The sequence below is a fragment of the Schistocerca piceifrons genome, chromosome 2 (genome assembly GCF_021461385.2).
Source record: "Schistocerca piceifrons isolate TAMUIC-IGC-003096 chromosome 2, iqSchPice1.1, whole genome shotgun sequence".
Lineage (NCBI taxonomy): Eukaryota > Metazoa > Arthropoda > Insecta > Orthoptera > Acrididae > Schistocerca > Schistocerca piceifrons.
In genome coordinates this window covers 76745441-76889619 of record NC_060139.1, presented here as the reverse complement: position 1 = coordinate 76889619, position 144179 = coordinate 76745441, and the positions used below count along the sequence as shown (strand labels likewise).

General features: G+C 42.9%; 1 protein-coding gene across 1 annotated transcript; it reads right to left on the bottom strand.

Annotated features, from left to right (window-relative positions):
• Positions 1-41746: 41746 nt before the first annotated feature.
• LOC124776854 (leukocyte elastase inhibitor-like) lies at positions 41747-107796 on the bottom strand. Its single transcript, XM_047252025.1, has 8 exons — positions 107725-107796; positions 90662-90751; positions 80687-80866; positions 73800-74007; positions 52608-52822; positions 51939-52124; positions 50467-50605; positions 41747-42078 (listed from the first exon to the last, which is right to left on the bottom strand). The coding sequence occupies exons 2-8, from the start codon at positions 90737-90739 to the stop codon at positions 41933-41935; spliced, it is 1152 nt and encodes a 383-aa protein (XP_047107981.1). The 5' UTR covers positions 90740-90751; positions 107725-107796; the 3' UTR covers positions 41747-41932.
• Positions 107797-144179: the final 36383 nt, after the last annotated feature.

The window sequence follows — 144179 nt, the reverse complement described above, 5'->3', positions numbered from 1 at the left end:
GACAAGATACATGGCAAATCTTCAAAAATGGGGATCCACATCAGTGTCTAATCTGTGCTACTGTGGAGAGCCCCAGAGAACCCAGCACATGCTTTCATTGGCTGATTGCTGCACTCAGTGCAGCTGCGATGGCCTCACGTCAGCCACTGCTGAGATACGAGATGCACTCAAGTTCTAAGGACTCCGATTTTTTTTCTAATTAACTACTCACCCGAAATCGATGAAACTGGCGTTACTTCTCGACGTAATCACCCTGCAGACGTACACATTTTTCACAACGCTGACGCCATGATTCCATGGCAGCGGCGAGGGCTTCTTTAGGAGTCTGTTTTGACCACTGGAAAATCGCTGAGGCAATAGCAGCACGGCTGGTGAATGTGCGGCCACGGAGAGTCTCTTTCATTGTTGCAAAAAGCCAAAAGTCACTAGGAGCCAGGTCAGGTGAGTAGGGAGCTTGAGGAATCACTTCAAAGTTGTTATCACGAAGAAACTATTGCGTAACGTTAGCTCGATGTGCGGGTGCGTTGTCTTGGTGAAACAGCACACGCACAGCCCTTCCCGGACGTTTTTGTTGCAGTGCAGGAAGGAATTTGTTCTTCAAAACATTTTCGTAGGATGCACCTGTTACCGTAGTGCCCTTTGGAACGCAATGGGTAAGAATTACGCCCTCGCTGTTCCAGAACATGGATTGGCGGTTACCCGAAATTTTTTTGGTGGTGGTGAATCTGTGTGCTTCCATTGAGCTGACTGGCGCTTTGTTTCTGGATTGAAAAATGGCATCCACGTCTCATCCATTGTCACAACCGACGAGAAGAAAGTCCCATTAGTGCTGTCGTTGTGCGTCAATGTTGCTTGGCAACATGCCACATGGGCAGCTGTGTGGTCGTCCGTCAGCATTTGTGGCACCCACCTGGATGACACTTTTCGCATTTTCAGGTCGTCATGCAGGACTGTGTGCACAGAACCCACAGAAATGCCAACTCTGGAGGCGATCTGTTCAACAGTCATTCGGCGATCCCCCAAAACAATTCTCTCCACTTTCTCGATCATGTCGTCAGACCGGCTTGTGCAAGCCCGAGGTTGTTTCGGTTTGTTGTCACACGATGTTCTGCCTTCATTAAACTGTCGCACCCACGAACGCACTTTCGACACATCCATAACTCCATCACCACATGTTTCCTTCAACTGTCGATGAATTTGAATTGGTTTCACACCACGCAAATTCAGAAAACGAATGATTGCACGCTGTTCAGGTAAGGAAAACGTCGCCATTTTAAGTATTTAAAACAGTTCTCATTCTCGCCGCTGGCGGTAAAATTCCATCTGCCGTACGGTGCTGCCATCTCTGGGACGTATTGACAATGAACGCGGCCTTATTTTAAAACAATGCGTATGTTTCTATCTCTTTCCAGTCCGGAGAAAAAAAATCGGAGGCCTTAGAACTTGAATGCACCTCATATGTGACGCCTTATGTGCTAAACTGGTCTAATTAATGCTCTCAGTTCTGTAGTATGTAATTTACGTCAGAATTATCCGTATGTCCTGGTGCAGTGGAATCTCTCTCTCTCTCTCTCTCTCTCTCTCTCTCTCTCTTTCTCTATCTCTCTCTTCTCTCCCCTCCCCTTCAGTTAACGACCGAGAACAACGGCATTTTCGTAGAGTTTTCATTGCTAATAGACAAGCAACAGTGGGTGAAATAAGAGCAGAATCAGTGCTGGCCGCACGACGAACGTATCCTTCAGGACAGCTCGTCCAAATGTGGCGTTAATGTGTTGTGGCAGCAGAGGGCTGACGCGAGTGCCTTTGGTAACAGCACAACATCAAATGCTCGTGACCATATCGACTGAAACATAAACGACTGGGAAACCGTAGCCTGCTCAGGTGAGTCCCGATTTCAGCTGGTAAGAGATGCTTGTGGGGTTCTTCGAGTGTGCGTAGACTCCACGGAAGCCATTGACTCAAGTCGTTAACAAGGCACTGTGCAAGGTTAGGGTTGCTCCGTAAAGGTGTGAGCTGTATTTGCATGGAATGGACTGCGTCCTCTGGAGCAACTGAACCGATCAACGGCTGGAAATAGTTACGTTGGGCTACTTGGAGACCATTTGCAGCTGGTAATCGACTCCAAATTCCCAGATGACAATGGAACTTTTATGAATGACAATACGCCATGTCAGAACGTTCTGGACACTTTGAGCGAATGATATGGCCACCCACATCACCAGACACGAATCTCATTGTACATTTATGGGACGTAATCCAGGGGTCATTCCGTCCTCGAAACCCTGCACCGGCAACATTTCCGCAATTATAGACGGCTTTATAGGCTGCTTGGTTCAGTAGTTCTGCTGGGGTCTTCCAACAACTTGACGAGCCCATACCATCTCGAATTACTGCACCATGGCAGGCAAACGAAGGTCAGATACCGTATTAGTGCATGGTGTTCTGTTACTAAGTTCCCATTTGTTCTTCTGCGATACGCCCTTCACGAAAGTGATGTGCTCGTGAGTTGTAAGACAATGTGTAGTTAACTTTGATAGGAAGCGTGGTATTAATACGTCTCTTGTAATTATTGCCTAGCTTCTCATTTGAACGTCAGTGTAATAATGTCCAAGTTATTAACCTACTGTCAGACAGTGTTTATGTTAAGGTATGTCAGTGCATATACGGAGAACATAGGTTGGTGTGCAAAACTATGGGACGAAAGTGTCACAATAATGTTTAGACGTGAGTATACTATGCTCAAAGATTTGGATGCGAGTACGCCGATGCAACATTATGTTTTCCCACACCTTAATGGCTTGACCATCAAAGTGACCATGTTCGGCAGTGGCCCTTCATGCATTACGTGATCCCACCTCGCGCCATATGAGGGTACATAATGGACTCAGGAACATTGTCGAACATCGCTTTAGGGTACGTCGCTTTAGTGGTACAAGTGTTATGGTGTGGGGAGGCATAATATTGCTTAGACGTACTGACCTACATATGTTTGAACACGGTACAGTCACAGGTCAAAGTTATTTAGAGACTGCACTCCTTCCACATGTACGTCTTTTCAGGGGTGCATTCGGCGCTGACTCCATTTTTATAGATGAGAGTGCGCGACCGCTGCAAACAGCTCAGGTGGAAGAGCTTTTGGAATGAGATGATACTCGGGGAATGGTCTGCCCGTCGCCCCGACTTAAATCCCATCGAGCACGTGTGGGAAGCGTGGGGCAGACATATTGCAGCACATCCACATGTACCAACCATCATCCAGCAACTTTGAACAGCAGCGGTGGAAGAATGGAACGGCCTACCGTAAGAAATCTTTATCTAACTTGTAGCCCGCTTGGGAGCACTTGAAGAGCATACACTGCTGTCGGCGGTGATTGTCATCACGTTGCCTATTACGAACCATGTCCCGCCTTTTCTAACGTCCAGAAGAAAGTAATAAATCACGTAGACTTCCATGCAATTACTGTCTTACAAACAGAGGTCCAAAGCGGTGGGATCAACTTTTTGAAACTGGACCCTTGTTTGTCAGTAAACGACGAAAAAAACTTCGGAATTTTGCCTGGTACTTTACGTACGTAAAAAGTAGATATCGTGAAGTGTATGGTTGCACAGCATAACTGTTAATATGCAGTGTACACAACAAAAAGATTTTGGGTTCGAATCTCGTCACTTGATCTGAATTTTTTTATTTTTAAATCTTCTCTGAATTTATTTTGATCATTATATTTATTCACTTAATTAGTTCATATTTTATTTCTTTTCCTTCTATGAAATCATACTAATCATCACATTAACTTTTTCATTTACTCTTATTTTTATTTCTTTCGTTCTTTTTCCACTTGTAACAGTTGTTCGCGTAATTTAAATTATTATTCTGTGTCAATTTCGATTTTATTTCTTCCATTTTATAATCTTATATTTTCTCTCATTTTAATACATTCATTATTGTATTTTGTTGTTGTTGAAATTCCGTTTTACTTGTAAAGCCTTCTTTCCTTTAAGTCCTCATCTGCGTTATTGTGTCCACAGTGCAATAAGAATTGATGGTTTTTTTTAATGTTTGCTTAACGATTTCCATATGAAAAATCTATATCTTCTAACGAAAAAAATACATTTCTTGCACTAATTCACAGGCAATATAAACATATTATTTCGTCTTTCGTTTTTCAACTAACAGGTCCGGTATTTCAAATATATAAATATTACCATTCATAAATTAAAATAATTAAATTCACAAGCACAAAGATTCCAATTGGAAAAAGAATGATAGGAAGAAATAATGAGAGAAATTTAAACAGTTAATACGATGATTAATATGACGTTACAAAAGAATAGAAACAAAAAAAATACATTTAAAGCAAGTAACTGAATAAAAATAATGATCAAAATCATTCGATATAATATAAAAATAAATAATTTTGAAAGTACCTGATTAGATTTCAATTAACAGCCTTTCGCATTTGAAGATTATACTTTAAACGTTACTATGTAAGTAGGCTGTTTAGGTTTTTATGTTGGTAACGCCACGTAGCGCTCTGTATGAAAATCACTGACTGTGCTGTGTGCAGTCTGTGGCTGGTTGGACTCATTGTTGGAATATCCGCTTGTGTAGTGTTGGGCAGTTGGATGGGAACAGCGCGTAGCGTTGGGCAGTTGAAGGTGAGCCACCAGCAGTGGTGAATGTGGGAAGAGAGATGCCAGAGTTTTGAGAGGTTACTATAAGCGTCTCCCATAAGTCCAACCCCTCGTCCAAGTCGTGGGAGATGGGCAACGGCACAAAGTAGGGGACTGCCTATAGGGGCGATGTACAGCGGGGACTTCGTGTGCCCCAGGACCGCTACGGTAGCTGGGAAGGCCCTATGGGAACCCTGAAACGTGACGGCTAACGGGGCTCTGGTGAAGCTGCGATAGGCCTAGCAAGCCAGTAGTGGATAAATCAACGGCTTTAAAAAAGGGAACATGCCTCGGATCACGGAACGGATTTAAAGGAAACCGACCAAGCAATGGAAAAGGATTACGAGATGGTTTACGACTGGGCACCTTAAACGTAAGGCCTCTAACTGGGAAGTTAGAAGAAATTGTAGAAATGATGGAAAGGAGGAAATTGGACATCTTGGGACTTGTTGAGACTAGGTGGAGAGGAGTTGGTGAGAAACCACTAAGTAAAGGATGTAAACTGTACTGGATAGGGAATGAAAGGGGAAGAAATGGAGTGGCAATAGTGGTCAGAGAGGGTCTGCAGGAGGAGGTGGAAGGTATCAATGATCGAATGATAAAAGGCAGAGTACGAGTGAAAGGAAAAAGCATTGAAATCATCCAAGCATATGCCCCACAGGTGGGGTGTACAAAAAGGAGGAGGAGGAATTTGAAGATGACATGCAAAAGCAGCTAAATGGAGGTAATCAGATTATAATAGGGGACCTCAAAGCACATGTTGGCACAGACGGGAAAGGATTCGAGGAGATAATGGGACCAGAGGGCTGGGGGAACCGAAATAGAGAAGGAAAATTGTTGCTGGAATTCTGCAAGAGGAATGGGCTGGCGATCGCAAATTGCTGGTACAAGAAGAGAAGTAGCCACAAAATAACTTGGTACAGTGGAGACTGGTCCCAAACTTCAGTAGTAGACTATGTACTAGTGGATAGGCAGATGATGAGCAGCCTCACAGATGTTAAGGTCATTCCATCTGAGGCCTTAGACAGTGACCATCGGCTGTTGGTAGCCACCCTGAGAGAGAAAAAAGATAGGAGGGCAACAGACATACAGGAGAAAAGGTTGAAGACATGGATGCTGAAAGAGGATGAGCGGAGGACCCAGTACCAGACACTGATCAGGAAGAAGCTGCCAAAGGAAGATCAGAGAACAGTGGAAGAAGAATGGGGAGATTTTAAGAGGGCTCTAGTTGAGGCAGCTGAGACTGTGTGCGGAAGAACTAGCACAAAGAGGAGAAGTAAGGAAACCCCATGGTAGAACAACATATGTAAAGAGGCAGTACTTCGAAAGAACAAAGCCTTCAGAGAATGGTTCCAGACCCGAACAGAGGAAGCTAGGGTAAAATATAAGGAAAGCAAGAAATCGGCACAGACCATAGTAAGGGCGGAGAAGAAGAAGTGGATGGAAAAATGGACAGGAATGTTAGAAGAGGACAGTGAAGGGAACAAAAAAGTACTTTACACCATGGTAAGAAATAAGAGGAACGACAGAAGCGAGTGCCTGAGGATCATGGATAATAATGGAAGAGTTGTGGAGAAAATGCATGAGCTCAAAAAGATTTGGAAGGAGTGCTTTGAAGATCTGTTGAATGCTGCCAAGCGGGTAACTAACAGCGATGGAGAGCCTAAGGCAGCAGACGATTATAATAGTGGGGAAATTGATGATCTAACTTGGAATGAAGTGGAAGAAGCCATAAAGAGGATGAAAGGGGGCAAGGCACCAGGTTGGGACGAAGTAACAGTGGATATGATACGAGCAGCAGGAGAAGTAGGAACCCAGTGGCTATACAGAGTGCTGAGGGTGGTGTGGAAGGAGAACAGAATTCCTGAGGATTCGAAGAAAGGAATTATAGTCCCGATCTTCAAGAAAGGGGATAAAAGGAGATGTGAGAACTACAGAGGAATCACCCTGCTATGCCACTGTGGAAAAATCTGTGAAAAGATCCTGGAGAAGAGAATAAGAAGCAGTATTGAAAGTAGACTGCAAGAGGAGCAGTATGGTTTCAGACCGGGAAGATCAACAACGGACCTCATATTTGCGGTAAGGTAACTGCAGGAAAGGCACTATGAGTACGGGAAGGACTTAATCATGGCCTTTTTAGATATTGAGAAGGCGTATGACAGTATCTATAGGGACAAGCTCTGGGATGTGCTGAACGCAAAAGGGATAGATGAAGTAATAACACGAAAAGTCAGAAAAATATATGAGGGAAGTGAGAGTTGTGTGAAAGTGTGGAGGGAACGTACTGCATGGTTCAAGCTGGAAAATGGGCTGCGACAGGGAAGTGCACTTTCGCCTTTATTGTTTATTATTGTTATGGATGAAATCCTACAGCAAGTATCAGATGCAATTGGAGATCATAAATTGAAAGCAGTGCTTTTTGCCGATGACCTGATGTTATGGGGAAATTGCGAGAAGGAGGTGCGAGAGCAGTTAGATGTATGGGAGGCAACGGCAGCACAATATGGAATGCATTTCTCTGCAAAGAAAAGTGAAATAATTGTCACAACAAGAAAGAAGAATAGGCCAAATGTGGATATAACTTGTGGAGGGGAAAAACTACAAGTGGTAGAGACCTTCAAGTACCTGGGAAGCATGATTGAAAGTAAGGGGGGAAACGCAATGGAAATAAATGAAAGGTGCAGAAAAGCAGGGCAGTTCTTCAAATGCATTAAGGGGCTTATTTGGAGCAAGGAGGTGCCACAGAAATCCAAGGGAATTATATTCCGAACCTACTTTGTCCCCATATTGGCATACGGAAGTGAGACATGGGTAATGCACAAAAGCGACAAAAGTAGAATACAAGCTAGGGAAATGAAGTTCCAGAGGAGCAGGTTGAGTGTAACAAGACGAGACAGATTGCGAAATGTGTATGTGAGGGAAAGACTAAAGGAGGAACCAGTACAGGACAGGATAGAAAAATCAAGACTGCAGTGGTATGGACACATGAAGAGAATGGATGAGGGAAGAATTCCAAAGAGGATGTTTGATCTGCAACTGGAGGGGAAGAGGCCCAGGGGAAGACCAAGAGATAGATGGGAGTGAAGGAATGTGTGACGAGAAGAGGAGAGAACTGGACGAAGGTGGAAGAGGGGGAATGGTGGAAAGACAGAACACGATGGAGAGGCTTGTGTTCCCGACAGACCCAGCCAGTGGCTGGAAACTGTCCAAGATGATGATAATGACTATAAGCGGACGATCTGGACGTGTGTCCGCCAGAAAAAGGAAATTTGTACAGATGGTTGTCATGAATTGATAGATATAAATAATGACTTTTAAACATTATTAAGGTAAATACATTGTTCTCTATCAAAATCTTTCATTTGCTAACTATGCCTATCAGTAGTTAGTGCCTTCAGTATTGAGAATATTTTATTTAGCTGGTAGTATTGGCACTCGCTGTATTGCAGTAGTTCGAGTAAAGAATTATTTTGAAAGACGATATGAACAAAAAAGTTGGGTTTAGGGACAACAGGTTTAGGTAGGATTTTCTTGGAAACAAATGATGAACTAAGGGAGATCTCCGAGAAGTAAAGAAAATTTTGTTTGCAAATCAAACACTATAAATGCTGCAGTACCAAATACTATACTGAAAACAAACCCTGTTCTTTCTTTTTGTGTTATTCCGCTATGTGTTTGTGTACCGTGTGTATTTTTGTTCTTCCTGTCTTTCTGTGTTTACTGATAAGAGTTATGCTGTAGAATATTTCTCATACTAAGCTACATTTACTATGATGAGGAATACTGTTATCCTCAAATATAATTTGCATTAATAATATGTTACTTTGTAAAGATGTTTAGACATTATTTATTCTGTTCTGTTTTAATGTTCATCTGTGAAGTTGTATCGAAAACTATTCCCATTATTTTATTTATTTACTTATCTCATAATTACTGTAACAATGATGTATATGTTTATTTCTGTTCTTTTGTAAAGCCTGTACTACAAATATTATCTCTATTATTATGTTCTTTAATGATGTTTTACGTACCTTTGTAACTGTATTCTCATGTCATACAATTGTGTAGACGCCAGTTCTTCGATTTAAGTTTCATTTCACTGCACACGTTTCTGTTGGTCATAGTATGTGCACAATATGTGAGAAGTTAAAAAGAAAAAAAAGGACTGTTAGTGCTCGCACGTGTGTTGATAATTAAGCAAGGGACTGGTTAACACCACTGCTGATTTTAACGACATTTCAAGTTTTTTTTGTGATTGCAAAAGTGGGGGTTCCTAGACTTGCTATATTGTCTGCAAGACTCTTCAATGGTGACTCTACGCCCGCACAGTCGCAACAGATGGCTGCTGGCCATCTCTACGAGGACTACAGTGGGTCTGCACCTTTGATGGCCCACCAATACCATTATCTCTACAAGGACTACAGTAGGTCTGCACCTTTGATGGCCCACCAATACCATTACCTCTACAAGGACTACAGTGGGTCTGCTCTGTAATGACCTACCTACCTATATTCTTCAAAACTTCGACTGACTCTGCTGTGTGTTTGCTCTGTTGTGGCCCATTACCTGTCTGCATGTCAAGAGTCAGCACTGTCTTTCCGGTGGAAGGACAACGCTACTTCCGTGTGCATTTTCTTTTACTGCTCAGACTTTGAAAAAAAAACTGCAATTACTACTGTGATGAATGATCAGGACAATTTTTGCTTTTGATCAATAGCGTATCAATAAGTGTGTGCATTTGATATAGTTATTAGCGTTAATATAAAGAAATATAGCAAATTTGTCTTGTGGTAAGCATGGGGGCTATGTAAGTAAGATGTTTAGGTTTTTATGTTGGTAACGCGATCTGTATGAAAATCACTGAATGTGCTGTGTGCAGTCTGTGGCTGGTTGGACTCATTGTTGGAACAATCTCTAGTGTAGTGTTGGGCAGTTGGATGTTAACAGTGCATAGCGTTGGGCAGTTGGAGGTGAGCCGCCAGCAATGGTGGATGTGGAGAGGGGGAGGGAGGGAGGGGGGAGAGGGAGGGAGAGGGAGGGAGAGGGAGGGAGAGAGAGAGAGAGAGAGAGAGAGAGAGAGAGAGATGCCAGAGTTTTGAGAGGTTGCTATAAGCGGAGTATCTGGACGTGTGTCCGCCAGAAAAAGGAAATTTGTAAAGATGGTTGTCATGTATTGATACATATGATGACTTTTGAACATTATTAAGGTAAATACATTGTTTGTCCTCTATCAAAATCTTTCATTTGCTAACTATGCGTTTCAGTAGTTAGTGCCTTCAGTAGTTAGAATATTTTTTTTAGCTGGCACTATTGGCGCTCACTGTATTGCAATAGATCGAGTAACGAAGATTTTTGTGAGGTAAGTGATTCATGAAAGGTATAGGTTATTGTTAGTCAGGGCCATTGTTTGGTAGGGATTATTGAAAGTCAGACTGCATTGAGCTAAAAATATTGTGTGTCAGTTTAATGATGATCAGAATAAGTAAAGAGAGAAATGTCTGAGTACGTTCAGTTTTGCTCAGCTGTTTGAAAATCAAATAACGTAAGAGGTTTACCAGCACAGTCAATCATAATTTTTCTAAGGGACGTTTCACACAACGCAACCTCTCTCTATAGCGTTTCCATATTTACAGCTGTAGAGCATCCGGCAGTTAGTGATACCTTACATCAGTGTATAGATGGTTCCAAAGACTCGATCCAACCTCTGAGAATCTCTCTTTGTTAGAATAAACGTGTCATTTCTCTCAGCTGCCTCCTTCACCATATGTTAACTGTTCTTTCTACATATGGTCCAAGTTTCATCAAACTGTTACGGGCGAGTGACACACGATGGGAAAGTTACTTTCATGCTTACGTTTTGCACACCAGTGTAATAGCGTCCTTAATGTCGAGTCATAGGTGCGCGGTTTCGTTGTATCAGTATAAAGTTCTTTGTTACTGGTCAGAAGCGCATCGATCAAAAAGTCAGTCGCTCCTGGTGTTATCACGCGAATATTGTGTAAATCCGCCTCTAGCCTTGAAAAGATTCTCCATGTGTACCAAATACACCAGAAGCCACTCATTGCTAATAAGATCCCTTAGAGCTAATAAACTGACGGGATGTTCATGGCGGCGTTTTACGAACTGTTCCAAACAATCGCAGACATTTTTGATGAGAATAAGATCTAGGGACGCGGTAGGGTGCCCCAGTGTATGTAAAATCATACCTGGAGCCCTCTAAAGAGGCAAATGCTTGGAAATATCGTTATTATACTCTGTGAAGATGTGGAAGAAAGGGCAACATTTGAACAAGGAGTGCATAGAAATAAATAACCTGTTTCACTTACGTGGCGAACTCAATGAGTGGGCTCAAGTCGTGGTACGAAAAACATCCCTGAAACATCAGTAAACTACCTCCAGCCTGGGCGACAACCCCAGAATCTGGGCTGAGGCGTGAAAGGGGTTGTGGAGGCAGGCGTACTAGAGCAGTCAGTGTAGTTACGCAGAGTCACCGAGCCCAGATGGCGTAGTGCTTTGAGCGTCTGCGTGTAGAGCAGGAGACACAGGCTCGAATCTCAGCCTTCGTACAAATTTTCATTCGTCGCTTTAGTCTGCACATGTAGATGGAAGGAAAAATTAACCAAAATTTTAGCAATACAGACGCTGCAAGCATCTTGACATAAATGGAGGCGGTTACAAATGACAGATGAATTGCATTACGTCGGCTGCGGTCTGAGTTGCACATTACTACCATCCGTTCTATTTAGTGTGCATGACTACACAAGTTCGGTACTGAACAGCTGTGGCATTGTTAGTTAAGGTCGGCTGCTATGGCCGAGCGCTTCTAGGCGCTTCAGTCTGGAACAGAGCGACTGCTATGGTAGCAGGTTTGAATCCTGCCTCGGGTATGGATGTGTGTGATGTCCTTAGGTTAGTTAGGTTTAAGTATCTCTAAGTTCCAGGGCACTGATGACCTCAGCAGTGAAGTCCCATAGTGCTCAGAGCCATTTGAACCATTTTTGGAGTGTCCGAAACTTCTGCAGGGCTACTGACGTACAGTCACTGTTCTTGTAAAAGAGCTTTATCAGCAAAGTACGATTCTTCACGGAGATAGTCATGGTGGTTGTCTCGGACACAAACTGAGGAAGAGCCGCGTGCCGAGCGTGTGGTGGTGTGCATGTTCTGGTGCTTACAGCGTCATCTATTGGTCAAATTTTCGTTAATTTGTTTCCTGGACTTTTCCCACCGTGTCAATAATTTCCTGCTCAAATTTGACCTAATTCTGTCCACGAGTTCTCTTTGAAACTGGAACTTTAACTATGGAAACCCTCTACACGAGGATGTGCACATAAATGCTTACACCTCGATTATGTTCCTTTTTGTTGCGTCCACTGTACTGCAATATTTTGGAAATGACAACTTCGTATTACATAAAAGATAAATTCGCAAATTAAAAGGAGTGTTACCTTTGACGAAGGCTGGCAATAAGGTGTCTATTCTGACGAAGTCTTTTGCATGGCTTCCTCTGTGGCAGCGCAGATGCGACTGTGCTGAATGACTGGAGTCGTTTCCTGTCACAGCTTATCAGTGACGCTGTTATCCTTATCTGCTTCATTATCTTTCGGTACGTCGGAAATACTGATGTTTCGTAATCTGAGGGTTATCGATTCATATGAAGAGTCAGACTACATTCATGCTCACACGTGGGTAATTATGATACTTCATTCATAATTTGAAACAGTGACTTACGGTCATCCAAATTAAAGCTTTTAATGATTTTCCTAAGTTACTTCACACACAGTTCCGACGTTTCAAACGTTCCCTCAAGAAGGTCACGGTCTTTCGTCAACCCTATCCTTCCGAATGTTGCACCAGCCATACGTTGACAGTTGTAATGCGGGCTGAACGGATAGTGTGGACACTGCCTAGGTACTGCATTATCTGGTGGTGTGCATGTGACGACCACGTAAATTTTGTGAGAACTTGGACGTGTTACTCTCGTAATCGGTACAATCGCGTACATTCTAGTATATTTGGTTTCACATATAATGTAATAGCAACGTTGTATGGTGTAGATTATTTATTGGTCACTTTTTTTACTATTACCTACAGATCTGAAGATGCTTCACGTGCAACCGTAACTGATCATTTTCAAAAAATGGAAGGAATCTCAACGGACAATGAAATATTTCGTACAAGTGGCTCCGAATATTCGCAGAAGACACTATGTCAGCCTTTGCAGGTTCGGTGTAGTGAGAACGCAAAGACTTTGAAACCGCGAAACAGTCGAGTTGGTGCATCGTTAAATATTGACTGTTTTAAGATGCTGGGAGCTTGCTGGCTGAAGCAAGGTTTCCAACAGTAAGAAGGAAAGACCATTCACGATTTCCTTTAGTTCTGTAAAGGGAGATGAGTTTTCTTTCTGTTTGATTCTCATTTGTGAAAACTGCAAGACGAGTGCTTGTTGCTAAATTGAAAGGGCCTTTTTTTTTTTTTTTTTTTTTACAAACTTATTGACCAACTAGGATCACGTTAACAATTTCTGCTCCTCTTCTTCCTTTGTTGTTGTTTCCTATTTTCCCAGTATTCCCTCATTTTCTCCCCATGAAGTCTCTTCATGTCTTCTGTCCTTGTTGTTTCCGATTTTTTATTTCTTCTGTTTTGAAAGCGTTTCAGATTTAGTATTTTATTTTTAAAATGGTTTCTTCCTGCTATTTCTGATTCCTTGATGTTGTTTCTTTCTAGACCTTTCCTTCCTTCTGTAATCCGTGCTATTTGTGGATTTCTTCTTCCGGAAACATAGGAATATTTGTTTTTTTAGTCTATTTCTATCCATTCGGTAGAGGTTTCCGAAAAAGGTTAATCGTCGTTGGGCCATTACTTCAGACATTTTCTTTATATTTTTGTAGATCTCCTCATTACTTCTCATTTTCCAACCATCTGCAGTTCTAATTGCACCCATTATTTTTCTAATAATCCTTCTTTCCAGTACCTCTACTCTGTCCATCTTATAGTTCATCGTTAGACATTCCGATCCATATAAATAAATATATAATATAATATAAACTAATCCATATAAATAAATGTTGGAACACGTGAGGCAATGCTGACCCTACGACTTATCTTAGAAGCTAGATTAAGGAAAGGCGAACCTACATTTCTGGCATTTGTAGACTTAGAGAAAGCTCGCGACAATGTTGACTGGAATACTCTCTTTCAAATTCTAAAGGTGGCAGGGGTAAAACACAGGGAGCGAAAGGCTATTTACAATTTGTACAGAAACCAGATTGCAGTTATAAGAGTCGAGGGACATGAAAGGGAAGCAGCGGTTGGGAAGGGAGTGAGACAGGGTTGTAGCCTGTCCCCGATGTTATTCAATCTGTATATTGAGCAAGCAGTAAAGGAAACAAAAGAAAAATTCGGAGTAGGTATTAAAGTCCATGGAGAAGAAATAAAAACGTTGAGGTTCGGCGATGACATTGTAATTCTGTCAGAGACAGCAAAGGACTTGGAAGAGCTGTTGAACGGAATGGACAGTGTCTTGAAAGGAGGGTGTATGATGAACATCAACAAAAGCAAAACAAGGATAATGGAATGTAGTCGAATTAAGTCGGGTGATGCTGAGGGAATTAGATTAGGAAATGAGACACTTGAAGTAGTAAAGCAGTTTTGCTATTTGGGGAGCAAAATAACTGATGATGGTCGAAGTAGAGAGGATATAGAATGTAGACTGGCTATGGCAAGGAAAGCGTTTCTGAATAAGGGAAATTTGTTAACATCGAGTATAGATTTAACTGTCAGGAAGTCGTTTCTGAAAGTATTTAGCCAAGTATGGAAGTGAAACATGCACGATAAATAGTTTGGACAAGAAGAGAATAGAAGCTTTCGAAATGTGGTGCTACAGAAGAATGCCGAAAATTAGTTGGGTAGATCACATAACTAATGAGAAGGTATTGAATAGAACTGGGGAGAAGAGGAGTTTGTGGCACAACTTGACAAGAAGAAAGGACCGGTTGGTAGGACATGTTCTGAGGCACCAAGGGATCACAAATTTAGCATTGGAGGGCAGCGTGGAGCGTAAAAATCGTAGAGGGAGACCAAGAGATGAATACACTAAGCAGATTCAGAAGGACGTAGGTTTCAGTAAGTACTGGGAGATGAAGAAGCTTGCACAGGATAGAGTAGCATGGAGAGCTGCATCAAACCAGTCTTAGGACTGAAGACAACAACAACAACAACAACAACAACAACATAAATATTCTGGTCGTACCAATGTGGTGTAGTGTTTTAGTTTAGTTTTTCTACATATACGTTTCTTGTTGTAAATATTTTTGATCAAACCATATGCTCTTTCAGTTTTGTTAATTCGTGCATCTATTGCAGGTTTTTGTAGTCTATTCTGTTGTATAGTCTATCCAAGATACGTAAATTTATTTACTCGCTCTATTTTACTTATTTAACTTCACTTAAAACACTAGTGATAAATTTTCAAAGATTCGCCAAGTCCATAGTTTGAAGAAGTGCCAGAAAGGAGTCGAGCTCGTAATAATAAGTAAAGAGAGCGGGTGATAAACGAAACTGACAACAATGGTATTTTTCAGGCGAGATTCACAGTAAAGGACGTGAACAAACTTGCACTCGGGGCCTTCTGTAATCATCAGGCTCATCCCCAGGTGTTACTGACAACTTAAAACCTTAGTTCGCTTCCAGAGACCTACCGTCGTCATTGGACTTTAATCATCTAACAATCACTCAGGATAGTTGCAGTTATGTAAGTGATGGTCATGATAAGATATTCTACGAAATCTACATATACATCTACATGACTAGTCAGCAGTTCACAATTAGTGCCTTGCTGTTGGCTCATCGAACCATCTTCAAGCTATAATGAAGAGCCAAAGACACTGGTACGCCTGCAAATATCGTGTAGGACCCCCGCGAGCACGCACAAGTGCCGCAAAACGACGTGGCATGGAGTCGGCTAATGTCTGAAGTACTGCTGGAGGGAAATGACACCATGAATCCTGCAGGGCTGGCCATTAATCCGCAAGAGTACGAGGGGGTGGAGACCTCTTCTGCACAACACGTTGCAAAGCATCCCAGATATGCTCAATAATGTTCATGTCTGGGGACTTTGGTGGCCAGGCAGAAGAGTGTACCTGGAGCCACTCTGCAGCAATTCTGACGTGTGGGGTGTCGCATTGTCCTGCTGGAATTGCCCAAGTCGGAATGCACAATGGACATGAACGGATGCAGGTGATCAGACAGGATGCTTTCGTACGTGTGACCTCACAGTCGTACCTAGACGTATCAGGAGTCCTATATTCCTCCAACTGCACACGCCCCACAACATTATAGAGCCTCCACCAGTTTGAACAGTCCCCTGCTGACATCCAGGGCCCATGAATCCATGAGTTCGTCTCCATACAATCTGAAACGAGACTCGTCCGAACAGGTACATGTTTTCAGTCAACAACAGTCAAATGTCGGTGTTGACGGGCCCAGGCGAAGCGTAAAGCTTTGTCTCGTGCAGTCATTAAGGGTACACGATTGGGCCTTCGGCTCCGAAAGCCCTTACTGGCTAAGTTTCGTTGAATGGTACGAACGCTGACACTTGTTGATCGCCCAGTATTGAAATCTGCAGCAATTTGCGGAAGGGATGCACTTCTGTCACGTTGAACGTTTCTCTTCATTCGTCGTTGGTCCCGTTCTTGCAAGATTTGATGTTTTACCGGATTCCTGATATTCACGGTACACTCGTGAAATGGTCGTACGAGAAAATCCCCTCTTCGTCGCTACTTCCGAGACGCTGTGCCCCACCGCTCGTGCTCCGACTATAACACCACGTTCAAACTCACTCACATCCTGATAACCTGCCGTAGTAGCAGCAGTAACCGATCTAACAACTACGCCAGACACTTGTTGTCTTATATAGGCGTAGCCGACAGCAGCTCCGTGTAGTGGTTAATAAAAACGAGAAAGAGAAGAAAAGAAATGGTTGAGAATGTGGGAAGAAATGGTGAATAAAAAGTGGGTTTCAAAATCGTTAATGAGCGTGAAAAAGGGAAAGAATGAAATGCAAATCGGACTTTGTATTACAGAAAAGTTATCGGACTTGGTGATTCGGAAAAGCTATTGTTGGGGTGGTCCTTGTGGCGTTTCTGAGCAAAAGTGAAACCAATTTGACTACGAAAATTATTTGAAAAGAACAGAGAATAACAAAATGTGATTAACAGGGGGAAATGGCGTAGATAAGAGTTCATCATTTACCATGTTAACTTTTCTTTCGTGCGGCGTCCAGGTCTTCAAAAATCTCCTACTTCCTTTCTGCATGAAAAGTACTAGCTGCTCCGAAATCTTGCAATCGTCCAGGAATCACTAATTTATACAAATCAAAATCATCTTGACACTGAATGCAATTTATTTTACGTTGCTACTTCCATCCTCCGAATTTCATAACAACTTCCACAATATGTCTACTCATTAACAAGTTTTTCGTCTTAATCAGACCAAGACTAGCTAATAAGTTTTTTACGTCTGCATTACGCTTCCGCTCTCAAGAGAGACAAAAGACGGATAGAAAACAAAAAAAGAGTTACAATTTTAGTATTTTCTCTGCCGTCGAGCGCTCATATCGCTGCGACGGTATAATTTATATCTGAGGGAACGAGTGTAGCGCGGCGAAATTCAAAGTCCCGCTACAGCCGTAATCTGCCTGTTTACATATCTCTGTATTTGAATACGCATGCCTATACCAGTTTCTTTGGCGCTCCAGTGTATTTCTCTAGCGCTCCACCGTCGAACAGCGCTCAGGAAAAACGAACACACATATCTTACTGTGCCAGCTCTGATTTCTCTTATTTTATTGAGATGATCCATTCTCCATATGTGGCTGGAGGCCAACAAAATCTTTCCGCATTCGGAGGAGAAAGTTGGCGATGAAAATTTAGGGAAAAGATCTCGCTGCAGTGAAAAACACTTGTTTTAACGATTGCCATCCCAACTCGTATATCATATGCGTGACACTCTCTGCCCTATTTGGAGATGAAGGAAACGAGCTGCCCTTCTTTAAACTGTTTAATTGTCCTCCGGCAATTTAATCTGACGTATCATATACCGCTAACCAATGCTCTATTCGAGGACGGGCAAGTGTAGTTAGACCTGTTGCATGCTCTAATTCAGGGTCGTCCAAACTGTGCCCCTGGGGCGCTAGCGCCCGCGATCGTCCGAGGCCAGCGCCCCGGGCGAATTCGTATGGTGTCGCAGTGGCCGTGTCGCTTAGCTGACCGTACGCTCTTGCACGCAGCGTCTCGTCATACCGCTGTACGGAAGACAGACCACCGTCCCAGCAGCGGTCAAAAGCATTGATACCACACAAAACCTTTACTCAACAGACTAAGGCTACAGTGGATCCAGATGGATGGTCAACAGCAGCAGAAAAAAAAGAGGGGAGGCACTATTTTCACTGTTTAAACCCGAATGGGAAATTAATTTCTTTTGTACTGCTGTCGAAAATCATGCCAAATGTTTAGTATGTCATCGGAACCTCATGTATTTAAAAAAAAGCACTCGACTGAACGGCAATTTAATACCTGTCACAAAGATCACTTCGAAAATTTGTCGCAAGAGGAACGCCAGTCAAAGCTTGAAGAACATAAAAAAAAAAAATTTCAATCAGCATTACAGTGAAGTAAGTGTTTCCTATTACTGTATATGACTCTCTATAATTTTTAAAGATGATAAATATAACTATATTTTATATTCTGATACGTCATTTAGCAATGTGCTAGTTATTGAATTTCAGACTGTCAGCAACAAGGAATATTTCTTTTCGGTTAATTTATATATTTGAGATGCATTAAATCGCGTCGCCCAGACATAAGGAAAAGTTTCAGGTGCGTTAGTTTTTGACACATTCTGAAAAACCGTCACAAACGCTCTCTCGGACGGCAAAGTGTCATTACGTGTCATTCTTTGTTTTTGTGTATTTGTGTTTTGATGGATGGGAAAACGTATGTTGTAGTTTGATCTATGTTAAAAAAAAAGTTCAAATGTGTTGGTAATCTTATGGGATTTAACTGCTAAGGCCATCAGTCCCTAAGCTTACACATTACTTAACCTAAATTATCCTATGGTCAAACACACACACACACACACACACACACACACACACACACACACACAGGCGCGCGCGCGCGCTCCCGAGGGAGGACTCTAACCTCCGCCAGGACCAACCGGATCCTTATTTTCCATTAATTAAAACGCAGACATTTCAATAGATAAAAATTTATTTTGCGACCACATTTCGCTGTCCTTGCTTGGGTCTATGACCGCTTTTCAGAGGAACTGGGGAATACGCACCTAAAACCAATCTTTTTTTTGTCACTTTTTTGTTTGCATTTCAATGGATGAAACAATTAATTGTCAAAATGCTAAAATTGTTTAAAAACGGATTGCACAAAATTAATTGTAATTTTTCTCTCATTGCCGGCCGCTGTGGCCGAGCGGTTGTAGGTGTTTCAGTGCGGAACCACGCTGCTGCTACGGTCGCAGGTTCGAATCGTCCCTCGGGCGTGGATGTGTGTGATGTCCTTAGGTTAGTTAGGTTTAAGTAGCTGTAAGTAAGTGACTGAAGACCTCAGATGTTAAGACCCGTAGTGCTTAGAGCCATTTGAACATTTTTTTTTTATCTCGTTGCCGTGTTAGGAGCAGGAAACAGGTGGACAAAGTTTGCGTGCAAGTTACAAATACTCGCTGAGAATTGCGAAAGCAGGGAAACCCTTTGCTGCTGGGAATCTGGTCGACTCGGTGGCTTGTATTTGTCCAGCGGACCTCACGGAAAAATTTTGAAAAATTGGCTCTTTCGCCTCAAACTGTTGCTCGCCGAGTCGAAGATATGGCGTTAGACATGAAGCAGCAATCAATGGATAGAGCGGAACCTCCATTTTCTATCGCTCTTGACGAGTCCTCGGATTTTGCGAACATACCTCAGCTCGTCATGTTCATTCGCGGTGTCGACGACAATCTGCGTGTCACCGAAGAATTTCTCGACCTTATACTATTAAAAGACACACCCATGGTTTTTTTTTCCTAGCCGTGGAAGATGTGCTCGAGTCGGGGGATTTAAAGTGGGTACGTCTGACCAGTGCAATAACGGATGGAGCCACTGCGCTACGAGGGATACACACTGGTTCCTGGGTTACGTCAGGTCAAAAATGGCTGAAGTCGGATGTTCCTTATTCGCGGCAGTCCATTGTCTGATACGCAGGAAGCACTTCGTGCAAAGGTTGTCAACATAAAAAAATGTTATGAAGACAGTTGTTGGAAAGGTTAATTGTCTTCGCTCGTATGGATTCACACACCGCTAACTTAAATAATTTCTGGCTGATATCGAAGCGGAATACCCGGATATCCCCTACCACGCCGAAGTACGATGGCTGAGCAAAGGGAAGGCGCCTCATCGGTTTTTCTCCTTGAGGGACGCAATCAATATCTTTTTTGGAAACGAAAGGACGTCCAGTACTTCGTGATCCTAAGTGGGTGGCGAATTTGGGATTTTTGAGCGACCTAACTTGTCCGATAAATACTCTGAGAATTTCGCTCCAACGCGTTGTTGATTTATTGCAGACGTTTAAGTATTAAAAAAAACTTATTTTGTGGGAAAAACAAGTGCGCGAGGAGGATCGTGGACACTTCCCTGCATTAGACAGCGTTAAAGAAGATGTGGATTCTTCAGATTATGTTCAAATCATTTGCGAATTCAGAGAAGAGTTTGAAATACAGATTTTTCGAGATAAGTGAGCTTCATCCGGCCTTAGATGTATCTGTTCGCCCGTTTTCCCTTCGAACAGAGGACGTCTCTTAAGTGTTTCAGATAGAGCTGATTGACCTGCAACATCCGCCTGAAGGACCGCTTTGTTATGTGTACAACCATGGATGACTTTTACAGCGGTTTTCCACGAGGGAGGTATCCTCTTTTGCACAAGAACGCGGTCAAGGTTCTCTCAATCTTTGGTTCCAAGTATATTTGTGAGCGCTTTTTCTCCCTTCCCTTTTAAAGCTCGCTAAAACTAAGAACCGCTTACTGCTTAGCGATAGAAAGATGACTAAATCTTCGAGGTTAGCTGTCTCATGGAATATTGTACCAAACCTAGACAAAATTTTTTTTCCTCGAAAAAGATAAACGTGTAAAATGTTGAAACTTCCTGGCAGATTAAAACTGTGTGCCCGACCGAGACTCGAACTCGGGACCTTCGCCTTTCGCGGGGAAGTGCTCTACCAACTGAGCTACCGAAGCACGACTCACCTCCGGTACTCACAGCTTTACTTCTGCCAGTACCTCGTCTCCTACCTTCCAAACTTTACATAAGCTCTCCTGCGAACCTTGCAGAACTAGCACTCCTGAAAGAAAGGATATTGCGGAGACATGGCTTAGCCACAGCCTTGGGGATGTTTCCAGAATGAGATTTTCACTCTGCAGCGGAGTGTGCGCTGATATGAAACTTCCTGGCAGATTAAAACTATGTGCCCGACCGAGACTCGAACTCGGGACCTTTGCCTTGTGTAAAATATTAATTGTCTTCTTTAACAATGTTGATTGTAAGGATTAAAGATCTTAATAACCTTAATTCTATTTTTAGGATGTTTCCAAACTTTACCAATTAAAATTATTGCGTACAAAACAGCAAACTAAGTATCCAATGTCTAAACTCTGAAAATGGATAGAAGAAGCAGCAGCACTGAGCACAACAAAAATATTTACTAACAGTGAGAGTAAGACTATGTATCCCTTACGTAAAATTATTTCTAAAATAGAATATTTATGACACTAGTTCATTTAAGAAATTGATATATCTTTCAGCAGACTCCTACTGTACATATGACGAGCGTGCATGGGCAGTGGGCCTACTAATACACTCCTGGAAATTGAAATAAGAACACCGTTAATTCATTGTCCCAGGAAGGGGAAACTTTATTGACACATTCCTGGGGTCAGATACATCACATGATCACACTGACAGTACCACAGGCACATAGACACAGGCAACAGAGCATTCACAATGTCGGCACTAGTACAGTGTATATCCACCTTTCGCAGCAATGCTGGCCGCTATTCTCCCATGGAGACGATCGTAGAGATGCTGGATGTAGTCCTGTGGAACGGCTTGCCATACCATTTCCACCTGGCGCCTCAGTTGGACCAGCGTTCGTGCTGGACGTGCAGACCGCGTGAGACGACGCTTCATCCAGTCCCAAACATGCTCAATGGGGGACAGATCCGGAGATCTTGCTGGCCAGGGTAGTTGACTTACACCTTCTAGAACACGTTGGGTGGCACGGGATACATGCGGACGTGCATTGTCCTATTGGAACAGCAAGTTCCCTTGCCGGTCTAGGAATGGTAGAACGATGGGTTCGATGACGGTTTGGATGTACCGTGCACTATTCAGTGTCCCCTCGACGATCACCAGTGGTGTACGGCCAGTGTAGGAGATCGCTCCCCACACCATGATGCCGGGTGTTGGCCCTGTGTGCCTCGGTCGTATGCAGTCCTGATTGTGGCGCTCACCTGCACGCCGCCAAACACGCATACGACCATCATTGGCACCAAGGCAGAAGCGACTCTCATCGCTGAAGACGACACGTCTCCATTCGTCCCTCCATTCACGCCTGTCGCGACACCACTGGAGGCGGGCTGCACGATGTTGGGGCGTGAGCAGAAGACGGCCTAACGGTTTGCGGGACCGTAGCCCAGCTTCATGGAGACGGTTGCGAATGGTCCTCGCCGATACCCCAGGAGCAACAGTGTCCCTAATTTGCTGGCAAGTGGCGGTGCGGTCCCCTACGGCACTGCGTAGGATGCTATGGTCTTGGCGTGCATCTGTGCGTCGCTGCGGTCCGGTCCCAGGTCGACGGGCGCGTGCACCTTCCGCCGACCACTGGCGACAACATCGATGTACTGTGGAGACCTCACGCCCCACGTGTTGGGCAATTCGGCGGTACGTCCACCCGGCCTCCCGCATGCCCACTATACGCCCTCGCTCAAAGTCCGTCAACTGCACATACGGTTCACGTCCACGCTGTCGCGGCATGCTACCAGTGTTAAAGACTGCGATGGAGCTCCGAATGCCACGGCAAACTGGCTGACACTGACGGCGGCGGTGCACAAATGCTGCGCAGCTAGCGCCATTCGACGGCCAACACCGCGGTTCCTGGTGTGTCCGCTGTGCCGTGCGTGTGATCATTGCTTGTACAGCCCTCTTGCAGTGTCCGGAGCAAGTATGGTGGCTCTGACACACCAGTGTCAATGTGTTCTTTTTTCCATTTCCAGGAGTGTAGAATCACTCTGTGGCTCAGAAAACTACTAACTTGTCTTTCTTCTTGTTTTGGATATTGTTTTCTAAAGCTTTGTGTGGTAATTCTGCCCCACGTAGACTAATTGTAACCTTTGCTTGTTTTAGCGCTCGTTGACCACTTTTACAGAGCTGCGCTTCCTATGTTAGTTTGTTTACGTTGCACCTTACTGCCCCCCATGAACCATATACCTTGCCGTTGGTGGGGAGGCTTGCGTGCCTCAGAGATACAGATAACTGTACTGTAGGAGCAACCGCAACGGAGGAGTGTCTGTTGAGAGGCCAGACAAACGCGTGGTTCCTGAAGAGGGGCAGCAGCCTTTTCAGTAGTTGCAGGGGCAACAGTCTGGATGATCGACTGATATGGCCTTGTGACATTACCAAAACGACCTTGCTGTGATTGTACTGCGAATGGGTGAAAGCAAGGGGAAACTACAGCCGTAATTTTTCTCGAGGGCATGCAGCTTTACTGTATGGTTAAATGATGGCGTCCTCTTGGCTAAAATATTCCGGAGGTAAAATAGTCCCTCATTCGGGTCTCCGAGCGGGGACTACTCAGGATGACGTCGTTATCAAGAGAAACAAAACTGGCGTTCTATGGATCGGAGCGTGGAATGTCATCCCTTAATCGTGCAGATATGTTAGAAAATTTAAAAAGGGAAATGAATAGGTTAAACTTAGATACAGTGGGAATTAGTGAAGTTCGGTGGCAGGAGGAACAAAACTTTTGGTCAGGTGAATACAGGGTTATAAATATAAAATCAAATAGGGGAATGCAAGAGTAGATTCAATAAAGAATAAAAAGTAGGAGCGCGGGCACGCTACTATGAGCAGCATAGTGAACGCATTATTGTGGCCAAGATAGACACGAAGCCCACGCCTACCACAGTGGTACAAGTTTGTCTGCCAACTAGCTCCGCAGATGACGAAGGGATTGGACAAATGTATGGTGAGAAAAAAGAAATTATTCACATAGTGAAGCGAGACGAAAATTTAATAGTCATCGAGGACTGGAATTCAATAGTAGAGCCGGCCGGTGTGTCCGTGCGGTTCTAAGCGCGTCAGTTTGGAACCGCATGACCGCTACGGTCGCAGGTTCGAATCCTGCCTCGGGCATGGATGTGTGTGATGTCCGTAGGTTAGTTAGGTTTAAGTAGTTCTAAGTTCTAGGGGACTGATGACCTCAGTAGTTAAGTCCCATAGTGCTCAGAGCCATTTGAACCATTTTCAATAGTTGGAAAAGGAAAATAAGGTAAAGTAGTAGGTAAATATGTAATGGGGGTAAGGAATGAAAGAGGAAGCTGCCTGGTAGAATTTTGCACAGAGCATAAAGTAATCATAACTAATACATGGTTTAAGAATCATGAAATCGGGTTGTATACGTGGAAGAGACTTAGAGACAATGGAAGGTTTTAGACAGATTATATAAAGGCAACACAGAAATTTAGGAACCAGGTTTTAAATTGTAAGGCATTTCCAGGGGCAGATGTGGACCCTGACCACAACGTATTGGCTATGAACTGTAGACTAAAACTTATGAAACTGCAAAAAGATAGGAATTTAAGGAGATGGGACCTGGATAACCTGAAAGAAATAGAGTTTGTAGAGAGTTTCAGAGAGCACTAGGGAACGATTGACAAGAACAGGGGAAAGAAATACAGTAGAAGAAGAATGAGTTGCTTGGAAAGATGAAATAATGAAGGCAGCAGAGGATAAAGAAGGTAAAAGGAAGAGAGCTAGTAGAAAAAAAATTGGAAATTTGTGGTAAAGTCTTATGGGACCAAACTAATTAGGTAATCGGTCCCGAAGCCTACACATTACTTAATCTAACTTAAACCATCTTACGCTACGGACAACGCACATACCCATGCCCGAGGGAGGACTCTAATCTCCGACGGGGGGGGGGGGGGGAGGGGGGGGGCAGCCCCACAGCCCCACAGCCCCACAGCCCCACGGACCGTGACAAGGCGCCTGGCGCCTGACACCGCGCTGCGCGGTGCCGCGCGGCGGGGGCTAGTAGAACTCCTTGGGTAACAGAAGAAATATTGAATTTAAGTGATGAAAAGAGAAAATATAAAAATACAGTAAATGAAGCAGGCAAAAAGGACTAGAAACGTCTCAAAAATGAGATCGACAGGAAGTGCAAAATGGCTACGCAGGGTCGGCTAGAGGACAAATGTAAGGATGTAGAGACATATCAGTAGGGGTAAGATAGATTATGCCTACAGCAAAATTAGTGACCTTTGGAGAAGAGAGAACCAGTTGTATCAATATCAAGAGGTCAGATGGAAAAGCAGTTCCAAGCAAAGAAGGGAAAGCAGAAAGTTGGAAGGAGTAAATAGAGGGTCTATACAAGGGCGATGTACTTGAGGGCAATATTATGGAAATGGCAGAGGTTGTAGAGGAAGATGAAATGGGAGATACGATACTGCGTGAAGAGTTTGCCAGAGCACTGAAAGACCTGAGTCGAAACAAGGCCCCGTGAGTAGACAACATTCCATTAGAACTACTGACGGCCTTGGGAGAGCCAGTCATGACAAAACTCTACCATCTGGTGAGCAAGGTGTATGAGACAGGCAAAATACCCTCAAACTTCAAGAAGAATCACAAGAGGAGGAGATATACTTGGAAAGGGCGAGAGATACGAAACGATTTCAGTTAGATTACGTCGCTATTGGACAGCGATTTCGAAATCAGATACTGGATTGTAAGGCGTACCCAGGAATAGGTACAGACTCAGATCACGATATAGTATTGATGAAGAAAAGGCTGACGTTTAAGAGATTAATCAGGAAGAATCGTTACACAAAGAAGTGGGATAGAGGAGGTACTACGGAAGGGAGAGAGACGTTTGAATTTCTCTAATGCGATAGATACTGCAATGAGGAATAGGTCAGTAGGAAGTACAGTTGAAGAATTAAAGTCACAGATACAAAGAAGGTAACTGTGAAGAAACCATGTATAACAAAAGAAACACTTTAGTTGATCGATGAAAGAAGGAAGTACAGAAATGTTCAGGGAAATTCAGGAATACCGAAATATAAATCAATGCGGATGTAATAAATAAGGCGAAACGGCTGCATAAAAATCTGAAGAAATCGAAAAAGAAATGATTGTCAGAAGGAAAGACTCAGCACATAGAAAAGTCAGAACAACCTTCGGCGAAATTAAAAGCAAGGTCGGTAACATTAAGAGTGCATTGGGAATACCACTGTTAAATGCAGAGGAGAGATCGGATGTGTGGAAAGAGTACATTGAAGGCCTCTATGAGGGGGAAGACTTGCCTGATATGATAGAAAAAGAAGCAGGAGCCGACAAGGAAGACATAAGGGATCCAGTATTTCAATCAGAATTTGGAAGGGGTTTGGAAGTTGTCTGGAAGTTTTAAGATCAAATAAGGCAGAAGGGATGGATAATATTCCATCAAAATTTCGAAAACCATTGGGGAAGTGGCAACAAAATGACTCTTCACGTTGGTGTGCCGAATATATGAGTCCGGCGATATACCATCTGACTTTCACAAAAATAACATCTGCGCAATTTAGAGGAGTACAAGAGCTGACAAGTGCGAGAGTTACCGCACAATCAGCTTAGCAGCTCATGCATCCAAGTTCCTGACAAAAATAATATACGAGAGAATCGAAAAGAAAATTAAAGGTGTGTTAGATGACGATCATTTGGACGCATAAGGTACCAGAGAGGCAATTCTGATGTTGCAGTTGATAATGGGAGCAAGACTAAAGAACAGTCAAGACACGTTCATAGGATTTGTCGGCCGAGAAAAAGCGTTCCACAATGTCAAATGGTACAATACAAAATTTGTAAGGCCGAAGAGGGAATTATAAACATGAAAAACCAATATAGAAGTGCTCGGATTGAAAGGGGTGTAAGACAAGCATACCAATAATACGATTCGCTATTGACATTGTTATGTCCAGTGAAAGTGAAGAAGAAATAAAATAGCTCTTGAATGGAATGAACAGTCTGAGGAGTACAGAACTTGGATCGAGAGTAAATCGAAAAAAGATGAAGCAATGACAAGTAGCATAAATGAGAACAGCGAGAAACTTAACACCAGGATTGATGGTCGCGAAGTACATGAAGCTAAGGAATTCAAGTACCTAGGCAACGAAGTAACCAATGATAGAGAACGGAGGACATCAAAAGCAGAGTACCACTGGCATTCCTGGCCAAGAGAAGTATACTGATATGAAACATAGGCCTGGAGAAGTGAAACGTAGGCTCTGGGAAAACCAGAACATAAGAGAATCGAAGCATTTAGATGCAGAGCTACAATCGAAGGGACAAGATGGTAGGACATCTGGTAGGACATCTGGTAAGACACTGTGGAATAACTACCAAGGTACTAGAGGCAGCTGTAGAGAGTAAAAACTGTAGAGAAAGACAGAGATTGCAATAAACCCCGCAAATAATTGAGGGCATAGATTGCAAGTTCTAGTGTGAAGATCTAAGAATACAAGATTCTTGAGTGACTCCTGCATCAAGATTCGAAGATGAAATATCATCTGCGTCCTGTACGTGTGGTGATATTTTCTATCATTACAATGACATTGTCCTCTCTAGTGACTGTATCCCTACTTTTCATTGTTCTATCTCAACTCTCAGAGACACTTGGCTGTACCCACTTCCCTGGTTGTGGGGTCCTCCTCCTACTGTTTCCCCATGATCACCTTGCGGACGCCAACTCCCCATCCAATGCGGATGTTCATCAACTCCCAGCTTGAGAAGCAACACCTTCGTCCTGCATGTTTCACCAAGAAGAGGTCAGTCACGATTCTCCTCTAGTTGGGCTGGGTCGTTTGGGGAAGTGACCAGATAGCGAGGTCATCGGTCTCATCGGATTAGGGAAGGACGGGGAAGGAAGTCGGCCATGCCCTTTCAAAGGAACCAACCTGGCATTTGCCTGGAGCGATTTAAGGAAATCACGGAAATCCTAAATCAGGATGGCCGGACGTGGAACTGAACCGTCGTCCTCCCAAATGAGAGTCCAGTGGGCTAGCCACTGCGCCACCTCTCATTGCGATGATTCTCTCTCAGGGTTCTGCTAATCAGCAGCTGGATACCAGACAGCGACTGAAGGAGCGACAGATTATTGGTTGTAAAGCGATACATTCCACCTCCATCCACGAAACTAGGGCACATAAATCCTTGCAGACATCGAAATCATGCAAGGAAAAGAGTGACTAAAAGATACCCTCCAAGATTGAGGGTCTGGTGCTCCCCATGTCACTGGACTCCACATGTTCCACCTAATTAACCGAATGGGAGTTTCCAGTGGCCACTGTGGCACCAGATCCCCATTCGTGCCCCCTCCCTCAGCCCACAGGAATTGATGATGTAATCGGCACCCTTTGGCAGTAGGTGACCCTAGAGAATGACTTGTCTCCATTGCCCATTTCACATTCCCCACAGGATACCGGTAGTGTGACCCTCCAGTGGAAATGGAGCGGTTTTCTCTGCCATCTGACTGAGCTATTCTGTCCTTTGTACATTTCCCCTGCTTTCTGCATTGACCTCCCAGTACCCTTTGCAGCTATCAGGTTTACTTTCAGAACAGAGAAGACTATGACAGTGTCGGGTGAATTTTGCATGTTCGTTCTGGACTCTCTATAGAAAGTACCTGCAGTTGGTACGACTTTGGAGGCTGTTGCTGTTCATGTGAGGATGTCGCCAGATTTTGACGTCTGTAATTTCTATCTCGCACCTGATAGTGAAGTGTCCCAGATGGTGTTGTCTGCACTTATTTCTGTGCTGCCCGCTTTCTTTCTAATTTTGGATGACTAATACTCTCAACCTTTTGTGGGGTGGAACTTCGACCGCTGGCTATGATATAGTTATGCAAACATTGCTCCCAGAGCTTGATCTTTCTCTTGAATATTGGTGCTCGACACACTTCCGTGTTACGTAAGCACCTTAGTCGGCCACTGGCTTTTCTGGGGTGCCACGTCAGGGATTGCGATTTTCTGGGGTGCCACGTCAGGGATTGCGGAGCCCCTCCCGCCAGAGGTTCGAGTCCTCTATCGGACTTGGGTGTGTGTGTGTGTTGTTCTTAGCATAAGTTAGTTTAAATAGCGTGTAAGTGTAGGGACCGATGACTTCAGCAGTTTGTTGCCTTAGGAATTCACACACGTTTGAACATTTTCTTTTTTAATTATTTCAATTTAGCCAATCATGGATCAGTAGTGGAATGAGCATTGACAGTGGATACCCATACCAATGCCATGTCTCAATCTCTAATTACTTTCTCCTCCAGGGAAAGATAGTTTTTTATTAGACATAGCATGTATAAATCTGTAACTTACTTAGAGGATCAAAATGATAGACGACACAGACGTTTTGAGGAGAACAAAAATATTTTATCCACAGTAACACTAAATCCCACTGAAGCGTAAATACATACAGTGACTTTACCATGACAAACACTAGTAATTTGAAGTGCATGATGTCATTAATGAAAACATATTGTGCTATTTAAAAATGACGAACAAAATTATAAATTCGCTTACATGAGGGTAACCTCACAGTGTGACTAACAAAACGCTACACTGGGAAATACTTTTTCTCGCAAACAAGAGTTTTTCAAGTTATGACTCTATACATATATATATATATATATATATATATATATATATATATATATATATATATATAAAATTTGTGATATTCAAACAAATATTATTTCAAATTCAGAATGTAGTTACTTAGGCTGTTATGAATGCACTTTTATTTCTCTATATTTTATTCAACACAGTATGTATATGTCTGAATTTATTGCAAGAACAAAACAATGAAACATGTGACATGTATAACATTACAAGATAGTATTTCAGGTACGTTTTGTTCCATAGCTTATACAGTAATTTCAGATTATTGTAATTTTATTGTCAACACTAATTTTTGACGTATTATAAGACTAACTTATTACAAATAATTTTAAGACAATATTGTAAAACTGCAGTAGATGTGGTGCCACAGTTAGGAATTTTGCTATGTATAATAATCTATAATCAACGATAATATCAGTATGGCACTAACATCACTGGTACACAAGATCATGGAGACATTTTTAGAAGATGACAGTAAGTGAAGTAGGATATAAGTAACTACAAAAAGTGCACATGAAACAGTTTGTCAACTTCATTGTGATAAATAGTTGTACCACAGTAGACTAATTATTCGGGAAGAATTTCAGTGCACTGTTGGACGAATACTGTGTGACAAAATGTATTTAATTCTGTTCATAAGGAGAAGAGCCTTTTGCCTAAATCGTCGTCGTCGTCAAATCATTACATTGAAGTGGAGCTGCTGTAGGCACAAAGTAAGACTGTACCATTTCACAAGTTTAGCAATTAAGGTCTGCTGTGTCGCTGATTCATTTTACTGAATGAAATAATTTTTGGTTGGTTGGTTTAAATTCTGAGCCAGTTTTAAATAATAACCGAGTGTTACATTAGTGAGAGAGACTTGCATACTAAATTCGTGAAAGAGCTCTAAAATTAATCTGAAAATTTTGCTGTTCCATTGGAAACAAACTTCGAAACTTAATTGCAACCATTTTTTAAAAAATCTTTTTGCATTTCACTGTATTCGTTACTTCTGTGAGAAAGCACTAATCAATACTGCTATTATTTATTCTGGGAAAAGTAAAATTCAAACCTCTAATTAACATTGCTTTTTAATTTTATCTCTGGATTTGTGTCGTTAGCACGTTCGATGTCATAGTAAATGACAATTTATTAGGAGTGTTGCATGGGGGCTTAATTAAATATGATTGAAAATACTTTTTAATCTTTTTCGTTTTTAGTAGCTGTCTGTCCGATTACGCTATTCTCGTAAACGGTTGGCCCTGACTAAAATTATTACGCAATCTGACTGCAACAAACAATGAAAGAAAATTTTCGTAAACACAGTTAATTAATTAAGTCCCCAGCAACTATAAAACCTACAAAACCAATAAGCACAAGAGTAACTGTTCTGTACGTGGGAGTGTGACTCAACGTACACATCTGGCACGGTTCATCTCCAACAAGACAAGAATTTTTTAATACCAATTATACTGACGTGATAAAAGAAAATTAGAAAAACTATAATTACGCAAGAAAACCAGAATTCGCTCTAATACAAGAACACAAGCCAGATGCTTTGTTGACTGAACCTGTAATGACGCATTATTTCAGACACACAAATAATAAAAGAACATTGTGGTTTTTACCTTCATATATATTGACGAAATGCACTCTGATCATTACAATAACATCTGCTATCTCTCCCATCAAATAACTGGATAAAACATGGAACAAACACTCCTTACTACAACATCTCGACAAGCCTTGCCCACTAGCACATCTCAACACGAACTGTCTTCTACGAGCTCTCTCCAAGCACTGACTTCTACGAGTTCTTAACAGGCACTGTCTTCTACGAGTTCTGCCCACGCACAGACTACTACGAGTTCTCTCCAAGCACTGTGTAGGCGGCTTAATAATACTCTTTGGCGCAATCTCTGGCGCAGTGGCTCAGTGTAGCCACCTTTCATAGTGTAGCCACCTTTCATATGCCCCTCCTCCACAGGCCAGAATTTGATGGTATTTTTGCCAGCATTGGTGGTGAAAATACCACCAAATTCGTCCACAAAAATACAGACAAAAATAAAAGATAATATTAATACCTAAATATCACATAATTAGTTAAAATTTTGGCTTTGCACTGACCTTTCAATAACCTAATATATAAAATACAGTAGGCAATACAAATTCTTTTCATACATGTGGCTTTACATAATAGTTTACACAACACACAAAAAATCAGTTTATACAAATGTTCACATAAAATGCTTTCAATGATTAGTTTATACAAAAAAAAAAAAAGGACACCAACAGGTAACATCTTTTGAGTAAAAGCAGTCCATCAGTGGCACCCAGTAAAATTTAGCAGGTACAGACACCAACAAGTGACATTTCAGTAGAAGCAGTCCATCAGTGGCACCCAGCAATGTTGAGAGCAGGTGCAGACACCAACAAGTGACATCATTTCAGTAGAAGTAGTTCCATTAGTGGCACCCAGCAATACTGAGCAGGTGCAGACACCAACAAGTGACATCATTTCAGTAGAAGCATTTCCATCTGTGGCACCCAGTAAAGTTGAAGAGGTACACACAGCAACAAGTCACATTAGTTCAGTAGAAGCAATCCATCAGAGGCACCCAGCAATGTTGAGTAGGTGCAGACTGCAACAAGTGACTTCATTTCAGTAGAAACAGTTCTAACAGTGGCACCCAGCAATGTTGAGTAGGTGCAGACACCAACAAGTGACATCATTTCAGTAGAAGCAGTCCATCAGTTGCACCCAGCAATGTTGAGAGCAGGTGCAGACACCAACAAGTGACATCATTTCAGTAGAAGTAGTTCCATTAGTGGCACCCAGCAATGTTGAGTAGGTGCAGACAGCAACAAGTGACTTCATTTCCATACAAGTAATCCATCAGTTGCACCCAGCAATGTTGAGCAGGTGCAGACACCGACAAGTGACATCATTTCAGCAGAAACAGTCCATCAGTTGCACCCAGCAATGTTGAGAGCAGGTGCAGACACCGACAAGTGACATCATTTCAGTAGAAGTAGTCCATCAGTTGCACCCAGCAATGTTGAGCGCAGGTGCAGACACCAACAAGTGACATCATTTCAGTAGAAGTAGTCAATCAGTTGCACCCAGCAATGTTGAGCAGGTGCAGACACCAACAAGTGACATCATTTCAGTAGAAGCAGTTCCATCAGTTGCACCCAGCAATGTTGAGCTGGTGCAGACACCAACAAGTGACATCATTTCAGTAGAAGTAGTCCATCAGTTGCACCCAGCAATGTTGAGCGCAGGTGCAGACACCAAGTGACATCATTTCAGCAGAAGCAGTTCCATTTGTGGCACCCAGTAAAGTTGCAGAGGTACACACAGTAACAAGTCACATTAGTTCAGTAGAAGCAGTTCATCAGTGGCACCTAGCAATGGTGAGTAGGTGCAGACAGCAAGAAGTGACTTCATTTCCATACAAGTAGTCCATCAGTTGCACCTAGCAATGATGAGCAGGTCCAGAGAGCAGTCCATGATAGTCACTATCACTAATCACACTGTTCATCAGCAGAAACTGAACATGTCCTAGTGACACCAATCATGTAGATAAAGTACAAGTAACAGTCCATAATATTCACTATCACTGATCACTCAGTTCATCAGCAGAAATTAATCATTCCTAAGTGTCACACATTACGTTGAAAAGTGCAGGTAACAGTTCATAATATTTACCATCACTAATCAGACAGTTCAGGCATGAACAATAGTTTGAAAACACATACAAATGCTTTTACAATGCTCTTACACTAAACATACAAATTCTAATAAACACACAAAAGAAGTCAGATAATTGTCATATTAACTATTACAAATACTCAAATATCAGTAAACCTATAATATTCATGGGTGTCAGTGCAAGCCACAACAAACAAATAAAATAATATTTAGGAAATAGGTGGGTAGGATTAGGAAAGGAAAACACACAAAACACACTCACTCATCTTTCATCCACATTAAGTACTACTGTGTAATTGAATGGTGTTAACTGTGTAAATGTAATTCTGTCAACATCTGATGTTCATCATGTGTATCAAGTAGTAGTGGCAGCAATGTATAACATTCAATAATAGTTAGGTCAACGTCATAGTCATCATGTCAAGACCAATGTTTGCCAAGCCAGATCAAATGTACTGTTGTTGAACAACTGTCAGTGAGCCAAGATATGCAAATACTTCCTCTCTTCAAAAGAAAGTATATACTGCTTAGTGATTTAACAAAGTGTGTGTATAGACTATCTTCCTTCTACTTTACTGTTCTAGTCTGCTATCTTCATCCTCCTTATTCCATAAGACCAACAAAAAAAAATATGCATCTCACTTACTTTACCTCTTATCCACCAAAACTCCAATAATAATCAACTTCACATAATCTCAATAATACCTCAATAATACCTCTTCAATGCGTCGATACATATAAACCCTATTACCAATATCATTTCACTTCCATAACAACTCTTTCCTCTAGTCAGTCTCCTCGAACAAGTACAGATAAAATCCTAATGCAAACTTCAGTTCATCATCCCATACAATCTGAAGACACATTGCCAACACGCAACCTCTGTGTAATCCATCTGACCCAAATCTTCTGCTCATTATGAATTATAAACAAAGAAATGCATATATGACCTCTAACAGACTTAGTTCGAATAACTCTCAGTAATTAAGTACGATTACGGGGTGTGAATAATCATAATATTTCACAGTGTGTACACCACTTCAAGAATTATGGCAGAAGCAAAAATGTGGAGTATTTCTTGTATCAAGTGTCACTTCCTATTTCAATTGCTCACGAAAAATGCAGTGTAATAACTGTCAATGGTCTAAACCTAGTAATGGTATGTCATGTCGTTAGTTTCCTTCCTATTAGCATAAATTTATACAGCTTCCATAAAACCTCCAGCTCATGTGACTTCAACGAAGTTCTTTGTACCAATGTCGTTCGTCGAATTATAGCAGTTCATTTTCTTATCTTAAAAATATAAGGCACTGAGCGTAAGCAGAACATGCAATCACGAGTAAATATACCAGTAGAGAACAGAATGTCAACAAGTGTATGCAGCACAATTCTTACAACGAGGCTCTGCCAAGCAAACAATCTATAATTAATGCAATAGTGTGACCTAAACTCTATGTTCATACACAGTATATCAGCATTTCTATATACCAAATTAAAGAGTAGTTATGACAACAAAACAAATGTATAAATATGCAATCCACACGCATAGCAGCAAACATATGTTATCTAACATAATAAACAGGTCATTAGCATCATATCAGCATAAGCAAATAAATGTTCATATGTCATCTTAATAAGTAAACATGAAGGCGCAAGCAGATAGATCACAAAGCATAACTTACATACCTAAACACATCAGCACAATAAATCAGGTTACAATTATAATTTAAATAAATAAGCACAGCAGCCACATAATAGAAAAATATGACATCAGTGAAAAAGCAGTGCAGCCAAGTGATGCATAATATATACAAATAACAATGCTGTTCATTAATAAACATTGACAAAAATCAGAAAATGTACGCAAGCACGTCGCTTCACACGTAAATTCATAGAACATGAAATTAGCACAAAGTATGAATCACGTAATCGCGAGCAGCAAATTACGTCTAAAGTACGTACCTAAGTGGAAATATGTTACCTGAAAAATGAACTCAACAGTTACCTTTTTTTTTTTAGTTTATTAGTTTCTTCTTCGAAATTATATTCTTCCTGAAAATTTCTCGATAGCAAGTCGTCTTAACGTCGGACACGCACAGAATTTACCTGAAGTCCTTAAATATTTTATACAACCGTATCCTGAAAAATACTGAATGTTAATAACATAATTCATCAAGTCACTATAGCTTTATACTGAATTTAGTCGGAGAAATTAGACTGTGTATTTGTTTACGGCTGTCAGTGCATTCGCACTGAGCGCTCGATCAGCTGTAGGCGTGTGACGTAGGAAGCAATTGTTTGCGGTCAACGACTGCCTTGTGCGGCGCGCAGACTGGACTGTTGCTTTGATTATATGCCGCCGCCAAAACAAAGCGCGGTATCCTTGTATTCTCCGCATGTTTACATCTAGCTGTTAGTTTCTCAAAAGTATGTCATTCCACAAAAATTTTTCGAAAGTATATCATTCCACAAAGATTTTAGAAACTACGAACCTCACGTTTTGTGGTAGGAACAGCATAATTACGAATAGCGTCTAGTTTCTCTGGATCAGGAAGAATACCTTCTGTAGCAATAATGTGACCGAGAAATTTCACCTGAGAACGACCAAACTCAGATTTTTCCAAGTTCTCTGTAATGCCAACTTTTGCAAAAATACGTAATAACGAAACCAAAATTTCGTTGTGTTCACTCCAAGAACGTTTAGCAATAAGAATATCGTCAACATATGAAGTAATATTTTCACGAAGATAAACAGGTAAAATTTCATTTAAACTACAAATGAATGCTGCAGAAAATATAGTAAGTCCAAACGGTAAATTCCAAAATCACATTTAGGTAAAAATAGTCATATCCGGTTATTGTTTACTTACACACTAGATAGATTGATAGTCGAAGAGTTGTTTTGACAGATGCAAAGAATAGTAAAAGAGTAGGCAGCGGTGCAGAAAACTAAAAGAGAAATAGCACCACTACAGCTCGGGGCCCTATGCTCGCTACGGCACATATTCACTTAGAGTAGTGAATCCCCTGAGGACATTAATAGCCGCACATAATTTCTAGTTTGTGACTTAATGGCCAATTTGGTGGGAGTGCGTACATAAATTGATCTAACCATGAACATGGATGTATGTCATTCTTAGAATTGCGGAAGATCTTAAATTTCCGAACAGTTAAGAAGTGTTTATAGTCAAAGTTTTCGCCTCGTGGCGACAAAGACCTACCGCGTCTGTCCCAGTCACAATGACGACTATTGTTAAATTCACGCGCCTGGCGCTCTCTTGTTACATCCCGTAAATGAAACAAATTATTTTCTTCAAACCCCTCTGCTACCTGTGATTCTAAATTTCTTCTGCTATCTTTTCCTACAATTTCGCCTTCGATCTGTTTGACTTGCTTTCGTAATGCCTCAACTTCCCTTTTAACGCGTTCATTAAATTTTCCCTGATTTTCAACATGTTTATTTATGTTCTGGTACTCTTCGGTTTCTGCGAATGGTAATGGAGCTGTATCATCCGAATCTCTGTCCCCATGTAAACTAAGATTTGTCTATTTATCTGAAATTTCCTCAACTCTTTCCGATAAGTCACCTAATTGTTCTTTCTGTTTATTTACGTCTTCCGTAAGTGTCGTGACTCGGGTTTCAGTATTGACACATTTGGTAGTTAACTGCTCATATTGTTGTGTTAGATTATTTAATCTGTCATTTGGTACAGATTCTTCGATTCTCTCAAATATTTCTTCCTTATCCTTTGCACGTTGTAAATTTAACTCTGAAAAATTCTGTGCTATCACGCGATCTCTTTCTTCCTGTTCTCTAACCTGTTCCCTTTGTCTGACTTCTACTGCAATTAATCTATTATTGTGAGAATTCAGAATCGGTTGTACTTCCTCTCTGATTTCTTTCTTTAATTCATCTTTCATATCTTTGAATCATGTCCCTATTCGTGAATCTAACCTTGTTTCCATTGTTCCCATCTCAGTTCTAATTGTTCCTATCTGTGATCCCACTGAGTCTAACCGTGATTCCATTGTTCCCATCCGTGTTTTTAATTCAGATCCAAACCGTGTTTCCATTTTTAATATAGCACTCATCAACTGCCCCATAGTAACTGATTCGAAACTCCATTCGCCCCTAACATTTCCCGCAAAACCAGTTTCCTTCGTCATAGCTGTAAAGCTATCTGTGTTCGATACTATCTCAGAATCTTCTATCGTTAATCTCGTATTCTGTGAATTTTCTGATTGAGAAAAATTTTGAAATGGTTCCGGACTATTTTCCCGACTTATTACATTGTTTTCCACTTCATTAATCATCGCACTGTTTTCCTTTGCTGGCGAGTTCGCCATGTTAACAATTTCGTCATTCTCACTATCCATCATTTTTGCCTTCTTCATCGACCGCGTAATCATTTACAAAACATAAAAAATTCGTCACTGTTCGAAAATCTGTTCTGTATGTGGGAGTGTGACTCAACGTACACATCTGGCACGGTTCTTCTCCAACAAGACAAGAATTTTTTAATACCAATTATACTGACGTGATAAAAGAAAATTAGAAAAACTATAATTACGCAAGAAAACCAGAATTCACTCTAATACAAGAACACAAGCCAGATGCTTTGTTGACTGAACCTGTAATGACGCATTATTTCAGACACACAAATAATAAAAGAACATTGTGGTTTTTACCTTCATATATATTGACGAAATGCACTCTGATCATTAGAATAACATCCGCTATCTCTCCCATCAAATAACTGGATAAAACATGGAACAAACACTCCTTACTACAACATCTCGACAAGCCTTGCCCACTAGCACATCTCAACACGAACTGTCTTCTACGAGCTCTCTCCAAGCACTGACTTCTACGAGTTCTTAACAGGCACTGAGTACTACGAGTTCTTAACAGGCACTGTCTTCTACGAGCTCTGCCCACGCACAGACTACTACGAGTTCTCTCCAAGCACTGTGTAGGCGGCTTAATAATACTCTTTGGCGTAATCTCTGGCGCAGTGGCTCAGTGTAGCCACCTTTCAGTGTTCAGTCGCATGTTAATGAACTTTCAAACATCTTATAACATCTTTCATTTTAACTGCCTACATAATTTTAATTAATTGTTATGAAAATTCATATTTTCACTAAAGATAGTAGCTTTCGTATCTATAGTTTGTAAGTGGACGGGCGACCATGGTATTTCATTAAACTAAAATATTCCCAAATTTCAGGTTTATAAACACTGAGTTATCCAGTCACGATTCAGCCTTTATTGCGAGACTGGCACTCCTAGTAGAAAGTGCTACAGCAGATACAGGACTTAACCAGAACCTATGGGATTATTTCGAGAAATCGCGGGGTATGCAAGAGAACTTCTGTGATGGCAGTAGGAGAGAGGTACTGTGAGAAGTAACTCTAAGCCGTGTCTGGGTAGCTCAGTGTATTAAAACACTGCGTCATAAAAGGAAGGCTCCACGTTCGATTCCCAGACTGGCACACAGTTTTAATCTCCCACTAAGTTTCAAAACAAAGCTCACTCCGCTGCTGAGTGCAATAATGATGGTCCACACTAAATTGTGCAGTTGAGGAGAAATGGACATCGCTTTGAAGAGGATTCACAGATTTTGGACCGACAAATACCAGGGGAGTCTGAAGGAAAGGTACAGACTTTGTGATTTTGAACAAAAAGACTTCATATCGAGATATGCCTCTTTCAAATGGTTTCGTAGGCAGAACATATAATGCAAGAATTATTCGAAGATTGTCATTGATTAGAAATTACGGCAGTGTTGCAGAAGGAACAGAGACGAATACTTGTTTATCAAATCTGGAAATTATCTCAAACTGGGGATAAAGCTAGAGCTCCTGTACGTCGTTTAAGATTTTGAGTACTTTCGAGCTCTCTTTGTACGAACTATTAGTCTTAGAGAAAAATAAATTGGACCTCTTTTGTAGGACGTTTAACGTAGAGTAATTCTATAATGCGACACGATATCACTGGAGGGTGCGATATTAGAGTTATTCAATAAAACATACAATTGTGTTCTATCTAGGAAATGATTCTGACTAGGCCTTACGTCCATATGCAGTTTCTTTGTGCGGAATCACTAATACTACCACCTATCGAAGCTTCTACCTTTCTCCTTACTCGCAATGTACAACGAAGATAGCTGCGGCTAACCCATAGGTGTTAGAAAAATACTTGAAGTGACGGACGAAAGAAGAACAAAAAGATTTTACGAAAATAAAATTCAGCAATTTAAGTCATTTGGAAATGGAATGAAGTGGTACAAGGAAGAAACGGCAGCGGGAAAAACAAGTCAAGAAACGGTAAAAGAAATAGTTGGCAGAGGAACAGATTCAGCATACAGAAATATGAAATAACTGTCTGACAATTTAAAAGCAAAGGCAATAACGCTAAGAGTAAAAAATGTTTCACTGTTCAACTGAGAGGAAGGAGCTGGTAAGCAGAAATACTGCACTGAAGGCTGTACGGAAGTGATACAGTAATCCAAGACGATTAATGTTTATTTGTATCATATATGGTATCCAGTATTCGAGAGCATTCCATCTGAGCACTTCTTTCCTTATGTTTTTATGGTTCTCTCTTGGTTCTAATATCTTATGTTCTCGTCTTTGGCTAGAGCTTATACCTATCTTTTGAGGCTCTGCATCATCTTACGTCACGCTACATCGTCAAACACTTTCTTCTGTCCCGACAAATCATATCACATTATCTTGATTTTTTTTAGTAATTCTTGCTCTCATTATCGAGAGAAACGTCGAAACTGCATGTCTGGTGCCCTAACCCCTCAAAACTCTTCTTTACACAATGCTTCACAGCTTCAGTATATTGTGTTGCAGGGATTTTTAAGAAACCAAGAACTGCTATTAATTGATACCTTGTAGTACTAATACTGGTTTCCACTAACGTCGTTATCTTGCAGACTTTCTAAATAAAATGGGATTTAGTCACAGTAGCAAATGTACAGTTCAATTGTGATATTCTTAGAATGAATATGTCGGTTGTAGTAAAGTGACATTGTCCATAAACACAATGTTTTTGTCTTCCTTTCCTTTTTATCCAGCATCAGGTCGGTTTGGGACATTTATGGTACTTTCCCCATAAATGTCAACCCGGCCTGATGCTGGATAAAGGGGAAAGAAGACATATTGATCTTGAACAATACCACTGAAGTTGTGAAGTCTAATAGGTAATGGCGTTATACGGAAACCAGTATTATGTATGATGTATTATTTAATAGCAAATTTTGGCCGTATAAAAATGTCTTTAATAGAATATACCTAAGCTCTGGAGCTCACTGTAAAGGACGTTTCAGAAGTAAGAGCACCAGACAGGCAATACTGATGTCTCCCTCGGTAATGAAAGCAAGACTTGATAAACATCAAGGGGGGGTTTTCATAAGATTTGTCCACATAGAAACGGTGTTTGTCAATGTAATGTGACCCAAAGTGGTTTAAGTTATTAAAGGCTAGATGTAAGCTACAGCAATAGATGGGAAAATACACTATGCAAAAGAACCAAGCGGCAGCAATAAGAATGTAACACCAAGAGAGAAGAATTCAGATTGAAAAGGCTGTCTGATATGAGTACAGTCTTTTGTCCACAATTGAATCTGTAGATGAAAGCAATTTAGCGCCAATAAAACAAAGCTTCTGAAGTGTCATTAAAACTGACGGCGAAAGGACATCAGCGACAATAATCAGTGATTATTCTGCTATTTTCTTTGAAGATAAGGAAGAATGCAATGAAGTCGGATTTAGGGAAAACTTAGATTGCTATTAAACGTAAGTAAGAAGAAAGTGAGTAGGAAAAAAATAATGATTAGGGAAAATCCAAATCCAAAGGAAGACAGTGTAGTGCATCAAGGAATTCCACTACCAAGAAGGGAGAATAATATTTGGCGAGCGGAGAGGCCATAAAAAGCACGCTTTCACAAGCGAAAATCCAGCATTCCTAGCCTAAAGAAAACTGGGAGATAACACAACCGAAGAAGAGTCTGAGATGCGGCGTTACAGAATGGTGCTGAATATCAAGTCGCCATATAGGATAAGAAATGAGGTTCTCCACAGGATCTGCGATCAAAGGAATGTAGGGGCAACACAAATCAAAAGAAGAAATACGATGTTGGGATAGCACATCAGGAAATAACTACCATGGGAGGAGGAAGTCTTAGAGATTATCGAATGTAAGGAAGTAAGGAAAGAAGGAAATCTGAATACATCCAGTTCATAATTAACGACCTGGGCTGTAAGTGGTACTCTGACATGAAGTTGATGCAGGAGAGGAAATCATGGTGGAGGCATCTAACTTGTCAGGAGGGGGAAAAATGAACACAAAATAGCCTGTGAACTTTAAAATCCAGATTTCATTTTAATAGTTCCTCAAATACTATTGTGACAGACATTTTACAGTGTGATTATTCAACGATATATATATATAATACATATTTCAGACCATATTTACTGCGTTCTGCATACCATTTCCTGTTTAGGAATAATTACAAGTCATGGAAAAACACACGTTTTTAACACAATAAGCATTTCTCAAAAGTAAAACAACTTTCATGGAAGTCTTCGTCCACCAGAATTTATGAAGGAGGAGTTGAGTAGCGACCTGCAAACAGAACCGTGTGTGTCTGCTGGTCCAGTATCAGGAACACGAACGGATGGTCTGCCTTGAAGATGACGGGTGGGTCAGGTAAAGGAAGGGTCAGAGAGAGGCCGATAAGAACAGCTGAAAATAAGAGAGACATGAGAATATAATAGAAAGTACTATTTTATGTTTCAAGCTGTATTGTACAGTTATAAGAAACATTAAGTAGCAATACGAAGAAAATTCATTTTGAAATACGTTCTAATAATATAGCAGCGGCTGGAAACCACTGGGAACAATGTCAAGACAAAGTAAATCAAATGATTTTACTGCAAGTTCATAACCACCAGTTCCGCAAGGTTTGGCAGTACAAAACAAAAACAACAACATACAAGGGTTTTTCACAAAAACATTGTTTCCAATCATTCACCAAATGTGCTAGATACTTTGTAAGTAGGCTGTTTAGGTTTTTTTATTGGTAACGCCACCTCTGTATGAAAATCAATGGCTGTGCTGTGTGCAGTCTGTGGCTGCTTTGCATTGTTGTAATACTCGCCATTGTAGTGTTGGGCAGCGGCAGCTGGATGTGAACAGCGCGTAGCATTGCGCAGTTGGAGGTGAGCCGCCAGCAGTGGTGGATGTGGGGAGAGAGATGGCGGAGTTTTGAAATTTGTCATGAACTGCTATATTTATATATGATGATATCAAGGTAAATACATTGTTTGTTCTCTATTAATATCTTTCATTTGCTAACTATCCCTATCAGTAGTTAGTGCCTTCCATAGTTTGACTCTTTTATTTAGCTGGCAGTAGTGGCGCTCGCTGTATTGCAGTAGCTTGAGCAGCGAAGATTTTTGTGAGGTAAGTGATTTGTGAAAGATATAGTTTAATGTTAGTCAGGGCCATTCTTTTGTAGGGAATTTTGAAAGTCAGATTGCGTTGCGCTAACAAAATATTGTGTGTCAGCTTAAGCACAGTCATGTATAATTGTTCAAAGGGGACGTTTCAACTTAACCCAGTGCAGACAGGAGAAAATCTATAATCTAAGTGTTACTTTATAGTGAAGGCTCACAAAGTTCATTTGCAGTTAGAGAAACCCAAGTCTGGGTACGTGATTCGACTCTTGTAGTTAACTGCCCGAGAAACCTTAAAGGGACGATGCACATGGTCAGTCACATCTCGCTTCTAAAATCAAACTATCAGTCACAGCTCGCTGAAAACTGATAGCTCAGTAATCCGTGCAACTACCACTTTTTATTGGTATGTTATTGATGAAGTGTTTTTTCTCATATGGAAAGAATACGCTAATCTGAAATGGAGGTGGTGAATTAGTCACAGTCAACGGCCGTGTGGAGGTAGATACATCACATCACGTCAGATCACTGAACTCGTGCTCAATCGGACGTGGTCAGTATTTGGAAGGGCGACCTTCCGGGCACGCCGCAAGCTGTTGCCAATTTTCTCCTTTGCCTTTACGGCAATGGAGACAGGAAGACCGGTGGCGTAAACTTGGTGATCGCAAGTCTTTGCACCAATACCCAGGATTAAATTGCAACCTCTTCACTGTTGATGGCGATCCGCCCATTACAGACAATTCTGTCCCATCGACCACCTGACCTACATCCTGCAAATAACCATAACCTTCATAAAAGCTAAGTTCATAGCACAGATGTTGCCCAATCACACTGTCGTCACTTGTATAGACACCAATTATCCAGTATCAATTGAAATACAGGGTGATTCAAAAAGAATACCACAACTTTAGGAATTTAAAACTCTGCAACGACAAAAGGCAGAGCTAAGCACTATCTGTCGGCGAATTAAGGGAGCTATAAAGTTTCATTTAGTTGTACATTTGTTCGCTTGAGGCGCTGTTGACTAGGCGTCAGCGTCAGTTGATGCTAAGATGGCGACCGCTCAACAGAAAGCTTTTTGTGTTATTGAGTACGGCAGAAGTGAATCGACGACAGTTGTTCAGCGTGCATTTCGAACGAAGTATGGTGTTAAACCTCCTGATAGGTGGTATATTAAACGTTGGTATAAACAGTTTACAGAGAATGGGTGTTTGTGCAAAGGGAAAAGTTCTGGACGGCCGAGAACGAGTGATGAAAATGTAGCACGCATCCAGCAAGCATTTGTTCGCAGCCCAGGAAAATCGACTCGCAGAGCTAGCAGAGAGCTGGAAATTCCACAATCAACTGTATGGAGAGTCCTACGAAAAAGGTTAGTTATGAAACCTTATCGTCTGAAATTGGTTCAAGCACTGTCTGCAGCTGATAAGATTAAAAGAATCGATTTCTGTGATTTTATCCTTGCTCAAATGGAAACAGATGAATCTTTCGTTTCAAAGATTGTGTTTTAGTGATGAAGCAACTTTCCACACTAACGGGAAAGTCAACCGTCACAATGTCTGTATATGGGGAACTGAGAATCCGCGGGAAACAACTCAGTATGAACGTGACTCGCCTAAGGTGAACGTTTTCTGTGCCATTTCAGCCAATAAAGTTTTTGGTCCCTTTTTCTTCGAAGGTGCTACTGTAACTGGACTACAGTATCTGGAGATGTTAGAGAGTTGGCTGTTCCCTCAGCTCGAACAAGAAGCACAACAATTCATATTTCAGCAGGATGGAGCGCCTCCACATTGGCACTTATCTGTCCGTAACTACCTGAACGTCAACTACCCGAGGCGATGGATCGGCCGCCAGGCAGCCCGTGACAGAGCACTTCATCACTGGCCTCCAAGAAGCCCTGATCTTACCCCCCTGCGATTTTTTCTTATGGGGGTATGTTAAGGATATGGTGTTTCGGCCACCTCTCCCAGCCACCATTGATGATTTGAAACGAGAAATAACAGCAGCTATCCAAACTGTTACGCCTGATATGCTACAAAGAGTGTGGAACGAGTTGGAGTATCGGGTTGATATTGCTTGTGTCTCGGGATGGGGCCATATTGAACATCTCTGAACTTGTTTTTGAGTGAAAAAAAAAACTTTTTAAATACTCTTTGTAATGATGTATAACAGAACGTTATATTATGTTTCTTTCATTAAATACACATTTTTAAAGTTGTGGTATTCTTTTTGAATCACCCTGTATTTACGGTTTCGGAAGTGGCGAGTGAAACATGGCATTGTTCGAAATAATACTGGAACGTCTTGTCTGGAAACTGCTCCAACTCGTTCGGAAGCTCATACATGCTAAAAATACATCTAATCGGAACATGTAAACTGACCTTCGCGGCTGTCCATTTTGAAATTGACAACTCTAATAATGAAAAGCTGTACTAGCGTTGATCATTGAAGTACGAAGTGCAAGTAGAACACTTAGAAATACTTTTATGTCCTGTAAGCTAAATAAACAGCCGTGTCATATCTCAATGAGGAAGGTGAAATATTAAAAAACGAACAATCAACAGCAGTATAAGGGAATGACGATAACGAGAATTTGTGCCGGAGCGGGACTCTAAACCGGATTTCCCACCATATGCGAGCAGTCAACCAGACCCCAACATCCATGTGTTCTCGTTCCTGCGTCACAACCTATTCTCTCACACACATTATTTAATTCCCGTACAGTGAGAACATTTTAAGTGAAAGTCGCTGCCTGGCGTCGGCAGATAAACACACAATTGCAGTGCCTGTGTTATTGCATGTTCCATGCTCGAATGTTTACCCCAGGGCAAGTGCATGTACTAGTACTGTGATTAGAAGAATAGTTGGTCAACCATTGTACACATGTGTGACTAGTAGGAGTGTTGGAGAATGAAAGGTTCCTACATGGCAAACAGTATTTGTAAAGCAACTGATACAGAATACGTGTAAAAGCGCAGGATTGTACACTGAGTGAAGCTTAATTAAACTAGTTTGTAGCGAAAACGCAATGCGTAAGTCGTAGTGGACTGTCTGTTGCGAAACATGTTGCTTATTATCTGAGCTGAAACGTTATTAACTATCTGAAATAAAATTACGAGGGTGAGTAAAAGAAACCCTTAAATATTTTTTAAAATATTATTTATTGTGCAGAAGTAGTACAAAGCCGTATCACTTTCCAACATAATCTCCCCCATGCTCAATGCAAGTCCTCCGGCGCTTACAAAGTGCATTAATTCCTTTAGAAAAAATTTCTTTTGGTAGTCCGTGCAACCACTCATGCACCGCGTGGCCTACCTCTTCATCAGAACGGAACTTCTTTAATCCCATTGCGTCTTTGAGTGGTCCACACATTAGAAATCACTTGCGGCAAGGTCTGGTGAGTATGGTGGATTAGGAAGACGCTCCAAATGCAGGCCTGTGATTGTTGCAGCTGTTGTACGGGCAGTGTGGGGCCTTGCATTGTCATGCTGCAAAAGGACACCTGCTGACAGCAATCCACGTCACTTTGATTTGACTGCAGGCCGCAGATGATTTTTTTTAGGAGATCTGTGTATGATGCACTGGTGACAGTGGTTCCTCTAGGCATGTAATGCTCCAGAATAACGCCTTTTTCGTCCCAAAAGTGAGTCACCATAACCTTCCCTGCTGATGGTTCTGTTCGAGGCTTCTTTGGTTTTGGTGATGAGGAATGGCGCCATTCCTTGCTCGCTCTCTTCGTTTCCGGTTGGTGGAAGTGAATCCAGGTATCGTCCCCAGTAACGATTCTTGCAAGGAAGCCATCAACTTCTCGTTCAAAGCGCCGAAGTAGTTCTTCACAAGCATCAACACGTCGTTCTCTCATTTCAGGAGTCAGCTGCCGTGGCACCCATCTTGCAGTCACTTTGTGGAACTGGAGCACGTCATGAACAATGTGGTGTGCTGACCCATGACTAATCAGTAAACATGCTGCAATATCATTCAGTGTCACTCGGCGGTTTTCCTTCACTATGGCTTCAACTGCTGCAATGTACTGTGGAGTCACAACTCGTAGTGCCTGACCTGGACGAGGAGCATCTTCCACTGAAGTCACACCATTTGCAAACTTCCTACTCCATTTGTAGACTTACTGCTGTGACAAACATGCATCACCGTACTGAACCTTCATTCGTCGATGAATTTCAATAGATTTCACACCTTCACTGCGCAAACACCTAACAACAGAACGCTGTCCTGCCCTGATGCAGGTCGCAAGTGGGACGGCCATCTTTATACTGATACTGCGACGGTATGTGTGCATCTGCACTATGCTGCCTCTGCACTATGCTGCCACCTACAGGCCATTCTGCACGCTGACGCACGCTTACCAACATACAGGGTAACGGTGCGAAATTTCGATTTGTTATTACAAATTTAAGGTTTTCATTTGACTCACTCTCGTACTTACTCCGTGCCGACCCCGAACACCAGTCGTGTTGAACCCAATTCTCTCTTTTCTCACTTGACATTCCGCGTGTCATGTATAAGGCATTCAGGTGGATGCACTCTTCTTGGCAGGGCCGACGAACCATGTTAGCTTGGATGCATAGTCATCGATATACGTAGAAATTGCTTTAGGGTTGTTCGAGGGAAATGTATCGTATGTCTATCGCTCATTTCGTTAATCAAAGGTGCGGCACACAACAATAATTACCTCAGACTTTTAGAAAGAAACTTCACTATCTAGACAAACTTGCTCAAATAGCCAATCAGATCTTTCCAAGATTTTAGTGTGATGCAAAGTTTGGAACCTTAGCATCTAATTTAGAGAAATATAAAATTGTGCACTTCAACAAAGTGGAGTCCGTTCTTTCATGGGGTGCTGGACAACTGGAATCAGTTTACAAAGGAGATTGCTCACAATAATTGTGCGACCCATCCTACAATGTTGATATAGTGTATGTGACCCATTCCAAACAGGACAGGGAACACTGAACTTAACCAAAGAGGGGAAAGCACGAATTGTCACAGTTGTGCTATGAATCACGTATGAGAGTCACGGAAATGCAGAAAAAGATGAATTGGCAGACACCTTCAGACATACGCCAATTAACCCGTGAAAGCCTACTTACGAAGTTCTACGAACCAGCACTAAGTTAACAATCCAGAAATGCACTTCAGTCTTTTAAATATGGGCTCTCGTGTGGATCACGATAACAAACAATAATTACTGCGAGCACAGATCTGTATAAGCAGTGATTCTTGCCGTGCTCCATACACGACTGGAACGGGATAAAACACTAAATCGAGATACAACGCCAAGTACCATCTATAATGAACTTCACAGTAGTCTGCAGAGTATGTCTGTGATGTACATGCAATATAAACCTCAGCTAAGTGTCCTCGACACACAGAAATGAAAATGCCCTACTTACTGCTTCCGCGAAATAAAGCAGTTGAAGATCGAATCACACTGTATTCCACACCGTAGGACACCACCTCTCTCCTGCTCAGTAGGCTTTAAACAATACATTGTTGCAGCGTGTGACTACCAATTTTTATTTTGGGCTAATGCTCGGACCTTCATATTGATGCGTCTAGTCAGCACCTCACTGTGCAAGTGGAGGTGAATCTGTGTGTGTCACTGACTGGAAAACACCGACCTTGTGCTTCTGTACGTCAAGGGATTGTCAGAAAGTCAAAAATTATAATTATTTAGGGTAAAATAAACGAAGCACTCTAAGCTAAAAACTGATGAACTTAAGTGAGTGCAAATTCGCGTATCAGTTTTCTAGCGTGACAAGGATGACCGAGCTATACTGAAAATTTAACACGATACGCAGATATATTGCCACTTTTCACGATTTTTGAGAGTCGGTACCTAGTTCCACTAAAACGTTCCTAATTATCGTAACATATTGGTTTCTGTCTGTGGTGTCACCGCCAGACACCACACTTGCTAGGTGGTAGCCTTTAAATCGGCCGCGGTCCATTAGTATACGTCGGACCCGCGTGTCGCCACTGTCAGTGATAGCAGACCGAGCGCCACCACACGGCAGGTCTAGAGAGACGTACTAGCACTCGCCCCCAGTTGTACAGCCGACGTTCATAGCAATGGTTCACTGACAAATACGCTCTCATTTGCCGAGACGATAGTTAGCATAGCCTTCAGCTACATTTGCTACGACCTAGCAAGGCGCCGTATTCAATTGATATTGAGATTCTATTAATGTATCATCAAGAGCGATGTTCTACAAATGTGGATTAAAGTTAAGTATTCCAGAAGCTACGTACTTTTCTTTATAGCATTCATTACGTATCCTGTTTCAGACCTCACGCCAGCCTGCATGAGTTTAAGTGCGTGCCTTTCGGCTTCCTCTCATTGTTTCTAGGCTGTCTTGTCTAGACACAACACTGTGTACTAGTTTGGAATAAAATTCCCGTGTTTTAAGTATGAACTCGCTGCCCACTGTTGTTTGAAGTTCTGACGTTCGAGGCAAACACAATGCGCGAGACTTTTTCTTGCGACTTGAACATTCTCGTAGTGAGTAGTCAGTTGATGCAGTCGCCATATAGGCACATATGTTTGCAGCTTTCATAATTGTCCGTATAAAACGCGTTAATCACAGAACGAGATCTCCACGTACGGAAATAAATTCGTAGCTTAACATAGTGCTCACAATTAGTCATTGGTAAGAAAGTGTAAGCAATTAGAATATGACGATACTGCCGTGCCTGTGTGATTCCAAATTACGATACAAAGTTCCTTTGGACGTGCACATGTCCAAAGGAACTCTGCATCGTAATTCGGAATCACAGAGGCACTTCAATATCGTATTAATCCGTTGGCGTCGAGGAAGCAACTGTCAAGTAAAATGTGTCACTATACGGGAATGTACGCAATAGCTGTGGGAGTACACGTTGTAGATGTATGGTTGACGACATGTGGAAGCTGAGGTGTGGCCTTGAGTCGTGCACGGACAGCCGAATCATAAGGCGGCTGCTCGCGATTGTCGGAAAATCCGGGTTCGAATACCGGTCCGGCACAGATTTTCACCGTTGTCATTCCATTCTACAGATCATGGTTGTCCATATTCGTAATTGCGAATTCATTTGTGTCTCTCCGAATACTAACCAAGTGTGGTGTGTTCGAGTCGCCTTATCAGCAGTGATATGAAGTCTGACAACGAGGAAATTATCATTCTATCTCGTCAGGATTTTCATTGATACCACCACCGAAGACATCGATGTTGTGGAGTCAAAGATGTTTCGGAGACCGGCAACTTCGAATCGATGGCGTTCCGAGTGTATCACCTGGTCCCATCGGCTGGAGCCAAACTGCCTCTGTAAGCACTGGTCGGGAGCTCAACTGTGTCATATCGTTTTCAGTCATATCCTCTTGTTACGTTATTTAACTCGACTTTCTGCTTCTCGATTGAAGCGAGGGTTGCTACACGAATCATTTGCTGCTGTGTTGAGAACGACTTTCCAGGGACTTCTTTCTGGCATTACACTTCCACAATCAAATTTGCTATCTCACATCGACCCATCTCGCTCGGGTTTTTGAGAGCTGTAACTTGTTCCGTAGTTGTTTATTTGTTATTAGGCCGTGCAATGTGGTACAGAGGAACCACCCGTGTGTGTATAAAAGTAACACTCCCCGTGAGATTGCGTCGAAGGTGTTAATTCCCAAATTACTTACCAGTAGCTGCTGCTGCTTCTGTGCCTTCTTCATTGACTTCTATGAAAGCCTTGTGCAGAACTTTGGAAATTGCTAGTGGCTCATCACTAATACGAGTCAAATTTGCCCTGCTGGCATCGAACACGTCAGTAATACCAAGCTGAAAATTAAATTAGGCAGACGTTAGTAGCGAATTCCGAATCGAGTGTAACAGTTCTAAAATACTACACGTCTTGTGTAATAGCGAGTAAATAAAGAAGCACTGAATCGGTTAGGCGTTATTCTATCTCTAATGCTGCATGCCAGTCAGCACCAATATAAATAGACAACTATAAATCACAATTATTTTGTAAAATGGCTCTCCAAAGCAATCAAGTTCTCACACAATCATCATTTAACTATACCCCATATTCTTATTGACGTACTTCTCACAGCCACGCAAAAAATTACTCGCATTACTAAGATGTCCAGGATCACATAGTATCAGGACAGGATCGTTCTCTGACCTTGAAACATTGCACGTTCCGTCAGAATCTATCAGGTTAGTGTCCGTGGACTAGCACCTAACAGTATATGTATTCTTGCACTCTTCTGGAAACTAAAGAGTGCCGTGCCATTTTTTTAGCAGCGAATAAGTGGATTACTGAATTCAAAATGATCCGCGTTAAATCCGTTCAAATCTGCCTTCACAGACGAAGAGATCGACGAAGTTCATAATTCAGTATTGGACATCGCAGGTTATAGGCCCATCAGATAGTTGACTCTCTTCAGTACATCATTTATGGTCTATGATCTAATGAGTGCGATTTAATTAAAATGAGAAAAATGTGTTCTGCGTGTATCACAGTTTTTTCATTCAACCTCTCCGACTTTCGTTATATGATATGAGCAAAGAATTTTTTACATAGCTGTTTTTTGTGTGAAGTATCTGCTACTTCTTGCGTTAGTATGTGAGGCGACTGAGAGGTTGGATTACAACTGACGCTATTAATAATGAAACTAATTAGGCACACAATTTATGAATGTAAAGTAATAAGTTATGTAAAAAATATAAAAAGGTCGGTAAAGTGCATGTGTTTCGTTCTGACACTGAATATCACATGTGATCCTCAAAGTACGTCGTTTTGGTTATATGACAAGGATGTTCTGTATCTCTCACCAAAGAATTTGAAGAGAAGAGGGAGCGACTTAATAGGGAAGTTACATTTCAGATACATCTGAACAAGCTGGTAGCTAGTAACTACACATTCGTAATTATCTGACGACAGTTTGTTTGCGGACCCACAATTACTCGAAAGTTTTCGTTTTCATTCTGGTATATTTTCACCTGTGTCAGTATTTGTTATTAATTACGGTACGTCATGCATGTGAGACAATACTCTCTTGGCAAGTTACAGGCGACTAGCGGGATAATTCTGAACATTTGCTTCATTACATTACGTACCTGATGTGAAATACTGTTACTACATTAAATTAGTGTTATTTTCACTTACTGTTTGTAACGTTGTTGTAAGCTCCTTTTCGTATTCCAGTTTGAATTTTGGTAAAAACACGCGCACTTCTCGTTTGCTTGTTCTGGCTAAAATGTCTTGAAGAGTTATGTTGGTAAGTTTCTTCTCAAGATTCGGAAGGCCGTTCTGCTCTCTGGGCAGTATTATCAACATACTGACCCTCTCCCCCTGTTGCGTGAAAAAGAAAATCAGTGAATGCATTTTTTACTTTGGTCAAAATTGCTCTATACTGTATGAAGCTCACAATTTCGCACAGGTCACAGAGACAGTTTCACATTACAGGTAACACATTCAATCAACAAAATGAGACCGTTAAGTCAAAAACATTAAGTAGACGAGAAGTCTTTATGATATCAAAAAAGGTAAATTTTCCACATCTGTAGTCTGAGTTCTTCTGCATCTTCATCAATAACGCGGCACTGAAAGTACATTTAGTTCTCAAACGACGATTTTGTCATGCGTTTCTCACACGTGAAAGGATAATAATCACTGATAGAATCACGCAGAACATTTGTTGCTTTGTATTAGAGTTCGGAAGCTTGATTTTTTAAAGATATTTCTTGTGTGAAAATCTCACTGCTTTATAAAGTTACTTCTTCTGTCAAATTTACTTACCGTGGAATTACTGCAGATTCACGATTAATACGGTACCTTGTATGGGAGAAGCAGCACCTGGGATTCCAGTTCAGGTACGTCAGAGTACTTGAAATTTTCTTTAATGTACATCATATTCACACTTTGTGTTGATCCTGGGGCTACATGAAATGGTGTTGGTGATGTAAGAGCTTTGTTAAACCTCTTTTGCCACTCGCCCTTGAAGTAAATGGCATTCACCAGTACCATCCTGGTTAAGTCATTCAGAACACCTGAAACAAAATTCGGCTTTCATCTTCACCAAGATTACCATACAATACAATGTATCGTTTCATAACGCAGCAGAACGCCAGTAATCGACGGAGTACCGTTTTAAACATGCAATTGTTTTGTTTTGGGGCACAAAAAACACACTCATACGTTCCCATGTCAAAACCGTAGAATATGAAGACGAAAAAGCAGTTAAAAGCGACTTCACGATAAGCCCAATCGACGAACAGAAAGACAGCAAAAAACAGGGACTTTGTCTTGGAGAAAGGGCCATAACATACGCCATAGAGACAACTGAGGGCCTGAACTTAAATGTCCTTCGCCACATTGCTACGAAGGATAAATAGTAAAGCACAGTCGACACCCCGCGTGTCGTTAGCTGAAACAGCCTATAGCTCAGACGGCAAACAGCAATTACAACGAAGGTGGCTAAAAAAAAAAAAAGGGCATTCCGTCAGGAAATTTCAAACCGTCAATGGTTGAGGACAACGAGCACAAAGTGTTGGGGGGGGGGGGGGAATCACCATGGTAATAGCTAAAAAGACAGTGCCAGATATGCAACAGAGCTAAAATTATCTCCTCGCGGCGAAATGGCCGAGAGGAGGTAGGCCAAGCCGCTGGGAGTAGTTTAATTCCCGTGAGTTTGTTCCCTTGAAGGGAAGACCAGCGGTGATGCCAAACTGACACCATCTGCTGACAGACGGCAACACAGATGTCATCGGAGGGAATTTAAGAACTAGCGGGCTGAGGTACGAGGACTGCAGCCTTGGCAGCAGCGTCAGCGGCATCGTTTCCTGTCAGACCGACGTGACCAGAAACCCACATAATCATCACAGTGGCTCCATCAACAGTGACAGTTTTCCTCGACCCGTTGCACTAAGGGATAGATTGACTTCACATAGAGGCTTTGAAGGGCACTAATAGAGTCTGAGCAGACAACGCAATTTAAAAGCCTGTGTCCCTCGGTCAGTCTACGGAGCCCAGGACAGAAAAATGGTTGGCGCAGAGACATCGTTGAAGAGGATCTCCTAGTCGGCGAAGGATAACAATTCAGACGGTTGTTGGTTGGGGGGTCTTAAGAAGTCTTTACCGGAGTATTCGTTCTGTCCTTTCCAGATTGCTGTCTGTGTAGCAGGTGGTTTTGCTGTGTGAGGCAAAAATTTAGTGGCTTGTTGTACAGTTTGAGGAGAAGGAGGCGGGGATGCTTCCGTGACACTGGGCGATTTTCAACAGTGGTGTTTAATTTGGGGTCTCGTGTCTGCACTGACATGTACTTTGGGGAAGATGTAGTAAGAATGGTAATGTAAGTGCCATATGGTAACGTAAACGCCAGATGGTAATACACATAGGTTCCGACTAGTCAGCAACTTTTAAGCCACAGGGAAAGACAGTTCTTCCTTCACCGTAATCTCTTGGATGGCCCGCTCATTGGGATACTCGAGACAATCTTGGGAGGATGTTGATACAGCAGAAAGGAGTCAGACAATTGGCCTCAGTAGCATCCCTACCACAAGTTACACATCTGGTCAGGTGTCGACAGGACATTTGAGTGTGTTTGTAACGAAGACATTGGTAGCAGTGCATCGTGTTCAGAATGTATGGTCTAAGCGTAATAACTTCATAGCCTGCTCTGATCTTGGATGGAAGCACTGATCTGTCAAACGTGAGAGAAGGAGTGTGTGTGGGCACTATGGATGCATCTAGAGTTTCATCACCCGATGTACTGCAATGACGCCCTGATCAGAGAGTTAAGTTTGGTTTCCTGGCTCTTTCAGACCATCTGTCAACCTAGTGTACATAACACCATGTGAAGAATTCATTGTTAGATGGGCCTCGACATAAACAGGATATCCATGGATGAGCGATGATGCAGGCAGTTGGTTTGCTTGAGAATCTGAAGTAGTCTCCAAAATCGAATTTCCATTGTGTTAACGATAACAGGATTTTACAGCGCCGGCAACTGCGTTAACACCTTTCTGTATAATAAATGGATTAACCAAGGTGCAGCTGAGAGGGTCTTTGATTTGTTAGCCTCATTCTGTTTACGTTTGGCAGACATTCACTGTGAAGATGATGACTGGCTCATTGCAACAAGAAAATCCCCCATGATTGCCATTGTCTCCAAAGGTGCACTCCTTCCAACAGGGGATATCCGCCCCCCCACCCTCCTCAGAGGGGGCGCACCTGCCATTGGTGATGTTTCAGACCTCAGGCCACACCTCCGAAACACATGACAGAAGGAGAAGGACCATTTGGCAATTTGGGAAGGTTACAGCTCAGGCAATCCCCCTCCCTGGGCCTGGCCTGTACCTGGGGAGAGGGTGAGATTGGTATATGCAAAACCTACTTCTCAACCAGGGGCCGGAAATTACGTGTTACATGTGAGAACGTGGGCTGTACGTCAAGAAGGAAGAAAGGAAGAAGAAAGGAAGAAGAAAGGAAGAAGAAAGGAAGAAGAAAGGAAGAAGAAAGGAAGAAGAAAGGAAGAAGAAAGGAAGAAGAAAGGAAGAAGAAAGGAAGAAGAAAGGAAGAAGAAAGGAAGAAGAAAGGAAGAAGAAAGGAAGAAGAAAGGAAGAAGAAAGGAAGAAGAAAGGACTAAAAATTAGTGGAGGGACTGTTCTGACGTCAGGCTACTGAAAATTCAGGATAGATTCCCAAAAAGATACTAGACGTGTACCCCAATGGAGGGAAAAAATCTGAACAGGAAGGTAGACATGCAACAAGGAAGGGTAAAGTTCTACTAATTCTGGGGCGCCATGGTAGCCAAGCACGGACTCACCAGTGAGTGGTGAGCCACCTGGGGGGCGGAGGAGGGGGGGGGGGCGACGAGGCAGAGGGGAGTCGTTAAACATACAATGCTAAGATCCCTTCTAAAAGGCTCATAAGGACTGGGAAGGTGATTTGCTCCATAATTTACTGCAATGACAACGGTAATTTAAGTGATATGGTTATGGTCTATACATTTCATTCTTCAGTTTCTTTCTCGCACTCTACTACGATGCAAGAATGTTTCGACTCCTAAAGCATGATAGGAGCCGAAAAGTTTGTTGGACAAAAAGTTGCATGGGATAATAGGGGCCATAACGTAACGTCGATTTTTTGTTGCTAGGAGGTGTCGCTTCAGAGATATTAAGGTCAGCTTTGTTTTTTTTAAACGGGATGCTATAGTTTGGTACTTATTTTCTGATAGCGTCTGTCAGGACGAATGTAACAGTAAGATCTTTGAAGTCAACTAAGGTAAAAAAGGCGGCATGAACGTCCATTTACACAAGATGTTCGAAGTGATAACCATTGGCATCAATGCATTCTGCAATCTTCTTATCATGGATTGAGTGGTATTCCTTATCACCTTGGCACTGATCGAAGCACATGTTCTGTCAATTCTCTCTCACATATCTTCAGGTGTAGTTGGAACGTCTTTATAAACAATGTCTTTCACGAATCCCCACAAGATAAAATCCAGAGGCGTCAAGTCTGGCGAACGAGCCGGCCACGACATTTCCTCCGCGTCCAATCCAACAATTTGGCAATTGTGTCTGCAACTCATTTCTAGCTACCAGCTAAAAGTGTGCCAGACACCCATGGCGTTGATACCACCTTCTGTCCCTTGTTCCTGGAAGTATTACTACCAACAACAGACCCAATTTTTTTCTGGCGGGAATGTGGTGCACTTCCTACCATTAAGATTTCCTTCGATGAAATTGGGGTCTGTAATTCTGTCCTCCAAAATCCCACACCATACAGTCACCCACCACAGTCTTTTTTGGTGTGCAACTTGCCGCAGCCAACATGGATTTTCAAGTGCCCAATAATGCATGTTATGCAAATTAACTGTTCCATAGTTTGTGAGTGTAGCCTGGTCAGTAAATAAAATCAAATTAATAAATGTTTCATCCCTCTGAATCTGAAGTTGAGCCCATCGGCAGAATTCAATGCAACGCCTAAAATCGGTACCAGTTAATTCTTGATGGAGACTGATATGGTAAGGATGATATTTATGGCGATGCAGAACACGAACAACGCTACTTTACATCACGCCAGATTCCCTTGAGATTTGACGCGAACTATCACACGGTTCTCGAACCACAGTGGCAAGAGAACTAATTTATGTTTCCTCGTTAATAACTTTCCTTTGCCAGTTATGTTTCCGATGCGTTAAAGATCCAGTTGTTCTCAATTTCTCATACACATATTTAAATGTGCGACATGTAGGGTGAGAACGTTGAGGGTATCTTTCAGCGTGTGAGTCTGTAGCTCTAACTGAATTTTGCTGGCATTCTCCTTAAATGATAATGCATCTCGACTTGTTCTTCGAGTGAATACATCATTCAAATTCGCTTGATTCGCCGATACTAGTCTTACCGATCCTATTAGTGTTGTATTGCGAAACCGTCGAATGGTGTTTACATGTCAATGGCACGTTAGATGGATACGCCATATTCGGCGAATATTTACTATTTGCACGACATGCAAGAGAGAATTGTCAGAGCATGTGCTTCGGTAAGTGCCGAAGTGATAAGGAATACTACTCAATCCATGATAATAAGATTGCAGCACTGCATTGATACCAATGGTCATCACTACGAACATCTTCTGTAAATGGACGTTCATGCCATCTTGTTGATCTTCAAAGGCCTTATTGTTACAAAAAATGTTCAAATGTGTGTGAAATCTTATGGGACTTAACTGCTAAGGTCATCAGTCCCTAAGCTTACACACTGCTTAACCTAAATTATCCTGAGGACAAACACACACACACACACACACACACACACACACACACACACACGCGCGCGCGCGCGCGCGCCCGAGGGAGGACTAACCTCCGCCGGGACCAACCGCACAGTCCACTACCGTAGCGCCCATAGACCGCTCGGCTAATCTCGTGCGGATTACTGTTACACACCATTGGATTCGTCTCTGTAGCAGCTATCAGAAAATAAGTACCATACTACAGGATCCCATTTAGAAAAACAAAGTTGATCTTCATATCGTCGTATAATGCCCCCGTTGTCCCCAAGCCACATTTGTGTCACATACGTTTCAGCTACTATCATACTTTCGGAATCATTCTTGGTGGCAATAGTTAGTGACTCACCCTGTATAACAACAGTAATACATTTTATGGAAATAAAATAAACGTCAGATTTAGTAACGATCCAAACCACGCAATAAAAATGTATCTCTAATTACATTACCTATGCAGGAAAGCTATGGTCTTGCGTCGGCTATAAACAAGATGTCTGGTAGTACCATTTAGCTGAATGCTTTTTGTATCGTTTTCTACAAATTGTAAGTTAACCCTTAAGTGCATAATTTTTATTTCAAGCTGTAAAAATTACCACGTTTAGTTTATAGAGCCTACATTACGAAAATTGTTGTAGCAATTGTCAATGATAATGCTTTGTTAATTTAATTAAATTTTTCAAGCACAAAAAGAGACCTAATATCAAATCTATCGTAAAGACACTCGAATTAACTGTCTACACCATATCTACTTACGTTTTCAAAATAAGAAAGTAATTTTCAAACCCACAAAACAAAACAGAAGTCTCTACTTTCCGCCAAAACACACGCGCGTCAGTACAGCCACACAGCTGATTGTCTAATTGGTTCAGTTCATCCTGCCATTTACGATCGGTATGATTAACTACTAGCAGCCTAGCAGCTGCAGTGTAGTGTATACACGTAACTACGTAACGAATTTGTTACAAAATGTTGCTCAGTATAGGATACATCGAAGAAAAGAAGTCTGTAGCTGATCAGCTACATTGCGCATTAAAAGGTCAATTTGTGCTGTGAAATAACCATTACACCCACCCAGACGTCCACACCAGCACTGCTCTTGCTCTCTGGCATACCAGAGGCAGAACACACCTGCTTATCGCAGAGCGCAGCGCCACGGACAGTGTTGTCAGAGCATACGTGTGTGAAGACGGGAGCGCAGTCGACGCCCCACGTGGAGCATCTGGATGCCTACTTCTTGGGTGTGGCGGTGGGGGGGGGGGGGGGAGGGGGGGAGGTGGAGGGGACTGCGGCAGACACTGCGCGGTTCAGCGCAGAAGTCGTGATATGGCGAGCCAGTTTTGGCTGGCCTGGGGAACTGCTGGCGGAGTCGCGGTTATATGTAGTCTAAGGGATTAGGAGAAGGTGACTGGTCTGCCGCAGGGCGGTTTGTGTCAGACAGGACGGCTCCAGGCCGGTATGGCTTTTTTTTTTTTTTTTTTTTTTTGGATGGTCAACTGTCCGCTGGACTGCAGGCAGTCGAGCTTAAGACGGAGCGCAGACGCAGCGATGCCAAGCAAGCAACGAGGTGCAGCGGTATTCCCTGGTGGAAAGACGTCTGCGGGAACTCTGACGGGGTGGCTGCGAAATGAACTGAGGTGGAGTGAGGGGCCTTGTGACCTGAAATACTGAAACAGACATTTCGAATCACAGTAAAGGGACGAACAAATTGACAATTTAACCATTTTTGTAACAACACCTAAAAAGTTGTTAATGTCCCGTACTATTATTATTACTTATAAACATTTTAATAACTGAATCCATTACGTATTTTATACTTGTGACACACCAAATGAAAGTGTATGGTGCTAGCAACTACATGAACGAAACACTTTTCTAATGAAACGAATTCACAAATGTTATAAACATGTTTAAACTTTACGTAAATAGTGCCATAACTACGAAATCCTCCACATACACACAATTTCTGTTGTCAGCATGAGTATCTTCATAATAAAACAACATTCAGTGAACATTTATTCATATTCAGGAGATGTAAGAAAGTAAGTGTTTTGAGCAGAGCGCCGGATGTGGCCGAACCAAAGAATATAGAATATAGGGACACACTCCTACGCCGAGAAGGTTTAGCCTCGTTCAGCCATATTGCTGAGTCTTGGTAAAGTTTCCTATTGCATTGCTGCTCTTCGATCTCAGCTAAAACAGTAATAAACCTTTCGACTGTTTTGCGGCGGTGTAGGTGACCGACAATGAATGGAATTAACCCAAAAAATCAAAATCAAGTTTTAAACTCAAGATGAATATTCATCCATTAACGTTTGAAAGAACACACTCAGAACTGATTGTCAGTTCAACACAACCTCAACAGGGGTAGGTTTAACATATGGTTTTAGCGGAGGAATAAATTTCTGACAGTCACCAAGATGGCGGGCAGGTTTCAACTGATGTCTATAAGCGGCAATGACGACGCCATCTCCCCTATATTCTACCTCCTTGGGTCAAACAATACAAAAGTACTGTAATAATGCATATATTTATTACATTTCCTGCTTGTTTATTTGTAGAGACTACTTTAGTAACTGTTTTTGCAATCCGATCCACCTTGAGCAAATATTTTTTCTTCTTATTTTACCCAGACATGTTTCGATGAAGTTACAACGCCATAAAGTCCATAATGATGCTGTAACTTCACGAAACGTATGTACGTCTGAGTAGAAGAAAATGTCTATCAAGGCGGATCACATCCAAAATCTAATTTATCGGTAACGCAAAAACGGACATAAGAGGTATCTCAAAATGAATATTCTTTAGCAATGTTTATAATCAGAGACGACACACTTTTTCTCCATTTTGATTGTCGTCGAGACTCTTCGGTTCACTTGAGGAATCTATTATCACTATACTGCGCTGTGTGCAAGATACGCCGTATGATACTGATTCTATCGTTATAGTGGTTTCTGCTTAATAGATTGTTACGCCCTTAGGGAAGTAAAAGCTTGATAATTTTCTGCGCCGTTATATTGCATACTGTACTTTGTCACTGTTCGCATTCGTCGATCGATTCGTATATATCCCCATCGCATTAAAGGATATTCGATTGATCGAAAGGCTCTCCAACAGGGGTGACTATTTTGACATTTTTAAGATGCTGGAAATCACGTCCACTAAGGTCAAATGACTGGAAGCTGGTGCTAATGGGTACGACTAAGGAACTCCCGAGAGTCATGCAGCAGAGATACAGAAGTTCTATCCTCTCCTCCAGTGTTTTTCTTCATTGAAACCGAACTTTAGCCAGTGAGACTCACTTGACCTGTTAAAAAACATGCCGAGTCCTGTGCCAAGAGGCAGGAAAGGAAGAAAGGTAGTGGGCCTATTAATAGTCAACAGTTCAATCCTACGTAGTGGATTACTTTGGAACAAACGATCACTGTCGTTTGTACTCCAAGGTCATACTGTGGTTATTCGAGAGACTGACAGAAGATTGAGATGACCAGAAGTTCACAAGTAGTTTCGTCGACGCTCACAATTTACAATATTGTCCCTAGGACTGTTTGTGGCCCCCAGATTTTAGCCGACTTTTGAACCATGAAAATTCAGTGACCAACAAGGTTGTTACTTCCAGGATTTCTGCTATGGAATCGAAAATATTAAAAATCTAAGAAAATGTGTGTGCACCCTACACAGTCAAATTCCTTGGGTAGCTGGATCTAAAGTGTAGTCTATTATTTATAGAAATTAAGGTTATTCTGTGGAGTGTTATGTGGTTTCCCAGCAGTGTTGCTACTACTACTACTACTACTACTACTACTACTCTTCCTCTTCCTCCTCCTCCTCCTCCTCCTCCTCCTCCTCCCTCGTCATTGTCAGTTCTACATATAGTGTAGTCTTTGACTGAAACTTGTTTATTGAGCTGCAGCCACATTCTCTATATTGCCGCGAAGACTACGGGACCAACGGCGACTGAAGAGACTCGTTCAACGGGACAGAAGTGCAACCCTTTCGCAAATTACTGCGGATTTCAATGCTGGGCCATCGCAAGTCTCAAAGTGCGAGTCCTTCAACGAAACATCATCGACATGGGCTTTTGGAGCCGAAGGCTCACCGTTGTTGACTCCACGGCACAAAAGCTTTACTGCTCGCATGGGACCGTAAACACCGACATTGGACTGTTTGTGGTCGGCCGCGGTGGTCAAGCGGTTCTAGGCGCTCAGTCCGGAACCGCGCGACCGCTACGGTCGCAGGTTCGAATCCTGCCTCGGGCATGGATGTGTGTGATATCCTTAGGTTAGTTAGGTTTAAGTAGTTCTAAGTTCTAGGGGACTGATGACCACAGATGTTAAGTCCCAAAGTGCTCAGAGCCATTTGAACCATTTTTTTGGACTGTTTTATTTATTTATTTATTGTTCCGTGGGACCAAATTAAGGAGAAGTCTCCATGGTCATGGAACGAGTCAATGCATGAAATTATAACACGATATTAGAAACAGATAAAATGAAATATAAAAAAACATAGTCAGGTGACAAGTCGTAAGTTTAAATGAAGAAAATCAACAATTTAACACTGGAATTTGCTTAATTTTTTAGCTCTTCCAGGAGCTCCTCGACAGAATAGAAGGAGTGAGCCATGAGGAAACTCTTCAGTTTAGACTTAAAAGAGTTTGGGCTACTGTTAAGATTTTTGAGTTCTTGTGGTAGCTTACTGAAAATGGATGCAGCAGAATACTGCACTCCTTTCTGCACAAGAGTCAAGGAAGTGCGTTCTACATGCAGATTTGATTTCTGCCTAGTATTAACTGAGTGAAAGCTGCTAACTTTTGGGAATAGGCTAATATTGCTAACAACAAACGACATTAAAGAAAATATATACTGTGAGGGCAATATCAGAATTCCCAGATTTTTGAATAGGGGTTGACAATACGTTCTCGAACTTCCACCACATATAGCTCGAACAGCCCGTTTTTGAGCCAAAAATACCCTTTTTGAATCAGAAGAATTACCCCAAAAAATAGTACCATACGACATAAGCGTATGAAAATATGCGAAGTAGACTACTTTTCGTGTTGAAGTGTCACTTATTTCAGATACTGTTCTAATGGTAAATAAAGCAGCATTTAGCTTCTGAACAAGATCCTGGACATGGGCTTTCCACAACAGCTTACTATCTATCCGAACGCCTAGGAACTTGAACTGTTCCGTCTCGTTTATAATATGCCTATTCTGTCTGATCAAAATATCGGTTCTTGTTGAATTGTGAGTTAGAAACTGTAAAAACTGAGTCTTACTGTGATTTAGCATCAAATTATTTTCCACGTGCCACGAACTTATTTCATGAACTACATTATTTGTTACTGTTTCAATATTACACACAAGATCCTTCACTATTAAGCTGGTGTCATCAGCAAACAAATATTTTTGAATCACCTGTAATGCTAGAAGGCATATCATTTATATAAATAAGAAACATCAGTGGCCCCAGCACCGACCCTTGGGGAATGCCCCACTTATCAGTGCCCCATTGGGACTGAACACCACTACCACTCTCAATATTGCGGAGAATTACCCTCTGCTTTCTGTTCTTAAAGTAAGAGGCGAACCAATTGTAAGCTACTCCCCTTACTCCATAATGGTCCAACTTCTGCAGTAATATTTTGTGGTCAACAGTGTCAAAAGCCTTCGTTAAATCAAAGAAAACACCTAGCATTCGCAACCTTTTATTTAATCCGTCCAAAACCTCACAGAGAAAAGAGAATATAGCATTTACAGTTGTTAAGCCATTTCTAAAACCAAACTGAACATTTGACAGCAAATTATGTGAATTTAAATGCTCCAGTAACCTTGTATACACAACCTTCTCGATAACTTTAGCAAACACCGATGGTATAGAAATAGGTCTAAAATTGTCAACATTATCAATGTCTCCCTTTTTATAAAGTGGCTTCACTACCAAGTACTTTAATCGATCAGGAAACTGACCACCCCTAGAGGAAAAGTTACAGATATGGCTGAGAACTGGGCTAACATACATAGAACAATACTTCAGTATTCTGCTAGATACCCCGTCATATCCATGAGAGTTCTTGGTCTTTAGTGATTTAATTATTAACTCAATCTCTCTCTTGTCAGTATCATGGAGGAGCATTTCAGGTAACAGTCTCTGAACACTTTTTTCTAAGAGCGCTATATGATTCCCTGTTGGGACTAGGTTTCTATTTAGTTCACCTGCTATATTCAGAAAGTGATTATTAAATACTGTACATATATGCGACTTACCAGTAACACGGACATTCCCACTACGCACTGATTCTATATCCTCGACTTGTCTCTGCAGACCAGCAACTTCCTTTACGACTGACCATATGGTTTTAATTTTATCCTGAGACTTAGCAATTCTATCTGCATACCACATACTTGTTGCCTTCCTAATAACATTTTTAAGCACCTTACAATACTGTTTGTAATGGGCTGCTGCATTTAGATTTTGACTGTTTCTAACGTTTTGATATAATTGCCACTTTGTTCTACAAGATATTCTTATCCCTCTAGTCAGCCACCCAGGCTGCCTGTGTGCTAGTACCCTGTTTTAAACGTTCTAACGGAAAGCAACTTTCAAAGAGCATGAGAAAAGTCTTGAGAAAAGCATTATATTTATCATCTACTGTATCAGCGCTATGAACATCTTGCCACTCTTGTTCCTTTATAAGGTTTACAAAGGTCTCTACAGCAACTGGATCAGCTTTCCTGAACAGCTGATGACTATATTTAACACGTGTTGCAGCACAAAAATCTTTTAAAGTTAAAATTTGTGCATCATGATCTGAAAGGCCATTCACCTTTTTGCTAACAGAATGCCCTTCTAGTAATGAGGAATGAACAAAAATGTTGTCTATGGTTGTTCTACTGTTCCCTTGCACTCTCGTTGGAAAGAATACGATTTGCATAAGATTATATGAATTAAGGAGGTCTACCAGCATCCTCTTCCTTGCACAATCACTTATACAATTAATATTGAAGTCACCATATATAACTAACTTTTTGCATTTCCTATAAAGCGAACCAAGAACCTCCTGTAGCTTTAACAAAAATGTTGTGAAATCGGAGTCTGGGGATCTATAAATAACAACAGTTAGAAGTTTAGCTCCGTTAAATTTAACCACACCTGCACAACATTCAAACACCTTTTCAGTGCAGTACTTTGAAACATCAATTGACTCAAATGGGATGCCGTTTTTCACATACATGGCTACTCCCCCACACCGCAAAGAGCTCCTCGAAAAGCTGCCAGCCAACCTGTATCCTGGTAAAGGAAGCCTCTGAATTATCTCCTTATTTAAGAAGTGTTCAGATATACCAATAATTTCAGAGTCAACATCTATAAGCAGTTCACTAACTTGATCTCTAATACCTTGTATATTTTGATGAAATATACTAATTCCCTCATTACTCGGATACCTAAGCTTTGTCAAAAGTGATTCCCTTGTTAGAGAGACTTCCCTTAAGCGGGAATACCTATCAGCTGACTTCAATCTAAAAAAAGGTGCAGCTCTAACACCCACTACTGCAGGAATTTTTCCATAAGTGATCCCACCAACCCCACCTATGCCGTCACCTATGAGCTTTGCCAACCTCCCCTTCCCATACCTGTTGAGGTGCAGGCCATGTCTAGTGAAACCCGTCCTGCTGATAGACTCCGGCGACACCACTGAAATGTGACCCATGCTTTCTGTCATCAGCGCACCCCCAAGTCTCATGTTATTACGCCTGACGGCTGTATTAAGATGAGGCAGATCGTGACGCTGAAACAGTTCCACGAAATGCACATTCGTGTTGCCAGTCTGAGTGGCTATCTTTTCCAGGTCACCATCTATGTTATACTCCCCATCCCTATCAATACTATTACCAGCCCCACCCACAATCACTACCTGATCCTCTTTAGTAAAATCCCTACATAACCCCCCTATGTTAACAGTCACCTGAGCCAACCCTGCATTGGGCTTCACAATGCTGGTGACCTGGTACTCACTCCCCAGCACATCCTGCAACTGCTGGCCTACACCTCTGCCATGAGAACTACCTAACAGCAGAATCTTCTTCTTCCTCTTCGACTTTGCAACTGTTCTAGGCACAGTAACTACTGAGGTCTGCTGCATACTTCCTACATCTACAGCTAGTAGAGATTCCTCTCCACTAGACTGACAGTTGGTCATATCTATTGTAAACACCAATAGTAAAACTATCTGAAAATCTTCTTCTCCTAGCAGATCTCTTGCCAACAGCCAGCTCCCATTCACCAACCCCCTTCTCCCTCCTCATCCTATCTAGCTCCTCCTGTGCGTTTTTCAACTGCACCTGAGGGGCACAGATCTTACGCTCCTGCTCCTCTATCCACTTACACTTGCTACATAACCTGCAGTTCCAGGAGAGGATCTCACCGGAATGCCCACTGGCTTCCCCACTGCATTCACCCCAGTGAAAATACTTCGAACCAGTCTCACACCGCAATCCACTACTCACGAACCTACGGCCAAGCCCACACTTCTCACTCATGGTAAAATTTTACTTTTTCTAAGTTCCGCTACTACAATAAGCTGTTAAAATCTGACTACAATAATCCCAAACTTACTCTACAAGGGAAGTAACGACTATTATTAACAGTGTTAATAAACAACAAATGTAAATATAACAAAAGACTAATACAGAAAGAGAATCAAACGTCTAATGACACAGTAACGAAGCTGAAAACAGTTCCCAAAAGGTTCTTCTGAAATTATTTCACCAGAAAACACCAAGAACACCGGTTGGAGACTACTAAAGTTCCTAAATAAACCACTATACACAAACAATTAATTAGTACTTAGCTTTCTATGCGCCGCAACAGCTGCAACTGGTCAGCGCGGAATGTAAACACAGGCAAGAGGTTAAGTTGCTCGATACGAAACTCACAAATATCATGTCAGAGACAGAGGTGAATGAAGAAACCACTAATACGTCACTTATATAGTAAATATTATCACAAAAACCGTTAAAATATGTATCTGAAACCTGAAAATATATAAAAACTTAGAGAGCGATCTCACACGCAGTCATTCGCTTATGACGTCGCATCAAAGATCAAACTGGACTGACTGGAAACATGTTTGTTCGGACGAGTCTCTTTTTAAATTGTATCGAGGGGATGGAGTGTACGGGTGTGGAGACAACCTCATGAAGCCATGGGGACTGTTCAAGCTGGTGGGGCTCTGTAATGGTGTGGGGCGTGTGCAGCTGGAGTGATATGAAACCCCTGATACGGCTAGATGCGAGTCTGACAGGTGACAAGTCCGTAAGCATCCTGTCTGATCACCTGCATCCACCATGTCCATTGTGCATTCCGACGGACTTGGGCAATTCCACTAGGACAATGCGACACCCCATACGTACAGAACTGCTACAGGGAGGCTCCATGAACACTCTTCTGAGTTAAAACATTTCCGCTGGCCACCAAACCGCCCCCCCCCCCCGCCCCTCCCCAGACATGAACATTTTTGAGCATATCTGGGATGGCTTGCAAAGTGCTGTTCAGAAGAGATCTCCACCCCCTCGTACTCTGACGTGTTTATGGACAGCCCTGAAGGATTCAAGGTGTCAGTTCCCTCCAGCGCTACTTCCGACTAGTCGAGTCCATGCACGTCGTGTTGCGGTACTTCTGCTTGCTCGCTGGGGCCCCAGTCGATGTTAGGCAAGTGTACCCCTTTCTTTGGCTCTTCAGTGTATGCACATTGGTGACACCCTAGTCGCCGAAGTCGTGCCAAATTTGAAGACTTGCACCTGGCCATTTATTGTTATTAGTCGACGGCTGTACGTTTCTTCCATTTCGTACTTATTCTATCCAAATACGTGCTACATTGCAAAGCTTTGAGGTCCGATGATGATGATGATGATGTTTGGTTTGTGGGGCGCTCAACTGCGTGGTTATCAGTGCCCGTACAATTATCCAATCTTTGCTCAGTCCAATTTCGCCACTTTCCTGGATGATGATGAAATGATGAGGACAACACAAACACCCAGTCATCTCGAGGCAGGTGAAAATCCCTGACCCCGCCGGGAATCGAACCCGGGACCCCGTGCTCGTTGAGGTCCGAATATCAGTGAAACCCCGAACTTCGCAGCCTGTGGTTCTATATCTACATCTACATCTACATGATTACTCTGCAATTCACATTTAAGTGCTTGGCACAGGGTTCGTCGAACCACAATCATACTATCTCTCTACCATTCCACTCCCGAACAGCGCGCGGGAAAAACGAACACCTAAACCTTTCTGTTCGAGCTCTGATTTCTCTTATTTTATTTTGATGATCATTCCTACCTATGTAGGTTGGGCTCGACAAAATATTTTCGCTTTCGGAAGAGAAAGTTGCTGACTGAAATTTCGTAAATAGATCTCGCCACGACGAAAAACTTATTTGCTTTAATGAATTCCATCCCAACTCGCGTATCATATCTGCCACACTCTCTTCCCTATTACGTGATAATACAAAACGAGGTGCCCTTTTTTGCACCCTTTCGATGTCCTCCGTCAATCCCACCTGGTAAGGATCCCACACCGCGCAGCAGTATTCTAACAGAGGACGAACGAGTGTAGTGTAAGCTGTCTCTTTAGTGGACTTGTTGCATCTTCTAAGTGTCATGCCAATGAAACGCAACCTTTGGCTCGCCTTCCCCACAGTATTATCTATGTGGTCTTTCCAACTGAAGTTGTTCGTGATTTTAACACCCAGGTACTTAGTTGAATTGGCGGCCTTGAGAATTATACTATTTATCGAGTAATCGAATTCCAACGGATTTCTTTTGGAACTCATGTGAATCACCTCACTTTTGGTTATTTAGCGTCAACTGCCACCTGCCACACCATACGGCAATCTTTTCTAAATCGCTTTGCTATTGATACCGACGGTAAATTACAGCATCATTACAACCTAAGAGAACTGCTCAGATTGTCACCCAGGTCATTTATATAGATCAGGAACAGCAGAGATCCCAGGACGCTTCCCTGGGGAACACCTGATATCACTTCAGTTTTACTAAATGATTTGCCGTCTATTACTACGAACTGCGACCTTCCTGACAGGAAATCACGAATCCAGTCGCACAACTGAGACGATACCCCATAGGCCCGCAGCTTGATTAGAAGTCGCTTGTGAGGAACGGTGTCAAAAGCTGTCCGGCAATCTAGAAATACGGAATCAACTTGAGATCCCCTGTCGATAGCGGCTATTACTTCTAAGTCGGGATAGGGTGCGGAATCTCATCTCCAAAACTTGCTCTTTCGTCGTTTAACAACTACTCTATGTTTATAGACCCCGGGATTTCTTAGTTTATTGGACGTATTTGAGTTTCCTGCCCCTAATTTCGTGCTATTAATGGGTGGATTAACAGCTTCTTGGCGAATCTTTTCCTTCCTTCCTTCCTTCCTTCCTTCAGCTGCAAGATTAGTTATTTCACCGTTCAAACAGTATATCGAACATATCACAGGACCGCTACCACAATATGTATCAGTGGAAATAATATTTCGTCCTTCGCCGAACGGCCCGCTGTCCGTGGTGGTGTTGCAGCTTATTAAGGCGGAACAAATACGAGTGTTGTGACTACGGTTGGTTCTCGTGGATCTTTACGTTCTGATTCAACAACATACGCTGATTGAAATCACTCCGTAACTACCGCAGTCGCTATCCGGTTGTTTTCCCCCAGTTCTTTGGGACTTTTGATCTCGTTTGATGCCTTGGATAAGAGTATGAAGAGTTATCAGATGTGTAATGAAGCATCGACTGTGTCTATCTGGCGGTTGTCTCCCTATTATATGGGACTTTTAATTACGTTTGAAGCCCCTGCCTTGATTGGCAATGTTTTTATTGGGTAAGCTCAGTCGTGGTGCAATATTTTATATATAATTAATACCACCCCCCTCCCCCACCAACCCCTGAAACATACTTGTGTCCTGTGCTCCATAGTCCAATCGATTTTTGACTTCCTTCTGTGATTTTCAATTTATTCGTTTATTATTGTCGTGAACAGCAATTTATACTTTTATGAGTTTGTAATTTCCCTTGATTGTGTGATTATATCTAGAACAGGCGAAACGCGTCACATGTGTAGATTAAATAAACCTGTCTTGTCCAACCAAGACTGTTCTTACGGTATCTAAACTGACTGAAGTGTTTTCCTAGTAATCACGCTTATGTGAGTTACGGACAATTATTTCACGAGAATCGGTTCGGAGTTAACGCACGGACACACACACACACACACACACACACACACACACACACACACACACACACACACACACACACACACTTCTATAGCAACTAAAGACCATAATAGTTTAACACGTTTCATGGGGATCGATATCATTTGACTAATTCCAAAATTATATCTCAAGCTAACGAAAGAATCAGTTGTGCAATATTCAAATTTAACTGAAAGACCGTTTTCGAAGGTAACATTTATACAGCAGTTGCAAGAAGATGGAACCTCATGTTCAATTTTTGGTAACATTTTCGGAGAACGGCTATCTTTTAAGTTATATAAAATTGCTAAAAATTAGTCTAGATCGCCTTGGCTATTTTATTTAAAATGACATGTTTCCGCTTAGTCTCAGGCAATCCTCAGAATAGCACTGTAAGAATATAGATCTTGCTAGGTACATGAAGAAGTTATTGACAAAGTATTTTATACTTCTTAAAATCGAAGAGTCGTTACACATCAGCTGAAGTTGACGATGTCTAGAACAGTCAGTAGACTCAGTCGCTGAAACTGCTACTGTTGGCTAGGCAGCACTGCGTTCTATTGTGCGCGTGCGCGCGCGCTATATGACGTCAACGTCACCCAATGAGCAACAGTTTGCGGAAATGACGTATCATTTGAAGATACGGTTTATCTAAAAGTGAATAATCATAAAAAGTAGTGCCTATAGGATAGAAAAGTTCGTTAAAAATACGAGGGCGGTTCAGAAAGTAACCTCCGATTGGTCACAGTGCGGGTTGTGGGGGGAGTAGCGACGCCATCTGTGCGTTCACGCACTCAACAGGTCAGTCGGCATCAAGCCGTGGTCGAGTGAACGTCGTACCTGCGCTAGTTTAGTTTTTGTGGCAGTTTGAAATGTGTGCTGCAATAGAAAACCCCGCCAAATGTGAAGTGCGTGCTGTCATAAGGTTTTTTACAGCCAAAGGATATTCTGCAGCAGCTATTCATCGTGAACTTTGTGCCGCGTACGGACCAAGAGTTATGAGTGAAGGAGTTGTCCGTGAATGCGTACGTTTATTTAAAAGTGGACGAGAAAACGTTCATGATGAAGAGAGGAGTGGTAGACCATCATTGGTGACTGACGAACTCGTTCAGACAGTTGATGCAAAAGTTCGTGAAAAATCGACGTTTCTCAATGTCGGAGTTGTCTACTGGTTTCCCACAGATTTCTAAGACTCTCTTGTACGAGATAGTGACAGCAAGATTGGGTTACCGTAAGTTCTGTGCACTATGGGTGCCCAAAATTCTTACCGACCACCACAAAACTCAAAGAATGGCCTCTGCATTAGACTTTCTGTCACGTTATGAGGACGAAGGAGAACCATTGTTAAACAGAATCGTGACCGGTGATGAAACCTGGATTAAGTACGTGAACCCTGAGACAAAAGAAAAATCAAAGTTGTGGGCACATTCAAATTCGCCTACCAAACCAAGAAAAGCCTCGCAAGATTTTTCTGCCAGAAAACTGATGGCAACGGTGTTTTGAGATGCCAAAGGGGTGTTGTTGGTTGAATTCATGGAACGTGGTACGACCATTAATCAAGACGTGTACTGTGAAACAATAAAAAAGTTACGACGGGCTATACAGAACAAACGCCGTGGTATGCTGACTTCCGGTATCGTTTTTTTGCACGATAACGCCCGTCCTCACTCTGCTCGCAGAACAACGGCCCTTCTTGAGTCCTTCAAGTGGGACGTTATCAACCATCCACCTTACAGCCCAGACCTGGCGCCAAGAGATTATCACCTCTTCATGCATTTGAAGAAATGGCTCGGGTCACAGCGGTTTGATGACGACGAAGAGCTCAAAGATGCGGTCACAGGCTGGCTCCAGGCACAAGCGGGTGATTTTTATGCAGAAGGAATTTCAAAGCTTGTGAAGAGATACGATAAGTGCCTCAATCGCTATGGAGACTATGTTGAAAAATAGTGCAAAGATGTAGTTGTAAGATGTATACATTAAAATATTTTTATTTAACTTGGTGTATTTTTTTAAATCAACCGGAGGTTACTTTCTGAACGGCCCTCGTAGTTACTGTAGAACTATTTAAAAATCATTTCTCTTGTTTCTTCTAGTACCAACTGGCGGAAGTAACTGATTTAACCAGTGCAATATATCCATGACATCGGCTCTTTGATAAAGAGAATGTGTGTAAAATAAACACATGGATTATGTGAATTATCATTTATGTTATTTATACAGCAGTTGCACCGTATTCCGAATAATACGAAATTTGGTAGAACGTTGGCGCACTCTTCTGGGCTGTACTTGCTACATACGGACGCCGTTCCCATGGAGACATTGTAGTAAGATGGCCAGCAAGTATCAGATGTTTGTCATGGACGCCATGTGTTGTCATAACGACCGAGGTCGATTGCGGCTGTCAAAGATAATCAGGATTTTTTTTTTTTTTTTTTAGAAACTTCACGTTTTACATACACTAATTTAACTCAAACGCATCAGCTGAATTAAATTCACACACACACACACACACACTATATATATATATATATATATATATATATATATATATATATATATATATATATATATATATATATTATTCTCAGTCGTTCAGAATTTAGTAAAATTTTTCGATGTCAGACAGATATACGCAAAGAATAGTGGGCACAACTGTGATTGTTACCCCATTAACATACATTCAAAAAACATGCAACGGAGACACTTTCTGCAAACGTAAATTAAAATAGCGGTAGCCATTAAGTACCCTAGTTGGATTATTAAGTTGATGTGATATCACATCGTTTGAACTGGTGGGGGGCGAGGGATACCTTTAAACTGAGTCTACAGAGATGCCAGGCGTCTCGTGAGAGGGAACTAATGTTGTGGTAGATCACTTAGACCAGAAATTCCTTTAATTTTTCTGAGTTCCAACAAAATGTAGGTTGGCAATTGTGCGTAAGCACGTCGGACATCAGTCGTCAGCGTCTTTCTGGAGTCGTTTGAAGAATAAATACTGAGATACGAAGACATATTTTGATTTATCAGTATTTACATTGCTCACAGCCCAAGTGAACCTGGAATCGACGGCGACCATAAAGTGAAAGACATTACACTGGTTAAACCCAGAAGTTTGATTCGCAGCTCGCTACGTTGAATGAGGAGTCTTATTTTATCGACTCCGAGCATAGAAAATGCCACACATTGCAATACTTTCAATACTTTTTAACAGTTTAGGACCTAAATAGAGTATCTGGAAACTTAATATGATGTATGAAACGAATTTCCAACATATCTGGATGGATTACAATCACCGAATGCCTATCACATAAATGCAATGATGTCTGAAATGTATCGGAATCCGAGTATATTGTCATCGGTAGACATCTTCAGAGTAAATTTGGCAATTAGTTGAAGTTGCATCCTAAAGAAATATAAATATTTTTCTATGGAGGCAGCTTTAGTAACTCTCGATAACAATCACTTGGGTGTTACATTATTTCTGGTGTGTTAAGAAATCTTAAGGGATTGAATTAGGACAAGCGATAGAGAAGATCCATCGAAAACTATCATCTTTAGAAACGAATTCACTTCTACTGCCCGATTGCGCCACGCCGAAATAGTGGGAAGTGTCACGAATACGTTTACTTGCAAAACTTCTTAGTGTCAAGCAACACACTTATTTCTACATACATATCGTGAAATGATCATGACGGGAAAGAAAGTTTAACATACATAACTGCTTACTGATGTATGTTGTCGCTCACCATTCGCAAACGCAGCGTCAAGTGATAAATAACAGTAGTAAAAAAAACTACTATCTGCCATGGATCGTAGTGCCTCATGTGGGTCAAAAAACAATTCAACTGGGGACCATACTAAAGTAGTTACGGTGTTAAGTTGAAAGTATCCATCAATACAGTAAAATAAAACTGAAAATCATTCAGCGTCATGCTTAGTGCGAATAGTAACTGGACAAGAAAAATTGCTTACCTGGAGGGATTATACTTTTTATCTTCTGGTTCGTCTTATTTTCTACCCAGTCATTTATTATTTTCCGTGCTGCTTCCTCTTGTGAAAAATCCACTACTTCTGCTCCAGCCTTGAAGCTAATAGCGGAATTGTTGAATTCTTCCTTAATGTTGAAACCATTCTTAATAAATATCCTGTTAGCTACGTTAAGCAGCACGTCGTTACTTTCCTGAAATATTAAAACACACAAAAACTTAAGTATTAAAATGTATTTCATACTCAGTTCTCAGAACACTTTTGACTTGTCAGTGATAATGAAATTTGGTTAACGAAAATTCAAATGTTTATTTTCGCTTAATCAGGACGAAGCGCGTCAGAGGACGAAGCGCCTTTCCTTGTGTACACTGCCGACAAAAGAAAAGAGAGGAAAAAAAAACCTCAAGAGCGAGATCATGTTATTGACAAGCGTTGTGACAGGCAGGTTATCATTGTAGACGTATGTGATAATTTCGGTTCAAATTAACCACACGTCACAGTAAAAGGTGCCCAAACAGTGGCATCATCACACAGTCTCCCCTCTGGCGCCAATGCAGGCGTGTACTGTCAAAGGCAAATGATCCTGAAGGTACTCGGTACAGAACGGCATCCCGCGATAGACTGTCCCAGCCACCTTGAAAGCTGTGCTGAGATTCAGCAATTTTTCTTGCAGGCTCTGGAGAAAGAGAAATTTCCCTGTATACAATGTCCCATGCGCGTTCAATTGGTTAGAGAGCTGGTGATCTTTTTGGACAGGGCCGTTGCTTTAGACCATGAAAGCACGTTGCGCCGCTGGCAGCCGTATGTGGACGTGCACTGTCCTGATGAGACAGCACATTACCTTCTGGTCGAAGAGGCGAGCAGTACTGGAATAACAACCTGTGCATTGCAGCAGTCATTGATTACTTGATTACTTCACCAAGCAGGAACATCATGTTGTGAGAGACCAGTTACAATACGCGATCACATTTGAAGTCTAGGCAAGCCGCTCACAGTGTACGCCATACACAAGTACACCCATCGTTAGTGCTCTCCAGTCGACCCTTCCACGGCACCTGGGTAGCCGTGCTTGGCGGTGTCGTGGTTTCTTTTCTTTCTGTTTTTTTGTTTTAGGGCGCAAAACTGCTATGGTCATTAGCGCCCGGTCCGTGACTTAGGAAACAGCAAAAAACCGAAATTGAAAACCAGCAGCAATGGGAACGAAAGTCATAAAATTGGAGAAACTAAAAGCAGAAGGAAGGCTTAAAAATCCACTACAGAAAGGGGTTGGTTATCCCCAAAAAAAGCTTCAGATGACTGACGTCATTTCACTGGCACTAATAAACTTGAGAACGCGGTCGGCTGAGCGCGTGTCATCTGCTAAAATCGACGATGTATCAGGCGATAGCTGTAGACGGGAGGGTAACGGATTAAAATAGGGGCACTCAATTAAAAGGTGTCTTACCGTCCACAGCTGACAGCAGTGGGGACAGAGTGGGGGAGGATCGCCGCTTAAAAGATGTCGATGGCTAAAAAGACAGTGCCCTATCCGGAGTCTAGCTAAAATTACCTCCTCCCGACGACGCGTTCGGGAGGAAGAGGTCCAAGCACAAGGAAGAGCTTTCACGTCCCGCAATTTATTGTGGGTAAGTGTCGACCAATGCCTGTGCCATAAATGAACAACACGTCGACATAAAACGCTCCGTAGATCGGCGAAGGGAATCGATTGAATAGCTGGCCGAGGAAGAGAGACTGCAGCCTTGGCTGCAATATCGGCCGCCTCATTTCCACACATACCAACGTGTCCCGGGAGCCAGAGGAACGTCACCGAGACGCCCCCCAGGTGGAGCAAGCGCAGACAGTCCTGAATCCGGTGGACCAGAGGGTGCACAGGGTAAAGAGCTTGGAGACTGAGGAGAGAGCTGAGAGAATCTGAGCAGATAACGTACTGTATCCGCTGATGGCAGCGGATGTAGTGGACAGCCTGGAGAACAGCGTAAAGCTCCGCAGTATAAACCGAACACTGGTCGGGAAGCAGAAAGGGATTTTGGGTGTCGTCAACGATATAGGCACTCCCTACACCTAACGGTGTAAATAAATGTGGTGTCCGTCATTTGTGCACATAGAGCAGCAAATGCCCGACGATAAACAAGTGAAGGGGTACCATCCTTGGGAAATTGACAAAGGTCACGGAGCAGGCAGATCCGGGGACGGAGCCAAGGCTGTGCTGTACCCCAAGTTGTCAAGAAGGTTTTAGGAAAGCGGAAGGAAAGAGAATGGAGCAGTTGACGGAAGCGGACTCCCGGTGGTAGTAGGGAGGAGGGGCGGCCTGCATACCCTACATCAAAGGAGGCGTCGAAAAAAAGGTCATGGGCTGGATTAGCAGGCATGGAAGACAGACGGCTAGCATAACGACTCAGAAGGACTGCTCGCCGATTGGACAGCGGAGGTTCAGCAGTCTCAGCATAAAGGCTTTCCACAGGGCTGGTGTAAAAAGCTCCAGACACTAAACGTAATCCACGGTGGTGGATAGAGTCGAGACGCCGAAGAATAGACGGCCGAGCAGAGGAGTAGACTATGCTTCCATAGTCCAATTTCGAGCGCACTAAGGCGCGATAGAGGCGGAGAAGGACCACTCGGTCCGCTCTCCGGGAGGTACCATTCAGGACACGGAGGGTGTTAAGGGATCGCAGACAGCGAGCCGAAAGATAGGAAACGTGGGAGGACCAGCACAGTTTTCTGTCAAACATAAGACCCAAGAATTTAGCGACGTTTGAAAACGGAAGGTTGACAGGACCTAGATGTAAGGAGGGCGGAAGAAACTCCTTACTTCGCCAAAAATTAACACAAACGGTCTTACTGGGAGAAAAACGGAAGCCGGTTTCGATGCTCCAAGAGTGGAGGCGATCGAGACATCCTTGAAGACGTCGTTCAAGAAGGATGGTCCGTTGAGAGCTGTAGAAGATCGCAAAATCGTCCACAAAGAGGGAGCCCGAGACGTCAGGAAGGAGACAATCCATAATTGGATTGATGGCAATGGCAAACAGTACAACACTCAGCACAGAGCCCTGGGGTACCCCGTTTTCTTGGGAGAAAGTGCGGGAGAGAGTAGTGTTCACCCGCACCCTAAATGTGCGCTCTGCCATAAATTCGCGAAGAAAAAGGGGCAGCCGACCTCGAAAGCCCCAAGAGAACAGTGTGCGGAGGATGCCTGTCCTCCAACAGGTATCGTATGCTCTCTCCAGATCAAAAAATATTGCTACTGTTTGGCGTTTCCGGAGAAAATTGTTCATGATATAAGTGGAGAGAGCAACAAGACGGTCAACTGCAGAACGATGCTTTCGGAATCCGCATTGGGCAGGTGTTAAAAGACTGCGGGATTCCAGCCACCACGCTAAACGGTAATTCACCATACGCTCCAAAACCTTACAGACACTACTCGTGAGAGAAATGGGGCGATAGCTAGAGGGGAGATGTTTGTCCTTTCCAGGTTTCGGAACAGGAACGACGATAGCTTCCCACCATCGTCTGGGAAAAGTACTGTCGGTCCAAATTCGATTATAAAGGCGAAGGAGGTAACGCAGACTATGGATTGATAAATGCAGCAACATTTGGACGTGGATACCATCCGGTCCTAGGGCGGAGGAGCGAGAAGAAGAGAGTGCATGTTGGAGTTCCCGCAAGGAGAAAACAGTATTGTAGCTTTCGCGATTCTGAGAGGAGAAAGCAAGAGGTCGCACTTCCGCTGCACGTTTCTTCGGGAGAAACGCTGGCGGGTAATTTGAAGAGCTCGAATTCTCAGCAAAGTGCTGACCCAACGAGTTAGAAATTGCGACGGGGTCCACTAATGTGTCATGCGCGACAGTGAGCCCAGAGACCGGGGAGAAACTAGGCGCGCCTGAGAACCGTCGAAGCCAACTCCAAACTTCTGAGGAGGGAGTGAAGGTGTTAAATGAGCTAATAAAGAATTTCCAGCTTGCCTTCTTGCTATCGCGGACGACACGACGGCATCGCGCTCGGAACTGCTTATATCGGATACAGTTGGCCAAAGTAGGATGGTGGCGGAAAACGCGGAGAGCACGTCGCCGCTCACGTATTGCATCACGGCATGCCTCGTTCCACCAGGGAACTGGGGGGGCGCCGGGGCAATTCGGAGGTGCGTGGTATTGAATGTTCCGCAGCTGTAAGAACAACGTCGGTAATATGTGTGACATCATCGTCGACGCTGGGAAAGAGACGGTCATCGAATGTCACTAGAGACGAAACAAGTGTCCAATCAGCTTGAGCAAACTTCCAGCGTCGCGGGCGCATGTATGGCAGTTGAGGCTGCAGTCTAAGGACACACGGAAAGTGGTCACTGGAGTGTGTATCATCAAGGGCGAACCATTCGAAGCGCCGAGCTAGCGGAACAGTACCGACCGCAAGGTCCAAATGAGATAAACTTGTCGTGGAGGCAGACAAAAATGTAGGGACCCCAGTGTTAAGGCAAACTAGATCTGCTTGGTGGAAGACGTATAGCAATAGTGAGCCACGTGGACAAGGATGTGGAGATCCCCAAAGCGGGTGGTGGGCATTGAAGTCCCCAGCCAACAAATATGGGGGTGGAAGCTGACCAAGAAGATGAAGGAGATCAGCTCGTGCCATTGGTGTGGACGATGGAATGTATACAGTACAAAGAGAGAACGTGTATCCGGAAAGGGAAAGACGGACGGCGACAGCGCGGTGTCATGGTGTCAGTGATAGCCTGGACAAAGGTAGAGGTCATCTTAGTAGTTCAGCAAGTGGACTGTTCTCAATGGTCGTTGCTGCCACATCACGTGTGAAGTGTGCCCAGATTTCTTCTGTGGATGACGTTCGGTTGGCCACGGCTCAAAATTCGTAAATGTGTATATGCGTTTGTACTTCGCCAGACCCCTTTTCTTGGTGTCAGTGTTCCACAGACCACAGTTGAAAACATCGACACTCCAGTCCATTGTACCCAACACATACATCAACCCATCGATACAGCCATCCAGCTTCCCGCAGGTCCATAATGCGACCGTGTTCAAGTGGCTGAAGTTATTCTGCAGGAATACTTACTTGCGACGGGTAATGTTTGTACCCTAGAATTAATGTTCTACATACTGTTCACCGTTTTACTCAGTGCTGATACTGCCTGCAGAGCCAGAGGGCGCAAAGACGTCCTGAGCGTCATCTGACCGCCGATGAATGTGACTAACATCTCCACCACTAAGTATGCACACACAATTCCCTGGTGCCACTGAACAAAGTCCTGGAGGCGGCTGCAATTTTTTTTCCCGACTGTGTAGTATCAAAGTGTTTTCGTTGCCCAAATCCTGGTATAAACGGAATAGGCCTAACTGAAACGTAATAGGTGTTAGGAGTCTCTTCTACTTGTGTGAATTATGCTGCTCTAATACATGAAATACAACCAATCATCAGCTGTATAACGGATTGAACATAATGAAAATCTGCGCGAGACCGGTACTCTTAACTCCGATTTCCAGCTTTACGCGAATGGTCGCCTAAACCACTTTGGCTATCAGTGTACTATCCAGGCCAGACCCGACCTTCCAAAAGTCTTCGTTCATGCGTACTAACCTGTACTCTTACACGCGTTATGTAATTCCTGTGTAAGTGTGACTTGCGGAAGTTTGGGTCTTCCAGCAGGTCGTGCTCAGATAGCCAAATGGTAAGGCGACCGCTCGCGATAACCGGATAGTCCGGGTTCATGTCCCGGTCTTGCACAAATTTTCATTGTTATTCCCTTGTACAACCGATAGTTGCTCGTCTTCGCAATTGCGAGTACATTTCATGTTAACTGCTGTAGTCGCCGTAGTGCCCATTATTTCGGCTTTAAACCCACTGAAATAAATGTATTGAGCATAGCAAAACAGAAGCAGAATGGTTCTGGGCACAAGAGGATTTGTGTGCATTACGTGATGAACACCTTGAAAAATTATGACTACCAGAGTCTTCAATGTGTTCCACAGAACCGCATTAAATAGCGCCTTATAAACGGTCAAACGTTATTTGGGTTGTACGGGATGGTCAGAAAGCGCCCGACTATCTAGTAAGTAGCGCCAAGAAACAAGCGCATACTTCGCGCTGTTTCCGAGTTATTTAGCGCTGAAGTTAGCCAATCAGGTCGCTGTGCGTTCGAATCAAGCAACCTGACGGATACAATTAGTGCCAGTTGTTCTCTCAGCGTGTAGACTGCTCAGCCTTTGGCCCGGGTTCGATCCTTACTACGGTCCTACGTCCAATTTTTCTGTCTCTCTTGCTCTGCTGTAGGAAACAAGACGAAGAACACGTTTTACGACACCGTCTCTGGCTGGCCGCTTGCATTTCCGCACACGACGGCCTGACTGGCTGATTTCTGTAATAAATAACTTGGAAACGGAGCAACAAATTGTTTTCCTAACAATTCTTTCCGAGCACAACCTACCCCGCAATATCCTCACAAGCTTTTCAGAGTTTCTGACCACCCTGTGTATCACCATGACCAATTCTCACGATCGTCACAAACTACCACCTGATTGAGATAGAACTTGCACCCCACCATTATGATGGAGTAACCTACACTAAATGGCAAATATTGCAACCAACTTGTTTATGCGGACGTTGACGTGGTTTATAACCAACCAACCTCCTTGGAATGTGACAGCGTACGTATCAAGCCACGACAAAACTAATAGATCTTGTATCCCACTAAAGGTAATTAATTTCGCCGAGCTTTTCTTTGAACTAGTCCTTGTACGGACCAAATATGTTGGATGCCTGTATTCTGACCCTTGAAATCGAGATAATGGGTCTGCAGTGAAATAACTTTTGACTGAATATTACACTATTCAAAGATATAAAATTTTAGAAATTCTGATAGCGATTTGTACCTGTAGCCGACTCGTTAAAGCACTGAATCCATCCTCTGTCACATTTCTGTCTTCAGGTAGACGCAGACCTCTCGCTATCTGCTTGGCTGTATCTCCACGAGCACCCAGAAACACAAGTGCTAGGATCACTTGTATACTGATCGGTGAGAAGAATAGGTTGTCTGTTCCATTTGCCAAATCCTGAAATGGAATGTGAAGGTCACTTAATCATTTAACTGGACATTCTGAAATGTTCTTGAAACACGGCCGAAGAAGTAAATCCGTGTAGTCCTTAAGCTTGCTAGAAGACAGTAACTTAGACCTAGAAGAAATCCACTTGTTTGCCGTTATTTATTCAGGAAGCAAGAATTTCAGACACCTGGAGCCTGAAAAAAGGCGTATTTGGAAAGCAATGAAATAAAATAAAACGAGACACCATCTTATAAAAAGTTGAACGAAAAATCGAACAGTAAATAGGATCCAAGCCACTGAGGAATAGAAAAGGGAGGATTTTTATGTATATATTCTACAGAAAATGGTTCAAATGGCGCTGAACACTATGCGACTTAACTTCTGGGGTCATCAGTCGCCTAGAACTTAGAACTAATTAAACCTAACTAACCTAAGGACATCACACACACCCATGCCCGAGGCAGGATTCGAACCTGCGACCGTAGCAGTCGCGCGGTTCCGGACTGAAGCGCCTAGAACCGCTCGGCCACCGCGGCCGGCTTATATTCTACAGAAATAAGAAAATTACGAACAATATTGATGGTAGTGAAGTAATCTCAGAATAGTAACACTTTAAAAATTAAACTTTTTCCATCGAAATCACCGAAGTCAATGTCGACATGGTGTTTATATAGGAACGAAACTTCCACGAGAAACAATAGAACCTCATAATTGAGAGCTAATGTTGCTACAGAACCGTAATAGGAGGACTTTAATTAAAAGTGGGGCGTAAACTGAAGGACGGTTCGCCAATGGATAAATTTTTAATGTGGTGGTAGATATTACAGAGGTGTTGATTAACACCCTCCTCCAGAGGGAAACAAATACGGAATAAACAATACGAAAAAATTAAACTAAAAATGAAATTAAGTATATTTTATCTAAGAGTAAGGAAATTATACAAGATTTAAATTTAAACATTTCAAACGGGCTGGTAAAATGAAGTTGAAAGAGTGGGGTGGCCACGGGAAATACTACATTTTCATCTGGCTGCCCAGCTAAGATGCAGAAGTGGGTGCGCCTTCTGCCACACGTAGTTGTGTCACGTAGTATGCCATTCAGTTCAGTACCGTATGCGAAGTTCGCCAGTGCAGGTGCGTACTGTGGCATAGGAGCACCTTTGTGGTCTGTAGAACATCGCGGCTGTCCAACTCGCAAAGCGTCGTGGAAAAGGCCATTTGCGTGTTCCAGACGGAAGGACAGTATCCATGTGGATCAAATAATGGCACAAGGCACAATGTCAAGCACAAGCTCGAACGCCGGTAAATATTCAACGGCTTTGAGCAGCGCAGCAACGTAAGCACAAAAATCTGTTCGCCCAGTTCCGAAACATTATAAATCCATTGTGTGCCTTTGTGAGGATTGTGGAAGAAGATCTGAAGTTTCATCTTTATAAACTGCAAGTAGCTTAACATTTACTGCCAGGAGATACCTGTGAGTAAGCGACATTTCCGTGTAACATTACTGTTTAGAACTGACCAGGATGGCGCATTTCGGACAAATCTAGTGATATGTGATAACGGTAACTTTTATCTAAATGGCCTTTCCAATGTAAAACTCAAAATACACTCCTGGAAATTGAAATAAGAACACCGTGAATTCATTGTCCCAGGAAGGGGAAACTTTATTGACACATTCCTGGGGTCAGATACATCACATGATCACACTGACAGAACCACAGGCACATAGACACAGGCAACAGAGCATGCACAATGTCGGCACTAGTACAGTGTATATCCACCTTTCGCAGCAATGCAGGCTGCTATTCTCCCATGGAGACGATCGTAGAGATGCTGGATGTAGTCCTGTGGAACGGCTTGCCATGCCATTTCCACCTGGCGCCTCAGTTGGACCAGCGTTCGTGCTGGACGTGCAGACCGCATGAGACGACGCTTCATCCAGTCCCAAACATGCTCAATGGGGGACAGATCCGGAGATCTTGCTGGCCAGGGTAGTTGACTTACACCTTCTAGAGCACGTTGGGTGGCACGGGATACATGCGGACGTGCATTGTCCTGTTGGAACAGCAAGTTCCCTTGCCGGTCTAGGAATGGTAGAACGATGGGTTCGATGACGGTTTGGATGTACCGTGCACTATTCAGTGTCCCCTCGACGATCACCAGTGGTGTACGGCCAGTGTAGGAGATCGCTCCCCACACCATGATGCCGGGTGTTGGCCCTGTGTGCCTCGGTCGTATGCAGTCCTGATTGTGGCGCTCACCTGCACGGCGCCAAACACGCATACGACCATCATTGGCACCAAGGCAGAAGCGACTCTCATCGCTGAAGACGACACGTCTCCATTCGTCCCTCCATTCACGCCTGTCGCGACACCACTGGAGGCGGGCTGCACGATGTTGGGGCGTGACCGGAAGACGGCCTAACGGTGTGCGGGACCGTAGCCCAGCTTCATGGAGACGGTTGCGAATGGTCCTCGCCGATACCCCAGGAGCAACAGTGTCCCTAATTTGCTGGGAAGTGGCGGTGCGGTCCCCTACGGCACTGCGTAGGATCCTACGGTCTTGGCGTGCATCCGAGAGTCGCTGCGGTCCGGTCCCAGGTCGACGGGCACGTGCACCTTCCGCCGACCACTGGCGACAACATCGATGTACTGTGGAGACCTCACGCCCCACGTGTTGAGCAATTCGGCGGTACGTCCACCCGGCCTCCCGCATGCCCACTATACGCCCTCGCTCAAAGTCCGTCAACTGCACATACGGTTCACGTCCACGCTGTCGCGGCATGCTACCAGTGTTAAAGACTGCGATGGAGCTCCGTATGCCACGGCAAACTGGCTGACACTGACGGCGGCGGTGCACAAATGCTGCGCAGCTAGCGCCATTCGACGGCCAACACCGCGGTTCCTGATGTGTCCGCTGTGCCGTGCGTGTGATCATTGCTTGTACAGCCCTCTCGCAGTGTCCGGAGCAAGTATGGTGGGTCTGACACACCGGTGTCAATGTGTTCTTTTTTCCATTTCCAGATTCACAGTTCTTTCATGAAAGGGCTTAGGGTTTTTCTGTGGTGTCATCAAAAAACGAAATTGTTTCACGGCTACTCCACATTACTGATGAGTTTACAGCGGCAATCTGGGAGGTCATGGGACCATTCTTCTAGTAATGGTTGATATGGTGATGAGGAGCTATTGCGTAGTTCTTCAGCAAAGCATTGCCACTAATGGAACTGAACTAGGTGGAGCAGTGTTGGATTCGCTTTCTGGAGGACGACGGTTCAAATCCGGGCCCAACCATCCTGATTTAGGTTTTCCGTGATTTCTCTAAATCGCTTTGGGCAAATGTCGGAATGGTTCCTTTGAAAGGGAACGCCCGGTTTCCTTCCACATCCTTCCCTAATCCGAGCTTTTGCTCCGTGTCTGATGATCTCGTTGTCGACGGGACATTAAACATTGATCTCCTCCTCATTCCACTGAGGAAAGGCATTTACGAGACGTAATTTTTAGGAAATAACCTTAAGTTCGGCCTTTCAGTAGCGACTATGTTATATGGTGAAAGTCAAACGGTAATTTACTAATTCCCATGGGTTACAATGTAGATACACGACTAGAAATGAAGATTCATCAGGCAGGAATAGGAAAACGAAAATGGCAACTTATTTGGCAACATGTAGCCATACCCCAACTGACTAAGACAAACAGCAAGTTCAACCACTAGGAAAATGTAAGAAACTAGCAACTATTCAAGAGTAAAATAAGGATCTCGTATGGAGCAAGGCAGTTATTAAGAAGAATATGGGAGCTTCAGGCCAATCGTAAGAAGACAATGGTAGAATATGCTGAAAATATATTTCATTAACTTGTTATTAATATTCACAAAGATCATCAGATACTGAATAAAAGAAGTAGATTTCAAACGAGTAAAAGAGAATTGGTTGGTTTAATACCTAATAGAGGGAACTGCTCGACTTTGAGACAGGTTCCACTTAATTTAAATGTTCTTACAGGCCTTGAGAAGCGCATTGATTCAGCATATTTTAGTCTGATGATGAATTTGTACATTATTATTATTACAGCTTATTGCTAACTTCATCTTGACACTCTCCTCCGATTCTGCTGCCCGATCCTGAAAACAACGTGATTCAATATTTCGGCTACCGAACAGTCTGACATCTTCAGGAGAACACTGCTATTGCTGATGAATCCCTCTAAAAACTGATTCCAAGGTTGCAAATGGTCGTCCTACATGATCGTCCGTACCATGCACACCACATCTGCCGCCCATCACAGCTGCTGACCATGACTGCGCATGTGGCGCCGACCTTAGTAAAATGCCGGTTGCAACGATATACAGCACGCAAACACTACTTTGGAACATTCTGACTGCCCGCACCGAAGAACGTTCTGTTTTGGTGCGGTATAGCACAGGTCTGCATGCCTTGATAAGAGAAAAAGATTGTCTCTATTACTCATATTGTCTGCGAATTTAATTTCAATTGCGTCTTTATGAACAATGTTCCAAAAACCGGGAGTGTTGGCAGTTATCATCTCGGCAGATTTCATCCTCTGTCCCTTGGTTAGGCAATTTTTCTGGTTGTCCTGAACTGAGACCTTCCCACACTGACATGGAATTTCGTATACGCCGGGCTTCTTAAGCCCCAAATCATCTTTCTGTGGTGCTCGAATTTTGAAAGGTGGAGGTAACACCCACGTAATGTTAAAACACTTTGAAATTGTTCCTGTTTTTAACCGATTTGTCTCCGGCGTAACTCAAAGACCACGGATCCATGTTCCTGTTTATGTTGCTCCTGGGATGGTCCAAACTCCGTAGTCTGTAGAATCTCTCCTCAAAAACTTCGATCAAATGTGCAAGTTCTTGGGTCAAACTGACCGCGTCGGAAATGGTATGTGCTCTGCATATTGGAATCCTAAGGACGCCATTGCGTTGGTATGGTGGATGGCAACTAAGCCAGCAGATACCGACCGATGCGTGTCGACTTTCGGTGAACATATGCCCCAGAGTATTTCTTGCTTTTTGTAAATAATTACGTCCAAAAATGGAAGACTCCCTCTACTTTCGACTTCCATGATAAATTGAATCCCTGGCTGAAGACAGTTGAAGTGGTCCAAAAAATCTACTGAAAGCATCAAGTCCATGACACCAGACGAGAAAGGTGACATCTACGTACGTTTATTGCAAAGCCGAAGTTCTCAGTGCCGTATCCTTTAAGTCCTCCATAAAGAATACTGCAGACTACGGGCGAGTGTTTGGTTTAAAGGCGGGAAAAGGGACCAAACTAAGAGGTCATCGGTCCCTTGTTCCTAATAAAACAGTGCCACAAGGGTGAGAATAAAACGGACGAAACATATAACACAAAACGGAAAGAAAGTAAAAGCCAGAAGATCTAAGGGAAGGCAACTAACAGTAAAAGGAACAAAACAGGACAAGGAAACAACAGAGACGCTAGAAATAGAAGAGAGAAACATGAAAGCAGATTACAGTGGCTGGCCAACCACGAGAATAAAAAGGGGAAGCCAGCCACTGTGCAACACATTAAAACCTCCACCCTAAAAGCACTAGGTTGTAGGGGACAGACTGACAAAGGACATGCGCTAAATCCTACATAGAAGTATAAAACCCACTCTCACGGATAAAACGTAAAACTAAAGCTGCTGTGGGGGCATTGTCGCCCAACACCGAAGGCAGGGTGCTGGGAAAGTTAAAAGTCTGCCGCAGAGCGGCTAAAAGAGGGCAGTCCAGCAAGAGGTGGGCGACTGTCATTTGGGAGCCACAGCGACACTGAGGTGGGTCCTCGAGGCGGATTAGGTAACTATGCGTTAGGCACGTATGGCCAATGCGAGGCCGGCAGAGGACAAGTGATTCCCAGCGAGAGGCCTGCATGAAAGACTTCCACACATTCATAGTCTCCTTAATGATATTCAGTTTGTTGTGCGTGCTGTTATGCCATTCCGTCTCCCAAAGCCGGAAAACCCTGCGGTGTAGACAGAACGCAGGTCAGCTTCGGAGATGCCTATCTCCAGAAGCTGTTTCCACGTCGCCTGTTTGGTAGGCCTGTCGGCAAGTTCGTTGCCTGGGTTTCCGATGGGTCCTGGGGTCCACACAAACACCACTTAACGGCGGGCCTGTTCCAGGGCATATATGGACTCCTGAATGGACGCTACTAGAGGGTGGCGAGGGTAGCACTGTCGATAGCTTGTAGGCTGCTCATTGAGTCAATACACAGGAGAAATGACTCGCCAATGCATGAGCGGATGTACTCAAGAGCACGAGAAATGGCCGCCAGCTCTGGCAAGGTGTGCTGCTCAATATGTCCTTCATGAACATATGCGAAGCCTACGTAACCATCAGCTATTGAGCCGTCGGTGTAAACCGCTTAAGAGTCCCGGAACACGTCAAGAATCGAGAGGAAGTGACAGCGGATAGCAGCGGGATTAATCGAGTCCTTAGGGTCATGCGAAAGGTCCAGACGAAGCTGCGGCCGAGGCGTATACCATGGAGGCGTACGTGAACGGACTGCAAGTAGAGGTGGTAAAGGGACGGCCTCCAGTTCGGAGAGAAGGGACCACACGCGAACCGCAGTCGTTAGCCCCGATCTGGGCAGCCGATACGGGAGATGGACTGCCGCGGCGAGAAAAGGAGACGGTAATTTGGATGTTCAGGGTAACTATGAATGTGTGCTGCGTAACTGGCGAGCAGGTTCGCACGTCTGATCTGCAGTGGAAGGACACCAGCCTCCACCAGTACACTGGTCACCGGACTCGTCCTGTAAGTTCCTGTCGCTAATGGAACCCCACAGTGGTGCACAGGGTCGAGTAAATGCAATGCTGAAGGCGCTGCCGAACCATAAACCACACTCCCATAGCCAATTCTGAATTGGACAAGGGCTCTGTAGAGCTGCAGCAGCGTACAGCGATCTGCACCCCAATTGGTGTTGCTCAAGCAGGGGAGGGCACTGAGGTGCTGCCAGCACTTCTGCTTAAGCTGACTAAGATGAGGGAGCCAAGTCAATCGAGCGTCGAAAAAAGCCATGGGCTAGAGCCCATGACTGCGCCTTGTGGATGGTTCCCTGGAGGCGCAGCTCAGCAACAACAGTACTGGAGCAGCAGTACGAAATGTAGAAGTCGTCTGCATACAGAGAAGGTTAGGCGGAGGGCCCCACAGCTGCTGCTAGACCGTTAATTGTCGCCAAAAATAGAGAGACACTCAATACAGAGCCCTGCGGAATTCCATTCCCCTGGATATGGACGGAACTATGGGAGTCACCCATTTTTTTTATCAATTGCTGACCCTCATGAATCGAAACATGACTGCGTCGCGTCGTTTCATGATTCGAGGGTCAGCAATTGATAAAAAAAAAGGGGCCCCCGGGTCCCAAGGTCGCGATGGCGACTGTCCATGTCCCGCTGAGATAATTTGTCCTTTTAGGACAATTATCTGGGCAAGCACCCACGCCAGCAAAAGGTTGGCGTGTGTAAACTTATCTTTTTGGAGTGACAGCCCGACACGTGCTGTTCAATAACGTAATGTATATAAAAGGCGGCAATGATTTATTTATTTTAGTCAGCAAAATGTCGTGGGTAAATCAGTATTTAAGTACGGGCAACCATGGCTCTATACAATACGACGGAGGTGTTTTATATCCGGGACCAGAGGAAGACATTGAAATGGCAGAAAGAATTCCATTAACAAATGTTAATCGTTCTCGTAGCAGTAATGATATTCGAACAGTGCAAAGAGAGGATGCTGCTAATCGTATACGGTATGGAGATAATCCAGCATACGATGATTTGGATACGAGTGGCGAAACAGTTGAATTTGAACGCATGCCTGAAACAAGGCCAGAAGAAAGCAATCTTGGAGTGCGACGACGCCGCCAAAATAGACCACGACATCGTGGCCGAGGTCACCAAAGTTCCGATATAGCAACTACTAGCGAAACAGTGCCCTTGTTATCTGAGAGTACTGAGCGACAGGAAGTTTTGGATAAATCGGGAGTAGTATCCGGAGACCCCACTCATACAATGTGGCAAGGATATGACGCCAAAAAAGACGGCAATCAGGTGTTGCCTTCTGGAAAAGGCTGTTCGGATGGCAGACTCGATGGACACAGGATTATCAGTGGTAGAGCGACCCTGGCGGAAGCCAGCAAGCCACGTGACTCCAGGACCCAACCCAACCGCAGACATACCATACGTTCCAGCAGCGGCTGATGGGCCGATAGCTATCCACATCAAGCGGTTTTTACCGTGTTTGAGCACCGGAATGATGGTGCTCTCCGCCATTGCGATGAAAAGACACCATGGCACCAGAGCCGGTTGAAGATGACGAGAAGATGTCGCTTGTAGTCAGATGGGAGATGTTTAATCATCTGGCTGTGGATGCGATCAGGCCCAGGAGCTGTGTCGGGGCAATGCGCCAGGGCACTGAGGAGCTCCCACTCTGTAAATGGAGCCACTATAGGATTCACTGCAGCGTGTAGTGTATGAGAGGACGTTCCCATCCGCCCGCCGTTTGAGTGGTTAATAAACAGAAAATTTTACGAAATTACTTCTTTGCTTCTCTGGATGTTCTGGAAAACTACTGGAGATACACATTTGCGATATGTTTTATTAGATTCACCAAATCAAAGACAAAAAGTAATGGAAATCGTGCTTTACTTTGACATCTTACAGTTTCGCGATGGCTTCATATTAGTGAAGTTGTTATTTTTCAGGCAAAATCTTATTGCCGTAACTCCGTAACTACATTTGCGGACCTACATCTATATGAACTTTTTTCTTTAGTTTTACTTGTAGACTAACATATTAAAATATTTGCATATCTTCGTGAATCGCTGTATAGGGCAACTATTTCCAGCCTTGGTATCAGTTTTTAGGGGACGTAGCAAAAAGAGCAACAGCAGCAGCTGCAGCAGCAGATGTCTGACAGTTTGATCGCAGAAATTTTTAATCACGTTGATTTTAGGATCCGGCAGCAAACCAGAGGATACAAGAGTTATTATGCCGGGAAATTCCAAGTCACAAACTTCATGTTATCAGTAAGATACCTGGGAGGAATGGGGAGCCCTGCAATGAGAAAACCTGAAGGCAGTGTGCGTGATTATAAATGAATACGTGGTAAATAAAGGCCCCGAAACTAGGTTCCTAACGTGTCTGAAGCGGAAAGTTTGTCATAAGTGCGTACTGTCAGTGCATAGATGTTGAGAAGTAATTTAAATTCGACCCTTAAGAGCAAGGTCATTAAAGACGGATTGGTGAAGGATGCGAAGGAAACTAGTCCTTGCCCTTTCAGGGTAATCAGTCTTGAGCATTTCATGGAAATCTCGGAAATCGGTGGTAGGTTGGGGATCTGAACTGTCACCCTGCTGACGCGACTCCATTGTGCTAATCGCTGTGCCCCTCTCTCGCTGCGTGTTGAGAAACAATACAGAATATAAATGGATCAGGTTACAGATGCGACCGGAAGACCTTTTACGACTAAAGAATCAATTAATGGAAAGGACATGGAACCAGATTAATGGATAGTGTATTTTCCACGCACGTACCTTGTTGAAATCATAGAGATAAATGAACCAAGGAACAGCGTAATGGAACGTCGGAAAATGGTATTGGGAAATATGCTGGAGCGAGATGAATGCATGCATGAGAAAGTCTGGGAGAATTTCCATTAGAGGATGTTTAGTTTAATTACAAGTACAATATTGAGAATGTTGAGCAATTTATACTGTCAGGAATTACATGAAAAAAGTTTTAGACATCACAAAACACGTTTTACTGCCTCAAATGCTTACCTTGTAGATGTCGAAAGTAAATAAAGAATTTGCTTGGGATATCGTCTCCAGCGCTACGTTAGCTTCTGCAACGACCATGTCGACGGTTATCTGCAAAGAGAAAGATTATTATAACAACTGAAATGTCATCAAACCGCTATTTGACTACAGACAGGAAATGAGTTATACGTTTGCAAGATCATTGCCGCCTCCGTAGCCGCGGTCGCTAACGCAGTCAAGTGTGGCGGCTCTCGTGACTGGTTTAGCTGGCTCAAATCATGCTGGTCGAAGGAATTTCACCACGTGTATTTGGCCAGAAAGGAGAGATGAGGGGGTAAAATTCGTGAGCACCAGACCTGGTCGCAAATACTGGCATTAGGTGTCTAAATTCTGCACAGGCTCTCGTTGAGTGAAGGTACACTACTGGCCATTAAAATTGCTACACCACAAAGATGACGTGCTACAGAGGTGAAATTTAACTGACAGGAAGAAGATGCTGTGATATGCAAATGATTAGCTTTTCAGAGCATTCACACAAGGTTGGCGCCGGTGGCGACACCTACAACGTGCTGACATGAGAAAAGTTTCCAACCGATTTCTCATACAAAAACAGCAGTTGACCGACGTTGCCTGGTGAAACGTTGTTGTGATGCCTCGTGTAACGAGGAGAAATGCGTTCCATCACGTTTCCGACTTTGATAAAGGTCGGATTGTAGCCTATCGCGATTGCGGTTTATCGTATCGCGACATTGCTGCTCGCGTTGGTCGAGATCCAGTAACAGTTAGCAGAATACAGAATCGGTGGGTTCAGGAGGGTAATACGGAACGCCGTGCTGGATCCCAAGGGCATCGTATCACTAGCTGTCGAGATGACAGGCATCTTATCCGCATGGCTGTAACGGATCGTGCAGCCACGTCTCGATCCCTGTGTCAACAGATTGGGGCGTTTGCAACACAATAACCATCTGCACGAATAGTTCGACGACGTTTGCAGCAGCATGGACTATCAGCTCGGAGACCATGGCTGCGGTTACCCTTGACGCTGCATCACAGACAGGAGCGCCTGCGATGGTGTACTGAACGACGAACGTGGGTGCACGAATGGCAAAACGTCATTTTTTGGAATGAATCCAGGTTCTGGGTACAACATATGATGGTCGCATCCGTGTTTGGCGACATCGCGAGTAACGCACATTGGAAGCGTGTATTCGTCATCGCCATACTGGCGTATCACCCGGCATGATGGTATGGGGTGCCATTGATTACACGTCTCAGTCACCTCTTCTTCCCATTGACGGCACTTTGAACAGTGGACGTTACATTTCAGAGGTGTTACGCCCCGTGGCTCTACCCTTCATTCGATCCCTGCGAAACCCTAAATTTCTGCAGGATAATGCACGACCGCATGTTGCAGGTCCTTTACGGGCCTTTCTGGATACAGAAAATGTTCGACTGCTGCCCTGGATAGCACATTCTCCAGATCTCTCACCAACTGAAAACGTCTGGTCAATGGTTGGCGAGCAACTGGCTCGTCAAAACACGGCAGTCACTACTCTTGATGAACTGTGGTATCGTCTTGAAGCTGCATGGGCAGCTGTACCCGTACACGCCATCCAAGCTCTGACTCAATGCCCAGGCATATCAAGGCCGCTATTACGGCCAGAGGTGGTTGTTCTGGATACTGATTTCTCAGCATCTGTTCACCCAAATTGCGTGGAAATGTCAGTTATAGTATATTATATTTGTCCAATGAATACCCGTTTATCATCTGCATTTGTTCTTTGTGTAGAAATTTTAATGGTCAGTAGTGTATTTATGAAACTTTCGATGGTGACCTGATCACTCGAAAGAAGACTATGCGCTGGCGCTGGGATTGCCCCTTCTCTCGTCACTGTACCACAACGACATGACACGGCACTATACACATCTCAATTACATGCAGTCTCTTACACTTATCAGGTGCACGGAAGACAATTCTCATACACCGCGAGGACAGGGACCAGTGTAGGTGGAAGAAGAAAAGCCTTTCCGAATTGGCTGGTGAACAACCTCTCAGGGTGTCTGATATTTCGAGTGGCTAGCCCCAGAAGAGTTGTGTGAGGGCTGAATATTAGGTTGGGCGGTTCGTCGCCGTTCTGTGGCTGTGCTGTATGAGGCCAGGCCCTGGGCTCAGAGTGTGGGTGGTCATAGCAATCGTTTGGCGCAGGGCAGGTGCTGGCCGGCAGGTCGTACCAGCAAGTCGGCATCAGAAAATCCATATAGCGCGGGCACTGAGGTGGCTTGCCCGCTGAGCTAGCTGGGATGGCCCAAGTGACTTATGATGATTGGTTTGTGGGGCGCTCAACTGCGCGGTAATCAGCGCCCGTACAAATCCCCAACCTTTCCTCAGTCCAAACTCGCCACTTTCATGAATGATGATGAAATGATGAGGTACGTGAAAATCCCTGACCCCGCTGGGAATAGAACCCAGGACTCCTTGCTCGGTAAGCGGCCCCAAGCGACTTAGCATACGGAGTGAAAAATATTAATATTAACCGAAAGTACTTCCAATGCCTTACACGCTTACTATAAGAAAACCAAAGACAGCTTAAGATTTGTGGCAGTGAGACGAGCTCATTGAAAACCAAGCCATGCTTGTAAACAATTGATAAAGTTATTAAAATTTGTAATAACTTTTTTATAACATTAATAAAACCTGTAGCAAGCACACTAAGTAAGAATATGATATCTCATTGAAAAGTTCGTTTTACAAGCTACGAAAATGGCAAGTCACATTTGTTATTAAAGAAATCAGTAAACAGTTATAAGCAATTTATTGAACAACACTTCGTTAATACCAGCATGATCATTCTCGCCTGAGCCCACCTGCAATGCTGATGTTTTGATTAGTGTAAGGCTGTAACGCCGATGCGTTTGAAGATGTTTTTGACTACTTAAAGTGCAGTGCCGCGTATGGTGAATAAATTCCAAGGTTTAGAGATTAATGTTTTTAACACTGGATAACAAATTGGCCAATTTGCCATTTTAGGACTATACACTGATGTGACTAAAGTGATGGGACAGCGATATGCGCTTAAAAAGATGGTGGTAGGACCGCGTACACAAGTTATAAAAGGGCAGTGCGTTAGCGCAGGTATCACTTGTAAGCAGGTGATTCATATGACGTGATTATGGTCCCACGATAGGAATTAACAAGCTATGAACGCGGAATAGCAGATGGAGCTAAATGCATCTGACGTTCCATTTTCGAAGTCGTTAGTGAATTTAATATTACGCCGGCCGTTGTGGCCGAACGGTTTTAGGAGCTTCAGTCCGGAATCGCGCTACTGCTACGGTCGCAGGTTCGAATCCTGCCTCGGGCACGGATGTGTGTGCTGTCCTTAGGTTAGTTAGGTTTAAGTAGTTCATAGTCTAGGGGACTGATGACCTCAGATGTTAAGTCCCATAGTGCTCAGAGTCATTTAAACAATTTTTAAATTCAATATTACAAGATCCACAGCGTCAAGAATGTGCCGAGAATACCCTACTGCACGCATTATCTCCCACCACGGACTACTCACAAGGGAACCTCCCCATCGCACCCCCCCTCAGATTTAGTTATAAGTTGGCACAGTGGATAGGCCTTGAAAAACTGAACAAAGATCAATCGAGAAAACAGGAAGAAGATATGTAGAACTATGAAAAAATAAGCAAAATATACAAACTGAGTAGTCCATGTGCAATATAGGTAACATCAAGGAGACTGCAAGCGGAGCATCGCCGTGATCCCGTCGTTAGCGTGAGCAGCTACGGAGCGAGAGGTCCTTGGTTCAAGTCTTCCCTCGAGCGATAAATTTAATATCTATTTTCGCGAAGTTATGATCTGTCCGTTCGTTCATTAACGTCACTGTTCACTGTAATAAGTTTAGTGTCTGTGTTTTGCGACCGCACCGCAAAACCGTGCGATTAGTAGACGAAAGGACGTGCCTCTCCAATGGGAATCGAAAACATTTGATCGCAAGGTCATAGGTCAACCGATTCCTCCACAGAAAAACACGTCTGATATATTCTATACGACACTGGTGACGGCATGTGCGTCACATGACAGGAATTTGTTGTCGACCACGTAACTTGTACACTTGGCGAATGGGTAAAAATGTTCTTCTACCTTCCCCGATTTAGGTTTCCTTGTGGATGTGATAATCACTCCCAAAAAACTGGTGAAAACATAATAGTTTGTCACAAACTGAAAATAAAAAATTAAACTTTTCCCTCGAGGGAAGACTTGAACCAAGGACCTCTCGCTCCGCGGCTGCTCACACTAACCACGGGACCACTACGCTGTTGGTGCTTATATTAGTCTTTGTGTTGCCTGTCTTCCGCATGGACTACTCAGTTTATATATTTTGCTCATTTTTTCGTAGTTCCACACAACTTCTTCCTGTTTTCTCGATTGATGTGTGTTCAGCTTTTCAAGGCCTATCCACTGTTCTAACTTATGACTAAATCTGAGGGGGGTGCGATGGGGAGGTTCACTTGTCAGTGACCGTCGGCCTTCACTCAACGACAGAGAGAAACAGCGTTTGCGTAGAGTTGCTAGTGCTAAATAGACAAGCAACACTGCATGAAATAAGCGCAGAAATCGATGTGGGATGTACGACGAACGTATCCGTTAGATCACTGCGGAAAATTTGGCGTTAATGGGCAATGGCAGCAGACGACGAAGTACTACATCGCCTGCTGCGCCTCTCCTAGACTCGTGACCGTGTTGGTCGGACCATAGACGACTGGAAAATTGTGGTCTGGTCAGGTGAGCCCAGATTTCAGTTGGTAAGAACTGATGGAAGGGTTCGAGTGTGGCGCAGACCCCACGAAGCCATAGACCCAAGTTCTCAACTAGGCACTATGCAAGCTGGGTGTGGCTTCATTATGGTGTGGGCTGTGTTTACACGGAATGGACGGAGTCCATAATATGTTCGGCTAGTTTGAGACCATTTTCTGCCTTTCATGGGCATGGAATTTTTATGGATCATGATGCACCATGTCACCGGACAATTATTGTTCACTATTGGTTTGGAGAAGATTATCAATAATTTAAGTGAATGATTTGGCCAACCAGATCGCGCGGCAAATGCCATCGAATATTTATGAGACCCCCAAAATCCTGCACCGGCAACACTTTCGCAATTATGGACGTCTATAGACACAGCGTGTCTCAGTATTTCTGCATAGGACTTCCAGCTACTTGTTGAGTCCGTTCCACGTCGAATTTCTGCACTATGCCGGGCTAACCGAGGTGTTATTAGAAGGTATCTCACTTCGACCATAAATATAATAGACTGGCCCTGAGGTCATTTTCGTGGCTCCGACATCTCTGGGCTAACGTCACGTGAATTTTGGCAAAACATGGTTGGTTGGTGTTGCGCTTATGGCTGTACTCAGCGTTTTGTGCGGGAAATGGCATTACATTTCACGTGTGTTTCTACGATAGTGCAGATGCGTTTATTGAAATCTGCTGAAGTGACTTTTATATGTTTTTTACACTTGAAAGAGAGTATCACGTAATTTAAAGTGTTGAACGTGGTGCCTGTAAAGTCAGACTCATATTACATTTTGGAAAGTATCTGCGATAATTCAGTTACAGAAGTAAGTATAACTGTTTCTCGTTCCTGCTCATAGGTTCCCTAAGGATGAAAACCGAAGGCAGCTTTGGATACAGGCCCTGAAACGGAAAAACCTTAAGGCCATCTGCACATACGCACCATTTTGTATATGCAAGTGAGATTATAATAAGGTAAGAGCACCTATAGTCGACACATGAAACGAATTTTTTTCTATCTTCTAATACTACTAAATAAATGTAGGCTCCAAAATTATTTTCTGGAACTTCGAAGTCTCACCTTTCGTCTAAAATATTTTTTTAAACTGATAGTTTGAACTTTTGTAAAAATAGTTGTAACTGAACCTTTGAAGTGCACCTAAAATTGATACTCTAAAATGGACCTGCTCCAAAAGTCGCCAATTTTGGCACCTATAGTTGACGTAATTCCCATATCCGATTTTCTTTTATAAGTGACTAGAGCTCAAAACGCGGTGAATCCAATGTTTAAAGTTTGGACACGAGCCCACTCTTACTGTTTAAATAATTTTAACGACTTACTTTGATAGTTTATAGTAATTTCGCCCCGCTGCCCACCAGAGGGGGGTTCGATGTATTTGTTAGATTTTATAAATGGTACTGTGAACAAATCCAGGTCAAATGTAGTTCTGACAATTTTTCGCAGATAAAAAAGTAATTTTTGTTGGAAGCGTTTGGCAGTCAAATGAGAAATGTGGGGAAAATACGATACAAACATAGGATGGCAGACCGCTGATTTGAAATCCCGCCACGTTTTGCCAACAGTCATATGGTTTATGTTGGAGCCACATCAGCCCTATTAGTATCTATGGTCGAAGGTATCTCTTGAGTTGTCACCTCAGTGTACTTTTATTCAGAGTGAAAGCTCAGAGCTTGAAATATAATGGTCAACCGAATAAAATGAATTTAGTAGAGACGACTATTTGCATATTTACGACGGCCTACAGCACTGAAAGTCATACATTTATACACGCCACTTACTGGTTGACAGTCTCTGCTAGTGGCGCTAGCATGAGTGTGACGTCCGTTCCCTCCCAGCGACACCCCCGGGATAACAAGGCCGTCCAGCAGTGTTAGTGACGTCACACTAAGCGGCCCTTAGCCGACGCAGCAGTCCACGGACACCTCCGTACAGACGCGCCTGATGCTAACGATCTTCTGTCCGTCATACAGAAAGGAGCCAACTATAATTCGAACCAAAGACCAAATTATATATGTTCTTGTAAACAGCATAAAGGTTCATAACGAAATACCGATTACATATACGGGCAGGAATAAGTTTAATCGATTGAGGAACTTTGCCACTATTTTATAATTGTCAGAACACTATTTAGCTTTAAAACTCGCATACAGGTGGTGACAAATGCGAACTGACAGCAGGACTTAACATTTTCAAGCTATTACACTGAAAGTAAATTATCTTAAACACTGTCATACATAGCAAAACCCTCACAACTTTCGTTTACAATAAGGTAACAAGAGTTCGCTTTATCTCATAAAACACATGACTATTGTGAATTTACTCATATGTTCATGGTGACAGCTCTTTTCAAGAATTTTTACGAGTGTATCCTCAGTAATAAAGAATGGAAACAAAAGATAGATATCAAATATTCTCCTTTTAACATAGACATCACTGAACACAAGATTCTGTCTTGCACTGTGATACTAAGGGACTGCTCTTTGCTTTAAGAAAAGCCTGACAATTTGAAGTTCACTCTGCTATTGAAGATACACTTCTTGAAACAATATTAAAAATGTTATGAAAGGTAAGGAAATGAAAAACAACCAAGTGCATTACATGTAAGAATGTGAGCAAAAGGCTGAGGCTCTCTTTACTTATCATTTTCAATCTCTCTACAGCTTTTCCACGTAGAAATCACCAACTGCAAGTCTCATTATTGCTGTCTGTTACTAGCAAAGTACTTTTCTATTTAGAAAACCTGACAATTTGATGTTCATTCTGGTACTGAAGAGAAACACTTTTCAGAGGAGTTCTAGAACCTATTCCTGCCCGTATATGTAATTTGGTCTTTGGTTCGAATTATAGTTCGCTCCTTTCTGTATGACGGACAGAAGATCGTTAGCATCAGGCACGTCTGTACGGAGGTGTCCGTGGACTGCTGCGTCGGCTAAGGGCCGCTTCGTGTGACGTCACTAACACTGCTGGACGGCCTTGTTATCTCCCAGGCAGTCTCCTGCTTTCCCCATGACGCAACCGTTAACGGCCGCTACGGAACCACGTCTTCGTCCTCCCTGCTGGAAGATCTCCGTTCATGATACTTCTTTTAGTGTAATGTACCAATATATTATAAGTGAGGGCTAATCGGCCGGTTTATCGTGAGTCAGCGAGTAATTGTGGTTGATTGTACATACGCAACTGACCTAGAAACACAGTGTGATTAGTTTTTCTTCGTTTCCACTGTACTTGTTTACTGTGACGACACCGCGCGTTTCCGCGGGGCCCACGAGAATTACTGGTCCCGCAACGAACCTGTAACTTCCCACCAGTCAACTTCACTGTCATACTTCACGAACACTCGGCTCCGCGCCGGGCCCACGGGAAATATGACAGTTTGCCGTGTGTTATCGAGCGCTTGCGGGCATGTAAATGCGCTACTAAGAATTATTAAACTCGTCTGGAATAGTTACTCGCTCTCCACCAGAGACGGCTGCTGGTACCGTAGTGTCACATACTGTCACGTGTGGGCCGTGGCTTGTCTTTCTCTTTGGCCAGTTGTCTCTGGTAAGGCCAAGTGGAATAACATCCTTGCTGAATTTTATTCCTATATACTGTTAGACGCATAATAAATTACTGTGCAATTAATTCCGAATTTTGATCAAGTCGTAAGAGCGTAGAAACCAGCTGATCAAGTTTTTAAAAAGGCAAGTAAGACAGAACTCTTAATCTTATCGATGTTCCTTAATGGCGTACAGTCTTGCGCAGGGTTTTCCTCAGCTTGGTAAGGTCTTGTGTCTGGGTGTGGGGGGCCAGAGCGGTGCTTTGGATTCACGCTGTGTTATTGGCAGTTTAATTATTTTGGTGATCGCGAGCTGGAAACATAAAATCCTACAGCATCTACTTTCTCTAGAACTCTAAAGAACATGAGTTTTTCAGTGTCACGCAAAATTTCTTGTATTTGTACTGTTTGTAAGGACCTGAGCTATAGAGATCTTGCTGTATTATTTAATTTTAACTGCGGTATGACTTTTACGAGTTTAGTCGCGATGATAGTGATGATAAACTTTAGAGTTCGCACAGAGCGTTTGCCAGTTTTTTGCGAGGCTTCATGCACTACTGTGTCAATGCTCTGCTTTGAATTACGGTTCAGTTGACTTATCAGTTTGATGTGAAGCCACTATTTACATGTATTTATGTGCTTCTTATGAATGAACGAGTGGTCGAAAGTGTAAACTGACTTCTATAATAGTAAAAAGGTCTTCAGGATTTGACTACGTAGGCTTTCCCGGCGTAATAAGTCTTTAAAGTCTTTTCGGGTTTGCTGCCGGATCCTAAAATCAACTTGACTCGATATTTCGGCGATCCAACTGTTCGCCGTCTTCAGGAAATGCTGCTTCTGCTGATGAGTCCCGCTGAGAACTGACGCAAGATTGCAATTCGACGTCCTATATAGGCCACCGTTCAATACACGGCGCATGCGCCGCCCATCACGGTTTCTGACTTCCAAAACAGGGAGGTGGCGCCGCCCTTAGTGAAACACTGCTGGCAACGATATATCGCAATCAAGGCCGCATCGAAGAACGTTCAGTTTTGATGCGAGATAATACAGGATTCCACGTTTTGCTAAGAGGAAACCCATTGTCCCTGTTGATTAAATTATCAGCCAACCTAATTTCGTCCGCCTCTTTATACACACTATTCCAAAAACCGGAAATGTTGGCAATTATAACAGTTTCCTCAAATTTCATTTTATGTCTCTCATTCAGGCAGTGTTCTGCTACGGCCGATTTTTCCGGCTGTTGTAGCCTCGTGTGACGGCGATGTTCCACACACCTGTCATTCACTGTGCGAATAGAACGGCCAACGTAAGCTTTCCCACATTGACACGGGATTTTGTACACCCCGGGTTTCTTAAGTCCCAAATCATCCTTCACAGAGCCGAGCAGAGCCCTAATCTTAGAGGGTGGACGGAACACACTCTTAATGTTAAAACTCCTTAAAATTCGTCCAATCTTAAACGATAAGCCTCCAGCATAAGGAAGAAAGGCCACAGATCTATATTCCTCTTCGGACACCTCCGGAGACGGTCCAAATTCCATAGCCCGACGAATCTGTTTCTCGGTGTATCCATTTTCCTTAAAAACAGTCATCAAATGCTCAAGTTCTTGGGTTAAGCTGCCTGCGTCGGAAATGGCATATGCTCTCCGTACCAAAGTCCTAAGGACGCCACTACGTTGGTGTTGTGGATGACAACTCTTAGGGTGCAGATACAAATCTGTGTGTGTCTGCTTTCGGTGAACGCTGTGTCCCAAAGTTCCATCTGGTTTTTTATACACCATAACGTCTAAAAATGGAAGCATCCCATCATTTTCAACCTCCATAGTAAATTTGATACGGGGATGAAGACAGTTGAAGTGGTCCAAAAACCTGTTAAGAGCATCACGTCCATGCGGCCATACGAAGAAGGTATCGTCCACGTATCTCCAGAAGCACGTTGGTTGCAAAGCTGAAGTCCTCAGTGCTCTTAACAGGTTTTTGGACCACTTCAACTGTCTTCATCCCCGTATCAAATTTACTATGGAGGTTGAAAATGATGGGATGCTTCCATTTTTAGACGTTATGGTTTATAAAAAACCAGATGGAACTTTGGGACACAGCGTTCACCGAAAGCCGACACACACAGATTTGTATCTGCACCCTAAGAGTTATCATCCACCACACCAACGTAGTGGCGTCCTTAGGACTTTGGTACGGAGAGCATATGCCATTTCCGACGCAGGCAGCTTAACCCAAGAACTTGAGCATTTGATGACTGTTTTTAAGGAAAATGGATACACCGAGAAACAGATTCGTCGGGCTATGGAATTTGGACCGTCTCCGGAGGTGTCCGAAGAGGAATATAGATCTGTGGCCTTTCTTCCTTATTCTGGAGGCTTATCGTTTAAGATTGGACGAATTTCAAGGCGTTTTAACATTAAGAGTGTGTTCCGTCCACCCTCTAAGATTAGGGCTCTGCTCGGCTCTGTGAAGGATGATTTGGGACTTAAGAAACCCGGGGTGTACAAAATCCCGTGTCAATGTGGGAAAGCTTACGTTGGCCGTTCTATTCGCACAGTGAATGACAGGTGTGTGGAACATCGCCGTCACACGAGGCTACAACAGCCGGAAAAATCGGCCGTAGCAGAACACTGCCTGAATGAGAGACATAAAATGAAATTTGAGGAAACTGTTATAATTGCCAACATTTCCGGTTTTTGGAATAGTGTGTATAAAGAGGCGGACGAAATTAGGTTGGCTGATAATTTAATCAACAGGGACAATGGGTTTCCTCTTAGCAAAACGTGGAATCCTGTATTATCTCGCATCAAAACTGAACGTTCTTCGATGCGGCCTTGATTGCGATATATCGTTGCCAGCAGTGTTTCACTAAGGGCGGCGCCACCTCCCTGTTTTGGAAGTCAGAAACCGTGATGGGCGGCGCATGCGCCGTGTACTGAACGGCGGCCTATATAGGACGTCGAATTGCAATCTTGCGTCAGTTCTCAGCGGGACTCATCAGCAGACGCAGCATTTCCTGAAGATGGCGAACAGTTAGATCGCCGAAATATCGAGTCAAGTTGATTTTAGGATCCGGCAGCAAACCCGAAAAGACTTTCAAGGTCTTCAGGATTTATTTGGAATGCGATTAGGGCTTAAGGAAACCTTGTATGTCCATCCCATGTTGATTCAGCGAGCCATATGGAAATATTTGGTGGTATACTTTCCTTCAGCGAGCTCTTTCTCCAATCGCAATTATTTGTGGATAGTAGTGGCAAAAGCCTCAGCAGCTTTTCATCTCCCAATCTAAAATGCCATATCACTCTATAGCAGAACCGTAATCCCTCTTAAGAAGCTACCGAACACTGTGTACATTCGCTTAAAAATGCAGGACACCGCTTTTGATAACATTTTCAAAGGCACGCATCACATATAAAGTACTGTGAAACATTGTGATGTGGTCGCGCCAGGAAGTAAGTGAAGACTAATGCAAACAAAAGCTGTACTTTATTTTTCGTTTTATTTACCGTGGATGCCTTACGACGTTCAAAGTCCTTTCTACTTTCGGCTAGATACTTTAATTTTACGTTGTAAGGAGACGAATTTTAAAGTAGAAACGAATGGAAATCTACAACAGCTTCTGGATTTATATCAGAACAAGAAAACTGCGAAACATATTTCAGTACAGAGAAAAGGTGAAGAATAAAGCAGTAAAAGGAGTGGAAGCTGTTCACATTGGAGTAACAAATTAGAGGAAAACAAACAGAATCAGAAAATCAAAGATGCAGCTATATGTGCTACACTCCTAAATTACCATTGACTCTCATGGAAGGAAAGCCTACCTGGATGGTGGTGGTGGTTGTTGGGATGTTTAAGGGGGACTAAACAGCGAAGGTCATCAGTCCCCCAACCTACCTGGAGACTGTTCTACTTTCACAATAGTTAAGCGTTTATGATGGCTAGCCTCATAGTAAATTATCAGTAGAAATTACAGCAAGTTTCTGAAACGTAATGTAGAAATGTGTGATAGATACAGCTTTCCGTAGAAACTGTGAAATGAAAATATTAACTGCTTCCATGATTTGCGGCTATATACTGCAATGCACATTCAATTAACTCTGCTAAATGTGCACTCCTGGAAATGGAAAAAAGAACACATTGACACCGGTGTGTCAGACCCACCATACTTGCTCCGGACACTGCGAGAGGGCTGTACAAGCAATGATCACACGCACGGAACAGCGGAAACACCAGGAACCGCGGTTTTGGCCGTCGAATGGCGCTAGCTGCGCAGCATTTGTGCACCGCCGCCGTCAGTGTCAGCCAGTTTGCCGTGGCATACGGAGCTCCATCGCAGTCTTTAACACTGGTAGCATGCCGCGACAGCGTGGACGTGAACCGTATGTGCAGTTGACGGACTTTGAGCGAGGCCGTATAGTGGGCATGCGGGAGGCCGGGTGGACGTACCGCCGAATTGCTCAACACGCGGGGCATGAGGTCTCCACAGTACATCGATGTTGTCGCCAGTGATCGGCGGAAGGTGCACGTGCCCGTCGACCTGGGACCGGACCGCAGCGACGCACGGATGCACGCCAAGACCGTAGGATCCTACGCAGTGCCGTAGGGGACCGCACCGCCACTTCCCAGCAAATTAGGGACACTGTTGCTCCTGGGGTATCGGCGAGGACCATTCGCAACCGTCTCCATGAAGCTGGGCTACGGTCCCGCACACCGTTAGGCCGTCTTCCGCTCACGCCCCAACATCGTGCAGCCCGCCTCCAGTGGTGTCGCGACAGGCGTGAATGGAGGGACGAATGGAGACGTGTCGTCTTCAGCGATGAGAGTCGCTTCTGCCTTGGTGCCAATGATGGTCGTATGCGTGTTTGGCGCCGTGCAGGTGAGCGCCACAATCAGGACTGCATACGACCGAGGCACACAGGGCCAACACCCGGCATCATGGTGTGGGGAGCGATCTCCTACACTGGCCGTACACCACTGGTGATCGTCGAGGGGACACTGAATAGTGCACGGTACATCCAAACCGTCATCGAACCCATCGTTCTACCATTCCTAGACCGGCAAGGGAACTTGCTGTTCCAACAGGACAATGCACATCCGCATGTATCCCGTGCCACCCAATGTGCTCTAGAAGGTGTAAGTCAACTACCCTGGCCAGCAAGATCTCCGGATCTGTCCCCCATTGAGCATGTTTGGGACTGGATGAAGCGTCGTCTCACGCGGTCTGCACGTCCAGCACGAACGCTGGTCCAACTGAGGCGCCAGGTGGAAATGGCATGGCAAGCCGTTCCACAGGACTACATCCAGCATCTCTACGATCGTCTCCATGGGAGAATAGCAGCCTGCATTGCTGCGAAAGGTGGATATACACTGTACTAGTGCCGACATTGTGCATGCTCTGTTGCCTGTGTCTATGTGCCTGTGGTTCTGTCAGTGTGATCATGTGATGTATCTGACGCCAGGAATGTGTCAATAAAGTTTCCCCTTCCTGGGACAATGAATTCACGGTGTTCTTATTTCAATTTCCAGGAGTGTATTTAAGATTCTTGTGTGTACATTTTTGTGATCATGGCGCATTCCGTTGGTACGCGTTAAATTACTACTTTTGTACTGTGTTTGGCTGAGCGAACATTTGAAGTTCAATACAGCCACCATCTTCACATCGAGTAATCCACGAACTGTTTCGTAAGCGAATATAGGACAAATTTATAGTAGTAGTACCAATTTCTCGTCAGTATTGGAAGCTTAACTCTGCGAAACAATCCAAGGCCGTATACTGACAGAACTGGATGTCAATATTTAATGACAAGAGACCAATGTGAAATTTTCATAAACCATGATTCTACTGTATATTTAAATATTATAACCTTAATTCTATTGTGTCAGACTGCTATATGAAAGTGAAAATAGCTCCAGTTGGTGGTATGTGTTTCCGAAAACACTTATCGATTCAGATCTGCTCAACAATAACAGGAGCAGCCGACTGTAGAATGTTCATAAGAAATGATCAAATTTTATCATAACACACTACACTATGTGGCAGTTTTTTGTCTGCCTTACTTCATATCCCAATGACGGCTTTTGGCTCTTCTGATCCATCCTCACATCTAACTGTATCGTTTACAAGAGTGACCCATCCGACCTCTCTGCAAAATTTACATGCTGCGTCACAGAATTAAAAAAATTAATTTTTTATTTTTCATCTGTGGAGTAATACGTAAATTTTGCTGACAGGTTGCACGAGTTGCTCTTGTAATCCATATAACAATATCTGACGGTAGTTCAGGGATACAGAAACTACTTTTTCAGGAGAGCAATCCTGATGGAGGCAGTATGGATTTTTTTCTCGACGACGTCGCTTTTCGACAATATGTAAAATGGGTTGGTAAAAAAACTGAACTCCGTCCGAACACGCCTTGGAAGGCCCAACGGTACCGACCGGCCGCCGTGTTATCCTCAACCCACAGGCGTCACTGGATGCGGATATGGAGGGGCACGTGGTCGGCACACCGCTGTCCCGGCCGTGTGTCAGTTTACGAGACCGGAGCCGCTACTTGTCAGTCAAGCAGCTCCTCAGTTTGCAGCACAAGGGCTGAGTGCACCCCGCTTGCCAACAGCGTTCGGCAGACCGGATGGTCACCTATCCAAACACTAGCCCAGCCCGACAGCGCTTAACTTCGGTGATCTGACGGCAACCGGTGTTATCACTGCGGCAAGGCCGTTGGAAACATGGGTTAATATTACTAATAAAATTAAAACGAATATTCCAAACTGAAAATTCAAAGAAGACTGTCACCCTACATTGCTGCCAGGATATATCCTGCAGAAAGTATCCATGTTTCCGATGGTTTACGTATAAATTGTCTCGCTACAGTGCTCATTATCGACACTTGGTTGACGCAGTGATCACAAATAGGAGACATATAGTGCTTCACAAATTACGTCACCTAACTATACGAAATACCAACAGTTCGCTTTCAACATTTTTACCTGCAACCCGCCACTTCTCATTCCCAACCCCATCCTTAGCGGTAGCTGGCGAATCTTACTCCTACGGTAATTATTTTACACCTAATGAGTCACAAATATACAAAACTAGGTTGAGATTCCTTTATCCTTTCCTAAATGCTTTCACATCACCCTTTTTCAACGCACCCTCGGCCGCAGGGGTGTAATGGGTGCCTTAATGTCCGAGTAACTTTTTTCAGATAGCAAGCGAGAAGTGTGCCAAGTTTTCTAGAAACCGATCCATTGAGTTAGGAGAAGATATTGAATGTACGTACGTTATTTTTATAAATATACTAGCTTAGTACCCGCCACTTTGCTCGCGTACACTGTATAGTCTGCATTTTCTTTTTTCTTTTTATTTAGTCAAATTTTTATTTTGCTCGTAAACTGCGACACCACCTAACCTTTTCAGACTGTATAAGGTCATAAAAGCATGGCCTTTGCCAAATGTACTTCTGTACAAAAACTGTTCTGGTTGCTGTAGTCCAAGGTTTTTGTTAATCAAGGTTTTTGTTAATCATGCCTTTTGCGTTCTTGTGGTGGCATTTCCGTAGAAACTATCTCTTTACAAATATTTGTCAGTATCTAATAGGCAAGTGGAATATCAATTTTCATAGATTTACCTTCAAAAAATTAATGTAACGAAATATTTCCTTAAAGATTTTCCATCCCCTGTAATTCCCCGTTAGTGGATGATTTTCCAAAAATGCAGAAACGCGTGTATATGACTGAAACGAAACAATAAGTTTCGTAGTTGCAGCTTCTATATTGCCGTAATAGCGACATATTTTCAGAAAAGCCTTTCCTCCCCTGTTCCACCCCCTCGACAGTTTGATTTTCAACAATCCCTTCTTAAACGGTGGCGACAGTATATGGTCCTTACCCTCTCCAATTTTAAGTTTTGATACTTAGCCGTTTGGGCTGGACGATAGTGAATCACTGAGTCAGTCAGTCGGGACATTGTATACAGATATAAACAATAGCGATATAGATGAAGCATTATTTCAAAAATTTTAGGGTACAACTATTTCGAGTTGTGAATCTTTATCTATACTAAAAACTCCGAGGATTAACATTTCTTATCCCAATGAACAACAGATATGAAGCTGAAGTAGAAGCTCCATTGGAAACCAGCGTGTATTCTTTAAGAAAATTTAATTCATCAAAAGTTAAACACAGTAAAATATTTTTTCTAGCGAGGACGAGTTGTTGTAATATGTAGACGACTGTAACTGTCCAGTGCTACTGCATCAACAGACGTAACATTTAGTGGACACACAGTTTCACGAGTATCAGCACACATGGAAACTGGTACGTATTTCTGGCAGCTTACGTCGTACAGAAAATATTTAAGTTTGTAAAACGAGCTGCACTACATTAGATTATTAAATATGCTGGAGGATTTGAGCATATTGTGAACTATAAATGCTACTAGCCGTACTGTCGTCAGGTTTTGATATCGGCGAATAAAAGACAACTAAACAAAATAAATTAGGCGGAAATTACTCATCGTTCTAGTGATTAAGAAGCAGCAGTTAATGTTCTGGTAGGTTTTCATTTTAACTGGTCATTGGCATTGATTTGGGTGTTTGCTCTCTGTAAATAAGCTACTTGCAAACAGTCCACTAACAACGTTCGCACACATCACATCTGATTCGTACATATCGATGGTAACCAACGACGTCCTTAGTTCAATTGGGACCCAGTGCGTGCTCCACTTACCTCTGCAAGTGCACGGTGATCCCACGTCTGAGCTGCTCCGGAATTCTACTGCAACGCTTTGGCGACAACTAGTCTTATTTTTTCGCGCAGATGGCAGATGACCTCTTTCCTGGTCACCACAGATTGCAGCTTTGTGACGCAACAGTCCTTGGAATCCCAGCTAGTGACGCATCGCTGGTCGCACTGGGACGCCCAGCGCGACTTTTATTTTACACATGAGCGCTTCTGCTAGGGGTCAGCTAGATATATCTTCATGTGTAGTTGGAACTAAACAATGTCTTTTACGAATCCCACAAGAAAAAAATCCAGAGGCGTCAATTCTGGCGAACGAGCCGGCCACGACACATCGCCTGCGCGTCCAATCCAACGATTTGGGAATTGTCTCTGCAACTCATTTCTAACCACCAGCGAAAAATGTGCAGGCCACCCATCGTGTTGATACCACATTCTGTTCCTCGTTCCTAAAGGTATTTCTTCCAATAACAGACCTAATGTTTCTCGCAGGAATGTTGTGTACTTCCTACCATTAAGATTTCCTTCGATGAAACAGGGGCCTATGATTCTGTCCTCCAGAAAACCACACCATACATTCACCGACCACGGTTTTTGGTGTGCAACTTGCCGCAGCCAACATGGATTTTCACTTGCCCAATAACGCATGTTATGCAGATTAACATTTCCATGGTTCGTGAATGTAGGCTCGTCAGTAAATAAAATCAGATTAATAAATGTGTCATCCCTCTGAATCTGAAGCTGAGCCAATCGGCAGTTCAATGTGACGCCTACTCTCCGCACCAGTTAATTCTTGGTGGAGACTGATCTAAGGATGATATTTATGGCGATGCAGAATGTGGTGTCACCGCCAGACACCACACTTGCTAGGTGGTAGCCTTTTAAATCGGCCGCGGTGCGTTAGTATACGTCGGACCCGCGTGTCACCACTGTCAGTAATTGCAGAACGAGCGCCACCACACGGCAGGTCTAGAGAGACCTACTAGCACTCGCCCCAGTTGTACAGCCGACTTTGCTAGGTAAGGTTCACTGAGAATTACGCTCTCAATTGCCGAGAAGATAGCCTTCAGCTAAGTCAATTGCTACGACCTAGCAAGGCGCCAATTATCCTTTGCTATGTATCTAATGACGCATATACTGTATCAACAAGACCAATGTTCACCAATTGTGGATTAAAGTTAAGTATTCCAGCAGTTACGTACTTTTCTTTATAGCATTCATTACGTATCCTGTTTCAGACCTCACGCCAGCTTGCGTGAGTTTAAGCGCGTGCCTTTCGGTTACCCGTCACTGTGGATTGGCTGTCTTGCCAGTCCACAACACAGAACACGAACAATACTACTCTGGCTCATGCCAGACTCCCTTGCGATTTGACGCGAACACAGGGATCTCAAACCACAGTGGCAAGAGTACCAATTTCCGTTTGCTCGTTAGTAACTTTCCTTTGCCGGATATGTTTCTGAATCTTTAAGGATCCAGTTCTCAAATTATCATATTTAGATGTATGACATGTATGGTGAGTACGTTGAGGATATCTTTCAGCGTGTGAGTCTGTAGCTCTCACTGAATTTCATTGGCATTCTCCGTAAATAGACTTGTTCTTTGAAGGAATACATCATTCACATTCGCTTGATTCGACGCTACTAGTCTTACCGTTCCTATTAGTGTTGTCTTGAAAAACCGTTTGCATGTATATGGCACGTTAGATGGATACGCCGCATTCGGCGAATATTTACTATTTGCACGATATACGAGAGAGAATTGTCAAAGTATGTGCTTCGGTAAGTGCTGAAGTGATAAGGAATAACAATCAATCCATGATAAGAAGGTTGCAGCACTGCATTGATACCAATGGTAATCATTACGAACACCTGTAAATGGAGGTTCATGCAACCATTTTGACCGTCGTTGCCTTCAAAGACGTTACACATTATTGGATTCGTCCCAATAGCCGCTACGGGAAGTAAGTACCAAACTATAGCATCCCATTTCAAAAAACAAAATTGACCATTACCTCTGACGCGACCCCAAATAGCAACAAAAAACCAACGTAATATTATAGCCCTAGTTATCCTATGCAACATTTGTCCCACAAACTTTTCAGCTACTGTCATACTGTCGGAGTTATTCTAGGTGGCAATAGTTAGTGACTCTCCCTGTACATAGTACGGGTATGTAAGTAGATAATGAATGTGTTACTTACGGTATGTCGTATTTTACTTAAAACATTAAGAAAAGAAACGCGTGACACGTAGCATTTGAAAAGCGACGAGCTTGTGAGTATTCTAACTCTTAAGGCCGCATGTCGTGCTCATCCAAGTTCCGGTGTATCTTACAGCGCTACGAGGTTTGTTGGGTACGAGTAACTCGCGCAGCGGTAAATCAGCCTTGCGTTTGTGAGGCGTATCATAAACTAAATATCAATAACAAGTTTCTTAAAGCTTTTCAGAGGTAATAGTTTTAAATACGGTCCACGAGCTTACCATTGGATTTAATTAGTGTATCTCTAAAATTTCGCCTTAGAAATTGCCCAGCTTCCCCAAGAGATATAGCAATTCTTATTTAAATTTCCGAAACCGCGCTCAATAGTAAATATTGGATTTGAACTGTAGTGGAATAATCTATGAACGTAATGAGTCGCCAGCAACCACTGAAGCGTCGTCTGTATCTCACGCCCGTATGTCCTTCAATGGAACTGCCTCTGGCCATCGTGTAAACATTTTTGTCGTTGTTAGAGGATTGCTGAAGCCTTGAGGACAAAGCAATGGTCCCACTGGATCAACAGGTATATGCGAGAAGTGAATATCAACTTCACTGAATACTCCACGAGTACTCGTTCTAGGTTTTGAAGTATTTGCTCCTTGCCAACGGATACACGCTTTTGTCCACAGCTTTATATAGGGAAGATTTGCTATCGTTGAGGTGGAGGAATATATAGCCTGAGTTTACCTGTAGAATTATCACACAGTAGTTGTGTTCCATCAGGTAACAATATGGTTACAAACACGAAGGAACCGAAGTCTCAATTTTTCACTTTGGCCAATTCTGGGTCACTGCTGTGTGACTTCGCAATGTCTTCGTATGAAATACTGTCTTTCCATATGGTAAAGTCTGTTACCCTGAGATGGAGACTTAACAGTTTCCGTACTGCATACGAACTGACTGGGCGTATTAATTTCTACGATTTTTTCCACCTTAGAAACCAATGCTTCGAGGTTCAAATCCTGGCTACCTGCTAGTACAGAACACGTATTGGTTGCTTGTGGTTCAAGAAATACAGTTCTTCAAAAACCGTATCTTGTGTTCCTGCAAGAGCAGACATCTCTCTGAGCAAAGCAGATGGCTTATTTTCTCTTAGTTCCACTTCGTACAAAAAAATTTTAATGTTGCTTGACTGATTCCTGAAGATCTGGGGTAAGACGCGTTTTTAAGTCTATTTGTGGGGAAACTGAAAAGGGTTTGGACATTAAATCCGATATCGTGTCAGCAAAGTCGCTGTCAAGCAATCCAAAAATTCTATGATATTTCGTCATCTCGCTGCTAATATTTGCAGCTATGAATTGAGGCTTCACTTTCAAGAACAGTCTGTTTTTCCGCCAGAGAGGTATTTTCACTGTTGCATGCGATATTTCCACACCGGTGTCTTACGGTGCTGAAATTGCCGTGAAAGTATTAAAACTGCAGCAGTAGAAATAACGATGTGCGCGAGTGTAATTTACGGGTGCTCAACTACTGGCGTTACCAGCGCCCTTACAAATATTAAAAGAAACAAATGTGTTGACCCGCACAATCACACTCTTACACCGTCAGTTACGGTGAAAGGTGCTACACCTGGGATTATAACTGAAGTGCAACGACAAACGCTAAAATAACAGCACAGGGAAATGTGACTGGCTAACCGCTTACAAAAAGGAAGGATGAGCCATAATGTTTGGACAGATTCTTGTGTACTCCCTATTACTTCACGGTTAACAGTTGCGAGTTCTAGTAAAAATAATTATTTCGCACCACACGAAGAAAAGTAACAGGACAGTAGCAATGGAAACAGATAAGTGAGACTAATTACGCCAACGTGTATCTACGATTTGTACAGAGTCTGCATGTCACTGTGTCCCTTATAGCCACACTTACATTAAAATAATTTGGAACTATTAATGCGACGTTAGTATCACACTAAATTATCATTCCTGAAGTAACTGATATGTACGTAAAGACTTCATTCCATGTCAGAGAGGACTAGAAGGACCTAATCTGGTTAAATGAACAGTTAAGACGTGACATGAGAGTAATTGAACGATGGATGAATAAAAACAGCCGCGTCAGCTATTTAACACACCAAAATAATTTATTCCTCCACGTAAAGAAACGTTCGTTTTGATTTCTGCATCCATACAATAACGCAGAGTATACGGACGTCTTTTTCCCTAATTATTTAAGATCACAAATATTTTATAATCGGTGAGAGGAAACGGATATACAGACAAACCTCAGAGCTGCCAAATCAATTGGAGCAGAAAGTTATGGTACTATGGTGTTACTGGCACGAAACTAGGCTGCTTGCCTTCTGTCTCCTTCAGAGGTGATGATATCAAAGTCGTAAGAAAAGAAATAGTGTATTTGAGGGGAGTCTGGGGTAAAAATTGTAGACGGAGTCCAAGAGATGACGACAGCAATAAGTTGCGGTAGTTATTCGCAGATAAGGCATGTACAGGATGGAGTGTCATGGATACCTGCATCAAACCACTCCAGGCCCAAGAGGACGACAACTGTTGAGACTTACTCATATAGCTTAACGCACACAGTGCAAATTTACGAACCTGACATGAGACAGACCTGATTCAAATCCGCGCCCCGTTGGTCTGGAAAACCGATCCCCCTCTTTAATGCAAATACAGGACTGGTCCACTGCAATTCACCTCAGAAAATACTAAAATAGTTGAAATACGACAGCACGTACGTAACAACAGTTCACACGATACGAAAACTTTCTCCCTTTATGTTAACTGAATGTGGGAGCAAGAAGGGCATCAAAGAACGAAGTTCAATGGTGAATGTTATTCATCGTCGTCCACTTTATACCCACTGCTGGAACATGGCCTCCTGAAGACTTTTCCCTGCATCATGGTCTGCAACTATACACATAGATTTTAGTCCTACGTGTTTCCCGATGTCACCTGCCTGTCTTCCATTTGGTCGTGTCGAACACACTGGGATGCTTCGGTTTGTTAATACCTTGGTTTCACGACAGTTTCAGTCCTGTCTGTGTCCACCCAATTGTCTTCAACCTCATGAATAAGTTTCGGTGCTATGGAATCTTAGAATGACTCAGTTCGGCGTTTCTCAATATCCTGGTGAACTCTGGTGGGGGGGGCTTTAACATTGTTTTACACATTCAGCAGAATACTGACATCGACTTAACAGTGCCCCATACCTCAGCTGTTGGTAGTGTGAATTCAGTTGTAGTTCAAGTAATTGAACACTTTGCGCTGTACACTTTCGTTCACAACCTGAAAATGAATCTTCGTGCAGTGTCCAGATTTTAACCCTGTTGTGCGCCGAGTCGACTGCAGTGGACAGCAGTTAATGATTGCTTCTTCGGCGTTTTCAAATCAGTGCTGAGGTTGCAAATGCGCACAGTCCACTGCAGTGGGCACTCCCCACTGGTGCCGTGTGCTGCATAATTTGCAGTCTCATGACTGAACATACCACAGAAGGGACTACTGCAGTCGACACGGTGCATCACAGGGTTAAGCAGATGTGTTCCTTCAGCTCATTAATAAACGTTTCCTTTCTGTTTGATTTATTCAGCAGCAAATAAATGTATATCAAACTATAAACGACGTGCAGCAAATTTTCAGATACATAAATATTTTGAAATGCAAACGAACTTCATTTAACATAGTGCAGTAAATGATTAATTGTAAAAGTTAATTTTTCGAATTTCTGTCACCGACGAGTTTTCACTGTATACTGTCAATCATCGAAGCGCATATTTCCGTTTTTAATCCCACAGCAGTGGTATTCACATCTGTTTTTATACATTGCACATGAAATGGGACTGACACGTAAAATAGTAGTAATCACGTGAATGGAAGACATTTTTAGTAAGGTTTTGGTTGAACAAAAATAGTGTACTGCCATTCAACATAAAAAAAAGTTTATGATTCAGTCCGATGTATCAGCGTCGGATATCGCATGCAAGACTCTAGTGCAAGCAGTTATAGAGAACTATTGCAACGTTTGGATGCCTTGTGTGTACATGACAGAAAAGATCTAAAGTATTCAGACGCGTGCTGCTAGGAATTCAGACTGGTATGACCATACGGAACTGTAACAGATGAGAAACCTACATCGCACTCTTCTGAAGAAAGACATTGTTCACAAAATCCTGATGCGTAAATTTGGAGGACGGTATTTGATGATAGTTTTGATCAACATTCGTATACATATTCTGCATAGGAATCGAAAAAGGAAAATTTGGGCGCCTACAAGCGCATAACAGCAGTTTTATTGTCACGAAGAATCTAGTTACATCTACGTGATAGCTCTGCAATTCACAGGTAAGAGCCTGGTAAAGCGCTTAACCAAAAACCTTCAGGCTATTTCTCTACCGTCCCACTCTATTAGGGTGCAGGAACAGCTAACGATTAAACCTTTCCGTGTGAGCTCTGATTTCTCTTATTGTGACTATCATTTCTCCCTATTTAGGTGTGCCTCCAACAAAATATTTTCGCACTGAGGAGAAAGTTGGCGATTGGAATTTCATGCAAAGAACCTGCGACAACGAAACAGCGGCTTTGCTGTAAAGACTGCCACACCAATTCATGTATCATATCCGTGTCACACTATTTCGCGATAATACAAAACCAACTTTCTGTTCTCCGTCAAGCCTATCTGATACGGATCTCACACAGCACAGAAACACTCTAGAAGAGGGGAGACAAGTGTAGTAGATGCAGTCTCCTTAGTTAACGTTTTACAGTTTCTATGTGTTCTGCCAGTAAATCTGAGTCTTTGCTTTAATTTTCCCACAACGTTGTCTAAGTGATCGCTCCAGTTTAAGCTATTCGAAGTTGCCATCCCTAAGGATTTAGTTTAATTTACAGCCTTAAGATTTGTGTGATTTACCGTGTAACCGAAATTTAGAGGCTTTGTTTTACTACTCGTGTGGATATCTCCACACTTTTCGCGCCACATAGATATCTAAGTTATTTTGCAGATTGTGTGGATCTGATGACTTTAGATGACGGTAAATCACAGCATGACCCATAACCAAGCTAAGATGGATGCCCAGTTGGTCTCCTAAATACTTTTATACAAGTCAAAAACATCACACGGCTTTAACACTCCCTTGGGGAACTCCAGATATTGCTACTTTCTTTTACTACTAGCTGTGACATAATTGAAATTTGACTGCTATGAAGTAACCTCCTCCTCGCACTGTAGTGAGGCTTGTAAATTTAAGATTTCCGAAATCAAATTAGAGACCATTTTCCAATCAAAGATTTCACATGATGACATTGCTTCAGTAACTCTCCACGCAACCGACGCCATCGATGACAGTAGTAAGTTTCGTTTAACACACCGGTTAATGGCAACCTTATTAGAAAAAGTAACATGAAAATACGACGTTCATATTACACGCTTAATGCTCAACTGGGAGAATTTACATACTCTCTCACCCACAGTTTCACTGTATAATTAGTAGCAAACTGCGTCCCACGAATACATTGAGAACAACGGCAAAAACAATACCAATAATACCAATGTTTATCTTTTAGTCTAAATTCATTCCTCCCATAAGCGATGTCTATGCTTTAATGTCCTCTATTCCCGTGAAATGAATGAATTTGTGGTGTTACGAAACCTTCTCAAGTTTCCCTCTTGTGTTGGTCAAGAGCATAAAGTCGATTGGTAATCATTTATCTGATAAATAACATCAGGCTTGTCCTTGTTGTGTTTCCGAACCCTTGTTAACATACATTGATGACCTCTTAATTTTCGCAGATGCAGGTATCTACAACAACTAACCGCAAAAAAGTGCAGAAATATAGTTTGGTCATGATAAGAGTTCATATGAACTGTGCACTTCGCAATACGCACGAAAGTAATAATCTACAGCTATATCGGTGAGTAACAAAGGGCATGATTTAACTTGATGAAATAGCTCGATGTATCGACCTCTTGGTAAATGAAGTGAAATGATCACATAGGCTCAATCTAGGTTAGGGAGGTGGCGGACTTCAGTGACTGAAGTCTAGAACAGAGCAAAGTGGAATACTTACGTGTTTCGCGCAGGAACGTTTTCAACGTTTGCCATGATGTATGATGCAAAAAAAAAAAAAAAAAAAAAAAAAAAAAAAAAAAAAAAAAAGTGTCAGCTATGTGTTATGCACCCAATGAGATCAGCAGCCAGACTACATGCTTCGAACTAACATATTCGGAAGGAAGGATGAAACATTGCTGTAAACGAGGATTGCCGGACGGGGTGGCCGAGCGGTTCTAGGCGCTACAGCCTGGAACCGCGCGACCGCTACGGTCGCAGGTTCGAATTGGCTAAAATGGCTCTGAGCACTATGGGACTCAACATCTGTGGTCATCAGTCCCCTAGAACTTAGAACCACTTAAACCTAACTAACCTAATGACATCACACAACACCCAGTCATCACGAGGCAGAGAAAATCCTTGACCCCGCCGGGAATCGAACCCGGGAACCCGGGCGTTGGAAGCGAGAAGGCTACCGCACGACCACGAGCTGCGGACCAGGTTCGAATTCTCCTCGAGCAAGGATGTGCGTGATGTCCTTAGGTTAGTTAAGGGACTGATGACCTCAGAAGTTAAGTCCCATAGTGCTCAGAGCCATTTGAACCATTTTTGCAAACGAGGATTATAAATTTAATTGCTCCTTGTTTGAGTCGCAGGTACTTTAACTGTATTAGTATCTACATACGAGATAGAGTGTCACAACCCACGACGTATTCCAGAAAGCAGTCAAATATTTTTCTGTTCTGTGTTGTTACGCAATCGACCTGAGCCAGCACACCCAGTATCAATATTTTTTAATTAAATTATGGGAGAAGGTAGAAGCTTAAACTTTATTAATATATCGAACCTGCGGCTAGTATTAAGAAACATTGATTCACCTGCCTTCTCCCACGATTTCTTTTTAGAAAAAAACGTCGACCCTCTTAAAGAGGGCGCGCTCTTGCGGAACTTTCAGATTCCGTCCCACACAAACCTTTGATTTTTTTTTTAAATGTCATTTCACCATTAGATTTCATACATTTTTGTGTTTCTGCAATTAACTCGTGATACATGCACAATGGATGACTCCGCCGTGCAAAACTAAATCACTTAAATCAGTCCACTTTACAGAACCATAACGAAACATTCTCTCAAAACTCACTATACACTGAAAAGCGAACAAGACAGTGGTTTCAATTTCGCCGCTACAAATACATTGCCTCTGTTCTCGCCCCCTGATTGGTTAGCTCAAAGAATCATCCCGCTGGCTACGCGAAACTGAGGCGTTGCCGACCTAGCAGCAGCAGATAAGCACAACCGGGACTGTCCCTGGCCCTGATCTAGACTTCAGCCGACTTTGGTTCATTGAAAAGATTCTAGGAAAATGCAATGACACTACGAAAGATATTGCTTACAAATCATCCTATGACAGAATATTGCTCAAGCATGTGGGACATATGCCAAATGGGAAAAACAGCGGATAGTGAACGTAGATTATGAATGGCATCACAAATGGTCGCTGTTTTTTAGAATCAATGAAATGCGTCACAAAAAAACCTGACTTCACAAACACGATCATAAAGGCACCAGTAGTAGATTTAATACTATTTAATGTAATACAGAAACAGCAGTATTTCGGTAAACTTAAAAATAATTTTAGGTATTTAATTTCTGCTGATGCGCGAATAATTTATTGCGTGTTATCTATTTTAAACATTTAATGCCGTTTTTGGAAGTTCCTCTTTGTTAATGAACAGATCGATATTCTATATGAATAAATGAACAACAAAATATTCTACACATTACAATGAGGATAGAAATCGGGAAACACAATCACATCTACAGGAAGTCAACAGAAGCAGATAACATAATGCAGGATACGTTAAACCACCATCATACCGGAAACTAGCAATATTATGATGCATAATAGCTCAAGTAAAATTGCACACAAATTTATGAAAGACCTGCAATACCAAAATTCGCTATAACGATGTGGCATATGTATCACCCACAATCTGCAGAGACTCACAGCTGATATCAAAAAAACTACGCAAGATAGAAATTAAAGAATCTTATCACGGCAAATATTCTCTGTTAGTAATACAGACACTACACCACGCACTGGTACACAGGATATAACCAGTGACAAGACTCAAAACCGAACTAGCACATATACAGTAACACACCGACACTAAACAACAACTGTGATAGCGAGTGTTATGAGGGACAAGCAAGATTAAGACCCACTCCCCAACCATTTCCTTGTTCAACGTCACCATACCCGGATACCAAGGACAAAGAATATTACATTTGCTATACATTTGTCAGTCTTTGAAGGAACTGAAGATAAATCAGAACACGTTACAAGAAAGAGATTAAACTAGAAGTCCAAGAATGGCTTTCCCCCTGTGATATGACATCTAATAAATCGTAGCTCTGAGCTAATGAATACTAGACAATATGGTAATACGAATGAAGTCGTAAAAGTAGGCTCTAACTGCGCGCGCGTACACGCACAAAACACGCGCGCGCTACGAAATGTGAACACTGTTAAAAAATAAATGGCTACTGAGTTTAGCAAGAAACAAATGTTTGTTTGATTCCTGACACAGTCTCCACGTGAAAATAAAGTAAAATTGTAAGGTATGAATAAAATTAAGACTGACGTTTCTTAGTTTAATTTTCCGAACGACACTGTTTTTAACCATTAAATGGCTTTCGACTGTATACTACAGTAACCTTCTGATCTACAATCAAGAAAAGCCAAGCTATGCAGGACAATTCAACCAACAATAACATAAAAGAGAGTGAGACAATCACTCAAAACGCTACACCCTTGACACATTATTCGTCAGTGCTAAAGGTAACGCCAACACAGAAGGGAACAGTGAACCATAAACAATTCTGTCTCGTACTTTCTAGCGCACTTACCGGTTGGCAGTCGTAGCTAGAGAGGCGAGGACGGTGGAATGTCGTCCGCTTGCTCCTAGCCCGTCTGCTGCCTTCCTCTTGACGCAACGGTAAACTGCTAGTCCGACGTAAACACGTCGGTACTGAAGCAACGCGGCTCTCCCTGGTGAACGAACTTCATTTATTACAATAGTTCTTTTAGTAAAATCCACGTTGACTGTTACCTGTCCTGCCCATATATTTTGACTGTTTAGTGACACACGTTCATTATTTGTTTTCTTAAAATTTTCCTGCTCTGGGAATACATTTAACGTAATATTACCCTACTTCCTCCCCTATCCTTATCAGCTGTGACGATACATTTAACTATTCATTCTTTTACCTCAATTTTTCAGTAGTTATAGCTGATATGTATCTTACGATTCAAACAAACGTCCTAATACGGTAACTTGTTGTGGCGTTCGCTATGTTATTCAGTGGTTTGGTATTTAACTAATTTGTAAATGAAAATGATAGTGTTATTTCATTACAGTGAGTAATTACAAAATAATTTTTTCTCCCGGCTAAAGATTTGGTCAAGCTGCTAAAGAAAACCAAATTAACGTTGTGTTAAAGTGTTGTCTGTAAGCTGTGTAAGTGTCACTAAATCACAGTTCATACAACAGATTCTATACAACTATTGATTATAATGGAAACAGTTATCTTCAGCAAAATCATCATTCAAACCACCGAATATCAGCCGCGCACAACACTGACGAATTTTACCTGAAAAGATATTCTTCGCAACTCGTGCGTAATTAATTTCGGCTCCATACACCAGCAAGAAAAAGTTCGTTATATGGATCGTGCTATGTGCACTGTTTTTAAAGAACCAATCTGATTCGAATTATTTTCATTAAAATGAGTTCGGGACCACCGGTGCACATTTATTTTTACACATTTTTATTACATTCGGCAATTATGTCTGCAGAGTTGCATAATTTGAATTTGCCGCTGAGATAATTGTTAAGATGGAGGCAGACAATTGACAGAGACCTTCTAATGTTAGAGCAAATCTCCTTTAAAAGGATAAGTATCTGAACTAATGCCGGTCAAACTTTACTTTTATATTGTGCACTATTTAGACTAATTTTTATCAAGCAAACCTTAGATACTTTCGTAAGAAACACAGATAAAAATGCGATAAAAATCGTTATCATCAATGGCTGCGCTCCTTGCAGCGGAAAGAAATAATTAACACAGATAACGCTTATTGAGAGAGGAATTAAAGTTACAAATTATTACTCACTCATATTTATAATAATAATGAACTCTATTCTCAAGTAATGATTGACAAATAATTTCAATTTCTTAACAGGCCTCAGTTTGATATGCGTCTTGAGTCCGCAACCTACAAAAGCTAACTAAAAAAGGTAAAAACAAAGGAAGACTAACGCAGATCATAAAAGGAATTTACAATTATCATTGTCTTTGTATGATACACATCGATCTAATTACATCATAAAATATTATATAAATAATTAATATTTATCATCGTTGTGTTTTATTTCGCTATTTTTCTATATGTCGGATATATAATGTTTATAACTGTTAGAGGCATAATTTCCTCTCGTCGCACTGTGGCCAAAATTTATCTCGTGGATGTTACACTGTCCCAATAGTCTCTCTACTCTAGTATTCTGATAATTCTTAATTTCAGAGTGACACGTACATCGAAAGTTCTCGATTTTTTATATTCTATACTCCCTGTCCTACGGTTTTTGCCCTCTACGTCTCCCTCTGGTAGTATGGAAGCTGTTCGCTAATATTGAAACACGTGTCCAATCGCCATGTTTCTCTTCCTAATAAGTACATGATATGTATTCGCGGCTGTGAATACGACCAACCGACAGCTGTATAAGGAAATGACGACGGTGAACATTTGTGCCGCACCGCGGCTCGAACCCGGATTTCCCGGTTTAAACCGCTATCCGTTCACGACTCACGGCCGCACCGAAACTTCCACATGTCGTCGTCCCTGCGTCATAACCTGTACTCTTACACGCATTATGTCATTTCCTTAGAGGGGAGAATGCTTTAATTAAAATTCACTGCCTGGTATCGGTAGATAAATACGTTATTACACTGTCTGTGTTGTGAAGAGGTACGATGCAATTTCGAACATACCTGCGTGTCAGAAGGAAGATCTCTTTGTTCTTTTTAACAACATAGGCACTGAATATCGTTTGTAATAAGTGTTTTTCCACACATTCTTTTCGTCACCTATTGTACGATGGGGCTTCTCATTTATTATGTCTACTTAATTTTCACCATCCTTCTGCAACTAAACATTTCAAACACTTCAGCTCTCTTCATTTCGGTTTTACCACAGTACATAATTCAATCGAATTTTTTTTTTTTGGTCATCACTCTACTGACTGGTTTGATGCGGCCCGCCACGAATTCCTTTCCTGCGCTAACCTCTTCATCTCAGAGTAGCACTTGGAACCTACGTCCTCAATTATTTGCTTGACGTATTCCAATCTCTGTCTTCCTCTACAGCTTTTGCCCTCTACAGCTCCCTCTAGTACCATGGAAGTCATTCCCTCATGTCTTAGCAGATTTCCTATCATCCTGTCCCTTCTCCTTATCAGTGTATTCCACATATTCCTTTCCGCTCCGATTCTGCGTAGAACCTCCCCATTCCTTACCTTATCAATCCACCTAATTTACAACATTCGTCTATAGCACCACATCTCAAATGCTTCGATTCTCTTCTGTTCCGGTTTTCCCACAGTCCATGTTTCACTACCATACAATGCTGTAATCCAGACGTACATCCTCAGAAATTTCTTCCTCAAATTAAGGCCGGTATTTGATATTAGTAGACTTCTCTTGGCCAGAAATGCCTTTTTTGCCATAGCGAGTCTGCTTTTGATGTCCTCCTTGCTCCGTCCGTCATTAGTTATTTTACTGCCTAGATAGCAGAATTCCGTAACTTCATTGACTTCGTGACCATCAATCCTGATGTTAAGTTTCTCGCTGTTCTCATTTCTACTACTTCTCATTACCTTCGTCTTTCTCCGATTTACTCTCAAACCACACTGTGTACTCATTAGACTGTTCATTCCGTTCAGCAGATCATTTAATTCTTCTTCACTTTCACTCAGGATAGCAATGTCATCAGCGAATCGTATCATTGATATCCTTCCACCTTGTATTTTAATTCCACTCCTGAACCTTTCTTTTATTTCCATCATTGCTTCCTCGATGTACAGATTGAAGAGTAGGGGCGATAGGCTACAGCCTTGTCTTACACCCTTCTTAGTACGAGCACTTCGTTCTTGATCGCCCACTCTTATTATTCCCTTTTGGTTGTTGTACATATTGTATAAGACCCGTCTCTCCCTATAGCTTACCCCTACTTTTTTCAGAATCTCGAACAGCTTGCACCATTTTATATTGTCGAACGCTTTTTCCAGGTCGACAAATCCTATGAAAGTGTCTTGATTTTCTTTAGCCTTGCTTCCATTGTTAGCCGTAACGTCAGAATTGCCTCTCTCGTCCCTTTGCTTTTCCTAAAGCCAAACTGATCGTCACCTGATCATCTAGTTTCCCTACCACGTTCAAGCTTCTGACATTCCACGCTCCGACTCGTAGAACGTTATCCTTTCGTTGATTATTCAATCTTTTTCTCATGGTAACGTCCCCCTTGGCAGTCCCCTCCCGGAGCTCCGAATGGGGGACTATCCCGGAATCTTTTGCCAATGGAGAGATCATCATGACACTTCTTCAAATACAGGCCACATGTCCTGTGGATACACGTTACGTGTCTTTAATGTAGTGGTTTCCATTGCCTTCTGCATCCTCATGTCGTTGATCATTGCTGATTCTTCCGCCTTTGTGGGCTATTTCCCACCCCTAGGACAAGAGAGTGCCCTGAACCTCTATCCGCTCCTCCGCCCTCTTTGACAAGGCCGTTGGCAGAATGAGGCTGACTTCTTATGCCGGAAGTCTTCGACCGCCAGTGCTGATTATTTATCAAAATTTAGGCAGTGGCGGGGATCGAACACGCGACCGAAGACGTTTTGATTATGAATCAAAGACGCTACCCCCTTTTTTTTCTTTTTATCTCATTTTGTTCGGTTTCGTTCGTTGCATCTGCTCGGGGCGGACGTCGTAAGACATCCGTTTAAGTTCGTTGTTGATCGATTAACTCAGTTTTTTTATTACAGAGGGCAGCTAACCCTCTGACCGAACACGCTGAGCTACCGTGCCGGCAAACCCCTAGACCACGGGGTATACAGTACTTTAATTCCTCAAATTAAGCCCTATATCTAATAATACTAGTCGAGCGGTTCTAGGCGCATCAGTCCGGCACCACGCGGCTGCTACGGTCGCAGGTTCGACTCCTGCCTCGGGTATGGATGTGTATGATGTCCTTATGTTAGTTAGGTTTAAGCAGTTCTATGTCTAGGGGACTGATGACCTCAGATGTTAAATCCCATAGTGCTTAGAGCCATTTGAACCATTCTAATACAAGTTGACTTCTTTTAGTGAAGATTGCCTATGCTAGTCTGCTTGTTTCGTGCTTAATGGGTAATTTAACTTCCGAAATTCGAAAAAGCCTTCACTTTGTCTCCCAAATGGCCCTCAGTGTAGATGTCAGGTGCTTCACTTATTTGATATTTGCTATTCCTCATTTACTTCGACTTTCCTTGCTTTCTCTGAGTCCATATTCTGTGCTCGTTAGATTTAATAATACGCAACACGTCTGTAACTATTCCCCACTATAACATATTCGTCTGTGAATCTTATCATTGATAACTTTCCACCCATAATCTTCTTACACTTCGGAACCCTTCTTTTATTTCCGTCATTGCTTATTACATGTACAGGTTTAACATTGAAGAACAAAGACTGCATCTCCGTCATTTTTAATCCTTGTGCTTTCTCTCGCTCTTCCATTTTTATTGATCACTTTTTGTTGTTCTACGTATTGCATATTACCCGTATTTTTTCCATAGAGTGTACTTATTTTGTTGAGCATTTCAAGTATCTGGCTGCATTTTAGGGGTTCGAACGTTCTTTCAGTGTCAACAAATCCTCTACTCAGATGCGTTAGCTGTGAAGCTGGTTGAGCGATAGTTCTCGTATTTATCTGTCTTTGGTATCTTTGGGTTGGTATGGATGATATTCTACCGGTGTGGACGATATTCTGCCGAAAGTAGGCCGCACGTCTCCGTTCTACATCTGCATCTACATCTACATGGATACTCTGCAAATCACATTTAAGTGCCTGGCAGAGGATTCATCGAACCACCTTCACAATTCTCTATTATTCCATCTCTTACAGCGCGGGGAAAGAACGAACACCTTATCTTTTCGTACGAGCTCTGATATCCCTTATTTTGTCGTGGTGATCGTTTCTCCCTATGTAGGTCGGTGTCAACAAAATATTTTCGCATTAGAAGGAGAAATTTGGTGATTGGAATTTCGTAAGAACATTCTGTCGCAACGAAAAACGCCTTTCTTTTAATGATGTCTAGCCCAAATCCTGTATCATTTCTGTGACACTCTCTCCCATATTTAGCGATAATACAAAACGCGCTCCCCTTCTTTGAACTTTTCTATGTACTCCATCAGTCCTATCTAGTAAGGATCCCACCCCACGCTGCAGTATTCTAAAAGAGGACGGGCAAGCGCAGTGTAGGCAGTCTCCTTAGTAGATCTGTTACATTTTCTATGTGTTCCTTTCAATTTAAGTTGTTCGTCATTGTAATACCAAGGTTTTTACTTGAATTTGCGGCCTTTAGATTAGACTGATTTATCGTGTAATCGAAGTTTAACGAATTCCTTTTAGCACTCATGGGCATGACCTGACACTTTCCGTTATTTAGGATCAACTGCCAAATTTCGCACCATTCAGATATCTTTCCTAAATCTTTTTGCAATTCGTTTAGATCTTCTGATAACTTTACTAGTCGATAAACGATAGCAAAGGGCCTATAACACTATCTTGGGGAACGCCAGAAATCACTTCTGTTTTACTCGATGTCTTTCCGTCATTTACTACGAACTGTGACTTCTTTGACAGGACGTCAGAAATCCAGACACTTATCTGAGACGATATTCCATAAGCATGCAATTTCACTACAAGCCGCTTGTGTGGTACAGTGTCAAAAGCCTTCCGGAAATCCAGAAATACGGAATCGATCTGAAATCCCTTGTCAATAGCACTCAACACTTCATGTGAATAAACAGCTAGTTGTGTTTAACAGGAACAATGTTTTCTAAACCCATGCTGACTGTGTGTCAATAGACAGTTTTCTTGGGGGTAATTCATAATGTTTGAACACAATATATGTTCCAAAATCCTGCTGCATATCGACGTTAACGATATGGGCATGTAATTTAGTGGATTAATCCTACTACCTTCCTTGAATATTGGTGTGACCTGTGCAACTTTCCAGTCTTTGGGTACGGATCTTTCGTCGAGCGAACGGTTGTATATGATTGTTAAGTATGGATCTAATGCATCAGCATACACCGAAAGGAGCCTAATTGGTATACAGTCTGGACCAGAAGACTTGCTTTTATTAAGTAACTTAAGTTGCTTCACTACTCCGAGGATATTTACTTCTACGTTACTCATGTTGACAGCTGTTCTAGATTCGAATGCTGGAATATTTACTTCGTCTTCTTTTGTGAAGGCATTTCGGAAGGCTGTGTTTAGTAACTGCTTTGGCAGCACTGTCTTCGATATTATCTCCATTGCTATAGCGCAGAGAAGGTATTGATTGTTTCTTGCCACTAACGTACTTCACATACGACCAGAATCTCTTTGGATTTTCTGCCAGGTTTCGAGACAAAGTTTATTTGTGGAAACTGTTATAAGCATCTCGCATTGATGTCCGCGTTAAATTTCGAGCTTCTGTAAAAGATCGCCAATCTTGGGGATTTTGCGTGTGTTTGGATTTGAAATGTTTGTTTGTTTCGTTGTTTCTATTGTATTCTACACACTACGTTGAGTAAACGTGTTGTTACCTCTTGCCCCAAGGATTCTAGAACTTCTGAAGGAATGCTACCTATATTTTCTGTCTAATTTCGTCGAAAGGCTTCCAAAGCTCTGCCTAACTCTGAGACAGAATATCCTATATCTCCTAAATCAACTCCTGTTTCTTCTTCTTTCACATCAGCAGATGGCTCCTGTGTTCGTGGAGGTCTTCAATATTTTCTACCTGCTTTCTGCTCTGCGTTTAGATGTGGAGCTTGTTATACACTCTTAATGTTGATTTAATTGCTTTTACTTTCAGCAGTAGTTACATGCTGAATCTGCCCTTACGACGAAAGTTACATCTGCGATTTCTTCGTATATCTCCTGCAGCCATGTATTTTAGCATCCCTGAATTCCTATTTATTTCATTTCTAAGTAACTTATATTGCTGTACGTAGATCTATTCCTGAACATGTTTGTACTTTCTTGCTTGATCGACCAGTTGAAGTACAGGGGCCAGACAAATACAGTACTGGCTATTAAAATTGCTACACCAAGAAGTGATGCAGATGATAAACGGGTATTCATTGGACAAATGTACTAGAAATGACATGCGATTACATTTTCACGTAATTTTGGTGCGTAGATCCTGCGAAATCAGTACCCAGAACAACGACCTCTGGCCGTAATAACGGCTTTGATACGCCTCAGCATTGAGTCAAACAGGGCTTGGATGGCGTGTACAGGTACAGCTGCCCATGCAGCTTCAACACGATACCACAGTTCATCAAGAGTATTGACTGGCGTATTGTGACGAGCCAGTTGCTCGCCCATCATTGACCAGACGTTTTCAATTGGTGAGAGATCTGGAGAATGTGCTGGCCAGGGCAGCAGTCGAACATTATCTGTACCAAGAAAGGCCCGTACAGGACCTGCAACATGCGGTCGTCCATTATCCTGCTGAAATGTAGGTTCTCGCAGGGATCGAATGAAGGGTAGAGCCACGGGTCGTAACACATCTGAAATGTAACGTCCACTGATCGAAGTGCTGTCAATGCGAACAAGAGGTGACCGAGACGCGTAACCAATGGTACCCCATACCATCACGCCGGGTGATACGCCAGTATGGCGATGACGAATACACGCTTCCAATGTGCGTTCACAGCGATGTCACCAGACACGGATGCGATCATCATGATGCTGTAAAGAGAACCTGGATTCATCCGAAAAAATGACGTTTTGCCATTCGTGCACCCAGGTTCGTCGTTGAGTACACCATCGCAGGCGCTCCTGTCTGTGATGCAGCACCAAGGGTAACCGCAGCCATGGTCTCCGAGCTGATACTCCATGCTGCTGCAAAAGTCGTCGAACTGTTCGTGCAGATGCTTATTGCCTTGCAAACGTCCCCATCTGTTTACTCAGGGATCGAGACGTGGCTGCACGATCCGTTACAGCCATGCGGATAAGATGCCTGTCATCTCGTATTAGCCTCCTGAACCCTCCGATTCCATATTCTGCTAACAGTCATTGGATCTCGACCAACGCCAGCAGCAATGTCGCGATACGATAAACCGCAATCGCGATAGGCTACAATCCCACCTTTATCAAAGTCGGAAACGTGATGGTACGCATTTCTCCTCCTTACACGAGGCATCACAACAACGTTTCACCAGGCAACGGCGGTCAGCTACTGTTTGTGTATGAGAAATCGGTTGGAAACTATCCTCATGTCAGCACGTTGTAGGTGTCGCCACCGGCGCCAACCTTGTGTGAATGCTCTGAAAAGCTAATCATTGCATATCACCGCATCTTCTTCCTGTCGGTTAAATTTGGCGTCTGTAGCGCGTGGTGTAGCAATTTTAATGGCCAGTAGTGTATATGGAAGGAACGTGAGAAATGCATGCTTGAACATAAATGTAGATGCTATCAATCCTACGTTGACCACGAACGCAACCTGTGCAATGTCTTCAACACGTTGCAAGTGTCAGTCGTCGTCAGAACAGCGTTCTCTGTAGTCGTGGGAGCATTATGTCGGAGCAAAGTGAATTCAGACGGGGTCAAATTGTTGGCGCTCGTATGGTGAATGCTCCCGTACCCAAGATAGCCGACTTGTTTGCTGTTTCAAGAGGCACCGCATGAAAGATTTGTACCGCATTTAATATATTTTGTGTGGGATCTACAATTTAAAAACCTCTCTCACACCGGCCTGATTTAGCTTCACTGATCAGGATAGTAAAAACATGCGTATGTTAAGGGAATTTTCATTCACAAAGCAGGCTTATCACATTCACACAGTTCAATACTGTTCTATACTGATTAAATTGAGCTTAACTTAAATTACATAAGGCAGTGAAGCCATTTTGAAGTCTCGGTGCGACGAAAATTGTCAGTCGATCTCCTGAAAACATTTGTAATAATTATTAACTTTCGGTGATCACATGGGGAAGACCGGAGATCTGCTGGTAAGACCGTGTTAGCCCATTTATTGAAAGTAATGAACTGGATATCTTGAGCGTACAAAACAGCAGCTTCGTCCAGTGTAAATCAGACGTTCCCCACTGATCCCGTGCAACACAGCGTAGTAAGCAGACACTGTCAATAATAATCAGTTAAATAATACGCGAACACACTTACTTTAGTTTAGTTCATGTATTAAATTCCTTCTCATACAGAATCTCATCAAGATGGCGACTAGCTCAACAATACATACATATACATCCTTCTTTCACGACTAGGCGGCAAGAAGTCCTTCATTCTTTTCCCAAGAGAAAACATAGATAGCAGAGAAGCTATTCCATGGAGTAAATGGAGGCTCCAAGGAATAATTGGGCTTGAAACTACTTTGCATTGATAATCGGTAAGATGAGAAGAGATATTTTGAGATATGTACTGAGTTATATAATTTATAAAATTTCTGAAAATATCGTGGAGAGACCGCTGCAAGAGACATTACACGCACACAGGCAAAACAGAATAAACATCATCCGCTAAGTCACAAAGCGGAAGAAAATGTATGGTGGGTGATCATGGCAACGCTCACTGAAGAGGAATCTAAGTAAAAATAGGGAGACTAGACTTTCAGTTATGATTTGGACAGCCATATCGCGCTATTCCATGAGCCCCATGTATACTCTCCAAGGTCGCGTTATTTCCAAGGATTACATGATAATTTGGCTGATCTGGTCCATCCCTTGGTACAATGTCCATTCTGCAATGGTGGCGCTGTGTTCCAAGGTGACAGGGCACATCTGGCATCGTCCAGAACTGGTTCACCTGAATTTGCCACTATTTGTCACTAAGAATGGTATGGGATTCCCTTGAAAACCGTTCAGGACCTGTAACTACACATTCTGAGAGGACTGGAAGCTGTTAGGAATGTCATCAGGTTCCCTAACTGTAGTAGAAACGGTAATGCGTTGTATTTGTAGTCTTTCAGTATTTTTGTACTGTTACCCCATTTTTCTTCGCAGTTACTTTTCTTGTACCTTACTGGTTTGTAGAATTTCCCTGTTTCCCTTTTTTTAGGGATGACCATTACGCAGGATCTAATCAGTCTCCTGTAGTATTCATTGTCGCAGAATTTACAGCGTCAGGGATCTTCAATCTGTCACTCATGTTCATCTCCCCCTTGGCAGCGCTTTCACGTAGACACGAATCAGGGCTAATCTGGAATATTTTTCAATTGCGGGTTAAATTTCCTGCAGATACACATTCTATGTCTTTAATACATAGAGAAATTTGTTAACATCGAGTATTGATTTAAATGTTAGGAAGTCGCTTCTGAAAGTATTTGTATGGAGCGTAGCCATGTATGGATGTGAAACATGGACGGTCAATAGTTTGGACAAGAAGAGAATAGCAGCTTTCGAAATGTGGTGCTACAGAAGAATGCTGAAGATTAGATGGGTAGATCATATAACTAATGAGGAGGTACTGAATAGGATTGGGGAGAAGAGAAGTTTGTGGCACAACTTGACTAGAAGAAGGGATCGGATGGTAGGACATGTTCTGAGGCATCACGGGATCACCCATTTAGTATTGGAGGGCAGCGTGGAGGGTAAAAATCGTAGAGGGAGACCACGAGATGAATACACTAAGCAGATGAGATTCAGAAGGATGTAGGTTGCAGTAGGTACTGGGAGATGAAGAAGCTTGCACAGGATAGAGTAGCATGGAGAGCTGCATCAAACCAGTCTCAGGACTGAGGACCACTACAGCAACAACAACAATACATTACCGCCGACTGGGGTGGCCGAGCGGTCGCAGGTTCGAATCCTGCCTCGGGCATGGATGTGTGTGATGTCCTTAGGTTAGTTAGGTTTAAGTAGTTCTAAGTTCTACGGGACTGGTGACCTCAGAAGTTAAGTTCCATAGTGCTCAGAGCCATTTGAACCATTTTAATACATTACCTTCTGCGTCCTCATGACCCTTTTAGGGCCGGTCTCTCACTTCTAGCGGTAGAGGATGGCCCGAACCTCTCTGCGCGTTTCCGCCACATTCGAAAAGGCCATTGACAGTACAAGTTTATCTCCCTATACTGGAAGTCTTCGGCCGCCATTACTGATGATTTTCACTCAAAATTTGAAAAGTGGCTTAGATCGTACCCCATACACAAGGACGTTTTGATTACTATTCAAGAACGGTATCCCCAGACCGAGGTATCAGTGCATCAGATTTTTTCTGACGTTTATTGTATTTCTAGTAAATTTCCTAATTATGAGTACTGAGACAAAAGTAGTTCATAAAATTTTGTTTGGAACAACCATATGTTAGTGATTAAAATTTCTTTTGCGGTGGCATACATGAATTTATTGTAGCCCAACTCGTACGCATAGTGATCAGTGACATAAATCGAACATATTGCCGATTTTCTGCCGTTTTTAGCGTTCAGCCCAAGACCATTATTTTTACAAAAGTGGTTGCCATTATGTCTGGGAAACTCCTTAATCCCCGCATTGCTTTGGCGTAAGTTGTGCGGACATCGCAGTTTCCTACAGTGCTGCTTTTGATCAGCTGGTCCTAGTGACTGCTGATTTCTTATTATACTGACAGCAAGCTGCAGCTCGTTGCTCCATCTGTCGCAGTCGTAATGACGAATCACGCCACTAGCATTACACACCTTCAATTGTCATGACTTCATAGTGCTGAGATCTCAGGGCGTCTGTCTCTACCTTAGATGAAGGTGTTACGTTGTCGATGTCAGGATCTGGCAGCACTGTAGCTGTGTGCCATGGGCGAGCAAAGGTTCCATGTGAGACAACCTGTTCGGCACCCGAAAGCACTGTCAAAGTATTCTTAACCGAACGAAAATATGGACTGAAGCGCCAAAGAAACTGGTATAGGCAAGCGTATTTAGATACAAAGCTATGTAAACAGGCAGAATACGGCGCTGCGGTCGGCAACGCCTATATAAGACAAAAAGTGTCTGGCGCAGTTGTAAGACCGATTACTGCTCCTGCAATGGCAGGTTATCAAGGTTTAACAGAGTTTGAACGTGGTGTTATAGTCTGGGCACGAGCGGTGGGACGCAGTATCTCCGTGGTAGCGATGAAGTGGGGATTTTGCTGTACGATCATTTCACGAGTGTATTCATCTCTGTGGCTGGAAGAAGATCCTGCAAGAAGGGGACCAAAGATCGAAGAGAATCGTTCAACGTGACAAAAATACAACCCTTGTGCAAATTGCTGCAGATTTCAATACTGGGCCATCAATAAGTGTTACTGTGCGAACCATTCAACGAAGCATCATCTATATTAGCTTTCTGAACCGAAGGCCCGCTCGTGTACCGTTTATGACTGCACGACACAAAGCTTTATGCCTCGCCTGGGCCTGTAAACTCCGACATTGGACTGTTGATGACTGGAAACCTTGTTGCCCCAAAATCTGGAAAGTTGTGGGACCAAACTGCTGAGGTCATCGGTCCCTCCCCTTACACACTACTTGATTTAACTTAAATTAAGTTACGCTAAGGACAACCCTCACACCCATGCCCGACGGAGAACTCGAACCTCCAACGGAGGGAGCCGCGCGAACCGTGACAAGGCGCCTAGACCGCTCGGCTATCCAGCGCGGCATATTCCCCTATCGGTCGAGTCTCGTTTCAAACTGTATCGAGAGGATGGATGTGTGCTGATATGGAGACAACTTCATGAATCTATGGACCCTGCATGTCAGCAGGGGACTGTTCAAGCTGGTGGAGGCTCTGTAATGGTGTGGGGCGTGTGCTGTTGGAGTGATATGGGACCCCTGAGAAGTCTAGATACGATTCTGACAGCTGACAAGTACGTAAGCATCCTATCTGATCACTTCCATCCATTTATGTCGATTGTGCATTCCGACGGACTTGGACAATTCCAGCAGGACTATGAGACTGCCCACACGTCCACAATTGCTACAGAGTGGCTCCAGGAACACTCTTCTGAGTTTAAACACTTCCGCTTGCCATCTAGCTCCCCAGACATGATTATTATTGAGCGTATCTGTGACGCCTTGCAACGTGCTGTTCAGAAGAGATCTCCACCCCCTCGTACTCTTAGGGGTTTATGGAGAGCCCTGTAGGATTCATGGTGTCAGTTCCCTCCAGCACTACTTCAGACATTGGTAGAGTCCATGTCGCGTCGTGTTGCGGCATTCTGAGCGCTCGCGGGATCCCTACGCTATACAGGGCGGTCCACTGAATACGAAAAATCTACAGAGAACGAAACTCGTCTTGCTTGAAGGGGGAAACCAGATGGTTCTATGATTGGCCCGCTAGATGGCGCTGCCATAGGTCAAACGGATATTAAATGCGTTTTTTAAATAGGGAACCCCATTTTTTATTACATATTCCTGTAGTACGTAAAGAAATATGAATGTTTTGCTGTCGAGGCTAATCCGCACATCAGTAGCAGACAATTGCGCGAGAATCGGGAATCTCAAAAACGTCGGTGTCGAGAATGCTACATCAACATCGATTGCATCCGTACCGTATTTCTATGCAGCAGGAATTGCATGGCGACGAATTTGAACGTCGTGTACAGTTCTGCCACTGGGCACAAGAGAAATTGAGGGACGAAAGAAATGTTTCAAAATGGCTCTGAGCACTATGCGACTTAACTTGTGAGGCCATTAGTCCCCTAGAACTTAGAACTACCTAAACCTAACTAACCTAAGGATATCACACACATCCATGCCCGAGGCAGGATTCGAACCTTCGACCGTAGCGGTCGTGTGGTTCCAGACTGTAGCGCCTAGAACCGCTCGGATTACGGGACGATGATAGATTTTTTGCACTCGTTCTATTAAGCGACGAAGCCTCATTCACCAACAGCGGTAACGTAAACCGACCTAATATGCACTATTTGGGTACGGAAAATCCACGATGGCTGCGACAAGTGGAACATCAGCGACCTTGGCGGGTTAATGTATGGTGCGGCATTATGGGAGGAAAGATAACTGGCCCACTTTTTATCTATGGCACTCTAAATGGTGCAATGTATGCTGATTTTCTAGGTAATGTTCTGCCGATGTTACTACAAGTTGTTTCACTGCGCGACAAGATGGCGATGTACTTCCAACGTGATGGATGTCGGGCACATAGCTCGCGTGCCGTTGAAGCGGTACTGAATAGCGTATTTCATGACAGGTGGATTGGTCGTCGAAGCACCATATCTTGGCCCGCACGTTCAGCGGATCTGATGTCCCCGGATTTCTTTCTGTGGAGAAAGTTGAAGGATATTTGCTATCGTGATCCACCGACAACGCCTGACAACATGCGTCAGCGCATTGTGAATGCACGTGCGAACATTACGGAAGGCGAACCAGTCGCTGTTGAGAGGAATGCCGTTACACGTATTGCCAAATGCATTGAGGTTGACGGACATCATTTTGAGCATCAATTGCATTCATGTGGTACTTACAGGCAACCAGGCTGTAACAGCTTGTGTTCTCAGAAATGATAAGTTCACAAAGGTACATGGATCACATTGGAACAAGGGAAATAAAATGTTCAAACGTACCTACGTTCTGTATTTTAATTTAAAAAACCTACCTGTTACCGACTCTTCGTCTAAAATTGTCAGCCATACGTTTGTGACTATTACAGCGCCCCTATCACAAAGCGAAAAAAGTGGCCTAACTAAAACATTCATATTTCTTTACGTACTACACGAATATATAATAAAAGTGGGGGTTCCTACTTTTAAAAAAAAACGCAGTTGATATATGTTTGACCAATGGCAGCGCCATCTAGCGGGCCAATCATAGCGCCATCTGGTTTCCCCCTTCAAGCTAGACAAGTTTCGTTCTTTGTAGTTTTTTCGTTTGACGCTTATTTCTTTGAGATATTTGGCCTGGTCACGGATCTATGGACCACCCTGTATTAGGTGGGTGTACCAATTTCTTTGGCTCTTCAGTGTATTGCCCCAAAACACGCGGTTGCCACCATTCATGGCCGCCAGCAGTAACGGCAAACAGGAGTGGCGTTCGCCACGCAGGAGTGCGCTGACGCCCGAGCGCGCGGCGTCGTCTTGGTCGGCTCCGTGGTGGAAGCACCGACTCAGTGTCCAACGATGTCAGTGATCGCTTGCAGCAGCTCGGCCGGTATTATCCGCACTGCCTCAGGCGCTGACAACCCAGGGGAGTAGGTAAACAGGGTGCTCTCACTGACACCGTAAACGGCACTATAATACGAGGGGTAGTCACACGGAAACTCGTCATCCGTCACAGCTGGGCCGTGGTACGGTTCCATTCCAAAGTAATCACGACATTCGTCAAGACATTTATCCCACAGGGAGACGAAACGATCGATTCCTGTTTCGCAGAAAGCGGTCGGCCGTGTAATATTATTGGATTTCAGATACTTTGCATATGAGATGTTTGTCATACAAGAAAAGGACAGCCAACGAGCTGTAGTTGGTAAAGATGCTAAGCATTACAGCGCGAGAGTAAAGAGACGAAAGATGTGCTCCTATACCAAGACGCGCGTCCATCATTTAAATACTCTAAATAAACACTATGACCTGCTGGGCACATATATTTAAAATCATTGCCGCAGTGCTTGATAGCAAGAAGATGCGAAACAGAAGAAAGAACAAGCTATCTTTTGTTAAGAAATATTCTAGAGACTCTATTATCCCTTGTACTTTTGGTCGCCGACATGTTAAGACGTACTACATAGCATTGCTACAAGTTGTATTTTTATTTTGTGTAAAAATTAGGTGAAACGATGAACAAACATTTCGGTAACTCGGGTGAAGATATGATGTACTTATGCGCACGCAAGGACATTTAATTTTTAAGAATGAACGGACTGAGAAAGCAGCGATTATTGGACTGCGCCGTGTACAAAAGAAACATCAGATGTAAGTCAAGTATTTATTGTGTATTTGTCAATGTCTAAAAATTTAAAGTCAGTTTGTTCAAAATACCGGGTGATAAAAAAAGTCAGTATAAATTTGAAAACTGAATAAATCCCGGAATAATGTAGATAGAGAGGTACAAAGTGACACACATGCTTGGAATGACATGGGGTTTTATTAGAACCAAAAAAATACAAACGTTCAAAAAATGTCCGACAGATGGCGCTTCATCTGATCAGAATAGCAATAATTACTATAACAAAGTAAGACAAAGCAAAGATGATGTTATTTACAGGAAATGCTCAATATGTCCACCATCATTCCTCAACAATAGCTTTAGTCGAGGAATAATGTTATGAACAGCACTGTAAAGCATGTCCGGAGTTACTGTGAGGCACTGGCGTCGGATGTTGCCTTTCAGCATCCCTAGAGATGTCGGTCGAACACGGTACAATTGCAACTTCAGGTAACCCCAAAGCCAATAATCGCACGGACTGAGGTCTGGGGACCTGGGAGGCCAAGCATGACGAAAGTGGCGGCTGAGCACACGATCATCACCAAACGACGCGCGCAAGAGATCTTTCACGCGTCTAGCAATATGAGGTGCTTTTTTTTGTTCTAATAAAACCCCATGTCATTCGAAGCATGTGTGTCAATTTTTACCTCTCTATCTACATTATTCCGTGGTTTATTAAATTTTCAAATCTATACTGACGTTTTGATCACCCGATATATTAATATTTAACGATGCAGTAATTTTCTTCTTATTCTTCTCTTTCACTAACCAAAAATGATGTTCAAATTGTATACGAGCTTTGTTACAGGTTCGCTCTTTATCGCGGTGTCTTGATTATGTTTGGGAGACCACTAATGTGTTGAACTTCCGACCTATTAATCTTTCTCTGACGAAATCCTACTAATTTGTTTTCATTTCCATTTTTATATTCAAATAGGTCCCTTAGGTATTTTCATCGAAGATTCTGATTGGGTGAAGGCAATCCGGGTCAAAAGGTCAATTATTCGCGCAACCAATCCGTACGTCTCCTGAACACAATCGAAAACCGACGCATCGGTGATCAATTAATAATCTCTCTTTCTTTTCAAGTCGTACTGAAAAACGGCCACACAGGATAGTCGTAAGTACGCAATCTGGTGTCAAGTTGCATTTTGCCAGTAAATATTACCTACCAACAGTGACAGCATCACCATTATTATTTACTAATATTTCTTATACAGAATAAGCTAGTCCCTAACGCCATAGCCGCTGACGAATCCACAAACGCACCTACTCTTGCACTTCCTCATCCGTCTGAAACCGTCGACCACAGATGTCTTTCTTCACGTTGCTAAAAATGTGAAAATCACACAGTGAAAGATCCGCTCTGTGAGTGGATGTTGCAGTGTCTCCCACTCAATTCACTGAGGCGTAGCCTGCGTCAGATTGGCATTATCGTGTAACAGGAGGATTCTGTCCAACAGCATTCCTGAGCGCTTTGACTTTATGACATGTGCATTTGCCGCAAAGTGTCTTCACAACGCTGCGCACTGACTGTGGTTCCACCCTCGAGCAGTTCGAGGAATAAAAGATGCATCCTATTGTACTATAACGCCCACATCCACACTGCCAGTCAGACTAAGACTACGCTTCAGCGATTTGATTGGGAACACTGAAATAAACTCTGTACGATTTTCATGCCTTTGACGACCACGTGCGTGATCATCAATTTCTGTCGGACGAAGAGTGGCTGGGGATCCGTCAGCGGCCGACCACAGTCCACAAAATGGGAACTGATCATCTCATCTCCCTATGGGATAAATGTCTTAATGTGTGTGGTGGTTACTTTTGAATGGAACCAATCCATGGTCCCATTGTCACAGGTGTTCGGTTTTCATTTGACTGCCTCTTATACTCGCACAGTGGCCTTGCATAGAGCGTTCAGTGATGGGCTGCGTCACACAGTGGCCTCAGCTAGGAGTGAGGTGCACAGGCATCGAAGTGTGCCCACCAGTAACAGAGGCAGGCTGTGGCCATTGTTTGCCTCGCAATGGTGATTGTTGGCTCGTTCCTGGACCCAATGGTTAGGTCACCCGAAGGCCTATCAGCTGATGTCGCTCATAGCTCATCATCAGTCTTGGCTCGGCTGGAAGCACCAGGTACAACTTGCTATTCCAGCAGATGGACGGTCTCGATGAGCACTGGATAGATCAAAACAGGTCCTACTTGCTGGTCGTGTGGCTGCTAACTGAGAAGCGATAAATCAAGTCAATGGACAGGAGTAATCTTTATAGAAGAACTGTCTCACTTGTGTTGTTATTTCGAGACTATGATGATTTCACTTCGCCTGCACGTGGTCTGCTACTCTGGCAGCTTCTGGACACTCCAGCTGCAGTTGAAACGTTTAACTTTGGCTTTCACAACGTATTTTGCAGCTTCAGTGCAATAGATATCTGTGCTTATACCCCACTTACAAGGGCGATGTTCTTGAGGACAATATTTTAGAAATCGAAGAGAATGTAGATGAAGATGAAATAGGAGATATGATACTGCATGAAGAGTTTGACAGAGCACTGAAAGACCCAAGTCGAAACAAGGCCTCGTGAGTAGACGACATTCCTTTAGAACTACTGACAGCCTTGGGAGAGCCAGGCCTAACAAAACTCTACCATCTAGTGAGCAACAGGCGAAATACCCGCAGACTTCAAGAAGAATATAATAATTCCAATCCCAAAGAAAACAGGTGTTGACAGATGTGGAATTTACCAAACTATCAGTTTAATAAGCCATGTCTGCAAAATGCTAACACGAATTCTTTGCAGACGAATGAAAAAACTGGTAGATGCCGACCTCGGGAAAGATCAGTTTGGATTCCGTAGAAATGTTGGAACGCGTGAGGAAATACTGACCCTACAACTTGTCTTAGAAAATAGATTAAGGAAAGCAAACCTACGTTTCTAGCAATTGTAGACTTAGAGAAAGCTTTTGACAATGTTGACTGGAATGCTCTCTTTCAAATTCTGAAGGTGTCAGGGGTAAAATACAGGGAGCGAAAGGCTATTTACAATTTATACAGAAACCAGATGGCAGTTATAAGAGTCGAGGGGCACGAAAGGGGAGCAGTGGTTGGGAAGGGAGTGAGACAGGGTTGTAACGTATCCCCGATGTTACTCAATCTGTATATTGAGCAAGCAGTAAAGGAAACAAAAGAAAAATTCGGAGTAGGAATTAAAATCCATGGAGAAGAAATAAAAAGTTTGAGGTTCGCTGATGACATTGTAATTCTGCCAGAGACAGCAAAGGACCTGGAAGAGCAGTTGAACGGAATGGACCGTGTCTGGAAAGGAGGATATAAGATGAACATCAACAAAAGCAAAACGAGAATAATGGAATGTAGTCGAATTAAGTCGGGTGATGCTGTGGGAATTACATTAGGAAACTGAGACGCTTAAAGTAGTAAATGAGTTGTGCTATTTGGGGAGCAAAATAACTGATGATGGTCGAAGTAGAGAGGATATAAAATGTAGTCTGGCAATGGCAAGGAAAGCGTTTCTGAAGAAGAGAAATTTGTTAACATCGAGTATAGATTTAAATGTCAGGTAGTCGTTTCTGAAAGTATTTGTATGGAGTGTAGCCATGTATGGAAGTGAAACATGGACGATAAATAGTTTAGACGAGAAGTGAATAGAAGCTTTCGAAATGTGGTGCTACAGAAGAATGCTGAAGATTAGATGGGTAGATAACACAACTAATGAGGAGGTATTGAATAGAATTGGGGAGAAGAGAAGTTTGTGGCACGACTTGACTAGAAGAAGGGATCGGTTGGTTGGACATGTTCTGAGGCATCAAGGTATCACCAATTTAGTATTGGAGGGCAGCGTGGAGGGTAAAAATCATAGAGGGAGACCAAGAGAGGAATACACTAAACAGATTCAGAAGGATGTAGGTTGCAGTAGGTACTGGGAGATGAAGAACCTTGCACATACTTGATTGGTGTGCAGGGCAGAGGTTTGTAGCTCTTCAATTTTCGATGTTCAGGTATTGGAGATTTTAATGCGTGATAGAGAATGAAACATCAGTGTTATGAGTGTGAAAGCTTCTGCTTTCCTATACCACTTGTAATGCGTACATGCATTCCCTTCGCGTGTTTAAGACAAGTATTATGCGTATTTATGCGATCGAGAATGCTCAGTAGCAGACAGGCTACATGTACATTTAACAATTAAGCGTCAGCAAGGAGCATTAGAGATGAAATCGTGGGAGGCAATGTTGTGCAACCTTAGTAAGGACAAGATCCGACTCTTCGGGAGTAGGATCTTACAATCTGAAACAGTGCTACGAGACAAACTTCCGTTACAATGTCCGCAAACGTGACGTCAGAACCGCCTAGTAACAGCGATCTGAACCCCCATTGGCTGATGTAGGAAACGAGAGGAGTGTCCTTATTGGCTGAGGGAGAAAGGGGGGGGTCTCTCTTGTCCGTCGGGAAGACGGGGCGAGTTAGTCGCGAGGAGGCACTCAAAAGGCACGGTCCAGTAACTGGGGCGGCTCTAAAAGAACGGCCACGAGTGCATGTTTCAGATGTTACATAAGATATAAAGTGAAGTTATTAGTTATCAGAACGGCACGTGTCGTAGGCAGTGTCATTATGTAATGTGGTAATGTGTGTAAAGGGTTGAATATAACGGCGTAGTCCAGAGCCGCCATATTGCAAATGCTTATTCTGTGACGTGTGTGACAAAGCAATTTCTGTATTAAAACAAGTGTAGTACAAACGTCGTAGACAATTAACAACTGGCTTCCCTAAACACTCCACTTCAGCAGGATCACCACCTACATGGAACCTGGCGACTGAGAGCTACTACTGTGCTATGAGGGACTTACCGAAGCAGCAAGACACCAGGTTAGTGATACCGCCCAGAGAAGCACTTCCTTCTTGCTACAGTGCCAATGAGGGTGTTGTACATTCTTAACGGCTTCATACACACTTTTTTTTCTTTGTGCACATCTATGACAAAATACCTTTCGAATTATACAGGGTGGTCCATTGATAGCAACTGGGCCAAATATCTCTCGAAATAAGCATCAAACGAAAAAACTACTAACAACGAAACTCGTCTAGCTTGAAGGGGGAAACCCAATGGCGCTATAGTTGGCCCACTAGATGCCACTGCCATAGGTCAAGCAGATATCTACTGCGGTTTTTTAAATAGGAACCCCCATTTTTTACCACATATTCGTGTAGTACGTAAAGAAATACAAATGTTTTAGTTAGACCACTTTTTTCGCTTTGTTGTAAATGGCGCTGTAATGGTCACAGACGTATAAGTACGTGGTATTACGTAACATTCTGCCAGTGCGGACGGTATATTCTTCGTGATACATTACCCGTGTTAAAATGGACCGTTTACCAATTGCGATAAGGTCAATATCGTGTTGATGTATGTCTTCAGCCACATGTGAAACGTCAACTACGACCTGCAACAAATGATGATAGCCAAGTAGGTGTTTTAGCTGCTGTCGTGGCTAATCCGAACATCAGTAGCAGACAAATTGCGCGAGAATCGGGAATCTCAAAGACGTCGGTGTTGAGAATTCTACATCAACATCAATTGCACCCATACCATATTTCTATGCACCAGGAATTTTATGGCGACGACTTTGAACGTCGTGTACAGTTCTGCCAGTGGGCACAAGGGAAATTACGGGACGATGTCAGATTATTTGCACGCGTTCTATTTAGCGACGAAGCGTCATTCACCAACAGCGGTAACGTAAACCGGCATAATATGCACTGTTGGGCAACGGAAAATCCACGATAGCTGCAACAAGTGTAACATCAGCGACCTTGGAGGGTTAATGTATGGTGCAGCATTATGGGAGGAAGGATATTTGGCCCCCATTTTATAGATGGCAATCTAAATGGCGCAATGTATGCTGATTTCCTACGTAATGTTCTACCGATGTTACTACAAGATGTTTCACTGCATGACACAATGGCGATGTACTTCCAACATGATGGATGTCCGGCACATAGCTCGCATGCTTTTGAAGCGGTATTGAATAACATATTTCATGACAGGTGGATTGGTCGTTGAAGCACCATACCATGGCCCACACTTTCACCGGATCTGACGTCTCCGGATTTCTTTCTCTGGGGGAAACTAAAGGATATTTGCTATCGTGATCCACCGACAACACCTGACAACATGCATCAGCGCATTGTCAATGCATGTGCGAACATAACGGAAGGCGAACTACTCGCTGTTGAGAGGAATGTCGTTAACACGTATTGCCAAATGCATTGAGGTTGACGGACATTATTTTGAGCATTTATTGCATTAATGTGGTATTTCCAGGTAATCATGTTGTAACAGCATGCGTCCTCGGGAATGATAAATTCACAAAGGTACATGTATCACATTGGAACAACAGAGATAAAATGTTCAAACGTACCTACATTCAGTATTTTAATTTAAAAAACCTACCTGTTGCCAACTGTTTGTCTAAAATTGTGAGCCATATGTTAGTGACTATTACAGCGCAATCTATCACAAAGCGAAAAAGTGGTCCAACTAAAACATTCATATTTCTTTACGTACTACACGAATGTATAATAAAAAATGGGGGTTCCTAGTTAAAAAAAAAGCAGGTCATATCCGTTTGACCTGTGGCAGCGCCATCTAGTGGGCCAACCATAGCGCCATCTGGTTTCCCCCTTGAAGGTTGACAACTTTCGTTCTTTGTATTTTCTTCGTTTGACGCTTATTTCGTGAGATATTTGGCCCGGTCACGATCAATAGGCCACCCTGTATATAGATCATTGGTTTCCTTATACAATTAATATTAAAAAACTATACATCAATTTTCTTGTTGACATATTAATATTATGACTCTTAATTATGTGATGATCGATGTCGAGTCATACCCTGGGATCAGTTGCTTTCACATTATTGAGGGTCTGTATACAGAAGCTGCCGAACTACCACTGTCATACCAACGTGATGAAACAAGCCGTTTGTCTGCCATGCCTGGCCACACATCCTGAGCCTCCTCCTTCGATTACTCCTTTGACCGCCAGTATGGGACGCGTCCCTCTTTTCTGTTGCCTCCCGGAGTTCACTTTCAGCTTTTGCTTCGGCAGCTTAACTTTACACTACCTGCCACTTTCCTGATGGCCGTGAACTCTTCACCACGTTGGCTTCGTGCGGCGGTCTGTGTTCACCTTGGACTTCCATCGCTTCCTGGGGACACTACTCCCGACTTGCTCTATCGATCTTCATACGAAACTTCGTGCTAGTACCTTTGCGTATACTAATGTCTCTCGGACTGACCGTGGTGCCGTGTGTTCCTTCGTCGTTGGCGCCGACTATTTTCGGTATCGATTTCCGGAACACTGCTCAGTACCGACAGCGGAGTTCTTCACCGGCGACACAGCCTTTTTAATTGTGCCTTCTACTCCGACTCTCAGTGCTATTCAGAGCCTCTCTGTGCTGTACACCGTCCATCCCTGAGTGCAGGGGGTCCAGGAAAGCTGTCACTTGCTCATTCTTGATGTAGCCACTGTGATGTTTATATGGGTTTCTGTCACGTGAGTCTGACGGTAAACGAGGCTGCTGACGTTGCTGCCAAGGCTGCAGTCCACCTTCCTCGGCCCGCTGGTTCTTCTATTTCCTCCGATTACCTGTGTTGCCGTCTGACAGCAGGTGGTGTCACTTTGGCATCACCACTGGCCCTCCCTAGATGGGAACAACCTCTCGGGGATTAAACCGCTCCCAGTGGCTTGGCCGACCTCGTCTCGGCCCTCTTGCTGCGAGATCACTTTAGGTAGTTTGCTTATTGGCCACTGTCATTTTAGCCATCGACATTTGTTAAGTGGTGATCCCCTACTACTTTGTGCTCATTGTCCTCGACCTCTGACGGGTCACCGTTTCCTGACGGAATGCCCTTTTTTAAACCACTTACTTTCTAATTTATGGTTGCCATCTGAGTTACCGGCCGTTTTATCGAAAGATGTGCAGGCTGTCAACCGCATCTTATTTTTTATCAGTCGTAGCAATATGGCAAAGGACATTTAATCTTTAGCTCAGGACCTCCGTTGTGTCTACGGCATATCTTAGCGACCTTCCTCAAAGACCCTGTTTTTAGCTGTATTTACTTCCGTCGGTTGGGCTTAACGTGAAGTCGCTTTAACTCCTTTTTCCTTTTCGTTTTCTACAGTTTTGACATTGGCGCATATGACCTTAGTTGTTTTTGAGCCCTAACAATAACGAACAAACATGAACAATACCACTTTAATTGTAAAGTCTGCAGCATGACGAGGCTACGTGGAAATCTATATTAGGAGAATAAACTGTCATTTATTTGGCTGCGTAAAAATGCCTTTCCTACAATATACCGAAGCTCTGGAGCACAACGTAAGGAAGAATTTTAGAGGTGAAGCCACCGAAGAGGGAGTTACGGCGTTGCTCTTGAAAAAGAAAGCAAAACTTGTGTATATAATGTACACAAGGAACAAGAGGCAATAACAGGAATGTAAGGCCAAGATAGAGGCCCTCACTAGGACATCAGACAAGGATACAGTCCTTCTCCACTAAAATTTATCCTTTACGTCTACGAGGTATAGCCGCATTAATGGATAATTCAGAAATGTCGTTAAATTCTGTTCGAAAATATATCAGCAATGAAAATCATTGATACTACTGCTGTTTTCTTTGAAACGAGGAAGAATTACAACGACTGAACTTAATTAATTCTGCTGAGCAAATACTATAGACTACCAGCAAACTAAAGAAAGATGACGGTAATAAGTAGGATAAACGTGATTAGTGATCAACTAAAACGTTAGTCGGTGGATTATGAAATATGCGAAAAGAGAGAATTCCACTGTATAGGAAGCAAAAAATTACGTGACGGACTAAGAGGGCGGAAGAAACATGTTAGCACAGACAAAAAAGAGCATTCACAGGCAAAAGGAAA

Coding starts and splice junctions, on each gene's coding strand:
- LOC124776854 (XM_047252025.1), bottom strand. CDS start 90,739: ATGGTCGTTGCAGAAGCTAACGTAGCGCTGGAGACGATATCCCAAGCA. Junction 80,867..90,661: donor TTACTTTCGACATCTACAAG/GTAAGCATTTGA, acceptor ATTCCATTTCAG/GATTTGGCAAATGGAACAGA. Junction 74,008..80,686: donor CTTTAACGAGTCGGCTACAG/GTACAAATCGCT, acceptor TTAATATTTCAG/GAAAGTAACGACGTGCTGCT.